The 113,209-nt window shown below is 41.0% G+C and overlaps 5 protein-coding genes and 1 long non-coding RNA gene across 9 annotated transcripts in view; 1 reads left to right on the top strand and 5 right to left on the bottom strand.

Moving 5' to 3' along the window:
* Positions 1-2,927: 2,927 nt before the first annotated feature.
* ssh2a (slingshot protein phosphatase 2a) lies at positions 2,928-31,992 on the bottom strand. Its single transcript, XM_053320142.1, has 15 exons — positions 31,872-31,992; positions 28,990-29,033; positions 13,107-13,219; positions 12,329-12,393; positions 12,028-12,149; positions 11,563-11,628; positions 11,324-11,389; positions 10,460-10,654; positions 8,006-8,099; positions 7,632-7,760; positions 7,375-7,421; positions 6,911-7,057; positions 6,608-6,808; positions 5,576-6,518; positions 2,928-5,180 (listed from the first exon to the last, which is right to left on the bottom strand). Exons 1-15 carry the CDS (start codon positions 31,932-31,934, stop codon positions 3,495-3,497), a joined length of 3,981 nt encoding a protein of 1,326 aa, XP_053176117.1. The 5' UTR covers positions 31,935-31,992; the 3' UTR covers positions 2,928-3,494.
* Positions 31,993-39,132: 7,140 nt separating this feature from the next.
* Positions 39,133-53,754, bottom strand: slc6a4a (solute carrier family 6 member 4a). Its single transcript, XM_053321345.1, has 14 exons — positions 53,576-53,754; positions 50,504-51,371; positions 49,062-49,196; positions 48,344-48,566; positions 46,607-46,745; positions 45,748-45,882; positions 45,471-45,574; positions 45,251-45,378; positions 45,012-45,124; positions 44,094-44,225; positions 43,566-43,665; positions 43,009-43,109; positions 42,308-42,475; positions 39,133-41,040 (listed from the first exon to the last, which is right to left on the bottom strand). The coding sequence occupies exons 2-14, from the start codon at positions 50,973-50,975 to the stop codon at positions 40,966-40,968; spliced, it is 2,025 nt and encodes a 674-aa protein (XP_053177320.1). The 5' UTR covers positions 50,976-51,371; positions 53,576-53,754; the 3' UTR covers positions 39,133-40,965.
* Positions 53,755-65,442: 11,688 nt separating this feature from the next.
* blmh (bleomycin hydrolase) lies at positions 65,443-86,715 on the bottom strand. 4 transcript variants are annotated; one of them, XM_053321350.1, is made up of 13 exons: positions 85,432-85,535; positions 84,889-84,940; positions 84,500-84,697; positions 83,479-83,588; positions 81,228-81,369; positions 80,927-81,015; positions 80,738-80,830; positions 72,204-72,359; positions 71,933-72,091; positions 71,790-71,857; positions 70,641-70,758; positions 70,299-70,365; positions 65,443-65,749 (listed from the first exon to the last, which is right to left on the bottom strand). In XM_053321350.1, exons 2-13 carry the CDS (start codon positions 84,905-84,907, stop codon positions 65,601-65,603), a joined length of 1,368 nt encoding a protein of 455 aa, XP_053177325.1. In that variant the 5' UTR covers positions 84,908-84,940; positions 85,432-85,535; the 3' UTR covers positions 65,443-65,600. The 4 variants fall into 4 exon arrangements, with proteins under 4 accessions (XP_053177325.1, XP_053177326.1, XP_053177327.1 ...); XM_053321351.1 differs by lacking the exon at positions 85,432-85,535 and adding an exon at positions 85,277-85,385; XM_053321352.1 differs by lacking the exons at positions 84,889-84,940; positions 85,432-85,535 and adding an exon at positions 86,600-86,715.
* Positions 86,716-88,315: 1,600 nt separating this feature from the next.
* Positions 88,316-90,378, top strand: si:dkey-52l18.4 (uncharacterized protein LOC560708 homolog). The gene is made up of 5 exons (XM_053321181.1): positions 88,316-88,520; positions 89,026-89,367; positions 89,586-89,831; positions 89,915-89,943; positions 90,066-90,378. Exons 1-5 carry the CDS (start codon positions 88,475-88,477, stop codon positions 90,162-90,164), a joined length of 762 nt encoding a protein of 253 aa, XP_053177156.1. The 5' UTR covers positions 88,316-88,474; the 3' UTR covers positions 90,165-90,378.
* Positions 90,379-92,333: 1,955 nt separating this feature from the next.
* rap1gap2a (RAP1 GTPase activating protein 2a) lies at positions 92,334-106,213 on the bottom strand. Its single transcript, XM_053320104.1, has 20 exons — positions 106,178-106,213; positions 102,687-102,719; positions 102,282-102,503; positions 102,069-102,172; positions 101,265-101,343; positions 100,689-100,742; positions 99,917-100,000; positions 99,726-99,826; positions 99,083-99,212; positions 98,544-98,699; positions 98,058-98,129; positions 96,674-96,760; positions 96,422-96,562; positions 95,078-95,227; positions 94,746-94,855; positions 94,520-94,618; positions 94,228-94,348; positions 93,303-93,405; positions 93,116-93,189; positions 92,334-92,967 (listed from the first exon to the last, which is right to left on the bottom strand). The coding sequence occupies exons 1-20, from the start codon at positions 106,193-106,195 to the stop codon at positions 92,959-92,961; spliced, it is 1,947 nt and encodes a 648-aa protein (XP_053176079.1). The 5' UTR covers positions 106,196-106,213; the 3' UTR covers positions 92,334-92,958.
* A 5,638-nt stretch (positions 106,214-111,851) lies between these two features.
* The window catches only part of LOC128359781 (uncharacterized), a 51,775-nt gene continuing 50,417 nt past the window's right edge, over positions 111,852-113,209 (bottom strand). Inside the window, exon 3 of the long non-coding RNA XR_008321465.1 lies at positions 111,852-111,901. This is a non-coding gene — a long non-coding RNA (uncharacterized LOC128359781). The remainder of the gene's footprint in view (positions 111,902-113,209) is intronic.

Here is a 113,209-nt window from a genome sequence, read left to right on the forward strand (position 1 = left end):
TCCGCACAGGGGTCAACAGATCACCCCCCTGTCCTGAAAACATAGCGTGTGTGTGTGTCTGTTCCAGCACTAACACACACACGCACTGAGTCCTTCTTTTCAGTCTTTACTGTGATTTAAAAAATAAAACAGCTTGAGTTAAAGGAGCAGTGAGAAGCCAGGACCAGTGCTGGAGGAAAAAAACCCTGTAACTCTCTTCATTAAACGTTGGTCAAGTTGAGTTGAATGTCGACAAACTATCTGACTTCCTCGATTTTTAAAGAAAAGTAAAAAAATATATATATTAAAAAAAAACCTAAAAAAAAAAAACCCAAAACAAAACAAAATAATTAAAAAAACAGGCTGGTACATTTCTTTTTTTATTTGCACAAAATCCAGATGTACTGTACTTAGCTTTGTGGGTGGATCACATATATGACTGTTAATGGATGTAGATGATGATGACGTGTGTAGTGACGAGTTTGAGCACAAGTTAAAACTCAGGCCAGTTCTAGTTTGAGCCTGACGTTAGACTGCAGGAGCACAGATATGACGAGACCACCAGATGAACACTTGGTGTACTTAACTATACTGTATGTGACTGTGAAAGAGTTTGCTGCGGGTGTATGTGTAAAAACAAACAATAAAGGGACAATGCTAGTGGTCTGTGGAGTAGAAAATGTAACTGAAAGAGATTTTTTTTCTGTAAATTTGCATATTCTCGACTGACATGAGCGGATGATTTCTGTATTTTTGTGTAGTCACAGTGTGTGTAAAATATTTTCAGCATGGTCCGCACCTGTGTGAGGTTCATTTCGTTTGGACTGAGGCTGTAACCTGGAGACCTGCAATATCAGAACGCTCTCAGGTCTAAATGCACCCCAGGAAGAATCGATGCAGAGGCGGTCGACTGCAATTTTAGGCTTTATTGCAACCCTACAGCAAGTTTGCTCTATGATACGACATGCTGAAAACAAAAGCAAGTGTAAAATTGCCCCCCAAAATTAAGAATTGTGCTATCCTAGTTCTCATAATTGCAAGTAACTTAATATTTGCAGGGCTCAAGGCTAGACTTAACACTGAGAAACATGTTTTTGTTGCAAGGTACGAGGAAGGACGGTGGCAGTGTGTTTAATACAGCTTTGGTTTTCTTTTCTTTTTTGTATTATTACTTTAAAAGAAATGTAAAAAAAAAACTTTCACACTCCAATTTCAGCACAAAGTGAGGAGAGACCACCTCTTTCTCCTCTGCAGTTCATAGTTAAAGCTTGCCTGGTTGATAAGAGAAATATTCATTTTTTTACTTTTTAAAAAATGTCGCTGATTTTCTGCAGAAAAAAAAGATGTGCGGTAAGATGTTTTCATGGTGTGTGCTGGGAAGTTAATTCAGATAACGATTCAAATAAAGAAACATCTTTAAGAGCAGCAATGTACGAGTTTTTTTTAAAGCCCCTTTTTAAATTACACACAGCTTTAACATGCTTTAAATCCTTTGACCCCCCACACACATACATTTGAGTTTCACTGCAGCTCTGCACTGTAACTTCTGGTCCTCTCAAGTGAAGGACGGTGACAAAAGCAATTAATTTCTCACGAGATAGGAAAGCTGCAGCGTCAGACAGAGCTAGAGAGAGCTGATCTGTTTTTAGCAGCTTCCACCTCCATCATCTTCCCTCTGACATGGATTCCCAGCGCCTCAGCTAGATCTAAGGGGGCTTTTGCCTGTAGTTATTTCAGGCTTGACAGGGAGCAAAAGGACAGCTTAGAGACTCCAAACCCTCTAAGAAATACCACCCAGGGCACCCAGGCTACTCTCTGTGCTGGTGGTGGGTGAGAGAGAGAGAATGGGAAAATGAAATAATTCTTTATGTGAATCAGCAGCCACAACTCTCTCCATCCCTCCACCACCACCACCGCCCTGCCCTGACTCAGCCTGACATAAGGACTGTGAAAGCGCTGGGCTGCAGGCGTGTGTGAAGTGAATTTGTAAAGAGCCACAGACATAAAACAAGGTATGTATGTGTGTGTGTGTGTCAGAGACAGAAAGAGACTGGGAGCATCAGTATGCAAAGGGAAAGGATGCCAATCTCAGGCGTTGCATCCAGGGAGAGAAACATTGACTCAGAACCCTCTCTCTCTCTCTCTCTCTTGCTCCACTGATTTTATTCCTCAGTATTTCAACTATCTCCCTGTTCTACCTCTGTTCAAGACAGTTCAATTTGGGAGAAGCAGTGTATTAAAAAAAGAAAGAGAAAAAAGTCCTTTCTTTTAACCCGAATGCTCCGTCTACTGAAACAGATTTAATTGGTGAAATCATCAAGGGATCCTTGCTTTCCTCTTGATTCATTTTGGACACACAAATGCAGAAAATTACCATAAGGAGTTCAAGTGTTTAATGTTTTTTTTATCTCCTGCAATTATTATTATTATTTTTTTTATGTCAGCCTTTCCAAGTCAGTGCTGTGTGATTGTGTGTGTGTGTGTGTGAGCAGAGGCCCCGATGGCCTACATTTCGGTGTTTAATTACCCACGTGAAACAGTAGGTAAAATGTCAGCCTGAAATAAGCTGCACTGAGCCCTGATGGGAGATCACTCCCCAAGGAGACGGGGCTTGATTAGTTCAAAGAAACGTGTTACTTGTAGTTAAAAAAGACAAGTAGAGCAGATTTCTGTTAACTGTGGAGATTATGGGCTCCATTTCACCCATTAGAGCATTTGAGCTTTCACTTCACACCAACTCCTGTTTCTCAGTCTCCTCGATTCTTGAAGTGAGGTTTAAAACGGTAGTTCTCTGCCTGGCCAGCAGGGGACAGTAATTATACATTTGGCAAAACATTTCGGCAACTGTGGCTTAGTCATTATTTCTTCTCTTTCAAGAGGACACAGAAAAGAAAAACAGTCACTGCAGTCACAACAAACAAATATTTATTTATTGCTAACACACAATAAAAAAAAGAACATATCAGCTTTTGTCCTGGTTCAATTAAAAATCTGAATAGTGACACGTCTGTCCATTTAGAAAAAGAAAAAAGAAAAAAAAACTATGCACACGGACCATCCAGCCCCCATTGTGATCAGTGCAAAAGAATCCTCCTTTGGGGTAAGAAACAGATTCAAATAAATGAAAAGTCATCTAAACAGTAAAGTGCATGTATTGAGAAAAAGCCCCTCTGGTTTTGAACAGGCAGTGAGGGTCACACACTGAAAAACAAATGTTCTTAAAAAGAGAAGAAAATAAAGGGACACAGACATAATGGACGGCATAGGCTACAGTATGCACAGGTTCAATCTTAATGTGGACATTCATATTTCATTACTGTACATACAAACCTGACGTCCAGTTTAAACAACACATCCAGTGGTTTACATGCAAACATCATTCATGACTTACTTACGTACATCTGAGGTTACACAGTGTCTACAGTTTACCTGCTACACATTCATACACATCATGCTGCCTCTCTCACACACCTGCACAGCTCCAGTCATGCCCTTTCCAGTCTGTTGCAGTGAGGTTACATGGTGTTGTATAGCACAGTGATGGCTCGCTGCTTTTTCTCAGCGGACGCTTTGCGGGAACGTCTCGACGAGTGACCCCTCCCCTGCTGACGTGATGATGTGGAGAGCGAACCGCTCCTGCTGCCATCCAGTTCCTCCCTCTCACCCGTCTCCTCTTTGGGTGAAGGGTGAGGGGCAGGGGAGAAGCAGAGGGACGGCGGCGTGGGTGAGTCTTCGCGGGATGAACTCGTCTTTTCAGCCCAAGTGGTTTTAGACAACACTTTCTGCTTCTTCCAGGTGTCGTCCGGGTGCGTTGGAGACACGGTGAAAGAGTTGTGGGTTTGTGACAATGTTGTTCTCATGTGTGACCTCAGGTCAAGGTCACTGAGGTCGTTGGCTGACAGCTCCAGACAGTCCAGTTTAGCCAGGGAGGCCGACCTCTTCATGAGAGAGGGGGGAGTGAGGCCCGCTTGGCGCATACGAGCCTCAAGCTCGATGGCTCTGAGCCATACTGCTGGCTCCAGGGAATTCTTTCCCTCTTGTCTTTCTCTATGCTGCTGCAGTGCTTCCAGGCCTGAAGGGGTCTCTTCAGAACTCACCCCTTTACAAGGTCCTGGCTCTGTGTCCATAGCGTCTCTCAGCCCCTGAGGCGGCCCCAGTTCCAGGTCTTGGCTGGCCATTGTCTCCAGGCTGATCCCCTCATGGAGGAAAGCCTGCAGCTCTCTCAGTGTTTGCTGAATCTTCTCCTGCTCCTGGCTGCCATGAGCCTGCCTGCTCATGGCATCACAGCTGGGGCCGCAGCTCCCTTGCCTGCCCTGAGAACTAGACTCCAGCCTCTCATCTGTGCCTGATTCCTGAACCGTCGCCCCATCCAGAGTGATTTGGTTTGAACAGGCCCGGTGCCGTTTCTGACACTGCTGGTTTTGGCTGGGAGAGTGGGCTGAGGTATCTAGAGATGATTCTACTATCTGACTAGTAGAGGCATGTAATGATGTCTGAGATTGTGTCAGTATATGGCTATCTATGGATGTGTGCACACCGATAGGTATAGCACCAGAGTCTTGGCTGAGGCTGACATTGGAATCAGGGGAGCATGAAGGGTCTGGGAAGTTGTCTGTGCCTGAGGAGTTGAGTTTTTGTGACCCTGTATGCTTCTCTCTCTCTTTGGACTTAGCAGATACAGCTGTGTTCTCTCCCTGAGTGATCCTTTCTTCTGTGGAGTGCTGAGGAGAGCGGAGGGGAGTGTGTTCAGTGCTCAGGGAGCACAGGGACATTCGGGCAGGAGGGTGCTCGGTGCTGGGGGAATGCAGTGGGGATCGCTGTGACGCCGCCATCTCCATCTCCTGCCTCAGCTTCTGCTCCAGCTGCTCGGTGGCCCGCCGCACCGAGCCCGCCGGCCAGTCGCACGGCAGCATGGAGGGAGACTGAGGGTGTGAAGGTGGAGTTGAAGAGCCATGCGTGACTTCAGTCTCTGCCTCTCCCTGACGTTCTGGTCGAATGAGCTGGGGACTGTGAGAGGATGGAGGGAGGGATGATGAAGAGGAAGAGACAGAGGAGGAGGGAGTAGCCAGGCAAGAAGTTGGATGGCATATGGCTTCAATCTCAGTGACGATATGGCGGACTGATACTCCATTATCATGGTGAGGGTGATGGGTTCTGTCAGGGCTGGCTTTGTCCACACTGTCCTCAGACTGTGGAGACTCCTGAGAGACGGAAAGAGAAAATATACGTCATTCACATATTAACTGAGTTGCTAAAAAATTTAATACAAATCCTTAAATTGCGTGTGTATTATTTTGGCTATTCTCTCATGTTCCAGCAGGGGTCACTATGATTAATGCATATTGTATGAGGAGTGTAAAGTCTGTTATTGGCTCAGTCTACTGGTGAATTTACAGCCCTTTTAGACTAAATCTGGCCCAGTTTCTAGTTTGAATTCCAGTTGTAGTATCAGTGTGTTAGTAGAATTGTGCTCTACAGTACAAATCCAGCTGAACTTTGTAGTTACAGACCACAAATTGACTGACAACACTGCTTGGGGCAACTGTTTCACTGAATACTGTAAACAGATGCTGTTATGAGGTGAATGATCCTGTACCTGACTCATCCCATTCCCTTGCTCTTCTTCCTCCTTCACCTCGGTTTCTCTGTCTTCGTCAAGGTCAAGTGACACAGCCCTCTGCTGTGCCGGCTCTGAAAGAGTCCGTGTTCGGCCATCTTGGGCCAAGCCCAGAAACTTTTCCCTGGCGGTGAAGAAGTCGATGCTGTCCGCGCTGTGGTTGGATAACCCGTCTGCCTCGTCGCGGCTGTCGAAGGCACTGCCCACCTGTAACTCACTGGTGTTGTTGTTGTTGTCATCACTGGGACTCGGGGAGAGGATGAGGGGGAGACAGAGGGGGAGGATGGTGATGGGGCTGAGGGGGCTGTGTTTGTCACTTGGGAAATCTGACAAAGATTGTTCTATTGTGTCTGAGTCAGTGGATCCCAGAGTGAGGGGAGAGATCTCCTCTGAGCTGCTTCGCTCAGGCAAATTAAGGGACAGTTCCACCGGTTTGTGTTTGTGCACTGGACTGGACAGCTGTGTGGGAGGACTCCTGTGAGCGCGCTGGAGTTCGGGGGTCGGGGGTAGGATGTGGAGTGATGGTGGGGGGTGGGGTACAGCAACAGGCACAGTGATCGCCACTCTTGCTGCATTGTCCACTCTTTCCTCTGGGACTATAGTGGCTGCTCTGGGTCTAGGTAGGGGGGGCAGGAGGAGGTCTTCACAGTCCGATTTGACCTCCTCCTGAACTGGTGAGTCACACAAACCGTTGGAGTACGTGTGAGAGTCCGAAGTGGATTTGGCAGAATCTACAGGTTCGGCACCAAGAGCTTGCAACACAGCCACGCCCAGGAAGTGATGTAAGGAGGGAGAGGATATGTTGTTGTTGTGAGAGTCGGAGCGGCCTAGGGATTGGGATGAGGGTTTACATAATGGGTCTGGGCGATCTGATAGGTCGCTATCAGAGTGGGAGCGCCATAGCTTATTATGTCTTTGTTTGCTGTGGAAGAAAAAGAAAAAGACTTAGAGCACTGGAAGTCATCCTAAACAACAAACATATTGCACAGATGTTTCTACATGACAGCACACCTGGCCAGCAGAATTCCCTGATACTCCTCCAGCTGTTTCATGAAGGAAGGGTTTGGTTTGGTGACAGCTCGTCTTTCTTTCACATAGTCAAAGGCAGTGTCCAGGTCCCAGCCGTACTCCTTCATAGCATAAGCAATCACTGTGGAGGCCGAGCGGCTCACACCCATCTTGCAGTGGACCAGACACTTAGCACCGGCTTTCCTATGGAAAATAGGAGGACAGAAGAGACAGAGAATATGTTTCAGTCAGAGAGCCAGATTGAGAAAGAAGGAAAACTTTAGATGTGTATGTGAACAAGCTTACTTGGCTTTGGTGATAAACTTGAAGGTCTCATTCCAGTACTCTAGCAGGTTGGTGGCCTCCTCGTCGTACACTCTGATGTTGTGGTACTCAAACATCCCCGGAAAGAAGTTGTCTATCTCCCTGGTCACATTCAGGATGTAGCGCACTCTACATAAGACATGGGGAAGGGGGTAAGTTGACTCCCTGACCTTTTCATGTCAATTAAACTGTCACCAATTCATTTTTCAATGAGAGTTATTCAGACGACGAATGCTTAGCTAATTTCACACAGCAACACATTGCTGTGAGCTATTTTAGACTTCAACACAACTGTAACAGGTGGCTCGAGAGAATTGAAAAGAATATCACTGGTTACCAATGGTGCTATTAAAAGAGGAGGTTGTGTAATATTGTGTTCAGTTTATGCGAACTCATTTCAGTCTACAGGTTGTGATGTAAGTGCGAGAAACTGGTTAATCTCTTACCCACTGTTCTGCAGCTCCTCAAGGTTAGAGGCGTTCCACTCAGAGCCCTAAAGACAACACAGGTACACTCAATATCAAGAGGTTCACAAATACACACAGGTAAAACGAGCACCAGTAAAGTCTTACACTGTACTTCATTTAACAAAATCAATAATATGTTACTAAGCTAACTTAAAATGTTCTGATCAATGTAGTCGAGCAGAAGGATTTGACAAAAGTTTCATCGTTAACAGATCACAGGGCTTCTGGGTTCTTACCAGGTAGACGTGTTCAAAGATTTCAGTGGGGCTATCCATTTGTCCCAGGATGACAATCATCTCGTTATCTATGAACTCCTTAAACTCCCTCAGGTTACACACCATCTGCATCTCCAGCTCTGTCCGGATCTGGAAAAGGACGACAACATTTCAGGGAAGCACCATGACTCCTGATTCAATGTTAAATCTATGGTGAAAAAGGTCTGAGCGTGAATCTACTTCTCTCTGAACTGAATTCAAATGTAACAATAGTGGCAGTCCAATGCGCACAATGGAACAATGGAGATAATTTGAGTATCTACACAAGGTAAGCCAGAACCTGTGTTTGCAAAACCAAAATGTAAATTCCATCCCATATATGTTTTTTGTCTCACCTCTTTGCAGGTAACGTTCTCCAAGTCTTTCTGCATCATGATCTCTCTGAGGCGCATCTTGATCAACCTTTCTGTGCGCTCCCTCTCTGTAGGCCTGAACAGACGAGACACAAAAATCTTTATTAAAACACCTTCAGCATATTCCTATTAGCCTAAAAAAAAAACCTGCTTTGGACACAAAGAACCACCTTCACATTCACAGCAACGACACTTTTCCTTCTGTTCATTGATTCATTTGACTTGAGTCTCAATGAGATTACTTGTTCTGCAAGAGAATCGCCACTTTGTCTGATTCTCAGAAACTGGAGAGGGAACAGAAAATCTGAGAGCGTTGGCCATCGGCGAACCACAACAAAGACCCCTTGTAGAATATGCCTGTTGTTGTGCCTGACTGTTTCTAAACCTCTGCTGGGGGACGAATTTAGCCTTCGGACGTCACGCTGATGATACCAACAAGTGGCCTAATTACCTCTCTGGAGAAAAGAGCTCGGTTTGTCTCTGAACTTACCATTCTTATGTTGTCTAATTTTCTTTTTTAGTTTGCTTCCTAACTGAACCCAAACTGTAATAGCACACAGTGTGGGTCAGCAGTTACAAAAGAGGGATAGTGTGATGCACACAGGTGTGTATCTGCAGATTTTAAGCATTTATCTGTATTGGAAAATTGGAAACAGTCAGCTTGTTTATGTTAATACACGATGTCCTAACCCTGACCCCAGGAGAATGAGTCCACAGGGTTGAGAGAAAGCGAACCTGTTCATCCTTGCCAACAAGGACGGGTTAGCTACTGGCAACCACTAACACTAACACTTTAACCTTACAGCAAACCTTGGCATGCCTGCAGACAGCCAGAGGGAGGTGGGTTGATCAAGGAAACGGAGAGGAAAATAAAGAAAAACTAAATGCACGTGTGACGAATGCATGACAACACAAATAATGGTGTTAATGAGTAACCGAGGCATGGAAGTTCAATGTCATTTCCTTGAGTCACAGATAAAGGAATTCACAATAATCCCCATAAATCAAAACTAACATGAAAACATGCCAACATCAAACTACTTCCTGCTACGTCAACCTTTCAATTCAGCGGTGATACAAGGATACAAGCTGCCATGTCAACAAACACTGGCAGGTCACGTCGCTTTGGCATAGCAGGAAGATAAACATTGTGTGTTTGGGTGTGTGTGTGTGTGGGTGTGTGTGTGTTAGATCAAGCGTGGGTGACAAATCTTTACGATAAGCAAGCTCCAGTGCAGACACACCTCCTGCAGGGAAAGAGCATGAAGTGTTTTTCCAGGTAGGTTGTAAACATGGGTGTTTCTTCACTCTTGATTTGGTTTGTTAACTGGAACCTGCTTTTTCTTTCTGTCCCCAGCTCCTTTCTTCTACCCATTGAGGGGGGCATCAGGTGCATGCAGCAGAATAAGCTCTCCCTAATCCTCCATCCTCTACCACGTACTCCTCGCCTACCACCTGCTTCTGTCCATCCCAAACAGACTTGGTCTACCTATGTGTCTGTCTGGATTCCTTTTTTTTTTTCTCCCCCTAACGTAAATCAAGCCGGTTAAAGCTTCGGCTATTTTGGACACTCAAGGATCTCTGAAGTGTGTGTGCAATGGAGGGGGGGTAGAGAAGCTCCAAATAGGTAGCAAGGCATGTGACTAAGCAGCAGGGAGGGGAATTTCCCTCCTATTAGTAAAGACATAAATCCAGCAGACTGTGTCATTCCTTCTACTTTCTGTGCCTCCTTGTGGATTTGTTGACAACTCCTTGTTACAAAGATTAAGAAGTCATATGTATATTTATGAGAGTGTGTTTATTTTCACATGGTTTAGTATTTGTTCCTGTTTTTGTTTTTGCCTATCAGTGCTGCTGCAGAGGATAAAGAGAGCGTGCGACCTCAGTACCAGAGTCCAAGGCAGTGTAGAACGATATTCTGCTGTAGCACTGAGGCAACAGTGTCAGCACGTGAGGACAGCTTGGGCAATGTTGTTATGAAGATGTGACTGACCTCTGCTTTTTCTGAATCTGTGATCTAATAGTGTGTATATATTTCAAGAGAGAGACAGACGTCTGGGTATACTTTTACATGTTGCTGAAATGCATGAACAATTGTCAACATTGCTTTCATGTAAAATTACAAGGAAAGGTAACTGCAACAGTTGTTGGCATATAAAAACCTACCACCAGGATTTAGACATTGTTGGGATTTTTTTTGTTATACTTCCTATTATACATGTCTTGTGGGTACCATCATTTGCCAGAATTCACACAGTCAATTCAAGCCACAGGAATTTTGCACCACGTCAATGAAGGACGAGCATACAAAGCGAAAACTGACTCCCTGTCTGGAATGTACCGCAAGCCGCACGATGCTCCAGATATTCCCTCATCGGTGTGAGCTATGAATGTGAGCGTTTTCCAGGTGGCCCTCGCTCTCCTCCTTATACTCACAGGTCTGTGAAGAGGATGGGTGAATTGGCACGGTGCGACTCGACGTCCTGCATGGCGTTCCACTCGTTGATGCAGAACTGGTTGGACGAAACCCTGCTCTGGTAGTAGCTGACCCAGGTCAGGAACAGGCTGCCTGGGTAGTAGTTATGGCAGCGAGCCACATCACACGCTTTGTGGAGCGACTGGAGGGCTGACCTGAGATGACAGTGAGAAGGAAAAGGAGTCATACATGAGAGGTTGTCTCGAGGAGCAAAAAAAAAAAAAACATTTGCAGTGAATATGACACTGTTTATTAAATGCCTGACTGAGAGAGAGAGGGGCTGTAACAATAGAAAAGGAAGAAAAACTGATGGCAAGATATATGAGAAATATAACGGGGTAGATGAGTTGAATAATTAGTGAGAGAGACAAGGGAGGTGAGGTGAGGAGAGGGGAAGGATTATAGAGGCGATAAAGAGACATAATACTAAGATATAACTCCAGATTAATTAAGGTATCAGTGGAAGTGAAAGGCTCAGGGAGATCAGAGGAAGAGCAAAGAAACAAAGGGACAAGAAAATTAGGAAATTAAGGCAGTGGGTGCGGAAATGAAGAGGCAGCACTGGCATGTGAAACCAGGAGAGATTTAAAAAAGAAAAAAGAGAGAGACTTGTAAGTCGAGCAATAGTGAGGCAAAGACGGGAAAGGAAAAGGAAAAGGAAAGAAGAGATGGATGACAAACAGTGCCACAGATAAAAAGCCAGAGGTCAAAGTCAGAGGAAGAGCATAAATCAGTACAGTCTTCCGTGGTCTGCAACCTGAATTCAACTTCATGTAGCTGCAAATGATTATTCTGACATCTGAGTAGAATAAAAAGCTGCTCACCACATGGCTTGGACTGAAACCGGCTTGAAAACATGAACCCTGCTCACCGTTGACACGCTGAAACCACTGTGGAAAGATAGAGAGAAAGAGAGAGGGAGAGAGAGAAGTGGTTTATAGTTATCTCACAACACCAACTTAACTACATATATCTAAAGAAGAACTCAAAATGTAAACAAGTCAGCAGAGCTTTCGCCCCAGGGAGCAATAAGAGGAAGCAGAACGTAGGTGTGGTGCCTTACCCGTCTCCATCCAAGTGGATCAGAGTGTCACTCCACAGAGGTAGAACCAGACCCACTGTGCAGCAGCTAGCAGGAAAAATCAACACGTTAAATAGGAGCACAACAAAACAACAAACACTGTGTGACTGTGTGTTTTTCCTCATTATGATTATTATGATAACGGTTAGGAAAAAAGGCAGGAATAAAAACACAATTAAGACCACAGATCAAGTAAGGTTGTATTTTCCAGGAGGACCACAAAGGATGCTTTTGGTACAGAGCCAAGAAAGCTCCCTTAGTTTACGTAGACTGAGAAAACTTCAACAACAAGCTGCCCCTTTGTTACATTTCACACTCATCAATATAACTGCAAAGCTAAAATTAGCCAAACAAGCTATCTCTCTCTCCCCCTGTCTCTTTAGTTTGTGTTACAAGTATTGGATGTCATGAGGTGAACAATCACACTAAAAAGACAAAGACACTGACCTATCAGAGGAAACGAAGTCCATGCCGAGCACTATGCTCTCCTCCGTGTCCTGTCTACCGTTGGTGGAGACCACCACCATGTAGCGGGTTACCTGAGGATAGGAGCTCTCCAGACGAACAGCCTGCAGGAAAACACAGCAAAGGGGAGAAAGAAGAAATGAGCACTTCATTTTTTAAGAATCATTTCTCTTTATAGCACGTACAGACAGTTTTACAGTATTAATATATTGCAGATACTCCAGAGACATGACAAGAAAGCAAGTTTAAAGACTGTCCAGGTGTGTGTTCGTGTGTCACTCACCAGTCGGATGGTGTCTTCTGGCCGCAGCACAGTGAACATAGTCTGAAGATGTTTCTGGAGGTCACCTAGACAGAAACCATTTGAACGTCCTCATTTAGTCTCAGTTTCTCCAGACAACAATCCCTTTATGAGCATTTGAAGGCTGACATAAGACCCGAGATAAGGTATCATTTCCCCTGTGGCATGTTTCCAGTGCATTGTCTCGCTTACTTAGAACTGCATGCAGCCTCATCTGTGAATCCATACAAAAGCCTGCCCTCCTTTTTTTTTTTTTTTTTTTTTTTTTTAAACAGTTTCTTCTGATGCTATTTATAGTTGGTAATCAGCCGTTATATGACAAAGTTCAACAGCTCCTTCATCTACAAAGGCCGTCTTTATCCACCAGCAGCGGCGCATTTCTGTGATTTTCAAACTTCATTTTCATCGTCCAAACGAGTCGACATATCTTAAGCACGTGTTCTTTTGGGAGTTTTTGTTTGGTTTTGTTCCAAATATCCTAGTAGGCCAGCACATTGCATGCAGCAGCGAACTGACTAAGCTTATCTGCCTTGTTGTGAAACAGCCTCTGTTAAGTTAACACCAGCTGTTACCCATGATGCTGCAGAGGAATGTCTATTTGAAAACTCTGGAAACACTCTGCTATTTAATCTCAAGTTTTTCTCCGGGTTCATTTCTGGGGCTGAAAGTCAAACGAGGTGGAAGGAAGTTGGTGGGAGATGCTGCAGCTGTCAGTTGTGTGTGTGTGTGTGTGTGTGTGTGTGTGTGTATAAGTCTTTACCTGTGTGCTTGTTCCTGCGCTGGCTGATGTGAGGTGCAGAGTTAGGCGTGGGGCTGTTTCCCCTGGGAAGAAAAAGGGCTGCACCTTTCACTGTGAGGAAACTCTCACTGATACTAGAGAAAGAGAAAAGAAAAGAAAGAAAATACATGAATAGAAGCCTCAAACACAAAGACTCCGGCTCAGTTAATCGCATCTTCTTTCCTTCATCTTTCATCTAACTTCTGTCATAAAAATCTACTTGGTTTGTGATCACTTCCTTGCACACGCTGACCCCAACTTCCCATAATAAGCAGAAGATGGGGACAGAGAACAGATAAGTGTTGTCATGGGCTTATGTCAGAGTCACAATGCTCCATTCAGCCAGCCTCTGGTCTGCAGGCTCCCCAAATCAGAGCTGACAGGCCGATGCATGCAAAACAAGGATCCAAGCCCCGATGTGAACTCAGAACACAATGTTCTCTGCTCCTCCACACAGCTGGATTACACACACAGACTTACTCACTCTAACAGCTGCCAGCAGGGAGGGACGGAGGGGATTGGGAGGAGACCGGGGGTCCGAGAGGGAAGACTAACCAACGAGTGAACGAGTGAACGAGTCCCCTCCTCCGCAATTTTTGAGCGGAGATAAGAACTGGCCAGCTCCACCAAAGCAGGTCCTATTAAACGGGGTTCTGTTCCTCTCTGGAACACTTAATCTTATTAACTGTGACTGAGGTCACTGCTTTGAGGAGGAGGATCCTTTATAAACTGAGGTCAGAGTTTCAAATGGATACCAAACACTGACTGTGTGTGTGTATATGTGTGTGTGTGTGTGTGTGTGAGCATGTCCAGTGTGCTTACATGTGTGTGGAAGACCAGGTCTTTATTGTGTGGCACACTAACCTACCAGTAAGTCATACAAGACACTAATAAAACAGGTTGAGAGACCTACTACTGCAGATGCTTATGACCGGGTCAGATGACAGCCGTGCCACCAGTAAGTAAACCATGAGCTCAATGATCCTGAGCAAGAGGGACACAACTTATATATCTACAGCACACATGCAGAGAGCACTTGTGCAAAAGAAAATCATGCATTTAGAAAAATGTAATCAGAATATGAAAAAGTGCTTGAAAACCAAGGAGGGATCCATCATATATTGGTTTAGAGGGTTGTGCTGAAATTGGACTCACAGCTCAACCTGGCAGGAACTTCTAGCTGCAGGAACACGTGCAGCCACGGTCAGTACAACCAGCCAAACACTGGGTCTGAAAGTTTAACACATTTTGAGAGAAAGCCCCTTTTCCTAACCTTTATAGCATTTCCACTGTAGTTATAATGATCTACTGTCTCTTCTTTTTCCCTTTTCCCCCTCCAGTATCTTACATGGAACATTAGCCTAAGTGAAGATGATTTTTAACTCTCAGTTCCTCTCTTTTTGAGACTGCTTTTTTTATTCAATCCAAATTTTAGGGTTGCTGTCTCACACTGCACTGTAGCTTTTCTTTTCTCATTTTATTTAAGCTAATTTTTATTTCCAATTAAGTGTCCTTTTTGCTTTTAAATGTTGTCTTGATGCATTTTATATTTTATTTGAATTACCTTGTTAACGAAATGTGCCACACAAATACATTTACCTTGCATGAATAGGTCAAATGTATAAACATCAGTGAAAACTACGACTCAAAGCACTTCAATTCTTAATAATAAATGAAGCAAATACTGCAGTAATAGAGTCTCAGTAGAGGAGACTGATCCAGGGTGTTGGCAAACCTGTTCTGCTCAACTTGAATACAGGTGGTTTCACAGCCTCCAGGGCCAGTAACTGAGACAAGGAGGAAGTGACGACTGCACCGGCAGACACTGAAAATCACTGGAATCATTAAAAGGGGGCTGATGAGGACATTGACGCTGCCTGATCTTCTAAAACGACACAAACAATGGGTTGATGTGCTTATTCTGACATAGTGCAACAATAATAATGATAATAATAATAATAATAATAATAACAATAACATATTAATAATATGACTTGTATCCAGGTCTATACTCCATGAACTCGACAGTTCATCAGGTTCTAAAGTTCTTCAGTTTCACTCTCGAGGTAAAAAAAAGACTGTGTGCCTCCTGCCATTTAAGCTTCCTGTCATCCAGTTTTTTCCTCTGTAACTTCATCTCTTCATCCTTCGAGCCACCCAGCTGCCCTTCCTGAGTTTTGCTGAGACTGTTAGATGTACAGTACACAATCGGGCCAGACAGATGACAGGGACAAGAGAGAGAGAGAGAGAGAGAGAGAGAGGAAAAACAAAACAAAAGCGTAGCTGGTTTGTGGTGAGTTGATTTCCCACAACCTAACCACCCTTGACCCAGCTGTTTCCTCTGACACCCCTGCCCTCTGCCGCTTCCTCTTTTCTGCATTTCTCATAACTTCTTCTTGCCCTACATTTCTCTTCCTTTACTCTCCCCAATTCCTGCTGCATCATGTCCCACTGTGCTCACACACACACACACACACACACACACACACACTAATGTACTTGGCAATGACCATGTATAGCAATGCTACTGTACAATGTCATCCGTAATGTAACACCCACACTCACCCAGGATCACGCATGGAGGACTACGCACGTGCACGCAAGCAAACACACGTTCACACCTGCGCGCAGACACACTGAGAAAGTGGAATCTGAGCTGGAGGATCAGAGAGGTGAGAGTTGGGAGGGGGGGAGGGGGGGGGGGGGGGGGGGTGGGGTTGCTGAGAAAAAGATTCAACTCAAACTGCTAAAAATACAGTAGTCCTTTAAAAGTCTCTGCTATTGATAGACGGCATTCAGAAGAGCTTGGTCGACCTACTGTACATAGAACCTTCAATTTGACACAGTGACGACCCCGCTGCACTAGTTTAACTCTGAGGCCTGCGTGTGCTCCGATTACTGCAAAGAAACACTGCACTTTTCATTCGTGCAACCGTATATATTTTCTGACACTGTGAATGCAAACGACAAATCTCAGCATCTACGAGATCCTTTCGTGTTGTTAAAGTTAATTTACCTCATCCAGCCGCCTGTAGACTGAACTGATAAATATGTAACGTTGTAATGCACCGCCACAGACTGACAGCACTACCCCGACTCTCAGCGTGCACCCAGATGAACTACATTACGTCTCTGTTGAGCACGGTGTTATAATGACACGAGACAGCTTACAAAAAGACTGCTGAGAAACATCAAAAGCTATCAATCTGAATCGCTGGTTGAAGGACGGATGGATGGAGCGAGTTTGGAAATGAGGACAAATGTTAAAAATGACTTCACACGGTGTGTATATAGAGGGTTGTCTTGTCTAGGGTGGGAGATGAAGAAAGAGTGTGTAGCAGAGAGTGGGGTGGGTCATCTTTTTGGCATGCGGCCATGTAGCCAGGCCATTGGCAGTAATGGAAGCGGTAGGTAGGTACTTGTTAGGGCAACAGTCACGGACACAATCATCACTATGTAAGGACCACTCCACATAGTGGGCAGATAAGTGGGTGACCCCCCCTCACCCCCCCTTTCTCTGCGTGTCCATATTAGTCACTCTCTGGAGGAGAGCGGGATAAATATAGGGCCTGGCTGTGTGCTGCTAAGGCCTTATGAGCTTGCACCCCGAGACAGATACAGCCCATGAGAAAGACAGGGAGTTAGCTGGTGTGTGTACGAGTGTGTACGTGTGTATACGTGTGTGTGTGTGTGTGTCTACATGTCCACAGGTGCACAGGCCTTGCTGCTTGGAGGGACGGTTATGGAAAATGTGTCACAAGTATAGGACAGTGACAGACGGAAATGTCAAGTTCATGGGGTGTCATGGTCGCTCCGGGAAGCTATATTGAGGGTCATCTTTCTCTGCAAATTCCCACCAAAAAAAAAAAAAGAAAAAAAAAAAGTTAATTACGAGTCTACCGCAGAGTGTTTGCAGTCAGAGCAAAACAGGGTCAGGACTGATAAAGAGAGAGGAAGATACCAGGCCGTACTAAAGATAGATTTTCATCAACTGGCACAGAGGCCAGTTAACACAACCTGCCCAGACCCACTGTCATCTGTTTGTGTGTGTGTGTGTGTGTTACTGATGACCTTTTTTTTTTTCTCCCTTTGGATACCCGGAGACATCGACCTCAGTGAACTTCACAAACCTGTCCAGGCATGCTGTTCTGATTTGAACAAAATACAAATAAACAGGAAGCTCAGTATAACTTAATGCTGGTCAAATGAGGTCACAAGTAGCTCATGTGGGACAGGATTCAGTTTACAGTTTTGATAGCATGTGGTAAAAAAAAAAACCCAAAGTCATAAATTTCGTGTACTGTACTTTATAACACATCCGTTTATGAAAATATACGACGCACGGCAACAAATTGGAGCAGCTGTATTACACTGGCTCATGTAGTTCACTGGAGCTAATCACACAAACTTAAACCTCGTTAAGTCGCTTATTTGATTTTAGATGCATCACATGCAAACACACATACGTGCAAAGCATAGGTGGTGACCTACATCCTGGTTGCCCGTATCTCTGTCGGCCTGCTCGGGCTTCTCAAACAAACACGGGCCTCAGCTTCTCACCCCCGTCTTCCTTTTCTCTGGAAGTGCGCAACACCCACAGACACACACACACACACACACTTAAACAAAACCAAAAGAAAAGCCCGGCGGAAGAGAGGTGTTTACTGGCATTTTCTAAAATTGGCGGGATAACAATGGTGTTTTAGATGCCATTTAACCACAGGTAACACTTAACTCCGTCAACAGCCTCCAGCCTTGTAATTACTCACTCAAACCCTGGTTAAACATTAAGAGGCCTACTGACACTATGGCGCACACACTGAAAACAAACACACGCAAACATTAAAAACACACACACACGTGACCTCACTACTGTAGCTATAAATCAAAAAGGTACTAAACATCGCCCGTGTTGTGATAGGGACTCGTATCTATTCTGAGCTATTCAAATAAGAGCGGTGATAAAAAAAAAAAAAACATCACCATCATCCAATATGGCTGACGACAAAACCAGGAAGTTAGAAGATTCCTACATCTGCTGCTATTTACTGGACACACGTGCCTGCCAGGATACATACTCACACACTCTCTCTCTCTCTCCCTCTCTTTCTCTTTCTCTTTCTCTCTCTCTTTCTCTCGCTGTAGCTGCTTCTCATAAAACTAAAGAAAAAAAATGTTTGGGAATAGCAGCCCTAATGAAGACTAAATGTTAAGTTTACTCAATAAAGCTCGAGGCACAATCATGTGTGAAACAGCTGAAAAACAACACAGCCAAGCTGCCCTTGACTTTCTTCAAAAACTCACGATGGAGAGGCAAATTCTGACACAGGGCACAGCTCATTAAAGACTGCACGAAAATGTTACGAAACCCACATCATCGTCATTTAATCCATTTACAGTAATTTTCTACATTAAAAAAAGGCTCTTAATGTGAAACTACCACCATCCATCACACCTTACACATGTTCACACAATCAGTATGACGCTCAGACAAACAAACAAACAAACAGGGAGGGACACTAAATATCCTACAAAAATCTCTGATATGATAAGCCGGTGACGTTGCTTGAGTGTGTGTCTGGACCTGTGAGACAGGTAGGATGATTCACGCTGGATGTGGAGTCATCATGTCTTAGTACGGTCAAAAAAAGGAGCAATGGGATGAGTAAGATCCTGCTACGTCATCAGGAAATACATTCAACACTGATTGGGACACTCTCCACCCCATCAACACCAGCCAACTTATTAATGTGACTATGCTTGTTTGTTTAAACCATTAGTTTACCAGTAATATACAGTACAGATGCATACTATCCCAGGTTTGTTTGTTTTTTTGCATTAAATTTTCTTACAATTTATATTCAGCAAACGTTTGGTTAAAGTAAAGCACAGACAAGTATTAAGGCTAATTATTGTTTATTGGGTTTAGTTCTGAGTTTCATGAGTTATGTCTTTCCTTGTTACTTACCATACCCACCATGTGCTTACCAAACATAAGGAAGAACTGCCCAACTACTTCCTGTATGTATACACTGGTGATGTCAGTGAGTTGGACTAAGCATGGGGGGATTTATTTTATTCAATTAAAGGGTTGATTTCATATCTTTATGATTTATTCTTGTTAACGAGTAGCATTGTTAAGTGCCAATTGGTTAAGAGGGTTAGGACAACCCTGCAGTAATGCTTCTGCCTAATAGAGTAAGGGGATGTAAGGGGAGAGTTGTAGGTTTAGAAAGCTCAGAGGATGCTGTGTGCACATGTTCATGCCTTAGTTGAGTATTTTAGGTCAAGCCAGTTCATTTTTGATTGTTTGTATTCTTTTCATTTTTGGACCACACGTTCTTTTTGTTGTTACACCGGACTGAATAAATCAGTTTTTACTCAGTCTGCCTGCCTATCACCTTCCTTGTCACTTGAGTTACACTACATCACACTGATGTCACAAAACTGTTTCTAATGTAACAGCTCACTCACAGTCAAGGTGATGTTGTGATTTGATACATTATTACTACTAAAATGAGGACTCAAGGCTAGAAACATGAAATATAAGTCGATACACTAATTTCAGTCATTTGAGTGTAATTTCTTCTTTAACTGTGAAGTTGTGATCATCAGTGTAAGTGTTGTAGTTTAGTTTGAATGGGACTCTGTAACTTCATGGTACTTTAATTTATTAAGATGTGTATTAATATCCCATATAAAACAACCCCAAACTTCACTCTATTGCAAGCTATATCTACCCTCCATTATTTTTCTGATTAAATAACTTACAGCTGGTTGATCTGATTCTTTGACACCACCGCGTCGTCGCTGAAGTAAGGCACCATCTTGGCCCCGCAGCAGGAGCAGAAGCTGACCGCCGACGAGCTGTCGGAGCCGGACACCGCGTCCTGGGTCATGCCGGCGAGAGGAGCGCAGATGGAGGAGAGTGTCAGGTGTTAACAGTCCGGGAGGAAAACTTTTATTCCTTTCCCACGGTCATGAGCTCCTTCATTGCAAGGAGGCAAACACCTACTTCCCTAAAGTGGCAATACGGTAGAAAAATGACGAAATATTCCGCGAAAGATGCAACGCAAGAAAAGAGAGGTTTCCAAAGTGAGATAATGTAATTAAAAAAAAGTTCTAAGTCGGGCAGACTATGTTCTTGCTCCGGACAGTAACGACTAGATGTCCAAGATCTGTCAAGAGAGAGAAAGACAGTCCCATATTGAACGATTTTCCGTCCTGGTTTTAAACGTGATTTATCCCCGTTTGGAGTAGCAGTACAACCGCTACCACGTACAGTACAGAGACATATGACTTCGGTCAAACTCTCACCGGGGAAGTCATAGGAGGGAGGAGTTGGAGACACGTGTTTTGGGGAAAAGTAAAAGAGAGCCAATGACGACAAGGGGGGGGAAGTACGACGGCCTACAGTACAGGCGCTTCTGCATCGACGCTGCCTGAAGCTTGAACAGTTTGTATACAAGGTGCTGGCAACTTCAGGTATTTACTCATGCTGCTGATTACACTGTGCAGTTCAGGTATGCTTATCAGTGTACTGCCTGGCTGTAATGTTTGGTTAAAAGCAGCACAGTCCTGGCACTGAATGGTTGCATTAGAGATAAAACAGTAAATCAGACTAATACAGTTTACTAATCCTAATAATAGTAATAATAATAATAATAATAGGTTAATATTGTTAGAATCAGCTGCTTACTGAGTATTCTGATACAACAGGGATGTACTCTTTCAGCTAATGTAATAAAGAGTCAATTAAAAACCTATGTGGGCTTTTGGTTTGGCATTCAGCTCACTTTTCTCATAACCCTACCCGTTTCTCTCTCTCAATGCAAAAAACCTTGAGGTCTTGTTACATAAGGATGGAGAAACAGGTTGAAGTTATCCAGACGGAGCTGCTGCAGTCACAGGCCTGGATAAGTAGAGATATACTGGAACTTGTCTTCTCAAGAAAGTGGGATGTGTGTGTGTGTGTGTGTGCATGAAGCATAAACTGACATACTTCATGCTGTGAGATGGGCAACATGTTTTGACTCATTTTATAGCCTATTAAGCATTTTATATTCCACTGGCAGGCCTACGTCTAGACTGGAGTCCTATGTAAGCTGGTAACTATTTAATAAAATCCCTGCTATACAGAGCACCTCATCATATTCACACCAGCTTGTGCCAAGTGGCCTAAATAAAAGATAAAAACATCTCAACAGTGCAGCTAAGCTTAATACTCAGGTCCATGGCCGCCCTGCTTTATGTTTTGGCTGTTATCAATAAGGCATTTCACTGAGAAATAGGGGCATTACAAAGAATGTTGTTATACAACACACCTTTGGCTCAGTGTCCGAAACTTTCCAGCACACTCTTGTAATCCCCAAAGTACGATTGTGCTCTGGGTACATGAACACCCCTGAGCTGGGAGGTGTGAGGGGTGGGGTGGGGGGCAACTGTGGCTTAATGTGCCACAGATCCAACATGTGTTGAAATGTTAAACTGAGTGTTACATGTGGACAGGAAGAAGAATTTGTGATAAACATCTTCCTACGCAACATCTCAAAATGTGGCGTCACACGCAACAAGTCTCACATTTCATATTTCTCAGAGTTTGGTGCATTACTCATGTTTTCACTTAACATTGCGACATGTGGAAGTAGTATGTTTGCTCACATTATAGGTAAACAAAGTTTGTTGTGTAATATCAACACGCATCTATTTTATGCTTTTATGACAGATGTTATGTTTCTGTATTGCCCCTATTATATTGTATTTTATGTGTTCTTATGAAGTGTGCTCTGCTACACATACAGTATTGTTGTTCCTGCTTTGACGTATTTCATAGCTGTCATTACACCTGCCCGTGGACTGCAGTTGAAAATGAGCCAAGATAATTACACTGGCACATTTATTAATGGACACTGACCCTGCAACTTTAAAATGTACAAATAAAATACATGGGACTCAGTCTTCTAAATAACAATAAAAGTTGTCACTACATACTGCAGAGTGATATCACTAAAAATATTCTTAAATTGAAGTTAGACATAAGGGCACCAGGTTTTAGATAGATAATAACAATATAAACATGTGCAGTAACAAAACAGGAATGTCTGTGGCAAGCGCTCAGAGCTTTGAAAGTTTCAAATTAGAAGTGTTAGGAGAATCTTATAAACACTGCAAATGCAAACTAATAAAAATTAATTGTGAGAAAATCCTGAACACTAATTTCCCTTTCTTCCATCATTGCTACATTTTGAGCAGGAACTCAATCACATTATTTGCTTGAAGCTATGATTACTTTCCTCTGTTTGCGTGTCCTAACTCAATGAAAATGATTCCTACATGGCTTGTTTCTGATGAGTCAACTGAGTAATTCATGCAGTTCATTGAGAAATCCCACAGTCTTTTAAATGTTTGGAAGATGTATGCTAAATATTTCCCACAATCACTAATGATACCTTTTACAATAAGTTGTTTTCAGACTAGACTCTGCATGTGTTCAGCACTGAGCAAAACTGATTACATCAAATATGAAACAAACACACACAGACACCTGCGCTCCTGTCAACGCACTACATTTGACTACGTCTCATTTTCATATACTACTCTTGCTTCACAAGCAGGTTGACCAATGAACTCTGCTAACGGCTGTAAACACACCGTCAACACACACACACACGTGCACACGCACACACACACAGACGCTCTGTTGATCTAGTCATGTGGTTCTGTTTAGTGTCGTCAGATTTACTGGCACTCGGCGGGACCTTAGTTGTCTGCCGGCTGGTAACACGAGAGGCTGTTGTGATGTTTAGCCGAGCCCGACACAAGTTGCGCAATTGTCGTCTTCCTGTCCCAAGAGGGGAACAGACAGAAACGTGTGGGTCAAAGTTACTGTGGTCAGGGGAGAAGGAGGGGTTGTGTACATGTATATTAGTATAAGTGTTTGTGCGTGGGAGTCCCCCTAGAGAGCCCTACCATTGTCTTAAGCATGAAACCAGCTGTTAACCATCTATTGAGCTAGAGGTGGGCTACTGTCAGAACACTGTTCTACAATAAAAAGGACTTTCCAAAGCCATACAATATGCAGCTATGAATCACCGTAAGTTAACAATAGAAATATTCATCTTGATGTGTAAAACGTCCATCATTTCTAAAGGTAAAGGAGTATGGATCGGTTGTAGCGGTGGCCCAAAAAACACCTGGCCTCGACACCTTCAGACAAGCACAATCAAAATACTTTTCAAGATTGAAAACAAAACAAAAAAAAAATGCACAAAGTAAACAACAGCCTGGGCTACAACACCTTAAGTTCAAATGTTTGCTGTGCTGACCGCTCAGCCCACTCGATCGCGATAGGAGCGCTTAACCTTGGAGAAACTGGGAGCCCTCTTTTACAGCCAGATAAGACAGACAAAGGCCGACCTGTTAGTAAGAAGCAGTCTGTGTACAGTAACAACATGTGCTGAGAGAAGCACTGGCTGATAATCTGCTAATATTCTCACTCTGGGTTCAAACATTTTGTGTTGGATGATTTTTTTTTTGTATAATCCTATTTTCATACTACAGTAAATAACAAATGCTGTACTTTGAATCCATTATGCTCAAATGTGGTATATTCTCTGTTACATCACAGAATGAATTTAAGTAAGTGCAGTGAGGGAATGAATTTAGATTAATTTTAGAAGCTTTTTTGCCACATCTTGCATCATAAATACTGCATGTTTAACTTCATGCCCCATATACAGTCTCTCTGGTTTTACTGGGAGACTTTGTCCATGTAATCACTAATCTGGGACAGGGAACGCTCCATGTTTAAACAGCAGGTGTGTGGAGACAGGGAGGCAGGTGTGTGGTATCTAGCATTGAGTTGAAATGACAGAGGAACAGCCCTCCAGCTTGAGAAAAAGGCATGTCTCCACACGAGGAGACATGCTGCTAGTTGTTCGTTACTGCACCACCTCGTCCTTCTTGTTTTAATTGCGGGCTCTTTTGATTCGCGGCCTGATGAACTTGCTCTGCTTGTGTGTGCATCTGGGCCAGAGCTGCTGTGTAAAGCCATCACATGGATGCTAAAATGGCACAGGAAGAGGCTTGTAAGGCCATTTATTCTGATGAGTCAAGTGCCAGAATGTAGGTTGGTCACGTCATGTTCCTCCAAAATACTAGTGAGTCTAGAGGCTATTAAAATAAGATTAATAAAATCTAATTATTTTTTTAAAATTATTATTATTAATATTATTACTGTCCTAACCAACAAAGAACAGCATGACCTGTACATTCTGTAAAAGGAAATGCTGTACAGCAGGGAGACAATGGACAGACAGGTCAGGTCAGAGAGACAACAATTGAAAAGCAGCTCTTATTCTCTCACATCCACAGCGTCCTCTGACTACAGGAGACACAATACTCCCAATTTAGCAGTCGTTTGTCCTTTATACAGACGCTCTGAACTGCAAACAGAAGTTCAAATAGGTCATGAATGGTCTGCTTTACTGATATTAAACAATTTATCTCTGTATCAAACCTGTGTACTTTGGGTGACTGGTGCAACACCGAGTGATTAGTAGCCTGGGAAACATGACTGCAAAAAGAGGATCCTGTGAGTCCTGGTGGAGGATCCATAAAGTCATGGCCTACATTTTAGCCACTCCTTGTTACAGGAGTTTGTAATTTGTTTTTAATCTTCATTTTCTCCTCTTAATCCATTAATATGATATCTATGTCTAGACTTGCAGTATACGACATTCTTGTGCACAAGGTTTAATGTGAATACATATTCACAGTCCAGGTGTGTGAGAGTTGTATTAAAAAAAAACTAATTTGACCGTGCAAACAGTGTGTTTAAATCTTGTGATCCTGTGACCTCTGCCAGCCGTGTCATGTCACATGATATCCCTGCAGCGCGGTCACAAGAAGAGGTAGGAAGCAACTCCTTTCATCTTTTTCATAAGTTGCTGTCACAATTTGTCCGAGAAACACAATAACACCCTCAGAAGTCGGTTTCCTAACCAAATAGGAAAAAAAGAAAGTCTCATCAGCAGCACCGTCCTTGACAATCGGTGTCAGTCCTGAGGCAGCTGAGTGTGTCGGTAGAGGTTCATTATTGCTCTGCAGTAATGTTGTACTTCATTGGTGTGGTGCAGGGGGAGGCACTCACACAGCTGTTTGTGAGTGTCTGCATGAAAGAATCGTTGACACAGAAAGAGAGAGAGAGAGAGAGAGAGAGAGAGAGAGAGAGAGAGAGAGAGAGAGAGAAAAGAAAGAAACGTCTTTTGAGAAGTGAGAAAACAATACAGTGTGAAAATATTACTGAGCTGCAGAAAGCCACAGTTGCTCTTAGTTTCAGTGGGCCCCTATACAATATATTGGCCCGTACTGCTGCTTGGATCCATATGTAGGGTGGAGAGCGCACAGTTAATTGGACCTCAGCTCTTATGTAATACGCATTAAGGGTCACTCAGCAAGGCCTTTGGCTGCACCCTGCAAGTCTGTGTGTGTGCGTGTGTGTTCAAACGTTGAGCAAATGGCGGGCTAGATGAGTAGTGCCAAATGGTAAAAGAGGACCATAATGATGTATGCTGTTGGGAATACTGGCTCCGTGTGTGTGTGTGTGTGTGCGTGTGTGTGTGTGTACGCACACGCATCAGTGGGTATGACTTCACCAGCTGCTGCTTCTTCTTTATTGTATTACCTAACAGATAATTGGGACCACATGTTATTTTAGGCACGAATGGGGTGTGTTAACGGCTCGCAGGGGTCATGTCACCATGTTTCAATTTTCAAATATATGTGACATAACCGAAAATGTTTTCTCGTCTGTTCCACAGTGGGTTAAATTCAACTCTGCTCCGAGTTATATGTACTCAACAAGGCACTTGGCTTATAGTGTATCATGCCAACTGCTCTTGCTTTATAACATGAGTAACTGAAGTCATAGATTGAGAGGGTGTTCCATATCATTTCTCCTGCTGACAACATTATGTTGTCAGACCAGTTTGTGAGAGCAGGATATCTAAAGAATTTGGAAATACACTTCAATGAAAGTTATCCATAAGACAAGGAAGAAGTGATTAGTTTTTAGTGTATATCAGTATAGGAATGTGAGGTAGAATGCTTTTTTGAACATTTTTAAATACAAACAACAGATAATGTGACACATCAGTGCTATTGCCTCTTTTCCCCCTTGTTTAATATCCAGCTGTGTAAATTCAGCACATTGCTACCACCAATACAGTCTTGTGCTTAGCCAAAAAATACAAAAATGGTGACAAATGAAAGGCATACTGTACAGCATGTTCCTGTGAACATAATACTTAGAGGGCATGATTTGTATTTGTGAGCTTATATAAGGGTGTTTCCTCTTTGCTAAACAGTTAAAAGGTAGAGAGAGTGGACAAACTGGAAAGGTAAGAGGACTTAATATAATTCGAAAAAGACACCCAAGATGATGTTCTTCACTCTAACTATGAGTCATTTGTAGATGAAATAAGTTCAATATGCTGTTGAGAATAAACTCACTCATGTTTTGGCTTTATTTGCCAATTCGTGTGTGCAGAATAAAAATGACTTGGGGCCTGACAGTTATTGTGCATGATCGTGCTGTGTGAGTGAGCTCAGGCCTGGAGACGACGGCCCTCCTAACGACTCCGGGCCTGTGGGAGCCTGACTGGCTTTTTTTTCAGATGCGTTTGATTTGGCCAGTCTCAGTGGGCTTATGCAGTGTGAAAGGGTCCAAGACATGCATGAATGAAATGTGAGAGTGATCCTGGGCCACAGCCAAAACCCAAGGGTGAAGAAAAAGCAAATGACGCAGAGGCACTGCTTTAATGCTGAAATACTGCCATGACTCCGTAACTCTGCTGTCTTATCCTTGTATTATAATTGTAATTTTCTATTATGTCTTAAGTTTATTTTATCAATATGGATCACAGATGTGTCCGAAATTCTTCTTCTTCTTTACAGCACCAACATTCAAAACAGACACAATGCCGGTGCAGACATCCAGATATCTATTTGAGAGTCAGACTTCTTGTTGAAATCTGGTTTTATCTGTTATGTGGCGGGGTTTATGACAAACATTTGTACCAAGCATTCAGTGCTGCACTGTGTCTGATGTCTACAGCCTCCTGACAGGATGATAATCTTTCCCTCAGTCTGCACCGGCCTCAAAGGGCAAGATATGAACTGTCTGAGTTGTCAGTCTGGCCCAGCGGGAGCTTATCTGTCCAGTCTTACTGCAGTGTCCATCTACCTGCTGTATTAACCAGTATTAAGATCAAAATATGAGTCATTACTAATAACCGTAGGATGCTGAACTGTCAGGTACTGACAAGTTTTTACCTTTTACTCTTGTGTATTGATATTTCGTACAATGTATGTTTTTTATAAGCTACTCGATGCCCACATTTCCCTCAGGATCAATACAGTGTCTCTCTATCTAACATACATGAAAAGCTTGACACAGAAAATCAAATGATGAAGTCAGACTATTTAGACGGCACTTCAAAGCTTAGATTAGTCTGCAAAAGCCAATTACAAAGTCCATTATAAATGGGATGACTTGTATAGGCTTTGATGTTCCACTCCCTGTTTAATCATTGTGTGCTACCGTCTCCGTGGACACTCTGTTAGAGTAATGCAGGCCTAACAAGTGGGTAGTAGCCATCTGTACAGTGAAGAACAACTTTCCATATGGCGGTGCGATCCCCGGCTCCTCCAATCCACATGTTGAAGTGTCCTTGGGCAAGATGCTGAACCCCAAATTGCTCTCAAAGGCTGTGCTAACAGTGTGTGAATATGTGTGTGAATAGGTCAATGTTGACATGCAGTGTAAAGCACTCTGACCGGTCGGATGAGTAGGATGGCTCTATATCAATGTAGTCTATTTACCATTTAGCATTGAGCAGAGGGACTTGGCTCTGGATACAGTAAAGTGATAAAGCCACCTGAATCTACAAGAGACAATCACAGTGGTGACGTCCTTGTCTTTTGTAAAGATTCAGATACGTGCGTCAAAAGCAAATTATCTACTCAACCACAGCCATAAGGTAGAATCATGCAAATCAAACCCCAAACTCTGACATGAAGCGCCAGACATAAATATTGACAATAGTACTCACAAAGACACCATTTGTGCTAGAGAAAATCATTACTGCCAAGCGACCGTGGCACAATCCTCAAAAGACACTCGTTACTCTCAAAAGACTATGTGAAACTGTACTGTGTATTTCAGCTGTAAAATATGTATATAACCCCTAACCCTAATTTACATCATTTGTTTTTATTGAGACAGTTTCTTGCTGTGCATAGCTATAAAAACTCACATTTTGCATTTCTCTTTCATACCACTGTTGTAATAAGGTGTATATTGAATAGAGGTATGGTGGTAGAAAAGGTGCAAAATAAACTGAGAATCTGAATACTGACTTCTTGTGTATGACATGAGCTTTGATGGATAGTATTAAATTAGCTGTAGAGGAAATGTAACTTCACCTATGTGAAACACTGTTTAATTGGACCCATAATGACACCATTCCTTCTACTTGGTAGTGTTGGTTTAAGCAATAATAATGGGGATTTTAATCATGATGGCACTGATGCACTGCTTAATTGATGTGAGTTGGCCTATAGGAAATCAAATGACGTGTTGTGCTGCAAAGTATAAAACTCATATTACAACTGCATTCATGTGATAAAAACTGTAACACAAAATGTGCTCAAGCAAAGCAATCGAGGAAAAACTGCAATACTGATGTGATGCACAGCCTCCCCCTAGTGGCCAGATTCTCGAACTACAGCTTCCAGAGCTGAGGTAAATGAGAGAGTCCAGGAAACTGCAGATACAGGAGGACAAAACAGGAAGGGGTCTCACCTTCTGGGCTGGGAGCGACACTCATCTTCAGCACTGCCCGACTCCTAGAAAGACAGACAGGAGGACAGAAAAGAAAACCCATCATTCTACACCTGCATCACTTCACATCAGTCCGCTACCAGCAGCTAGACCACATTTTATCGCTTTGACCGAAGAGACTTGTGAGGCTATTTGGACCACCCGCTGAGTCAGACTCAATTAACCTTCCATTAAAGGAGCACTAAATTGGCTGGCAGCGGCGTCAAGTCTTTCATCCGTGATTTCAGTCACAAGGCAGAGCCTGGCATGGCATTTTAGCTGACGGATAAGGCTGAAACAGACTGACTGTCCGTGCCCTTCCCCTTTGCTGCGACTCCAAAATGCAATCATCCCTCCCCCACCAAGAAACCAACGCGGCACACACAGTCCAACACACACACACACACACACACACACAGTTTTAATCCCGGCCTTTTGCTGTAATCCCTCACAAAACTCAGGGAACTTTCTCTTCATCAATCTGTGGTTCCTGGCTACTACACAGGCCAAAATACGCACGTACACACAGGGAAGCAACAACACGTACAGCGTGAACGAGCTGAAATGTGCACAGAAATACAATTAAGATGCTAATGCTGGTGCGGATAAATAATGATGAAAGAGGAAGATAAGGGGGAGAGTTAGAAGGGGTCAGGTGGAGCGGTATATTGTCCTTGGTTGGAAAGGTGGCGTTCATCTGTTCTCCTGTCCACCGCCACAGTCTGATCCAGTCTGGAGAGGCAGATGGCTGACTGACTGAGTGATGTCCTCTGCATCAGCAATCTAACAGCCTACCTTTAAGACAAAATATGGTGACACAGGAGAAATGAGAGTCCGAGCATAGACTCAAACCCTCCCTGTGCAGGCTTGTACACTCACACACACACACACACACACACACACACACACACACACACACACACACACACACACACACACACACACACACATGCATATCAGACAAAATGGCTAGCTGAGCAGATTTCAAAGGCAAATGTGATACCAGTATACCATTACCCCTCTGCAGAGCACTCACACCGACATTACTGATGTGTAGGGGACGTATACTTCCAATATGTGATTGAAACAACATACCATAATAAGCCTGGCCATGCCTGTGATATAATGTACAGGCTGATCGCTGTGGTTACCATGGTGCTGCAAGGATGTGTAGGGAGTGGTCGTATAGCCAATGAGAACAGGGGATTTGGTGTGCTGCTAGGCAGATTACTGTACACTACTACCACTGTAGGGTGGCTGCTCCCCACTGTGATGAAGGCAAATAAGACCAGCTGTAAGAATCAATGGGTCAGTCATTTGAAACCTGTGTTCAACGTAGCAAAACACTGACTGACGGTTAGGAGGAAGCACACCGGCAAAAACGCCTATCAGAGATATGCAGAGGTGGAGATGGCAGTCCAGCTGTGCTTCTCATGACTGTTCATCTTTCTTTCTCGAGCTCATTCCTGTCTCCCCACTCCTTTTCACCCTCTCTTTCTCTCTTCACACCCCTCTCTGTTTTCTCATGCCTTTCCCAGGTTTCTGCCCTCTCGCAGCACCAGACATCTCACAAGGGAGCTCACATGGCTGTTTCCCATCAGCAAGAGTCTCATGACAAGCATGCTGGTAACCTCGCTCTGGGATCTTTTCACCGCCATCAGAGCTATAAACCTGCAGTACTGAGTCTCAGATTTATAAATCCATCTTAAATTCATCTGTGTCGTTTCTTTCACTCTGGCAGACTCGTCCATTTTTTAAGGTCATGTGTCCACACATGTCTTCCAAAGACATAATCAAATGAAAGCTCTGAGCTGAGACATGATGTTTTTTATGTGATGTAAAATTACTCTGTTCATGTTGTTGTTTCATTAGATTTTCTCCCCCCAACCATCAGCCTAGTTCTTACAACCACACCCAGCCTTTACATGATGTTGATGTTTGTTGACATCTCTCTGCTGGGGATTTTCCTAATCCATTCATCTTCATTTGCATGGCTGTTCCAATGTGATTCTCCAACAGACCAGCCTGCAGCACTTAAAGTCATCGCAGATGTCCAGAGGTGAACCAGAGGTCTGAATCCTGAATCCATGATGTTACTTTTTAACATCCTAGTTCTTTGCATAGGAAAGTATAACAGAAATCTTCTCCCATACAAACATCATAGCCTTGGGTCAAGGCATATTACAGTGTAGGTCTTATCTATTGCAGCCATACCACCATCCATGCCTCGGTCTGTGTGTCAAGAGCCTGAGGCCGGACGTGGGAAGCCTCAAAGTGTCAGAGGGGATAAGAGGACTGTCCCACTGCGCCCAACACGCTCTGACAGGCCTGTCACACTAACCTGCTTTCCAGGCAGCTCCTCTCTCTTCACTGTCACTCCAACTAACCAGCAGTAATGGAAGTCAATGCAGTAGATATGAAACTGGCATGACTGCCAATATGGGCACAGAATCATATTACATGTTTATAATGTTCTCATAATAACCAAAAACTCTGGAGTGACTTCGGGTTCTGGGTGGAGCAGGTGAGATAACTTAGCAAACATGAGCTCCAACTGTTAAGCTTGCTAAATTAATGCGAGTTTGCAAAAAAAAAAAAAGGACACTTTTTTAACATGAAGCTGAGCCAGTTAACTTGAATAACTTGGCAGACAAGCCCCGTATCGCTCAGCGGGACTGGGAGATTAAGTTTCAGGATGAAGCTAGGCGCTGAGTTAGCCGCCCATGCACACACGCGCGCGCACATACACACAAACACACACACACACACACACACACACACACACACACACACACACACACGGCCAGCAGTGAAAGCTGGGAGACAAACTGAGCCAAATGTCACACCAGTTCACGGATACTCACCGACACAGAGGGGCTGGAGGTGGTGCTGGGTGTCGGCGACCGTTGTACGGTGACCAGCGCCATCCCGGCTGCTGCTGCTCACACTTCGGTCACCTCGGAAAGTGAAGGGCCGGGACAGCAGGCATTGTTTTGGGGCATTAACTCCGCCGAGCTCCCGGGGTTATTCCTCTGGTCGTTGCCTAGTTCCCTCCTCCTTGACGCCAAGCTCAACAGAATCACTACTGACTTCCGGTATGTCCAATTTCAGAACAAAAGGTCACAATCAGAAAAGGCACAATCTGAGTTTATGATGATGATGATGATCATCATCATCATCATCATCATCATCATCATCATCATCATTATTATTATTATTATTATTATTATTATTATCATCATCATTATTTGTAGTTTGTTATTAGTATTCTATACAATATTTCTGCTGAAATATCCAGATTCGCAGTGTTAATTAAACACATTTTTAAATGAATGTGCAACTCGTAAACTTCAGTACGTATCAGTATCAAGTTTTAGAGTTTAAGAACCACTGCTATAATGAAGCAGGAACCACCACACATTTGCTTTAGTAGTGCATATTCCTATATTCCAAAACAAAATTTAAAATAGTAACATTATCTTAAACCACTGTGCACAAACATGTCTGATATAAAATTATTAATCTTACAGTTTTCCCTTTAAAATAACCCAAATTAAAACCACAATTTAAATAATTCGTTACCTAAAGGGAAAGGCCAATCCTGTGCTCTTATTTTGACAGGTAAATCTTGTAACTTCTCATATTGCAGTTGACTTAATATTAATGGGATCACTCGCCGGTGTCAGGCGCATGCGCCATAGACACCAGCTGTCAAACGGTTGCTGGCTTCTTAATGAATACTTGCACTCCCATTCATCCAAAGGTCCATAGCAATCAATCAATTAAGATGAGAATAATAATGATCAGTAGGTGAAGATACTAAACAGCTTCCACTCTGTAGAGACTGTGTATGTATGAATGTAGACTGAGGTATATTAGATAGGTGACATAGAGCATCATGAATAATGCATCCTTGTGTTCGTTTCTGTTCCTATAGGATCTGCTGCATGAGGAGACCTGACCTTACATCTCCGTGCATCCATGTTTTTCAGTTACACACCTCTCCTGGGAGATGAAATGTGAGGGTGGGGTGTGAAAGCAGGGGGAGGTGTGTGTGTGTGTGTGTGTGTGTGTGTGTGTCTGTCTGTGTGTGTGTGTGTGTGTGTGTGTGTGTGTGTGTGTGTGTGTGTGTGTGTGTGTGTGTGTGTGTGTGTGTGCAAGAGGTGGAGGATGGTGAAAGGGAAGTCATAGGAGGGTCACGAGAGGAGATATACAACACCTTAACAGAACCTATAGCTCAAGGAGCCTTGGCGGTTTTGACGTCAAGTGCCACAAAGCATATACCTTCCTCCTGACTTCTCATGGTCATGGCGTTTTATTTGGAAGAGCAACATTTCACATAATCAAAGTGGATGCTCAGAGGTGAGGCCAGCGTTGGAGACAGGAAGAAAGGCGTGGATGGGTGTGAAGCTGAGGTCTATGTGAGGAAAGCAGTCTCATTTTGATTCACTTCATTGCATTATCTGGGTCATTGCCTCCTCCTCCTCCTCCTCCTCCTCCTCCTCCTCCTCCTCCTCCTCTTCTCCCTGTCCTCCTCAGTGTTCCTTACCCTCCTCCATCCTTTTCATGTCCTTCCTTTTTTTATCGATCATCCAATAAGTCTAAGTGTTAAAACATTGGATAAGATGAAGAGAAAGAAAGTGTGAAACAAAAAAAAATAGTGACAAATGGGGATGGGGATATTAGGGGTTATTATTAAGGAAACATAAAGAAAAGGTAAAAAATTTCATTGAGATTGAAGAGGGTGGGAGTGGAAGATGGAGAGATGGGGGACTGTAAAATCTGAAATGTGAAAGTAGAGATAAAAATAGAAAAGCCAAATGATAGAAATGATTGCAAATAGAGGAGTGGCAGAATGATTGATGACTCCTTCACACACCCTCCCTCCTCCATATCTCACCCTGCAATTTGGGTGTAGCCAATTGGGCCTGTGTGTGTGTGTGTGTGTGAGAGCCAGCAGCTGTGCATTTGCATGGGTATATTTAGATTTATCAATCTACATGTATTTGTTTTAAATAAATGTTGAAGTCTTTGGGTTTACTGAAAAGGGAGACAAACTGTGCATATGTGTATCCATGACATCTCAGCTGGAGGTAGCGCTCATCTGGGGGCTCATCTCTTTTTTTGGGGGGGGGGGGGGGGGGGGTATCCAAACCACAGAGCCTCTCCAATAGTTAGAATGACTACATGGATGACAAAAGAGCAGCTGATGCAAAGTCACTTATTGAGGGTAAATGTGACTTCCTCCGCAGAGAAGTAGCTACATGAAGCAGAGGGTGACAGACATAGTGTGCAGGAGAAAACAAGATTAGGATTAGAGAAGAGGATGATTGTACTTCAGGGACTTTAGTCAAAACAGAGACAATAGGACTAAAGACAGTCCCGCTTGTAATTAAAGCTCTGCTCCTCACTAGGGATTGGATCACAGACTAGTGTGTGTGTCTTGTGTGCTTGTGTGATTGATAGAGAGATGAGGGTCTGTTATCTTAACATATGTGGAATGAGGAGTAAAATAATAAGCAAACTTCACATTTTAGGTTCACTACTGGTCAGAGAGAACACTCATTTGCAGCTTCCCCACTACAGTTTAACATACACTGTTGAGTTATGTATCCAGTGAGTGATTTATTCACTTATTCTAGCAAATTAAATAAAAGTGCTGCACAGTGTTGTCATTGTCTATTACTGACATTCCTTTTTTTTCTCATCCAGTCTACACACTAATCCCTTCACTTATCTCCTCTCCACGGAGCATCAGCCCCCCCAGTGGTAAACTCCCAAAACCAGCTATTCTGATTATAATGTGATGATACTCTTTCAAACCAACAGGGGGGGGTATGATCCCATTTAAAATCAACTCATACCCGAGAGACTGAGATGGAAGAATCAATTGCAACTGCATCAACTGCCAATCCATGAGTTGTCCAATGTGTGTTTAGCTTTGTTTTTCTATATTTTGCAGTTATAGTGTGCATCCCAGAGAGTTTAGTTTTTCAATGTAAAGATCTAAGTGGCATTCTTGCAAGATGAGAGATTAAAAAACGTTTAATACAGCAAATAAGCAGCTGTGTTTCTGTAATCACACTTCCATGGTCACATGTTCAGACATATAGAGTGACCTTAGAGGGAATTGGGGTTAAACTATAATTGAAGGCAACATCCTTTACTTGACATTACAAAAGTATTTCCCAAAGCATACATGTGTTCATCATTGACTATTCCCCACCCACAATCTGATGTTTTGTAGTAGAGTATGGAATGAACTTGAAATAGGTAATTGCAGTGAATATTAAAGATCTTCATTTGTTCTTATTTTATCTTATGAGACATATTCAAACCACAGTATATTATCATTTTGTGTGGCACTGTAGTTGTTATTGTAGAGACTTTTATAAAATTGTATTAAATGCTGTAATGGTAATTCAATGTGTTATGGTGGAGAGATCCCTTGTAGTGATGGACTCAGAGAGAATTATCACCCACTCTGCAGTTCTTTTGAACTCTGCAGAGCTTTTTAATGTTTTTAGTTCATTTTCATTTTTACGGCCACACCTTCACTGTTTGGTTCACTCTCACTGCTCTCCAAATTCATTTCCAGCCTTGTTTTCTTTGAAACTCAGACAAAGCCACTGTACACTACCTGCGTCAAACCGCAGACAGATGCTTAATAAATGCTAATGAAACTGTTACAGGTTCACCATAACAATTTTATACAGTGACATTATAGAAATATTGTGTTTACAGGTTGTTCCACTGACTCCTAGTTGCCAAAAATTGACTAATATATAATTAAAGAAAATTAGCTGCACTGAAATATGTCTACAGAGAAACTTTCGTATGTGAGAATAATGAAACAAAATTGACAATTATGATGATTGTAATTTGGAGTTAATGGGCTTAAAGTAAAACAAGAATGATCAATGATACGCCTTTAAGTCAGTTAATCATTTTTGTCACTTTATTGATAAAATTGTTGAACTGCGTCATTGACCTTCATTGAGCGTGCCTCAACGTTTCTTAAGACTCCAGATCTGAATGCCTATATTATCACCTCTTCCTCCAGATGAGCCTTCATTTGATCAGTCCTCTTCTGCATCTGACTGGCTCATGTGTCCTATCCTGCTGCAGCTTCCATCCTTCATTACAGATCTCTCTCCTTCTATTCTGAGTGAGAAAAGAAATGTGGATGTTATATGTCAGCTATTTTGAACCACAGTAGTCAAAAGTTATCTACTGGAAAAGCATGTACCTAAATCCATCCACTCAGCATCATCCTCATCAATATTGTCATTGTTTTTCACTTCACTTCACTTCATCATCTCCACCAATCCCCAACCCATTTATCACTGAGACTGAGGTATATTTAATACAGGTACAAATGGGTTATGAGTTAAAAGAACAATTTAAACATAACTAATGCAGATGCTTCTGCATAAGGCACGAAAGGTCACTGGATAGTTTGAAAGATGCCTTCACAATCTCCAGATCTCAACACAAGTGAATCTGAGTTAGAATCACTAACCTAAAGACTTCATCTCCATCTTAAAGTTCTTGTTATATGACTGGACTCTCACTTGAGTCACTTTCATTGACTTGAACATAAACCAGCTGTTATTTTATGGTTCTGTGGTCATACACACCTCAAACTGTACACAAACTAAGAGCCCATGCATTTCAGAGTTAAGGAACTTTCCACTCTCTCCGTATCATGTCCTCACCTGTAATGAATAGACAACTGATCAAGGACCTCTCAGTGTATCTTGGCAACAATTATATGAGCTAAGAAAGCAGGAGTAGTGAGAAATGGAGAAAAGAGAGAGAGAGAGAGTGTGTGTTAGAGAAGAGGGCCTACTCTGAAGAGATAAGATGGTATTCTCCCTTCGTGCAAAATGAGTTCATTAGGGGGGTGAGAGACAGCCATAGCTGGGAATCAAGGTTTCTGTGCGATAAAGGGAGAGAGCGACAGATCGGAGGGAAAAAAGAGTTTCATTTCCTGTTCTTCAGAGGCAGTGGCAGTATCAGGGAATCAGCAGAGAGGCTGGGTAGAGGGGGAAAAATGGAGAGACAGGGAGGGGACAGACAGAGCAAGCTAGAGAGGTAAATGCCAGGATTTTTCTGTCAAATAATACAGAGTGACCCTCTGGATCACTGTCAGAAAACATTTCTGTAGAGAACTGAGGGGAGATACACAGAAAACGAGTTGAAAGATATGTCAAACTCTGCTGCACTCAGAAAAGTGGAAAGTCAAAGTGAGCTCCAGCAGTGATGTATTTAGGGCTATCACAGTGCAAAAGGCATGAAGGATTTCTCAAAATGACAGCAACCACAGGTTTGAGAAAGAGAGTAGGAATATACATGCACTCACAAACACAGCACCCAGGTTGGCTTGCTTAAATTAATATAAGAAAAGGGGTGGAAAGTATGATATGAGGGCTGGAATAAGAAATGAAATGAGCTGGAGTTCTTGATAGACACCTGATAGTGAGAGAGGCTGGCAGGCAACTAGGCAGATGCTGAGATGACAGGTACAGCAGAGGTGGAGGGATACGCTAGTTGTGCTGCGCTGTTTAATATAGATCTGCAGCGATAAGGCAAGACAGAGAACACAGGATGTGTCCGTCAGTCAGGGGCAGGGAGCCGAGAGGAAATTGCCACAATAAAGCACACATGCACACACATGTGCACACACATGCGCACACACATGCGCGCGCACACACACACACACACACACACACATATATATATAGGAGAAGCCCCCGAAACACAAATCAGTGTGTGGATGGATCCAGAGAGATGCAATTAAACCAAAAAGTTGCCATTTTCAGTTTCATTTTCAAACCCTCACAAACCAAGAGGAAATGAATGCTGATGTGTGGACAGCTGGAACAACTTCATGCAGAAATAATTACTTTTCTAAAAGTTTCTTTGCACTGGCTCAGGATATACTGTACTCTGGCTACATAATGCACAACTGCACATCTGTTGCAGATTGGCAAACTGCTCAGATGAGTGCGAGCTGAAGACATATTCAGCTCCGTCCCCCCCCTTGTTCTTGTTCTGTGTGTGCATGCGTGTGTGTCTAAGCAATGTTTGCTGATTGCAGATTTGTTGGATTAATCAGTGATGACAACGAACCATCACGTTGTGCACATACAGTATGGACACACAGATGCACACACTGACTGACAGACAAACAATGCTTGTCCTGGCAGGTTCAGACAGCCAGCATTTAAAAGACTCAGAGCAACATATGATGAAGCCTTTGGGTCTCACTGCACGTTGTTGTGTCAGTCTACTTTTAAATCAGTCATAATACAGACTGAACATGATTTTTTCCATAAATGAGTATAGAGTAATAGTTTTCACATGTTTATCATAGATAAAACATGGCTTACCAGATGTTGTTCTGTGTGCCAAATATGAACTGACAGCTCATTATACAGTCACTGAGGATGCTAATAGAGTTGTTACTCTCTATAAACACAGTAACAGTAAACAGTGACACACAGGGCAGCCCTGATGGACTACATTGCCAACGTTCCACTGCATTGCTGCTTGGTTGAGAACCTCATCTGCTGCTGTTTAGCTTGGTAGTTTCTTAATAGAAACATGTATCTCTACACAATGGAGGAGATGGCATAAAAGGCCAGAGATTTTAAGGGATAATTCACCAAAATCACAAAAAGGGGACTGTATTTACCATGTATCTACCATTTTGATAGTGTGTTTCAATTCATTTTCAGGCTTTCAAATATAAAAAGGAACAATGTATGAACATGTGCATGGGCAGATACCACTGGAGGTAAGGAATTCAGTGAACTGACCCTTTAAAGCACTGCCACCGGATACAAAACTATCAAACCAGTCAGAACTCTTCTGTTAGTCCCAGTAGTAAGAATATGTGAAATGTGAAGTTTTGACACTTCAAATTTTAAACACTTTTCTATCTTCACAGTACCCCATGTCTGTTTTTGGATGTAGTATATGGTGTTGGTATATTTTCAGTATTTATTATGTGTGTTCATGTTCATGTTCCTGACTGAGTATTCAATAGTTTTAAAACAAGCATCAAATACTGTGCAACATGAGACCAATGCATGAATAAAAGAATCACTCAACAGATGCTAGAGGTTATTATTTATTTCCATATATCTTTATTATCTGTCATTTCCCATATATTTATATATCTTTAATCTATACAGGTGTATTTCTCAATACAGTCTTTTATTGACATACATAGATCTTATATAAGCTTGAGAGGTACGAGAGAGAGAGGCAAGAGGGAGTTTAATTCCTTCATAGGATATTTTGGCAGTTAACAAGACAACAGGAGATCACATCACAAACACACGCACACGCGCACATACACACACACACACACACACACATTTGAAGTACAGTATACACACACATCACAGCATGCACACATAAAGGGGCTGAATACCTCTAAACCTTTTTGATCAACTGACAATCATACTGTGCACCGACATACTAACCAAGGTGCACACACACACACACACACACACACACACACTGACACATGAGTACTAAACACACACACACATTCATACATCCGTAAGGGAAGGAGACAGGTATTCACAGGATAGATTACACCAATACCAGACTGACTAGTAAATACACATGTAGATGTACAGTACTCGCCATATTTTAACTCCTGCTCCTACATACACACAGATACATACATACACTCTCTCTGTTTCCAGCACAAACGCACACACACACACACACACACACACACACACACACACACACACACACACACACACAGGCATGTGCATACACACCCAAACTCACTGATTTTTGGTAGAAAGTAAAGAGTAGTAACGCTGATTTTCAGACTATGACACTGGAAATGTTATTAGCTCTGATCCATATTTGGTTTCTATGCAGAACATCACCATGATTAAACAAAGAAAATCAGCACTATGTATCATAATAGTATGTCATATTGAAGTGTGGAAGGTCAAAATGACAGCAATGATACATTCTGAAATAATCTTATCTTAAAACATCTTATATTGCAGTTATAGAATGAAAACACATGCTCAACAGAGTGGTTCCGCCTTCTTCTTCTTTTTTTTTTTAGTGGACATAACAGTCGTCGTTTTACACACACACACACAGAGTCAAGCACACACACACACACACATGGCCACACACTTACACATTCAAGTCACCAACAGACAATGCTTCACAGTGTAAGGGAACTCATTGCAAATCCGTCCTTCGTCCGAGATGCCACCAAATAAACACAGGCTGTCAGTCAATACCTAACAGAACACAACTACAATATTGAAACATCTTTAGAAATATAAACAGAACAGATATATTTGGCTTCAGTAACAGATGTTAAAAGATACCTGAATTTTGCTACATATCAGAATGCAACTTAACAGCACAATATGAAAATACAACCATAAAAATGATGTGTGGATTGAAAGTTAACTATCTAAGCCTTCCCCAACTGAAATCATCGCAATGTGCAGTATCTCCAGTTTGAAAGCATGTTATATTGTCTACATGAACACTGATTGTATCATAATTTATATAATTGTATAAAATATCTGTAAGACTGTATAACCTGAAGAAACGGGTGGTCACTAAATAACTTAGGTGCCACATTTTTTTTAAAGAAAGATGTGAATGCTGAAAATACTGAAAAGAAGCTCTGTGCTTTGCAGCTGAAGACCGCCGCAAAACTGAACCAACATCAGGAACTGAACAAACCCAAGCTAAACTAAACTACTACAGCCTGGCTCCATCTAACTCCACCTTTATCTCTAGATTTCGGTGTGAGAAAGATGAACAGGTGTAGGAGATGTGTGAAAAGAGGCAAAGACGGTGAAAGGTAGCCCCCTTGTCCTGTAGTTTTTCAGTATGACCAGAAGAGAGCGCTCTAGGTAGTTAGAGCACCACCTTCATTTGGTCAGGGTTTTGTCAGATTGCGTTGGTGACAATGAAGTCTCTGTGTTGGTTACTGCTGGGCTCTGGAGTGATACTCTTTAACAGGCGCTGTGAATACAGAGACAGAGACACACAGAGGGGAAGATAAGAGAAACATAAGATACAGAAATATACAACTTTTACTTGAAACTGACAAGGAATAATTTACAATGCGGGTAACAATATGCTCGTGAGAACATGTGATGTCCAGTCATGCCATTTGAATTAATTACGAGTACCTTCTCAATACATTGTTTGCTGCAGAATGATGTGAAGAAAAGTAACACGCGACCTCAGTTCCGTTACAAAGAGACACTGCATCATTTTGACCTCGCTCGGTCTCATGTGTCCCCAGGAGTTACATGGACGCTGTCTCTTTTCACTCATATACGCATACAAAACCACAAAGACCGCACGTTGACAACATGTGTCAGTGTCATTGTGCACCCTGGCAGCATTGTCAATATTGGACAAACGCCAAAGAAGGCCTGTTTATCAGCCTCTTTGATGTCCTCCTCCCTTCTGTGAGCTCTAACACAGGGCTTAACAAGATAATAATCACGATGATGAGAAGATGTTTTGTATTATTATATAATTTTCAAGGGGCTAGTTACGATAGAGTAACAGAATAATATCAGGATGATATTGCAAATGACAAGTTTTACCAGTGATGCTGATTTGACTTTAGTTTGTCAGGCATTGTGTAGTGATACTAAAGTGCTGCTGATGGTGTTGTCTCCTTCAGGTCTTACCCTTTATCCTCCAATCTGGCAGCGTAACAGCCCACATATACATTACAGTGTGACTGTGTGTGTGTTTGTATGAGGGAATGACCAATGTGCCTGTTTTTAGAGGCCTGCGTAGATTTGGGTGTGTGTGAGTGATGGTAAGTGTGTGTGCGTCGACAGGTGATGCCCTACATGTAATTATGAGTGTGTGTGTCTGTTTGTGTGTGTGTGTGGTGGGGGCGGGGGGTTAGGGGGACTGGAAGTTGTCATGACTTTTTTTCTCACTAATCTCTGGCTTGTGCTTCCTCTGTGTTCCTTTGATCCTGATGATCTCCAGTCATGTGTTCACAGGAGAGGGTAGACCCTGACAGTGCACGTGAGACAGTGGGAGGGCAAAAGAAACAGAAGCAATCCCTGTCTTTGGACAAGTGTCAGTGACAGAAGAACAAAGGTCAGGAGAGGAATTGGGTGAGAGGGAGAAGGACAGAACAAGAGAATATGTGTTGAAAATGAGTGGCACCATCGAAAATAGATGTAGCTACTCTCTAATGTGAAGTAAAGAAAGGGAGAGAAACTGAAAGTGGAGGGAAAGAAAGGAAATAGTGTACCTGTTTGAATGTGCCCTTGGCACTGAGCAAGTAGTAAACCATGTAGGCAGGCACACAGATGAATGAAGACACCCCAATGCAGTAGCCCAGGACGGTGGTCCATGGAGGGTAGTGGTAGTGAAACAACTTGACATCTGGAGGGAAGGCCAGGAAACTGATGATGATGAACTGAATAAGATAGGGAACAAAAACAGAGATCAGACTCAATTAGAATCAAACATCAGGATAAATATGCAACAACTGTCCTTAAAGTTAAAAACGTTTAATGAGCCAGATAAGATCATTATTTAAATGTATGTGCAGCATCAGTGTTTAGTGTTTAGGCTCTGACCTCATTGCTCCCCACAAAGAAACATCAACAACAACTCACACAGCAGGGAGTGACAATACTAACTTCCACCCTAGGGGGATGCTGGGGTTTAGTTGGGTTTTTAAAACATTGTATGAGTGGCAGTGATGACAGCTGGCATGCAATAAAGTATGTGAGTGGCTCGAAGGCATCACTTTCAAGTAAACCATAGCTGCTCCAAGTTCTGTATCTTCAACTGTACCAGCTGTAACTTCAGGTGCTTGTACCAACTTTTGACACAACTTAGCACTGTTTTAACAGTGTTTGCATGACTTGTGTGTGTGTGTGTGTGTGTGTGTGTGTGTGTGTGTGTGTGTGTGTGTGTGTGTGTGTGTGTGTACATGAGCCTCACCAGGAGAAAGCAGGGACAGATGGCCACCCAGCAGATCCTCCAGAACCAACCCGGGTAGAAACCAAGCATGAGATGGATGTCATTACAGAAACGGTTGGTACCTGGAACACACAGACACACAATCACTACGAGTACCACGAGATCATGATTGTACTAAAAACAATACTGTACAAAATAACAGATACAGATATGCAGCGCTAACTAGAAGGAATGCATATTTATCTTGTGTCTGCCTGTGACTAAAACTACACAAAGAGCTGAGAAGGTCAATAAGTCAGTACCATAATGCACAGATTAATTCATGGGCATTTTTGCCTTTATTTGACAGTATATGGCATAGAAGCCGACATGAAACATGGAGAGAGAGAATAACATGTAGCAAAGCAGTCGCTTGCCAGAATCGAACCAGGGACGCTGTCGTTATGTGGCATGCATGTTCCGAGAGTTCAAATTTGTGTTGCACTTTTTTCCCACCAGTATCACCTCCAGCATTACTGTCAGTGAAGTCACAAATGATCACCATCATCATTACAATTACCATCATTCCTCACACTTACCATAGAACCAGGAAACAGCGATGACTTCGAGCAGGACCACAGTGATGACTGCAGGACCTGTGGCATACTCTTCAAACAGCTTCACAACAAAAGCTCCTCCCTGAAATGAGAGAGAGGAGGAATTTCTGAAAAGCTACTTAATAATTGTGCTCATGCAAGAGAGCTTCCTCTACAAAGTATAAAGACGTTGATTAGGTTAATATGTTGTTTTATAGAGCAGAGACGAATTAGTCACTTCCTTACTTAGTGAGGGTTGGAAATAAACGGATTACAAAGACGGCGCTAATCTGATTTCAGCTAATTATTACTGCAGTTCATTACATTACCTAAAATAAAACAGTAAAGCCTAAAACACTTTCAACAATATCATTTTATTGGTTTAAAATATATTTGAGTGGAAATTAGAGGTATTTTTGAAAAATGTAACAAAAAATAATTTAGGCCATAGACTTTACTGATGGGCATGATGATTGAGAAGGATATTGACATTGTTATAGCAACCTGTATACTAATGGTTTTTTAACTTACATTTGTGAGTGTGGAAAGAGCCCCCAGGTAGCAGACACACACAAGGCCAAGGACAAACCATTCTCGTCTCTTAGCCAGTAAATTGGGGAACTCATCAAGCATAGCTGTGATCACTCCCTCCAACCCTGCAAACTGCAGACATGAATGCACACAAGAGAGAGAGAGAAAGAGATGGAGACAAATATAAGCAGAGAAGAACTCATCAGAAGACAAAGAAAACTCAAAATGAAAGCATTTTACACAGCAAGACTGTGGAAAAAACTTCACTGATAGAAATGTTACGTGTTATCAAAATGTTGGTAATCTAATCTAATCTAATCAATCCAGTAGTAGGATTACACTTCCAGCAATTCATTCAACCCTGACGAAAAATCCTTGAGTATCACAGCTTCCAGAGCAAAAAAAAAAAAAAAGAGCAAAAAGAAAGTTTAGCTGCCACAACATGAATCCATGTACACAAGCCGTTTTTCAGTAATATCCTTAGTCATAAAATCCAGGAGCATATAGTAAACCCCAATGCAGATACACTGATTATCAGCCCATGATAAGAGTCTTACGGGTCTCTCCAGCTGGCTGCCTCAAAGCAGATAAACACATGTTTACACGGGCAAGATCACCACACAACAGTGATATTAAAGTCCTATCACACTGATTTTTCGTCGACTGTTATCCAGACAGCGAGGACAAATAACACCCAACACAGCGAGTACAACAGGCAAACACAGGTCAGGCAGAACAAGGCATTTACAAGGCAAATATGAAACCTCTGTTTCTAGGTGAGAGTGCACACAAGAGCTGGGCACTGGGCAACAACAGAATCAGATAGATTACAATAAGGAGAGTGGGGCATGTGAGGATATATCAAACAGAGCATTGACCCGGCTGTTGTAACGTTTCGACTACAATAAGCCAACTCACCGTGCTATCCAGACCCAACATGATGATCATGAGGAAGAAGATGATGGCAAAGAAAGTGGCACCAGGCATGTTTGTTATGGCTTCTGCATAAATAATGAACAACAGACTGGGACCTGGAAAGAACGAGAGAGTGGCAGGTTGAAAGAGGTATTTGTAGATCACTATTTCAGTTCAATCTGTTGCTTTTTTTTGTCCAACACTGTGACCTTTAGTAAGGAATTGTTGGTGTGGTGTCTTACCGGCATCCTTTGCTACAGCACCCACATCCTGGTGCCTCATCTCAGCCATGTAGCCCAGTACAGTAAAGATGACAAAGCCAGACAGAAAGCTCGTCAGGCAGTTCACAGAGCTGGTGACCAAAGCGTCTCTGAAAGGGAGCGAAGGGAGTAAAGTTTTAGACTTGTTTGCCATAACTGCTGGAATCTTTGCAGGGATCATAAGTGGGTTAAAATATCTCACTTGTAGCAGTTGTTGTGAAACGGGTTGTAGCTGGCAAAGGCAAGTAGAACGCCAAACCCCGGACCCAGAGAGAAGAAGATCTGAGCTGCTGCATCAATCCACACCTTTGAGAGTGAGGAAGAGAGGAAGTTTGATGATGAGGGAAAAGAGAAATAGAGCAGGATTGGAGAAAATGATGTATGTTAAGACAAAAAGTATTTAAAAATAAGAGCAGTATGAACATTTCAAACTAGGAGGAATCAAAGAATGCTTTGCTAGATTTTACCAACTGACTTACTGTAGTGCTGAGAAGTTTCTCCCAATCAGGTTTGAGATAGAAAACCACACCCCTCCAGGCCCCTGGCAGAGTGGCCCCACGGACGAGCAACACCAGGAGGACCAGATAGGGAAAGGTAGCAGTCACCCAAACTACCTAATGCAGAAAAAGAAATAATTCACTTTACTGCTGATGACGTCTCACTGAGTCACAGTGCTCATGCTCAAATATCACTGTCTATAAAGTAATGGAAACACTTGCTGCTGCTGAAAACATAACAAATATCTTATGCACTAGTACATTTTGCCTTTATTGCACGGTCGAAAATATAGACAGGAAACATGAGACATCAAACAAAAGTCTTTACCTCTTGCCCCCAGAATGCCTCTGTAGATACATTTTAATATACAGCCAAATGCTGCTTTTGCAAACTGTTTTGAATAAAAGAGCTGCAGCTGGGGGCCACATATGTAAGAAGGAAAAAGTTAAGATCATGTGTCACCAACACCAGCTAGTACTGTACTGTGAAGTATAACTGCATCACATTGATCCTGTCTATCCTTTCATTGCTCTATCCCTGATATGACTGTTTTCAACATTAAACAAAATGTATTGAGCAGAACTGTTGGGAGTATTATATATTGGTCTTCAAGGCCTGCCTGGTCTTTAAGGGCTTCGTTTTTTGAACCACAAACCATTTAACTTTGAGACTTCCTCTCTAACCAACTTTTCTGTCCATGATGATGAATGGTAATGAGGGTGATGAATGGAAGCAGAACAACTGTTCTTCTCTCTGCCTCTCTGCCTCCATCAAGCCATCCATCCATCCATCCGCTCTAACTGACACCCCCATCAGCCATGCAGGCGCCCCTTCAGTTACCTTTCCAGACGTCTTGACTCCCTTCCAGATGCTGAAGTAGACGATGGTGAAGATGAAGAGCAGGCAGAGGGCCAACTGCCAGCTAACAGAGCCCAACTGGTGCAGACCTTCAGAGAGGTGGACCTGCAACACCTGTCGACTGGAGAGAGGAGATGGGGCAGGAGGGATGTTGGGGTGGAGAGGTGAAGTCATTGGGGAGGGGGTGCAAAGAGGGAAGACAATGGAATAGACAACAATTACAGGGTGAAATTGCATGACAGCAAGGAAAAGTAGAGGAGAGGAGAGGGAGAGTCGTGGGAATCGAGGAAATGTGAAATATCACAAAGTAAATGAAGGGGAAAGGAAAGGGAAGGTAAAAGGAAGGAGAAGAATGCAGAGAATAATAAGTGTTAGAGGAGATAAGGGAAAGTATGGATACAAAAGACAGGGTGAAGTGAAGGGATATTGAGAAATTGGGAAGTAGAGGAAAAATAATACAACATACGTGATCTAGAAAAGAACAGCAAGAAATGAAGGAGTAAGACACAGTACAAAGATGAGGAGAAACATAAAAGTATATAGGGAGAGAAGGACTACTGTATACAATTATGGTTCAATATGCTCCTGACATATGATATGAAATATTGAAATAATAAATGGGCTATAAGGAACGTTCACCTACAGCAAGAAGATGGAGAGACCAGACAAAACAAAACAAGAGGGCCTTGACTGACTTTAGGTCTATGGCAAATACTGTATATGTCAATAAACAAAGTTTATACAAGCTAAAGTTGAAAAAAAACAGAGGGAGGCTGAAATGAACAGTGAGGTTAACATTTGGTCACAGGTTAAACACACAGAGCTAGGACGATAAAACAGAGCCGTGATTTATGTTGAAAACAGGAAATTCTGGCGCCAGACTGACTTGTGGAATTTGTTACTTTAAAACTTGAATTAGGAAAAGTCAACTATGGATAAACCCTGAATCCTTCTCAGTGGGACGACAGACACGGTCTACTGAGCAGCTGATAATATTGAGCCTTTAGAGTCCCAAAACAGTCAAGAATAAATAAGACATTGTTATGACACCGCTATGGTTTTAAGTTACTGCAAAAATACAAAATAAAAAAACCCACTTGACTGTATTGACTACCCTCATTATTTTACACCCTGGCTGTCTCTGATAGTCATTGTGTGAACGACACGCTAAATATTTCTTAATACTTTTCTTTCTTCTCTTGCATTCACAGCCATTTCTCTCTCCCTTATTTTTGTCTTGCCTCTCACCCTCCACCTGCTCCTTTAACTTAAAAGGGTCATTCATATTCTGGCAGGTTAATTTGAGAGTGACCGGAGAACTTTCCAGTGTGTTATAATATCTATCCAAACAAATTCTTCACTAGTCAACAGAAAAAAAAATGAAAGTGGAACAACTGTACAACAACAATACTATACTGGTACAATTTGTCAACTTTGACTTGGGTAGCAAATTTAATATTATCCGTGAGTTGTACTTCTTTTAGTAGGTCACACCTGAACCATCCCAGGTCAGGGTTAGGGTCATGCATTGGCAAAATATATAATGCTGCAATGCATTCACATCAGTGCGGGGGATTAGAGGTAAATCTGTGAGGGCTCTTAAACACCAGAACCAACCCTGTAGTCGCTCTGTGAAAGTAATCCTCCCCCCTTCACTGGACTTCTCCCTACTGTGTAGCTCTCCCCCTACACCTCTACATCTGACTTACATGCACTTACGTATAGAACTCCTCGGCGGGGGAGGTAGAGGAGTTGGTCCACGACACATTTCGGTCGGTGTACATGTAGCTGTGGCAGCTGTGTGTGTTCCACTCGTTGTTGCAGGTGGCCCAGGGCAGGGTGGACCGGAACGACGATAATAGATAGTACAAAGCCCAGGCCATGATGGTGTTGTAGTAGAATGCAACGTAGAGGGCTATGATGCAGATGGCAAAGCCTATGCCTGGAGGAGTGGAAAAAATAGTACTTTTAAAAAATAGTATAGTAAATAAAAGAGCGAAGAAAATGTGTAGTATGTATATGTTTTTGTGTGCAGTATGTGACACAAGTCACTCATGCCATCAGACGTCAGTGGTGGTTTTAATCCAATTCAAGTTCCTACTGGGTGACATTTCTGAAGAACAATAATTTACATACTATCAAATTTCTGAGTATCTGGCATTTGGCGTAGAAATGTGACGATTTCCATAACAGAGAGTCAGTGCATCTCACTAGATGTACAAGAAGCTATGGATGCTCTTCAAGGCAACAGCACTGAGGGAGGTGAGGAGGTTAAATGAGCTGTCTCTCAGACTGCTGTCCCTTGAGCTAGCTGAAGGCTCCAATTTTCTCTCATGTTCTCTTCTCTACACCTTTTTCTTTTTTTTAATCCAAGCTATTACTGTTAATCGATTTTTCCCTGTATTTTGTTCTCTCTACAGTACATTCCCTCGGTTACCTTTGAAGATGGGACAGATGTGTTTCCAGATGGAGATGCAGCCGCTACGGTGGAACTGTCCGAGAGCCAGCTCCATGTAGAAGAGAGGCACACCTCCAAACACCGCCATCAACATGTAGGGCAGCAAAAAGGCACCTGGACAGAGACATGGGGACAGAGGTAATTTGGAGGTAAGAAATGAGTGAGGGAAAGGGAGAAAAAAAATGCAGGGATGCATGTGGAGAGGAAGAAAGAGAAGGAGAAGTGAGAGGTGAATTATTACAAGAGAGAAGTTATGTAAGAGTGGTAAAAAGTAAATTACACTCATGAGGAACACTACACATTCACGCTCCATCTGTCATCTCAGTAGTTCTCTCAATGACTCACAGTCAACCGAAGAACATTAAACAGCACTCTGTAAAAATCATTAAATATTGTGAGCACCTCGTAATTTAAATAACCCGACTCCTTTCAAAAACAACAGTGCATATTTTCCTAGTTTCATATTACTCTGCATTTAAAGTGCTATGTGGAAATTTTGTTTTAATAATGACATATTAGGACTACTGCAATGTTGATTTTGCTTTTTGCAAAGAGAGGATGGAGCTCTTATTTATACTATGAGACGAAAATGTACAAAAGTGATGAAAGGAGAATTAAAGACCAAATACTGAGAAACAAAAGAGCAAGAGCCAGATCTTTGGACTCTTCAGCTTAATGTGCAGAATTGATAACACTCTCCCTTTCTTTCTTTCTTTCTTTCTTTCTATCAGATTATCAACTTATTTTATGTGCATGTGTGTGGATCAGTGTGTACATGTGTGTGTGTCTCTTTGTGACATGAAAGCAAAGATAAGGGTTGATTGAGCAGCTGCCTGGGAGACAGGTTATTAAGCAGGGAGAAAGAGACTGAAGGCGTTCTCATAAAAACCACAATTAATACTGTTGCCTCTATCAAGTGTCTCCCAGTCCCCATCTCTACCTCGCTCTGTGAGCCACACACAGAACACAGGAAATTGCAAGATTTTATTATTGCAAATTCAATAAAAGTGGAAAGGGAGGCCCTGTTTGCTGCTAGGTGAAGATCGTGTAGTAGCAGAGCACCAGCAGACCACACAGACTTTGAGAAAACATACAATAGGCTTAGCTGTTTATAACTTTGATTGTGCAAGAAATAAGCAAAATCACACACTAACAATACACAACTTTAAGTCTTGCATTTCTCTTCCTCTGTGCATTTTACTTTAGGTGCTCATGATGCAGAAATCATGACTCTCCATCATATTCCATCTTTAATGACGTAAAATGCTGCGGTGTAATTCAAACCATAAAAGACCCTTTTCTTCTTTCTAATCCCTAAAATCCTGTTTACTCTAGCGTGGGATCTCATGTATTATCATCTCCAACCCATCCCACCCCTTATCTTCCTCTTAAGAGGGAGATAACATCTTTTGCCTCCTCACCTCCTCCATTTTGGTAGCAGATGTAAGGGAAACGCCAGACATTTCCCAGGTCTACGGCATAGCCGATCACAGAGAGCAAGAAGTCCATCTTCTTGCTCCAGGTTTCTCTGGGCCTCTCCAAGCTGGTTTGTTGGACCACCAGGGTCCTGAAGCCTCCCAGTGGCGCAGAGGACCCAGTGCCACCTCCTTGTGCAGAAGCCATACCCCCAGAGGAAGCCTCAGTCCCTGGTCCCTCTTTGGGGCTCTGAGGAGTGGAAGTAGTGAAACCATTGGACACCTGTTGACCAGAGCTGGAGTTCAGACTCTTGGTTCCTTTCTCTGGGACACTGTCAGACAGCATCAGTCTACCATTTTCTTGCTGTGTCCCTTCTTCGTCTCCCCCCACCTCCTCTTTCACTTTGTCCTTCCCTGCTTCATTCTCCCCCTTGTCCATTGTCAACATGCTCGTCATCATCATGTCTTTTGTCTCCATTGGGTCGTGTGGATGTTAGTGTTGGCGAGGCGGTTAGGGGCGGAGAGAGGTTCTCAGTGATGATGAAGGGAATGTGGGACTGTTGTCTGATATGGTGCCCATGAGGGGAACATAAGGTTTATGAGAGTGAGGGAACGGTGCAGTGACAGTATGGGGTCAAATCTGGCCAGAAAAAAAAAAGAAAAAGACACGTCCTTCTTGGACAGGTAAAAGAGACAGGGAACAGGAGGCCAGAGCTAACAGATGAGAATGGGGCCAGTATGAGGGGAGGTGTGTGTATGTAGGAGAGGGCAGACTGGATGTAAGAGGAGAGAGATCTGTTTGAACAGGATGGGACCACCGGAAGAGTTACATGAATTTTTGGATCCCCACAAACGGCACGTTGTCTGAGACACTCTGCAACACAGACCAGAGACAGACAAAGTGTTAGTCAGCTTTAAATTATTCTTCACTCGAGAAATTGAAACTCATAGTAGATGGCTCCTTGGCCACATTTGTGAGACTCTGGCAACTATTTATAGACTACGCTCGAGCCAAACTCCTGACTCACACACCTATCCGAATAGAAGTTTACAAGTTTTTCTGGTCCTGTTTCTATCTCCATGTTTTTTTTGGGTTGTTTTTTTCTTCTTAGCCCACGTCTTGATATGAATTCTATTTAGAGTAAGAGTGTTTTGTTTCTGTATTAGTTTTTTTGTCACATGGTCGCTATGTTGACAAAAATGATTCTACAGTGACCTTATAAAATGTATATTATTAGTCTTTCTGTGTTTCTTTATGGTATAAGTGTTCAGACTATGATGATGAAATATGGCTGAGCCCAAATGTTAGGTCTTGTTTTGTATGAATGAATGTCCAAAAACAAAGTGTACCAACTGAGGGGATTGTGCAGGGACATGCCGATTTACTCATGCCTCTCATTTCATGCTACGTCTCAGTTGCATAACTTGTTTAAATGCTTATCTGATCAAAGCCATATAATGGGGAGAAATCAGAAACCATAAACAAGCACCAGCAGGCAGGAAACACAAGAGAAAAATCTCAAAAGATAGAAGACAAATGTGGAAATCTTAACATGTAATGATGTGTGTCAAATATGGAAATACGTTCTTTGCTGAACAGGTTCTTGTATTGTGAAAAACACTTCACAGACTACAGATTAGTAACAGTTAAAAAATGCATTATTCTTAAGGTTGGGTGTTTTTTGTCTTTTTAATTTTTCTCTTTAACCAGGACTAAAATTAGATGTAATTTCAAATATCATTACTAATATCATTTCAGTTATTTAAATGATGGGCAGGAATAAAAAGCTGTCATAATTAAATGTCCATATATAATTATTATACTGTACGGTTGATAAGATTTAAACAAAAGACCTACTATATATATATCTACATGAAGTATATCTTTTACATTGACAACTAACTTCTAAGTACAGACATTCCATTTACAAGAGATAATTCACAAATACCCAACATACAGCCCAAAAATGCTATCACATGAGTAACGGGTCACACTGAGAGGGCCATTTAAAAGAGGATTAGATTGTTTATAGTGTTAGCTCAATTAGTAATGAATGCCAGAATGTAGGAAGACTCAATTTACATGGAATGCCATTATCTTAATTAAGAACGACTGTCGGGCACGACATTCACTCCACACTAACATCTGACTACCACACAACCTTGTCATGTACCTGAACACTGAGGAAGAAGACAAACACTGGCTCACATTCTGTTAAACACAAACACTTTTTTTCTAGACATACCATACTCATAATTCCTGTTGAAAGCAATTAAAACTTTAAAAATAAAAATACAACACTGACTTCATTTCCATTGAAATCCTCGTGATTCTGAAAGAGTCTGAAAGAAGTAGAGTGCACTCCTTCTGAGTCTGACAAGTACACTTCACGATGCTTTAGAAGCTTAAAAGTGAAGGAAAGCTGACAGTTGCTATCTGACCAGTGATGACTGAAAAAGAAATGTGAGGATAAAGTGAAATGTGCATTTAATTATAAAAAAATAAACTAAAAAAAAAAGACAGAATCACTGGAAAATGTTATGTTCTCTGCAACGGTCTAAACTGTTATCCATCTAAGCTCTTAATGTGCCCACTGTCACACTGCCTCATGATAGAAGGTTGAGAAAAAACAGATATTGATAAATGACTTGGAGAAATATTAAATCTGACCTGCATGTGCACACATACTTAGGGGGGGATGGGGGGGCGATAGATGTTACATAGGCAAACCATAAAGTTAAGTGAATCATTATTAAAAGACCTACCCGTACTACAAATAAAAATAAATAAACAAATAATGGTATTTTTCTCTTTTACTGTTCCACTGAATAGACTTTAATAAATAAAAGGGAGAGTATGATGATTGCATCAAGATTTCAAGAGAGCCACGCTGAAAGGAGAAATGTGAGAAAAATAGCAATGTTCCATTATAAACCAACTCAAACAAGAAATAAAGACACTCTTTTGAGACATCTGTTACCTTAGTAAACTCCACTTAAAGGTAAGACAAAGCTTAAGCCACTTTTGATGAAAATAGAGTTTTTTTTAAAACCAGTTCACATGCATCCATACGTTACCTTTTGAGATGAGAAAGGATGACAAGTATAACCTGTGGCAGCTGAAACACGCACAAATAGCAGCAGCGGTAACTTCTACCCAAAACTTCAAGAATCCTGTGGTATTACAAAAACTTGCCAGAGAAACAGCGTGCACCAGCACATCAGGACACCGTGTTTGCCCATTGAGCTCTCAAACCTCTCTCATTTCTCTCTCCCTCTCTCTCCCTCCCTTGTTGTCCCTCTCTCACCACACACACACACTCTCTCTCTCACACACACGCACACACACACACACACACACACTTACACACATGCCACGCTCAGAGACGCACCGACATATGCGGAGATGCATGCGTTCAGACAGAAGATACTGTATAAACGCTGTGCGAGCTCAGACTTGCACACTTTGAAGTTTGATTAGATACATACAGTGACAATACAGCAATCAGCAAACAGCAATAATTGACTGTGGTTCAGGTTTCTTTACACACTATGATCATAGCAGAGCTCTCACACACACACACACACACACACACACACACACACACACACACACACACACACACTCTGCAGTCAGGGGAAGTTCTATCTTTGAGTAGTTCTGTGGCAATGTGGAGCGCTGTGTCAGCGTGATACTCACTATTCCCTGTGCATGCACACGCGTGCACACACACAAACGCTCTGTTTCTCCTTATGCTCTCATATTGCTTTCATCCTTCAATCTAGAGTCAGTCCTCCCATTTTTTCTCCTCTACTTCTCAAGTTCTTTCCTCATGTCATCACTGTACACACCTGCCATGGAGAGATTAGACTTGTGCTGCTCTGACCCTTGTCTCTCTGCATTTTTGAGTCACGTCCTGTTTCTTCAGACCAGCAGCTTATTCTGACATATTCATTTGGATGTCAAAGGATAAGGCATAATGCTTTGAAGGAAAACAACAAAGACAGTTATTTATTTTTTTCATTGATTTACTACTGTAGCTGTGTTCATTGTGAAATTGGCAGCAGAGCTTTGGTGATAAAACACAGCTATTTTCTGTGCACTTAACACACTGCACGCGCTACATGTGTTACTACAAGGTCAAGAGTCTAAGTACCTGAATCATCTTTCTGTACTCAGTGCAAGGCTGTGGTAGCACTGGGCAGCTCCCCACTGCATGTAGCCAACATTTCCTCTCTAGCCCTACTCCTACAGGTTATTGCTACAATTTCTCCTGGCTTACATGTAGATAAGGAAAAGATAAATCTGCTAGAAATTGTCAAATTGCACAGTAAGGCCTTTTTTTTCCAACAGTCAATATTCAGAATAAAAGAAAGTGTCAGGAGACGCAAAAAAAAAAGGAAAAAAAGAACAGAAAAAGTCCTTGAGTTGTATTTTGACTTCACCTCATACATCATTTGCATGTCAGAAGCACACGCATTTTTTCTACACATAATAATGTTGCATAAGCTCTATTGGTTGAGTAATTGTTATTGTGAAATGTATGCATGAGGAATTCAACCATGTTTCATGAAGTTATCTGAAAAAACCTCATGATGAACAGTATCAGCTCAAGAGCTTTCACCTCTGAAATCCCAAATGGGTGCCTGCTCAGTGTATCTTTTACTCTAAAATAACTCATAAAGCTGTGGGCTCTGTGCCAGCTTTTGTAACTTAGCTGTTTTTAAACACAGACCAACACCCTATGGTCTGGGGTATACACGTCAGGAATGGTTGAGTAAAAATAATATGCTTATCAGAGCCTGCTTTGGCAACTCTCAGGGGTTTTCCTTAATAGTTTTGGACTCTGGACAGTTGTAGACTTCCATCTCTATTAGCCAGCTTTCCTTCTTGGTAAGATTTAATCTCCATATCCATCTATCTAACTGTCACTATAAAACTCTTTTCCAAAAGATTTGAGAGTTTAAAAAAAAAAGTCAGATAATGATATATAGATTAATATTAATGTTGACTGCCTGTCTGTTGCTATCAGAGGCATTTCCACAGACAAATCATCAAATGTATAAAATGAATTTGATGACAAATAAGAAGACAACAAAGGAGAGAAGAACATTTTTCTTTTGGCCAGCTCTTGAGGCATGCCTGATCAAAACAGACACATCATCACACATTGCAGATTCATTTTTGAGTCCCACTGTTCTCTCACAGGACCACACATGGGTCGCATGTATGGCATTTCTTTTAATTAGTTAAACATGTGAAAATTATCACGAGAGGAAATGATCTCATGTTGCAAGTCGCTGACCCTGCACTCTGATGGAAGAGTTCAAGCAAAGTTTTACAGTATTTATCACTTGCTGCCCAATATCTTTTCATATATTAGCTCAATTAACTGACCAAACCATATGGCTGATTCTTGAGTTTATCTTATCACACTAAATGTAGTCTTTATCTAAATTTAAAAAACGACTGTTTTTAGATTAACTGTGTAATGATGTAGCTAATTGTTTAAATAGATTACTTTTTAAAAATAGTATAGTTTTTTTTTTAGTTTTTGTACAAAATACATTTACTATACTAAACATGCTCTCCCAATGTTATGCAAATAATATCATTGTGGGGGGAATTTACTTTCTTGATTGTTTCAGTTAATTCAGTGGTAATGTGCTTTAACTCAGGTGCCATGGTAACACATAAAATAATGTTGGAGCACTGTCTAATTCATACTCACACAAACCCACCTAAACATTTGTTCACACACATAAAGCAACACACATAAACGCTCTCTATCATAGACACAAACATGCACGCAGACGCAGCAGAGAGGTTTAGCTCCATATGTTTTCATCTGTACTTCATAAGTGTGTGCTATAGTTTCCCATGCTAACCTCTCATCATGTCAACTTGAACCCTGGCTAATTGAAAAATAAACAGTGTAGACAGACATAGGCGGAGAACGCTGTTTAGTGCATTAAGTTGCTAGCGTGAGCACTGTGGTGCCTCCACATCTGAACAAACAACACTTCATTAGTCTTGTAGTTGTTAAAAGGAAACTACTCCCTGGAGAATAGAAAAAAAAACACTTTTGATAAGTAGAAAGGCAAACACAGTTTATGGCAAATTGTCGAGACACGCAAAATAACCTGTCCTGAAGTCAAGACTTACTTCATTTCCTGGGTTGTGGTTGCACAAGAAGCTGGAAAATGTGGGAACTGTTAATGTGGGCATTATTGAATTGTGCCCCTTTGGCTGCTATCGTGACTGTGTAATAATACTGTTGGTCCAGTCGGGCACATGAGACAACTCTGAAATACACAAACAATGGCTTATCTCACCAACCCTGCCTCCTACAGATAACTTTTATATAAAGCTAATTTTACAGTAACAAGGCAAATATAATGTTGCCCAGAGTATATAACGACACCTTTGCGCGTGCACGTGAAATGCATGTGGGAGCTGAATAGGTGGCAGAAAGTCCTATACTGTGCTTTCTCTCTTCCTGGTACGTACATGAACATATTTAAGTCAGTCTGTTGGTTGTGAAGAATGGATGTATTTGATGGTGACTACTGTCTGGGACCATCCTAGAAATGATGTTTAAATAGTGCTAATTTGATTCCTAGCAACCCTGTGGTGACACATAATTGCTTCCTGGATTATGTTTATATAGTAAATAATTCATTTTTTTAATGATACATAACTGACAACGTTGGGCGTGCACGTGAAAACCACTCCCCTTGGATTTTTAATGGGGGTCAGAGGTTAAAACATGGTGGCTTTTAAGGTGAGTGTGCTAAAACTTTTTCTTTTGTAATTGTGAAATGAGCTAAAAAAAATTGTACCTCATCTTTTTGCAGTGTAGTGAATGTATCTTTATTTAATGATGATAAAAGTGAAAACTTTAGGGAAACTGCATGTCCTTTCATGTGCATGCACAACGTTGTTATATATTAGTTATGTGTCATTAAAAAAATGAAAAATTGTTAATTAATGCACGTGGCAGGCTGCAAAATGAAGCCCTTTATTTACTTGAATAAACATAATCCAGGAAGCAATTATGTGTCACCACAGGGTTTCTAGGAATCAAATTAGCACTGTTTAAACATAATTTCTAGGATGAGGGCTGATCCGGACAGTAGTCACCATTAAACACATCCATACAGCCTTCACAACCAACAGATTGATTCATGCAAGTACCAGGAAGAGAGAAAGCACAGTATAGGACTTTCTGCCACCTATTCAGCTCTCCCTTGTTGTATAGCTGCCATGGTTTACCATAATTAATTTAGTTTTTGTTGTACTCACCTCTGCCTTGCTTTGACTCAGCATTTTGTCATGATTATTACCAGTCCAACCATCTTTGCAAAGTCAGTGCACAGCTTGGATTCCTCAACACGTGGATACCTCTGAGGAACGTTACTATAAAATATTCCCTCATCCTAGTCTGTACCTCTAATCTCCTCAGTGTTTGAGCTCACACATGAAATTGCAATCCAGATAATCCAATTTAGTGATGCACAGTAATCTGAGGAGCAAGCAAGGATGAATTAAGCAGAAAACATTATCCACAACCAAAATGAGGACTTCTCTACCCACCAAGCAATTCTGATTAAGATTGATGACAGTTTTTTGAAAATATGGTCACTTTTTTTTTTTTGTCTGGGACTTCAGTGTCAGGAGCAAATAGTCTTAAATAAATGATGTGAGAACATGCAAGAATGTTTAAACTGTCCACAACTTTTTAAAAGAAGGTTAGTTAATTGTTGTGAACTGACTTACAGTAAGTAAATGAGGGACCCTCTCATCCTCTTCATCAAACATTTTCTGTTCACTATTGGTTTTGAGCAACAGGCTTTCTTCACAGCAGACAATTTGTCAAAGCAGAAAAAGCATAGCGGATATTTATGACGTTAATGATGGCTGCGTTCCATTTAGGTGAGCAGACGTGTGCTCACTCACTGACATGTTTACTCAGAAAAGTACTACAATGAAGTTATTGTCAATGTGTTATTATTTGCACCTGTGCTTTTCCTGCATTGATAAGTCAAAAAAGATCAGGGGACATACACACAAATCCATAATTCTTTGCAGGGTGTCTGGTGTCATCTACCTCTGTTTCTTCCTCTCTATCTACTGTGATCTATCTCATAAAGGTAAAATGCCAAAAAAAGCTTTTAAGAAAAAAAGTTATTTTTGGGTTGCCATAGACACACGACTTTGTAATACATCTACCTGACAAAACAAAGGGCATAAGCACACGTCGGGGCTTGACGTCTTATCCATTCATTTCTGATACAAACCCTCCCTGGGCCAAGCTTGGGATGGACCAGCATCCTTCAGTTTCAATACAGTGACGTGCTGCTACTTAAAATAAAGACAACCCATAGGGCAGGGCTTCCAAGGACAGATTACAGGCTCTTACTGTCCTGAGTGACGACAAGGGTTCAAATTCTGGAGGTTTACGCAAGTGCAGTAAACATCACATAATTATACTGTAATGGTCAGCAATAAAATAATAAGACATACAAAAACTAGTCTGAAGTTCAGAGTCACTTATGTCTTACTTAAAGCAAACTCTTAAAACATCACAATTCTTAAACAGCAAGCCAGTTAATGAAACATAAAACAATAGCGTGCAAAACTATAACTAACAATAAAACCAGTGCATCAGAAGGAGAGAAGGATGTACGTACCGTAAAAACTTATACACTGGTGTGTCTTATACCAGTAAAATACAAAGAGAGGTTGGATCTGGATATGATTATAATTATGTAAAGGGCTGACCTCACTAAGAATGATAACTATAACAATAACTATAATTATAAAGATAACGATGTGAACGTCTACACTACACTACACTACACATGAACTATAACATCCTGTAAACAGCAGTGTACGCTCCAGCTGTGTTGGCAGATAATGAAAATAGATAGACTATTGATGACCCATTACTGCTGTATGTTGTACGGTTAAAGAAAAAGGAAAACCAGGTGTGTGCTGATTCAGTGTGTTGATCAGAAGTATTTCAGACACTATAGTTGCTGTGATGTTTCAGTATTTACAGACACAGATAAGCAGCTTTTATTGGGCTGTGGCAGTGACGCACAGTATGAGCACTGATCTGAAGCCTAAAAGATTCACTAACTTTGTTGTTTTTCTACTGGATGGAACAGAGGATGATGCTTTGTTTGACTCTGGGACTGACACAGAGTCAGAGGACAGTGTGCTTGGTGAGACTTACTGCCACTTGGGCATAATATCCCCCCTGAAATAGACTGCGGTGCAACTTATACACCGGTTTTTACGGTAATTGTTATTTGATGTCCCATGATGTTAAAATGCACATGGCATTATGATGTAATGGATTTACACCCATGATGTGCTGCCTACATGTGAGAGTTAGACTGTACGCAGCATCGGACATGTTGTAGTGGACAGTTATTTTTGAATCAGCCTTCAACTGCAAACATTATCACCTCATTAATTACTTGACAAATGATTATTAGGTTATCAACTGTAAATATGCCCCAGAGATCCAAGAGGATGACAAAACCTCTCAGTCTGCCAGTCTCAGTGTTTCCTTTCTGCAGAGTACACTACTGAGGTTCTGTTTAAAAAGTGTCAGAGAAATGACCTGTTGGTGGTTGAGGGTTATGGCTCGTGTTATGTTCATTGTTTCAGGATTTCTTGAAAGCGAAACGGTTTTGTGTGCTCAAGTGAACAGTCGGAACTGACCTGTGAGGCATTGCCAGACAATACATGCATGCCATTTGAGGAGTTATAACTGGACATAATTCTCCATTCAGTGTCTAGACAAATATAAAACCAAACAACAGTTGACATTGTGTGCATAATACCAAAAGACACATTCCAAATGACACATTAAATCATGAAAGAACCCTAATTAAATAACTAATTCCAAAATCTGGAAGGTAATTTGTTTCCCAAAGCTGACGGATTATAGTAAATCCAGTTCAAAATCCTGAGATGTTATGGAAATAACACAGGTGAGAATGAGAGGCCTTTAAAAGAAATCAAACTACACTCACAACCAAAACACTCATTACCTCTCGATTAGTAAATAGCTTCTTGTGTCACCAAGTCCTGCCTTGCACACACATCCTCCAGAGATGGCTATCGATATAATTTTATAGCTGGAAATTGATTGGAGTAAACAGTAATTGTGTATCTGTGCAGATGAACCTGCTGGTAATGACATTATGTGCTGTAAAAAGACCGGCAGTGTGTTCTTACCTTGATATTTTTAGCAGGGCAGCGTGTATTGTCCATGGAGCGTCTGGTCATCCAGTGGTCAAGACATCGCCTATCAGCGCAGACTAAACCCAATCATACAAATCACACATGCCTGGGCTTACAGTGGGCCGTATTCCGCTCTGCCTGGCTTAAGACACAGACACACATACTCGAGCATGCATGCACACACTCACACACATACTGTCACCCAACCACACACGCTGAGCTTTAGCAAATGATCCTTGCCTCTAATCCAAGACTCCTTCATGCATATTTATAAGAGGGCCAAGCAGGAAAAAGAGAGGAACACGGAAACATAAATTAAGTCTTATAATGTCAAAGACCAGCTAGGTGAAATACTAACAAGTGTGTGTAAGAGAGATTATTTAAGTCCCAGCCTGTCTGGGTCCTGGTCTAACTAACCCATTTACAGCCACCTGCAACATAATGGGCCAAAAGGCACCCTGCCAGGTAATACAGTCAGTCTACTTAGCCTACAATGTGTGTGTGAGTGTGTGTGTGTGTCTGTCTGTTTGAGAGAGGAGAGGGAAAGAGGTGTAAGAGATATAAAAGACAGCAGTCTTGGTACAGATAGACACCACATTCTCCATCATGTTGACATTAAATAATAATAACTGTGTCCTCTGTCTTTCTGTTTCAGCCACTCACACACTCACAAACTCTCTCTCACACACACACACACACACACACACACACACACACACACACACACATATAGCGTCCAGTTCTTGTTAAAAGCCAGCCTGTGTGAGTGTTGAGCGTCATTCCAATCAGCATCAGCTGAAGTACTAGGTTAATCCTCATTGCAACACACACAAATCCACACAGGGGCACACACACACACATACACACACACACAAAAAAACATAAGACACAACTGAAAAGAGGAGGAAGATGGAAAGAAAACAATAATGGAAGAGAATAATGAGATCAGGTGTGTGATGAACAGTCCTGTATGGTTCAACAGAGGGCTAATTCCTCCTGTCAACCACTATCAGCTGGACATTGAAACTATCATGAGACTTCAGATTTGTTTTACAGTCCTGCTTTGTTCTGCATAACATGCCTTAAAACATATTCACAATAAGCACTTTGCCTTCACAAGGAGCAACTGTTGGGGATACAGGCCTTTAACACTGTAAGCCTATATTGGTTAAAATACAATTGCAGGAATACCAAGACAATTATTATTATTAGTTTTTTGAACACCTTTGTGGACCAGAATGTAGGACACATCTTCAAATGTGAAAGACTGACTGCAGTGGACCAGTGATAGGGTTGGGACACCGCCGCTTACATAATGACTTATTTTTTATCCAACAGGATGGAGTGGAAAGAGGAGGTGTTTGCCTTAATCACATGTGGGTGGTGTGCTGGCAGTGGTGGAAGAAGTATTCAGATCATTTACTTAAGTAAAAGTACCAATACAGCAATGTAAAAATACTCCATTACAAGCAAGAGTACTGCATAAAAAATCCTACTTAAGTAAAATAACAGAGTATTATCAGCATGATGTATAGTATTGCAGTAAAAGTAGTGGTTTGGTCTCTCCAACTGACGTCATTAGATTATTAATACTGAAGACTCAGTGCTTAAGCAGCATGATACTGTTATAGCTGCTGGAGGTGGAGCTAGTTTGAACTATACATTTAGATTATTTAATCCTGCAGTTCCCAACTCAGGGTTGGGCCCCTCCAAAGGGTCACCAGATAAATCTGAGGGGTCCTGAGATGATTAATGGGAGAGGAAAGAAGAAAAAAAACAAAGCTCTGATACACAAATCTGTTTTCAGTTTTTTTTTTCTCTCTTTTTTAAAAAAAAAAAAAAAAAAATCGGCATGGATGCCTTTATTCAACAGTAGACAGACAGGAAACATGGGAGAGAGAGGGGGGTGTGACATGCAGCAAAGGACCTCTGGCCAGGATTTGGACCGGGGTCGGCTGCGTATGTGGCATGCGTTCTAACCACTCAACCACCTGCGCGCCCTTCTTTTATCTTTGATTTCTGGTGAATATTGGAAACCACTGTGAGAAGTTTAGAGGGAAAATCACTATTTTGTGGAGCTGTTAACAACTCATAGACATCTGAAATGTGACCCAAGCTATGCATTGCTTTTTGTATAATATCAAAAGCCAAAAAGGTTGGAAACCACTGGTTTAAAAGCTTAAAAGCTTGTTATATTAACCATTGTGTCAAAACTTCTTCTGAAAAGTAACTAAAGCTGTCAAATGAATATAGTGGATTGGAAGTATAAAGTGTACTTAAAGTACAAATAGATCAAAATTCCTAAGGCGGCCTATTTGACTAAATATATAACTACCTGCGGGTTCTCACAAAACAGCCTGCATCTGTCTCAGTCAGCTCACTGTGGCTGTTAGGGTTGGGGCTTTTCATTTAACAATAGGCCTACAAGCACACATTTAAGATATTACACAAGCACTATATTTGTTATATATATTTGTTATTCTTCAAAAAAATGCTGAAATATGATATTATAGCAAACAAAGTTATGTCCCTTAACACCACCACTCTGAGAGAAAAATACAGTGCATTTCCTGTAAAATAGCTGAATTCAGTAATTTGATTTCTCATCAGGAAATCAGTGGAGTTAAGTGTTCCCTCTGCTGAATCTTATAAAAGAGTGTAACTGATTTTTAGGAGATATAACAAAAGCTGTTGAATTATACTGTGGTCTCCTCTCTTCTGATTGGCTGACTGATGTCTGCAGCTACATCATCTCCCTCTAACATATAGTGAAGTAGATAAAAACTCAAATGAAGCACAAATACCCAGAAATGAAGTAGTTGAATAAACATACTTCGATACATTCTAGTTTTCACTGGCAGTTAAATGCTACAGCAGAGAAACAACTACTGGTGCAAATGAAAAACCTGAAAAGTTATACATACATTTTTAATAATACTGAAATTAAATTTCTAAAGTGGGTAAATACAGTTTTACCTCGAGGCCCGACATGTGTTCATTGTTTTCTTTTCTCCTTCTTCCACATACTGCCTGCCAATCATGTGACTCTGGTAAATAAGCCCCAGGTTTTTTCATTCTCACACCGAATATAATCTTTATTCAGTTTTACCTGCTCTGTTTATTCAGCACATTTAGTTTACATTTAAATGTCTTTCTTTAAAAACAGTAATACCACTTAACTGTTTATACAGCCTTTCAATGCCAATTGTAATAGTGGTTTGTGTAATAACTTTTATATAAATGAATCAATGTGCACCTTTAGACCACTAATTTAGAAAGACAAAGGTGAAATACTACAATAAGAAATCATCTTCCATTGCCTCTGGAACATATTATGAAACTAAGGATTTGCCAGGTAAGATTTACAATGCACACTCTCCTCTAATTCAAACCCAGATAACAAAGTATGCTTCCAAGTGAAGAAATTCCTCAGTGTTGAATCAACCCACCAACTATCAACAGCATCCATCTATCTTCTGTAGAATGCACTTTTCAAAAACGACTTCACTGCCAATATAACAGACACGCAAAAAACTCTAGATGTAGTTTGTATACCCTGAGAAGAGTAGAACAAGTCCATTGACAAGACATGTTGTTGGTATGTGGATGGGATAGAGATGACAGAAAACTGGAAGAAAGCAGCAGATAAATGTATCTCTTTAAGAATAATTCATATAAGAGAAGCTGCGGATAAAGGCAAATAAAATTGAACGCCAGGCACAGAACAGAACAGATGAGGTAATAAGTTGAAGTAAAGTTGAGAAGATGTAGGTTTATGGATAATGGGTTGTAGGTGTTAATACAGTAGGCTTAACCTGAGTGTTTTCATATTTCCAAGGATTATTCTGAACATATTCTGCAACATGACAGGACAGGAATGATGTGGTTTTATCACTGACATCGAGGCCTCTCACCCCATCCACCTTCAGCTATCGCATCCACAATGAGGAGGATGAGCTGCAATAATTCATCTGACAGACCGACCGTTGCGAAGCCAGAGGTCAAACCTTACCATGACATGAGTATTTTGAAGCAGGAAGAGTTGGAACGTCACCAAGGAATGATTGCAGAGTCTGTGCAGGAAGTACAAGGATTTTCACCTGGGAACACAATGTAGCTGTTCTGTGTAAAATGAGCGAGTAATGTTGATGTATGTCCCTTTCCTGCTTTTAGCATTCCTAGATATCCAATCAGGGGGATATAGTCAGAAGATATGAAAACAAATACATGTATGCATGCACACCTACTGTGTTGACTTTGTGCTGTTTGCACAGAAAGGAAGTGATGGAGAGATTGTGTGTTACTGGACATTCTCTAAGTGTTATTCTTAGATGTCTGAATCACATCATATCATACTGCTGTTCTGCTCCTGCCTGAGAGGTTAGATTAGGTGAAAGAGCAAAAAATATAGAAATATAGTAGATCATGCAGGTGCATATGTGGCTTTAAACAGCAGCATTGACTGACTTTTACTGTATTTGTCAACCAATATCCACAGCTACAATGTCCTGTACCTACACTCCAAAATCTTTGCTGCCATGACTCTAAATGAAACAGATGTTTATGATGCAGTAAACCATCCCTGGGGAAAAAAACAACAAAACAAAACAGATATACAAAAAGCTGTGGTAGTGTAGTCCTCTGCTCTTTGGAAGAGATAAAAGATAGGCAAACACACAAGCAGTCCAGTAAAAAAGAAAACAAAATCTTTATTATTTTGTCTAGAAGAACAGGCTGTTTTGGAAGGAGGAGTGGGGGAATTATTGGAGAGGTAAAAGCAGCCAAGGAATAGGGCGGAGTCAAATAGACCAGAGGTTGGGGCTAAAACCTGGATTTATGTAGTTACGCCAGGGCTCCCATTGGGTCCCAGGCTGGAAGTACAACGGGCTCCTGATGCATCACCTCCAGGACATCATTGGGGAGGAACCTTTTGTCTACCACCACCTCATACACATACTCGGAGAACCAGTCGTCCGTCATGATCAGGTAACCTACAGAGACAGACGCAGAATACAACCGATCAGATGTGTAAATCGATGTATACTCCACATCCCTGCAATCAATCAATGAGAGTGCAAGAAAGTTAACAAGGATATTGTCAAAAAAAAGGTCAAACTATTCCTTTAACCATAAATAACAGAAATCCTCAGTGTTCCTCTCTTTGGCCCCAACAGTTTCACATTGAAATGATATCATGCACAAAAAAAAAAAAAAAAAAAAACACCTCTATGCTTTAAAATTCCACAATACAAAGAGTAACAATTGCAGTTGGAGATGTTCTGTCAACAGTTTCACAGACGTCTTTTTAATATGGGGAAAGTGCTTTTTCAGCCACGGGGGATTTCTTGGTTGCTGTACAGCAGCTGGCCAATGGGACAAATAAGCAGCAAGGCTCACAAGGCTCACAAGGCACACACACACACACTTTTCACTCTGCCATATTACTTTAACAATTCATTTTGTTGATATAATTAATAAAACATTCATTGGCACTTAAACATGGATTGGCTCCCTTAATTTGTACATACCGTACATCTGAGTAGTAAAATAAATTAAAGAGTATTAAAATGGAGTTTGATAAAGAAAAGACATCCAATTCAACAGTTTTGGACATGTGAGTTGAAGATTGTCAATATGTCAAATACAGTGCAGTTTGCACTCAACACTTCTACTATCACCTCTGCACGCCCACCCTGATGAAAATTAAACAATGTCTGTCTCACTCTCACTCTGTGTGTGTGAAGTAATACAAGGTCAACGTGGCCGAACGTGGGCCAGTTATGAAAGCGTACCTTGAATTTAACTGACAGGAGACATGTTAGCATTACCTAATCTCTTCTTGGATGACGATGTAACCCCATGCTGAAATGTTTAATTAAAATTAAAGATGCCTGTGCGTGTTTCTTTCACGGAAATAACAAGACTGAAAGCTATGCGAAACCAAAGCAGCTCAAATCCAGGACTGACCCGACACATGTGGGAAGCTGGATGAGATTGTTATGCCTTGGTTTAGCAACCAGATCTTACTGCAAATTTGATTTATTTTACTCTTCTGTTGAAGAGCGGTTGTTGATGCCACCTCTCATTCCGTCTCTTCTTTTCTCTTCTCACGTGTTCAGAGTTGAGCAAACCAGAGCGTCCTTCCCGCTGTCAAGTTGACTTATCGAAGACGTCAGGGTAACCGCAAAAACGTGCCAAAGTTCAAAACAATGTATCACGGGTGGCGTGTCCATGTGTGTGTGTTGTGTATGTGTGTTCTTCCAAGTACGCAAAACTTAGATGGCATGTTGCCTGGTTCTCACTGCGGTATCCGTGTGTGTTGATGTGAGTTTCCTGGAACCCGCATGTTGGGTGGCATGATGGGGCGTGTGTGTGTGTGTGTGTGCGAGAATGTTGGGTGTCATTATTTGTTTTTAGGGATAGGCTGTCTGTCCTCTTTCAGAGCGGGAGGATGAACTGTAAACTAGAAGAAGAATGTGGAGCAGCCATCTTGCTTTCCAACTCCAGCTGAAATCCACAACACAGGACTGTATGTTACCAAGTAACAGACCATGAAGATCTGAAATCTCTAAAACACGAGAGGTAAACAATGTTTGAGACATATCATGAAGATGAGGACACAAATCCATAAAATCCAAATTTTAAAAAGGACAAAAGAAGAGGTTTTGAGACTGTGGTCAACCCCTATTTTACCCAGTTTTGGAGCTGGACTCATTCATTCAGAGGCACTTGATTTGAGCTATATGATTAAGATTAAGAACTTGTCTGGATCTATGATTACAGCACAAGGTATAAATCATTTTGACATTTTAAAGAAAAAAATAAATGAAAATGTGTACATTTTTTAATGTGTTATTTAAGAATAGATGGGGATCAACATGCCTGCAGAGTTGTGGTAAGACCAAAGAAAAAGCATTTTCATTTCATAGAAAATAAAATAGGACCATCAAATGAGGTGAAGGGACAGTCAATTGTGGTTTGGGTGCAAAATAATGGCAGTGGATTAAAAGCATACTTTAAAGCTAATGAAGCTTCTCATCCCAAAACTCTGTTGTGTTCACTGCAGAGGAAATCTTTCCATCCACACTGACTTCATCTCCCTGTATTTACTTAACATCAAATCATATCGGTAGGAAATAATAGTTTCTCTCTGTGCATGTCAAACTCAGTCAGAGCTCAAACAGAACTCGTGATGGAGTCCACCTCAGGCTAACATCCTGTCTAATTGAGAGTAAAAACCTCAGTGTATTGGCCAAACATTTGCCCAAAACAGTGTACAAGTATGAGCTTTGGAGTGAGCGGAGTCATAACAGCGGCTTAAAGATAGAGGAAACAGAAAGTTAAACCTCTCCTGAGAGACTTCTTCAGGGTTCGGGAGAATATTAAAAGCCCTAAAGGGAGATGTTAAGCTTTTGCAAACCTTATAAACACACTCCACTCACTCCCTCCGCTCCAGGGCTATAAGCACTCTTCTTTCAATTTCTCTTTTGTCATCTTTCCAAAATCATCTCTGCATCTTCTTGCATTTGTTTTTCCTTTTTTCCTGACTGCACTGTGTCATCATTTGTATTTCAGCTCTCTCTTGACTCCTGCATGCTCTCTCTTCTCTTTTTACCCTCGGCCTTTGTCAACAAACAAAGCCCCCGGATTCCCAAGTGAACTACCCTTCTCTCAAACTTTTGTTCTCAAAAACTTTATTAATTTGGCTGCGGACGGTCTGGAGGCCCTGGCCTTCCCCATCTGCTGGTGTTTATGGAATAAGATATGCGTGAAATACATTTGATTTGACTGAAGGATTTTTACATGTTTTCCCAACAGTCACTACGGTTTGTGGGTTCAAGCAAATATTGTTAGTATGTGTGTGTGTGTCTCTCTCTCTCTGTGTGTGTATATACCGTATTGTATGTGTGTGTTGCCAGACGATGCATGACTGACCTGAAATACTCTCCTATAATTTGCAGTGGAATGTTGAAGCCCAGAGATGGAGAGGAGAGAGGAGAGAGGAGAAGGGGTCAGAGGAAGACGAGGAACAGAGATGAAAGGACAGAGGGAATAATAACAGCAGACATTAAAGTCTGGGGCAGTGCTGTAGAGTACCTGCTGTGATGTGGGGGCCTGTTGCATGAAGACAGACTGACTTTACTTACTCAATGACAAACATCTACATTTTTCCACATATATCAAAATGACTTAGAGTACTGGCAGGCAACCCAACACTGGTTGTTAAAGGGGACTTGTTTTGCTTTGACTTATTTTCATTCATATATTATTGTTACAATGTTGGATGTTCATATTAAATGTGGCCAAAGTTTCAAATGTTGAGGTAAACATATGTAGAAGTAATCCCTAAAACAGCACTGACATCAGACTGCTCTAAATGCTCGGTTTCCAACGTTTTTTTCTACTTTTAGCCTGAGCTGATGTCAGCTTGTGACGGATTTCTTTATATGGTCATCTGCTCCTCGCACAGTGCTCAAGTTCACTGCTCTACTCGGCTAATATTTTGGCATCTTTCCATTGTTTTCAGGGTAGTCACAATGAACCATGACTCAAATACACTCCAATTTCAAATTGGAAATTATTTACTTGTTGTATCTTGTTGTGTTGACAGGTTTTAAGTACACACAATTCTTCACAATAAAAGTCTCCTGAAAGCAGGCTAATCAGAACAGAGTGGGCTCATCAAAAAGGGAGGTCTTAAAGAGAAAAGAGCTAAAACTGTCTGCTAGAGACAGCGGGTGACCTGAGGAGCAGCCGTATTTTGAACTGTGAATTAGTGTGTGGGGTAGCAGAGTCACAGAATAAAAAAAATATAGATCTGAAAATTAGCATTGTAGGTTCACTTTAAAATTAAATTTAAATCTATGATTAAACAAAAAACAAAAACAAAACAAATAAAAATAAAAAACAACTCAGTAAGCTGACCACAAGAACTAAATTGTCAGGTTCAAAAGTTCTCAGTCAACATAAACTATTGTGCTGGTGTTTTATGTATGGATTAATACACCAATCTAAGATTTAGCTCATTTTTTAACCACGTATGTACCACTACACCTATAGGCACTGAGTTCAAAAAACACAACAGGGCCACTGTGCCTTGTGTGTGGCTCTGTCTCTCTCCATGAAACAGGACATGGCCAATTATAAGTTCATAAAGCAGCAATACGGGGGAACATCTCAGTCTAATCCTGTTATTTTCATAGACACAAACAGGAAGATGACAGTTTATAACGAGGCACAGTGGTGTGAGAAAGATCTGAAAGAAAGATGGGGACAGTATGACTTTAGTCTTTTGCTGGGACTAGAGCCAGGTGAAAAACTATTTTAGATGTATACAGCCAACTTAGATGGCAGGTGGAAGCTGCATTATACAACACAATTCGGCATTCCTTTCTGTGACTTGATATTCACCAGACTGAACAAACAGATCCAAGTTTTCTTCATGTGGAAATATCCCTTATATCTGAGCTAATCCCATCCCAGAGGAAATGACAGAAAGTAGGAATAGTGTAATGATGTGTGAAGTGTCTCTTAGGTTACCTTTGTTCCCACGGTCATCGCCCCAGGAGTTTTCCACCCGCCACTTCTCATAACCTTCTTTCCCATCCTGACAGAGAGGGAGATGAAGAGATAAGACTTGAGGAGCAGAGAACAGAGGAAAGAAAAGTGTCCCGACAGCTGGGGTTACTTACAAGGGGGAAATCGACGGCAATGTGAAAAACTGTAGCCGATTAAAACAGGGTAAACACACAGCAAGACTCTGATGCAGTAAACCCTGGGAAAATCTGTGATTGTGTATCCTTGTCTGTCTGTGTGTGTGTGTGTGTGTATGGGCTGTGTATTAGTATGAGTTTACACCTGTATGTTTGTGTGTGTGTGTACCTTGTCTGTGACGGCAGTGAGGATCATTGCGTGGGTCATGAGAGAGTCTCCATATATCAGTCTCTCTGCCTTAGAAAGGTTCTTCACTGAAACTCCAAACACGAGCTCATGGTTGAACCTTCACAGAAGTAGACACAAAAAACACATTACACCACTTCCTCTGATATCAAACTCTGACTCTGATTTCACCTACATACTGATTGTTTGAAGAGAAAGGGCAAATACAACATTATTTGATAACTTCATGGCTAATTGTCCATATATACCAACAATCCCAGGATAGGGCTCATATCTCTTTTTGGTAGAGGCAGGGGAAGATGTGCAATGACCATAAAAAGCCAAAAGCAAAACCTTTGTAAGTCTGGGATTCTGCATGAGCCAAAAGACAGCTTTCAATTCCTTTCTTGAGCCTGACTGTAGAAATGAGGCTCCATTTAGCTTCAGCCTCATTCCAATTATAATCTATTGGCACAAGGAGAGATCTGTCTGGACAATGAGCTTCAACAGTGATGGTAGCAGACATCTGGCACCACACTGGGTTGGTTCAGTGGGCAAATTTAAGCCTGGCGCCAGCGACTCAGACACTGATGCTGCTGCACCTGAAGGGCAAAGATGAACAACTTTTCCCCTGTGGAGAGACTGACACCTCATGGAGGCAGATGAGGTCTGGGCTTGTTATGTGAACTCTGCTAAATGTAGAACAAACAAGCCTGGGATACAACAATCTCTGGAAATTAAAAAGAAAAAGTTATTATACATTTAGATGAATTCTGCTGGTGTTCTACATTATCAAATATTTCAGCTTTCTGCTGTTTAGTATCTGATCTGTTTGGAGAAACTAGCCAATAGGTGTTGTGCTGTGGATCAGATTATTCAGATATTGGCAAAAACACTACATACAGTAACATTCTGTCTCATAAATTGTGAATTTTGAAATCATTGTAATTTCACAGATCAAACTATGATTTGCGAGAACCGATTAATACGTTTGGAGATTTTCCACATCTGCGTGACACCAAAATGATCAATCAGCTCCAACATATGTGATATATTTGACAAACCACTATTCTTTTGAACACTTAAATTGTTTTCAGGATTTTCACACTCAATTCTGCACACACTGGGTAACTATCTGTGAATTATACTCACACATTCATGTCATTAATGCCCAGCTTTCCATGGAAATGTTTCCCGACGTCACAACCAAACCACACCGCCTAGGAGAAAAACAGTAGTCAGATTTGAAGTTCACACACTTGTGTCCACAATTACTCCTGTTCATCCTGACTTACCTCTCCATCCTTGATGGAGTCAGCTGCAGCCTTTTTAAGCAGCTGGATGGCCTGATTGTTGTACAGAGTGCTGCGACCTGCAACCATGTTACCCAGGAACTCAACACTGTACAGCTTCCCGTAAGGGTTCTGGGGTCGGGGGTCGTTCACAAGGCAGATCTGAGGATAGAGAGCGTTACCATACAGGCTTAGACACTGCACACCTTCACACAGGAGTCTGAAATGGAGGTAGTGGAGGTAATGGAGGTGGTTCTTATAAGAGCCTACATACTTTGTCCTGAATGTTGTATAGGGGTTTGACGTGATCCCTGTAGAACTCCTGGGGAGTGAGAGGTCCCATGCGATGAAAGTTCTTGTCCTTGTCCCTGTACTCCCAACAGATGGTCTCAGGAGGGCTGCCTAGGCAAACACTGGCCACCCGGAACACCTGCACAGCGCACACACAGTACAACATTAATGAACATTTACTACCTGAACTGCTCTCTGATTTAAAACGCAGATATTACAAATCTGCTTTTCAAGCCAAACAAATCAGCGTTAAATAATATTCACAGGGCATGACAACCCCCAGGCTGCATACTCATCGATCACTACAGGGGTCTCCTTCATTCCATCAAACTTTCCCTACATTTTTTCCTCTTTTCTCTCCATACAGTGATTCCCCTCCCCTCTTTTCCCTCCATTTCCCCATTTGCACCCCCCTCCCTCACTCCATGTGTGTCTTCCTGCGGTGCTGAAGTTCAGACCAAGTTCCTGTGGGCTAAATCGGGTTGTTTGGACTGGGCCGTCTGTCAATCTGGCCCTTCCAACCTCTGATATAGAAATCTCAGGAATTTCTCCCCCCCTGACACTTTTCACCTCTCCCATCCTCTGCTATCCTCTCCCAGGATTCAGCAGAGGCCTTTTCTATCAAATACGATTAAAAACGAGCTGAGAAATTAAGTGGCGGGGCATTCCATTGTTGATGGTAGATAAAAGGAGTGGTAATACATGGTCTTGCATTGGTTTGAGAAAAGGCAGACACATTTATACAACGGCTACAGTGTGTGAATGAATTGTATCTCACACTCTGGCTGCTTTGACTACGGATGTCACAAGTAACGAATATCAAAAAGTTATCTTTTATTGACTTTCTACTGATATCCAGACAAATTAAACTCTAGATGAATATAGAAGGAAGTAACAGAGGGACTGTTTTTGGTCCAGCCTGCATCAGCAAAGGGCTCTTAGTGGAATATAGCAGCCATGGCAGCAGTTCCCATGCAGCATATTAAATGCACCTAAATAAAGGTGACATTCTTGCTTTCAGGTTAGCAGACAGGGAGCCCTCTGAGAGACAAACACACAAAATTTTGTATGCATACTATAAATTCAGGCATGGCTTACACAAACAAACAACCCCCCTTCATCATCACAGAAATGCATAAGTCACAAAAGTACAGACGCACACAAAAATACACACATGTGGCGAGTCAACAAAAGGAATCTACCACCTTCATCCTGATTCAACTACTTTGTTTAGACTGCTTCTGGGTAAGACTGCATGCCAAGGTGTCCATCCTCTTGGATGTCTGTGTTTGCTCAGATGCCCTCGGCACCTTGACAAGACATCTTTGTCACCCCTTGACCCCCGCCCTCTTTCTTCATTCTTTTTTTCTTCTACTTCCAAGAATAACTCTGCTGCCCCTGTAACATTAAACTTTTCCACTCACTTTCCACTACTTCTTTCAGGTGCTCTGAGACATACTGTAAGCATCTCGCTTTATGCCAGTTGCGCCCACTCATCCTCCCATGGTAAGGCAAATAAAGTGGGTGCAGGGAAAAAGCTGGCCGGACAGACGATAAACCACCACAGTGACATCAGAGCACGATCAATATTGAAACACCTGCCGTCTTGATGAGTGATATACATGAGTGACAGAGAGGAAAAGATGAGAGGGATTGTAAAATGATCATAAAAACCTAAAATAACCGCAGCACACTTATCAGACTAAATTATTTTTTTGCTGATTTTATTTGGCAAATGTATAAAATCACTTTGATTGTCTCAGTTTGCATTCAATTAGCTTGATAAAATGTATTTTTTTAAATTCAACACTCAAAAAAAAGATCCTCCAGTGTCAAATGGTTCGGGCCTCTGTCCTCACGGCAGACTCCAATCCCTTCCTCAAAACTACAGGCGTTATTCATAAAATTTGCAAACTTTAACTCAAGTTTGGATTATAACTTCAAAGGTCATCACATTCACATCCTAATACTCTAAACATGTGAACTCACACCAGGTTTCCGGATCCAGCTGTTACAGAGTAGGCTAATTGATTCTGATGGGTTTTGTTAACGGGTAGCTCATCAGTCTCTAACAAAAGGTCCATCTCAGGTCTGTCTCAGTCCTGTGACACATCAAGTTTGCGTGTCCTGCTGTAAACAAAAAGCTGATTGACTGCACGCAATTGGGGATAACCGTGGCCAACGTTCGATAGCATCTGTGTTCCAGTGTTGACCGGCTGGCACCGCTCTGCAGGTTTGTTTGTTTTACGCAACCCAAACACACAAATCACCTGTAGTTAAAAGTGAGACTAACACATTGCCAAGCCAATGAAAACACATCGCTGTATGCTGTACGTGGGTATAGGAGGGTAAATCTACTTTCCTAAAAAAGAAAAAAAAATCCACAGTCAAGGTATATTTGAGCAAAGCACTCCAACATTCAGCGTCCCCCTTCAGCTTTATCCCTGGACTATCTATGTGCTCCACAAACAGCATAAAATGGAAAAATAGTTGCTCACTGTACACAGATTGTTTTTGTGGACACTTGCAGCCAAAAAGAAAAGCTTTTCACACCATCTGTTCACTGATGTAAAACAAAAAAAGTGACAAAATATGTCTGAATTAAAATTTATACCTACTTTTAAATCTTCAATTAACTTAACACTTCATGAAACAGCTGCACAGGAAAAGCCTTCGAGGAAGAAAGTAACCATGAAATTGATACATTTCGCTTATGTGTGTTGCATGCTCTTAGTTGTCTTGTGTTGCAATGAAAAGTGCTCATTCTCTTAGTCCACTGCACTGATTTTTACACGTGTGTTGACTGACTATCCGCAGGTTTAATTGATAAATGTTGAGTAAATGTCTTTTATGTTTTATATACTTCTTGTTGAAATATTTGATGATTAAATTAGATTATTAGATATTAATAAAACATAATAATAATAATAATAATAATAATGATGATAACACTTGAGAGTTCATTAGACTGAGTGGATGTCAAACTGAGACAAAACATGCCACTCACTGCTACTCTGAAGTGGATTTATAACTATTGTCTAGAAGCTGGACTTGTGAGTATAAGCAAATGACACCATGCAAACAGTTTGGATAAAAATGAGCTAGGTTTTGATTAAACTTCCACATCTCGTAAACACGCAGCACATGTGGTCATTGTTAAAATTCAAATGATGGTGAAAAGAAACTCTAGAAATCAGAGTGGACGACTCAGAACTGGCGATGCTATCGTTGCGGCCTCTGATGGTGACACATAGAGGAACTCGCACACATTGAACGACACATCAGCTGAGCCAGCGGCCGGCATGCACTGAGCCATCAGACTTGTCTTAAAGAATCACTCTGTGCGCTAAGAGCTAAGAGCGGAGCCGCACATGGCGTTTCTGATTCCATGATGTAATGGAGCAGGGTGGAAGTACAGTTGTGGTGTGAGAGATATTATCTGCATGTGTGTGCACATGTGTGAAGTATTGTTTTTGCAATGTACAGTTAATATATCCCTTTTTTTTGTGTGTGCGTGTTCTCTGCTTTCTATGTACGTGAGTGCGGAGGAGCAGGGAAACACACCAGATCCAGCATGAAAGAGAGAGACTGGCTTTGAAACTTAAACTAATCCTCTCTGCCTTAATAATACAGCGTATGGATATTGTCATCCTAACAGCCTCTACAAATACAAACTGTCATCATGTGCTGGGCTCGTTTGTCCAATGTTACTGCAGGTGCAAGCTGCTATTGCAAAACTTTTTTAGATGAATGCGAGGTGCTTGGTTTTAACTAATGCGCCTGACTAGTGTTAACAAAAAAGGAATAGATTCTTGACACGCAAAGGGATCCGTTTAAATCAAACGCACCCAGTGTACAGTAAGTGGAAGCAGAGAAGCTGACCCCGGTTGCTTGTCATGGGAGTGTGTGTAGGGCCGACGTGATGAAGACCAGGGCACAATCACAGCCGCCACGTAGGGGAGGGTGGACAGCATCACCTCCACACACGCCAAAGTAGGACTGACACAGCACTTTGATCCTGAGAAACATATGTGCTCACATAGATGCAAATGCACATGAATGTTACGAGCAAACACTACTATACACACACGTGGGAGTCCAAGAACTACATAAGCACACACACACACACACAAGCCATGTCATATCCACAAACACACAGTTCTGCACATGTGAACATGCACACATGGTCAGCAATGAAGCGGTTGAGCTCAGAGTTTGTAAACCCAAACTACATAAATAAATATACTCTGTTTACAAAAAAAGTTATAATCCTGCAATGTTAATATACACTGTAATAACAAATGAAACACATGACAACCTTTTAGCCTGTCCTGTGTGAGTTCATGTTAGATGCTGCCATCACTAATTGGCTGGAAAGCCTGATAAGTTATCAGTCATCTGGATTAGCCAAATTTCTAACATCAATCCTAATTAGCAGAGCTAATAATCTGTTAAGTGTCCACTAACAGGGCTGTTGATGCTGGAGGCGGATCAAATCCAGACCAGAACAACTTGTCATGTGGATGGTTTAGGACCACACAGCTTTGTCAGTACAACAGTTTAAAATAGAGAATTCTGGCAGTGCCTAGTTTTCACTGACACATGTGTTTAATTTTGATTAATCTGATGCGGTGTGTTAATGTGATGGAGAAAAGCTCCATGTCAAAGTTAAGATGATACCAAATCAAATCCATACCATAATATTCTGTTAATATATCTGTCAAGTGTGCACCATAGTAGAGTAGAGCAGCATTTTGTAAGACTGACTCTGATACTTAGTGGGCTGATACAATTGGAAAATATTTTCATTATCGACAATTCTATTGGGTTTTTGTTCAGTTGTAACTGTAACAGTAACTAACTGTCAACTGACAACTGACAAACTGTCAGATACTTAGTTTATAATGAAACGCACAGATCCTTTTGCTTTTAGGATTTACTTAACAAATGATCAATTATCAGAATTATTGTAAAAATTATCAAAACACTAATTTCAGACAATGAACAGACCATTATTTTACAATTCACCACAATAATATAACATGTCTAGTTGTCATCAGTTGATATTTAATGATGTTGTGACAATTTGTGCATGAGAAAATTCACACTAATTTCAAATTAACCATAATATGTACCGGTTATATCTGTAATAATTTATTAGATAAATCAGATATCATTTCATTACTGTAATCATGCATTTATCATTTGTAACATTTGAACTACATTTAAAATATAGAGTCCACAAACATATTGTCCATTTTCAACCATGAACATCTTTTATATTTTAATCTATATTGTCATATATATCTAAATCTAGTACTGTTTGTTTAATATTCAACTGGATCTTACTTTTGAAAACGGAATACAAATGATTCCCTATTCATATGCATGTGAAAACTCAATTATCTTACTGCTGGGGTCATTACAGGGTCAAAAGCATGAAAAGGTTAAATCAAAAATTGTATTTTATTTTTAATTTTCCACAGCTGAGATTTGCTGTCAGTAATCAGGTAAAATATCTGATTTTTCATATTGAGGCAGACATCCTATTATATTTGATAACTTTTAGAATGATGCTTGTTAAATGCATCCTTGAACTCTCTTCACTCTGTTTTTTCTTTTAACATGACCTAACCCTCTATCACCATTGGCTGCGATAGAGTGGTGTTTCGCAAAGCAAACCACTTCCAGGTGGACAAACAAACATCCTGACATCCCTTGGCCCCCCCGACCTAACATGCAGTACAGTAGGACCAGTCTTTACTGTTGCACAACATACGCTTGTGTGCTTGTGTGTGTGTGTGTGTGTGTGTGTGTGTGTGTGTGTGTGTGTGTGTGGGGTGATGACTGGGGTGATGACTGGGCATCCATGGGGGCGCTCTGAGATACAGTTGACTGTTTAAACAAGCGACCAGCCAGCAGCACAATACAACCAAACAACTGACAACAAAGGCTGCTTACCCAGACCCCCGTACTGTGTGCAATGGTCTCAATGGGAGACTGATTGACTAACTGACCCCCCCACATACTGTACATTCACACTCACATACACACACAGAGGAAGTGTGAATAAAGCCTCACATGAACACACCTACGGTCTGCACACATAATAAACACGTGTTATGTTGCGTAAGTGTTTGTTGTACACCGTTTATTTTTGTTGTGGAGGTGAATTGTCACTGTCCAGAGTGTCAGATGCTTTATAATAGACTTTCCATAAACAAGATTACTATCTTGTGACATCTGGCATAGGGAACGTGTGATTTTTTAAAAATTTGTTGCATTTACACACAGGGAAGGAAGGAAGTGAACCATTCATCAGCCTCCACCCCCCTCTACACACACACACACACACGCACACACACACACACACTAATCCAGAAATGAAATGCACACATGAGACACACTAGTCTACACGCACACATATACGAATTAAAGCATCTCACCACATTAGTAGTATGTTGTCCAGAGTGTGTATCAGACAATATATCATTAAAAAAAACATTAATTGATTTGTATCATTAGCTCAAAATACGTTCACTTCTTTGTAAAAACATAAAACATTTTATTTTAGCAATTCTTTTTTTCCGTATTATAGTTGTAATTTTTAACTGTTAAATGGACATGATGTGAACATTAATAAACGTTTGGCTTCACAAACAGGATTACATTCTGTACTGCTCCCTTCATACAAGCTGCATGTTCACTCTCAGTTAAGTATTATTTGACAGCTCCCTCTACTGGTCACAGTAGAATAATGTCACAAAGTTAGGTGTTGTGTCAACTGTGAACCTTTTTATTGTCATTTATTCAACATGTAAGCACACACACAAATTTGCATGTGCCAGTGTGTCTTTAAAGTTACTGCGCTATCATCATATGACATAATTATTTAATCCTTTGCTTTACTGCAGCAGATGCTGTAGGTGATTTTGTGACAGTACTGAGTCTCTACTATCCACATATTAGATAATATATTCCACCTTTTTTCACCAAAAAGTTCCAGAAAATATAGAAATCAGAAGAAATCAAACCAAGAACTAAACACTTTTCATTTCCACTGCATTTAAAGAACTGTAAAGATAAAGCAATTTAGACTCATGACGGAACCACCAGTATGGCTCAGGCAGCAGACACAGGAGCTGAAGAGGTGCAAATTGAGGATTTAATGAATGACTTCGCCTGGACAAAGTCAAGAAAGAATGTTCTGCTAAAGGTAAAGCTTAAGGGCTGTCCACACTAAGAACGATAACTATAACTATAAAGAACATCCACACTTATGAACTATAACGTCCTGTAAACAGCTGCTGGTTCCAGCTGTGTCTACAGCTAATGAAAATAGATATTGATGAGCCGTTACTGCTGTATGCTGTACAGAGAAAGAAAAAGAAAAGCAGAAGGGTTCACAGGTGTGTGCTGATTCAATGTGTTAATCAGAAGTATTTCAGACACTAGTTGCTATGATGTTTCAGGAGTCTTTACAGACCAAACTGAGCTGATTCACAGCAGAACATGTCAAAGCAGAGACACAGTATGAGCACACATCAGAACACTAAAAGATTGTTCACAATATAATAGAAAACAAAGCTCCAGCATCTTTATAGTTCTTACTCCACAGGAGAAATAATTATTTTTAAAACTATATATATCTACAGTAGTTAGCTTTAAAGTTATTGGTGTGAATGGGCCCTTACATTATTTCTGGGCAAATATGTGATGCAGTGTTCAATTTGATAGGCCTATGTAACAAACAGACCTAGCCTATGTCTGAATCAGCACCATGGAGGCGTGGAGAGAGACAAAGATGTTGTTTATTTCAGTACAGTAGTACACTTTACTGCTGATAGAAAATATGTTCTTATGTTGTTATTCTTATATATGCTTGCAACAGTAATTATTGGGCTTGCCTTATTTGGTTGGTATTTGCTTAAAATTTTTTGGTAATGGTTTTGCATGGACACTTCATACAGGCCATTTATGATGGAAATAATAATATTTAGCATGATGTGTTGCATTGGGATGTGAGTTGCATTCAGATTTGAGCATTAGTGTTGGGGCTTGTATGGAATTTGTTCTGTTTTGGTTGGATATTAACTTCATCTGTAGTATGTGCAGTAAGGCTGTACTTTAGCTATACGTTCTTGTAAATCTATGTTCATGCCATACTATATTTGTGAAGTCAGAGGAGGGGGCAGTCATCCTGAGGCACCCTAGGGTGTTAATCCGAGCCTGGGCTTTGTTATCGTCCTAATCTTGATACGAGCGGTGCCATCGCTTCCTCGTTTACAAACAGCGCGGCACACAAGTTGTAGTTGCCTCAGTGTTTGTGTTTGACTAATCTGCAATAGTCAGCTCTGCAAAAAGAAGGGACTTTTTTGGGGTTTTTTTTGGGGGGGAACCTGGGAATACCCTTGAAGAACACCTCTAGTCAACACGCAAGTTAAGTTCCCAAGTTCCTCAAAAGGTTCTAGGTTCCCTGCAGTGCAAAGATTTTACAGGAAACGTGTGTGCTCTCACCTCCTCTATCATGGTGTCCATAGCATCAGAGAGTTCAGTTTCAGTGGCATCACTGGCCACCATGTTCCTCAGTCTTAGGCAGTATTCTCTCAGCTGTAACACACAGTGAGACATAAACACGAGTCAGCACTTCCTCACTGATTTCATGATTTACTGATAGCAGCTAGACTGCGTTAGTTGTAACCTTACCTTATGATTGAGGATGTCATTCATTCTGCGTGAAGCCTCTGAGCTGTGTGACTCTGGAAAGCATTTCTTTGGAATGACGCCATACTTTTCTGAAGCAAGCACACAAAAAAAACAACAATATTTTTAAACCTGGAAGTTTTTTTATGTTGAAGACATATTTATAGTTTAGTACGGTTTCATTTTCCAAACTTGAACATTACCCAATATTACCTTTGTAATTCCACAAATGAGACATGTTAGTCAATTATTCTATATGTACTTCTTGTTACAGTGATTGTAATGTATCATGACCAAAACTAACCAATAAGGTTGACCAGCATGTCCCACTGTCCTCCGTCATTGGTTGGATTAGAGAGCAGGAACTGGACCAGGCGTCCGTCCACTGGCTCCTTCCTCTGTGCCGTCTCCACGCAGGCCTGGAGGAAGTAGTAGCAGCGCTCCACCTGCAGGGATTAGAACAAACAGTACAGAGACACATGATGAGTAATTAAAAAGACAGAGGTAACAAAATTGTATATAATAAAAGACATGTACACACAAGGCTTGGATTTAGACTTAAGTCATAAAAATAAGGAACTGAGTCTTGACATCAAACCTGACACATTCACTTTTTTACCTTTTAAAATCTTATAGCAATTACAAATAAATGAGAATGGGTCAGACATGCCTTACAAAGCAGTTAATTATTTGGCCTTAGCCGTTCAAGTGAAAGCAAATGCAATGCAGCTATCTTAATACACTATTAACACCGTTTGAAAGCCAAAGTAATTTTAATGGTCAGCACTGAGTGACCTGAAAGACTTGCAGTTTGCTCATGAATACTTGTGACGTAAGACTTGTTCCAAAACACCTCTGATGTAATGTAATAATAATACACTGGCTCAGAGGAGGAGGGGGATATTCTTAGAGCACGACATTTACTGATTCCAATATCACAATCCATTTTAGTCCCTGGCTGTCACTCATTACAAAGAAAGGTGTTTTCAGTGGAAGCGCAACCTATCTGTTGGCGCTTTTCCACTATACAGTTCTAGCACTACTCACCTCGACTCGTTTTTTTTTGCGTTTCCACTAGGGATAGTACCTGGTACCTGGTACTTTTTTAGTACCTGCTCTGCCGAGGTTCCAAGTGAGCCGAGCCGATACTAAATGTGACGTCAACTTTTTTTTCTATTTTAGAGGCTCTATTTTGGCCAAGTGTTTTATTTTATTACCTTACAGCACTACCTTCTCATCGCGGCTGCAAAAATGACTGTGCTTGAAGTAATGTGACGTTAACTATGTTGATCACTTGCTCGATTTCGTTAGAAGTTGCTAGCAGCTAGTTAACCATATAACTTCACTTCTGGCTTCGGTGTAGGCTTCATAACACAACCTTCCCCCTCCCTTCATAAACTACTGAAGTAGGGGGAGGATAAAAGCAGACAACCCAACTCTCCTGGACGTCCTGTGAGTCTCAGGCATATTGATAGTGGCTCCTTGACGCCCGCAAATGAGACACAATCTCCCGGAACCTGGAGCGAGCAAGCAAGAGCGCGTACTAAAGTGACTGAGTGTGTATGACTATCAATGCAGCGCATGAGAGCACAGCGTCCTGATAGTGTTTGTGTTGCTGCTTATTACACCAATCACACCTAAATCTTCTAAAGTGTAGGAGCAGTTCACACTACATAAAACTATAAAGTGTGTCCTGCATCCTGCGCACATATGCACACGCACAAAAATCGGTTTTCTATGGCTTTTGCGTGTCATATCAATGATATAATGTCAGTGTGTGGATCATTAACCTTGTTGCAGTGTGCTCCCTGGTTATAGTTAGTGAACTATCAGCTTCTACCTGCTCAGATCTCACAGTCAGCAGTAGGAGAGGAGGAGAGCAGCAGGGGAATCTAGCGCACATAGTTTGTATCTTTGTAGCCTAATGATGGAAAAATTAAAACTGGTAACTACAAAAATAAATCATTATTATTATTTATCTTTTATTTATTGTTCCAACAGCTCAGGTCGACTGAACAACAGAAAATACCTATTTTTGTGTAGCGTACATTCGTATGTTATTTTGTTAAATCTATCAGACATTACACTACTTCAGAGAGCACTGAGTAGTCAGAGCACTTTACTTATTATTTTAAAACATATTAATCTATTGAACAATTCATTACATTGACACAGACTGATGTGCATTGTTTATGGGAATGTTATTCATGGTTTATCATCTCTAGAAGTGTATGATTCAACTTGGGTTTTTTTTAAGAAGGAAAAAAAATTGCAATTATTGATTATATCGAATCGCAATACTTGTAGAATCGCAATTATCGAGAAACGTGATACAAATTGAATCTGCACCTTAGAATCGTGATACAATCGAATCGTGACCAAAGCATATCGTCCCACCCCTAGTGTTTACACACACAAACACACACACATGGTGCCCTGATGGCAAAACAACAAAAACAATCATGTAGCAGAACACTGAGGCACTACTGAAAGCACTTAAGAAAAGTCAAATAGAAAGTAGTCTGAGTCTCTGAGCAGTCAAACATGTGTCTTACCTTGTCCCAGAAAAAGAGATAGGACTGACTAAACTCAAACTCCTCTATGTTAAACTTCTTCATGAAGGGAAGACGCATGACGTTGAGGCACGAGAAGATCCAACATCTCCCTGGTGATAAAAAGAAGAGAAATATGCAGGTTAGAGAGGATTTGCAGTAACATGTTTTTGTACATGCATCAGTAGAGCCTCTTGTGCTCTTACGTTATAGTCTGCTTGGACATGGTCAGCACGGGTTCTAATTCAGAGACTTAAGACTAAACTTAGTAGCTTACAGTATATCCCCCAACACATGATGAGTGATGCACCAGTCATCACAGTTGTGAGGCAGTCCAAATAGAAAAACAATGTCGGAGGTAGAAAACAGCGAGTCTAGATCATATAATATGCTGTCAATAGAAGTTTTTATTATATCTAAATTAAAATGGTCCAATGATTTGGTGATTTCAGTGAGAAAAACATGATTCAACGGGCATCTGATTTGGTTCATCCAACTTAAAAGAGACTTCCCAACTTTATACAAACTAAACTTTGACTGTGATAAAAACAAATAAAGCCAGCAAATATGTGTAAATAGGGAGCGAGGTGTAGTTAACCTCCACCTGAATTGTTTTTTTTTTATGCATTTTATTATTTTCAACACAAAAACAGAAGCTGCAAACTTATAACATGATAGTTGCTCCAATCTGACAATGACAGTCATGACCAAAAATAATTTTTGCATCACTCTACCACACAAATGCCTAAAACAAATGTAACAACATGCATATCCACCATTTGTTATGCATACTTGAGGTCAAGAAAGGTTTATTTAAAGGTATTATTTAATAAAAAAATGTAGGCTTACAATAATAAAGGTGTGAGAAGATGTGTAAATACCAGTTCTAAGCCTTTTATTTCAGAAATAAATAAACTTTACAATGTGTGCTAAATAACTCATTAACTCAGACCGGGTTCGGGTTAGGCTACGTGTTTCAATTCGTAATTCTCAGCATTACTGTTGCTGCTCCATGATTTCCTACCTGAGTTTTTCTGGTTGGTGATGGGCTTGCCCTCTGTGGGGATAGAGTGCTGGAAGATGTGCACAGTATCCTGGACAGTCTGCCGGTGAAGACAAACCTCCAATGGGTCGATGCAGGTTGACACATTCTGGGCCAGCAGGTAGCGTGGCTCGGCCCGCAGCCGCTTCTGAAAGCTGGCTACCTTCTCCTGACTCAGACCTGGAGGGGCAGGAAGAGGGAAGTAGAGAGGGAAGAATAAAAAGCAGAATGGTGAGAGAGGCAAATAAATGTCCTTGTATTAGACTTTCACAGCTAGACAGAGTTGAACTGCTGATTAAAACTAAGAGGAGGATTTTCCTACTGTCCCAATACACATGACCCATCAGTGCACTTTAGGCATACTCACTTACCGCTTAGCATCTGATTCATGAGCACTCATGCACTCAGATGTCATAATAATGCCTGGAAAATGTCAGATCAATAGTCATAAACCAACAGCACATCGTTTATTGAATACTGCAATGGTCTGGTGCTTCCTTTTTCCACCATCCACACAGAGATTACAGTGGATAATAGTCTTTTAAGGATATTGAAAACAATTAAGATTAGACAGAGGAAAGAAGAGATCAAGTCGTAGCCAGCAAGGAAGAAATCAAGGCCGCTCAGTTTCTAGTTAGTAGTACTAGACGTGGCCTTAGGGAGCCGAGGGCTGGTGAGAGTATCACTCATTTTCCGGTCCTACTGAGGAGGGAAAAGAGGGGCGCACAAACACAAACTTTGACAGAATCAAACTGGCACCTGTGTGTGGTTTTGAAATTCCGTCAAATAATAGTGCAGAGCAATTAAACATTGAGAGTAACATTGCCTAGTCATGCATGCTGCCTACAGTTCGACCCCTCTCTCTCCGCTGCATGCTGTTATTTTCCATTGACACGAAGCTGAAATGCACTGACCACCGTTGATTAGGACTGTGTCAAACTTCATTAATTGTCACGTCCATATGATCAGAGGACAAAAAGCAGACGCAGACCAGCAGAGCATCCTGTTAACACGCCATGACGACTATGGATAGATAATGAAGTGAAAAACATTAAAAGATGAACCTTTGATCTTAAACAGAGTTTGCCAAGAGCTTCAAACTCTGCATAACACAATATAAGAGTATGAAAATATGATGGAAAGGCTGACTTAGTTTTTCAGACTGTTATTCAACAAGTGAGGGCATGAATGGTGAGGACAGGCATCACAGTGATTTTCTATGGAAAGGGGCCAAGCACAGGTACTCAGGGTGACTTGCAAATTTACACACCACTGGTTAAACAGCTGGTTTATATTAGTTCAGTACTTTATTATGCATTCTATCATGTACATTACTGTGCAAAGAAGTGAAACACAGTTGGCATGAAGCCTAACAGTGAAGACTGAATGGATACTAACACACACACACAGTCCAAAGATCAGGATATCAAGACATTAATCATCAACTTCCTTTTTCTAATGTGTACACTAGGAATGAAATAGAACAAGTATTTCCTCTCTTTGGTCAAAGCCAAAACTTTTCCTAACCAAACAAAACCAATAAAAAGGTCTTATGAAAGTTAATAGAAGTTCAGCAGAAACAATCTTAGCTGGCATAAGTTTAACTCACTCATAAATCACTGTTCAAGTCTACTAAAATGTGGTGAAACTTGACTAACAGTGTAACCATTTTGGCTAGAAATGAAAACCCGTCTTCCATAAATCACTTGAAATAGTTTGGACAGTTTCTCGCATTTCCAGTTCCCTTCTCGATGAGCTTAGCTACCCAGGCTAACATTTCAAGCTCCTGTGGCTGACAGCAGCTTTTAGCCGACGAGTGAAAAGGTTTGCGTTAGGTGCCCGCTTGGTAAAAAGTCAGGATATCGATACCACGCTAACGAACTGTCAACCCAGCGGAGAGAAAACGACAGCAGAGTCATGCTAGCAGGAAGGCAGGCGGTCAATGCTAACGCAATGAATGCTAACTTTAGCTTGTTAGCTCCGCCAGCTGTCATCCTCCTGCCGTCACATACAGACCGCGCTCAGCCGGCCGGGCACACCAAACACCGGGACCTAAGCAGCACAAAGTGCCGCTCAACCTACCAGTGTCCATGTTTCCGAGGAGCTTGAGGTGCGTTGTCTGTTTTCCTGAAAAGTAACCGGCTCTTTGTTTATCTCATTCGCCGACAGTCAGTCAGTGTGATAACAGGGTACGCTCGATTGTTTGACTCCCAGGCGGTCTTTGACGTGGCGGCTGGGCGGAGTTTGTGATTATGAGTACAAATATAAAGTCTTATATAGTTGCAAATATGATTGTTGTTGTTGTGTTTTTTGTTTGTTTGTTGTTTCGTTTTTTTGTTTTACAAATTGTACAAATGAACACAAAGATTATATGAGATTACTGACTCCTGTGATCTGCTCAGAGCAAAATCAATGAATTGAAGTTAAATAGGAATAAACCATTTATTTTCTGTTTTTGTTAACGATATCGAAAACACTTTGAAAAAAAAAAGTTTTTAAAGACTTTGCAACATCTCTCTCTCTCTCTCTCTCTCTCTCTCTCTCTCTCTCTCTGTGTGTGTGTGTGTGTGTGTGTGTGTGTGTGTGTGTGTGTGTGTGTGTGTGTATGTGTGTGTGTTTAATTCAGTCAGAACTTTCTGTTGTTGAAAAACTTTTGATTAAGAATTTGTAGCAACGACTACAAAAGACTTGTATAGTATTTGTATGGTGGTCCATGTTGAAATAGTTGAGAAACAATGATCCTAAAGATTTCCACTTTCAGCCACTATGAATGATGAACTGATGACCTGCTATCATAATTAATACTGCCTAATATGAAAACAAAAAACTCTCTAGATGTTTTATATTTCATAATTTTCCGGAGCCAACCACCATCCTTATTCCCTCTCTCTTCTGTTATTCCCACCCACCATGTGAGCGACAGGGGATGCAGCGATGGTAAACGAGCGCGCCTAAAGTCAACAACGTGATTGCATGGAACGTCCGGTCAACGCTTACAAAATGAAATCTTGCTTTGAAATATTTCAAAGGTTAAGTGTCAGAAATGTAAAAAAATAAATAAATAAATAAAGCTCTACTTATTAACAATAAATTGATATGTGTAATTACAGCATAACTGCTTATCACTTTATATTTTTCCTCTTCAAAGTGAACAGTAGCTTTATTTTTGAAGGTGAACTTCCTGCAGAAAATCAGCTTGCTTTTGCACAGCTGGGGACGCACAGACTGTGAAAAGTCAAGAAATTATTGAGTGTTAAAACAGTAAAATAGTGTGATTAAGTAATAACGTAATCCAGTTTATTAAATCTTGAACCACTTTTTATGTTTTTCTTTTTTATGCACTACTGAAAGCATACCTAATGAATATCATATTCCATTTCTGCCAGTTTATCCCCATAAATCTTACACACCGGTAATTGAGTACTTTACAAAGTGTACAGAGAAATAACATAAACAACTGAATATTTCCATCAGGTTCTATATTTCTTGTCTTTGTAGTGTGTGCCTCTACATTGCTGTTCCTGGAAACTACCCCCTTTCCCGTTAAAAAAGTGTGAATTCCAGTTTATGAGCTCATTGCTTTCCTGTTAGTTATTAGATGAACTTGTAGTGTGTGCATATGTTCGTGTGTGTGTGTGTGTGTGTGTGTGTGTGTGTGTGTGTGTGTGTGTGTGCGTGTGTGTGTGTGTGTGTAGAGGGGGTGGAGGCTGATGAATGGTTCACTTCCTTCCTTCCTCCCCTACCTCCATCTGGATGTGAGAAGACCGCTATGAAAATGGGAAAAGAAAGTGAGGAAAAGAACATAGGCTGCTGGACTCCTGACAGATAACAATTGTAACAAGGAGCCGAGTTTTCAAAGGAATCCATGCGTGTCTAACAACTTTTCCTGATAAGTCAGGACTTAATTTGTACAGAGTAAGTGAAACCAACCCAAAGTTAAACTTGTCACAGACGGATATGTATCTGCTGGTTGCCACTGGATTCCTCTGCTTTCTTCCTTCTGGTAAGTCACATGTTTTAGCTCATGTAAATGCGAAATATTATTGAAATTACCAATATAATCTAAGGTAAAAGCACACATAAACACAGTACATGTTGCAGCCAACTAAATTCACATTGAACTGTTGTTTATGCTTTTGAATTCACCTTTATTAACATACAGCAGCTGTAGTGAAGGTGTTGTCTTCAAGATCTTTGAAAAAAGTAATTTCTTGATGATATTTGATTGCAGTCATGTTTGTGTGATATATCTATTTGGTATTTGTACACTCCTATAATGTAGGGGCACTTGTCTTATTTCAACATGAAAATGTATTTATGTCAATACTGAAGTCAGTAAGCAATCCAAAATAATTAGATTGATTCGCATTGAGAAAACTGTATCAAATGATTCAATCAGGTCATTTGAAAAAAAAGACATTAAATGGCAGACACTACACATCCTCTTTTTGACCATTCAGTTTCGTTGCACTATATGGAGTTAATGAAACCTTGTTGCGTTTTTTTAGGTTTCCATGCAGAAGAATGTTTTGAGACTGTTCTGGCAAAACGTGAGACACTTTATGCACCAGTAGGGGGCAGTCCGTCCCTGTCCTGTGTGGTCCAGCACTGTGGACACAACTGGACAGGGGAGTGGGAGTGGGTGCCGAGAAATTCAACAGATGAAAGAGTTGTCAAAGATGGTGACAGGCACCGGTTAACCAATGTGAGTCTCTCTGTCAATCAGACCAAAATGCTTCTCACCTTTCTGAGTGTCAACAAGTTCAACGAAGGTTCCTATGGATGCAAGGTCTCATGGGATCAATTTGGAACTGTTCAGGGACATGGGACGTACCTGAACATCACTGCAGGTATGTGGAAGCATTTGCACAAGCATGTAAAGCATGTAAAGCTGCTACAATTAGTCCTTTGAAAGAAAATTAATCAGCAACTATTTTGTTAAACAAATACTCATTTTAGTCATTTTTTTAAGAATAAATAAAGAATAAATGTTTTCTACTAACTTCCAACAAATGAAACACTCTAATTATGTCTGTTCACACTGATCTACTTCTGCGTCCTCTCCCAGCTGTTCCATCTCAAAGGAACGTGTTGTACAGGATTTTGATCTATGCCGGAGCTGTTTGTTGTCTTCCCATCATTCTGCTATTGGCTCGTTGTCTGAGTTCTGAGATTCAGCCTAAGCCACGTCCAAGGACAGTGTTCAGACATGCAACACAGTTCAAAGCTGCTTACAGCACACAACCACATCTGGCTCCACAGCCTCCACCTCGATTCCCGGTACCACAGAAACGTAGCACTTCCTCTCACAAAGGTAGTTTCACTTTGTAGCCTGCAAAACTGTTGAATAGCAGTATTGTCAGAACTTTTCCATTTACTATATTGTCTGTTTTACAGCTCCTGCCAAACCCCAGCAGAAGACTGAGGTGGGTGAACGTTGTGTTTTCACACAGGATACTGTACTGTACACTGTGTATTTCTCCTGGTTAGCCTTATATATGTTTCAGCTGATGCATATCATTCTCTCTTTGTTTCATTCATGTGACAGGTGGTGTATGCAGACATTTCCAAGGATGCACTGAAGCAAGAGCAAGCCAGCAGAGAGCCTATACAGTCCACTGTCTACTCAGCACTCAGGTTTCCTTGATGCAGTAAACAGGAGGAGAAAAAGAAGTGGAGGGTTGTGTGATGGTTATTTAAGTCGTCTTTAGTTTTAGGAAATGCTTTTTGATCTTTGACGGGTTCAAAGATATCTCATTGGGCCTTGGGACTTCCCCCTTGTGCAGGGTTGCATTTTAGACAATTGTTTCATGTTGACTAACATGTCAGTTTCATATCATCTTTGAGCCAAATGCAAGACTTCCCCCTTTGAAAAATCACTGATGCCAAATTCTGCATTGAAATGTATCAACTCTCTGGACTCTCTGACATGGACGTTATGACTGTTACTGTGAAGAAGAAATCAAGTACCAAAAACTCTCCAAGTGTGAACGCAGCATAATGGACCCCAAGTGGAGCGAATAATGAGGATATATTGTCTACCAGCTGAATCACCCTGAGGTGCTGTAGAGAGAAGACAGACTTTATTTTGAGCTCTTCTTTGTTTTGTTTTTATACTGACAGGAAATGTATTGCAATTTTTAAAATGTGAAACGTAATGTTTAAAAATTCCTTTTAATTTGATATGTTCACATATAAAGAATATTAAAATACCCCTGGGTTGATCTGAAAGTGTTGTTTGGAACTACAAAAATGAGAAAACACGTAAATGACACAAAATACAACATTTTATTTTTAGAATAAATTCTCAATGGCACATGACATAACGAAATATACATATACATATTTAGACATCTTTTAAATTAATATATTTCTTTTAATCATGTTACCTTATTAATTAGCGTACTCTGCAGTTAACATTTTTACATGACATCAATGCAAAAGAAGTTATCATTTAATAAATTAAGCATATGAACAGAGAGAAGGCTGCAGGGTGTTTAGGCCATACCTGCTACAAACTAAACAACATCTGAACTTCCTGTTTCTGTCCTGACGACTTCTGTCCCTGCTCTGTCCCTGCTTCCCTCACTCGAGGTAATCGCTGGTCTTCACTTCTGCTTCTAGTAACATTATATCAGAAAGGAGTGGAGAGAAACCTAACAGCTTTCTGGAGACTTGAGAGATCACCTAAATTACAAAGTGGAGTTTTTGTAATTTGGGTGAACTGAGCCTTTAAACCCTCTGGGTTTTTAGTTTCATATGGCAGAACTTCACACGCTGTTGCGCCATCGTCATAGCGACAATTTGAGTAGATAAGCTTTCTTTCAAAGACCAGTTTGGTTGTTTGGTCACATAGGAAACACATTTGTGTGTCTTTTAAGCTATTTCTTGATTTGCTCCCTGTCACCTTGCCGTGCTAACTCTAGTTTGTGCAGCTCGACACTAATGTTATAGTACAGTTGAAGACTAGGTAGGTCTATTGTCCCATTGTGCTTGTAAGCAACTGGCTTTACAATTTACTTCTAAGAGACTGTGTAAGAACAACCAACAAAGCATACAATTAAAATTACAAAAGAAAAGCTCCAAGTTCACATTCAAAGTGTTTTTGCCAAAGTTGGTTCGTAGGTTTGTTTTAACCTGAAGCATCATTTTCAAGTCATCATCATCAGCCCTGATGCTGGGAAACTTTAAACCCTAAGGACTTCCTGTTCAAAAGTTCCACCCAACATAAACACGGGTACACTGAGCTAGCAAGCTTCAATGGGAGGTATCAGAAGGTGAAATGTGGTCAGTAAGTGCAACGTCTATTTTCAGCAAATGTGGGTGTTGATCGGCTACCCACAACTGTGCTGTAACCAGATCCAGAAGAGTTTCGTCCTCTCACATAGTGAAAAAGAGAGAGAGAGGGAGAGAGGGAGAGAGAGAGAGAGAGAGAGAGAGAGAGAGAGAGAGAGAGAGAGAGAGAGAGAGAGAGAGAGAGGGCTTATGATAGATTGTAAGGCGCAGCTTTGGCTAAAATAAGCTTATGGCGAAACGTGTTGGCAGTGTCTCCTACTCTGCCCCATGTGCGCTATTTTCCATGAACCAAGCACTTGAGTTCAGGGATTTGAAGTTACCCTTATGGATACAGAAATGCTATCATATGTATCGACTGACACTCAGCAAAAGTCATGTTTATAGTGCAGTGGACACAATGCAGCAGCTAGCAAGGTTACAAAAAATCAAAGATCTTCCCTAGAAAAGCGACTTTATTTGCAAAGGTTTAGATCCTACAGTGGAGACTTCCACTGTTGCTACTACTTTATGTTGCTGTGCGTTTGTGTGTCTGTGTACTGTTTTAGGCAAAGGAGGAACTGTTGCCAAATGTACCGTTCAAGGGCAAAGGCAAAGGAAAACATCCAGATGTCTGACTATGGATTTTCATGAGGACATCCTCTCCACTGAGTGCTCAGCAGTCAACTAGATAAAATGCAACAATTCGACCATATAGACATGTTACCACTCTTCTAGGTAGCCATATCATTCTACTAAACAAGATGCTTAGGCGGAGTTGAGCCCAGCCTAACACTCACAGTATCACAGCCATTCCAGGACTTTAATGTGATGTGGACAGTTGACAACTGATATGCAGCAACTTGTAACATTGCCAAAGTATTGACTGATTTCTAAAGCTAAAGGCTGGTTAAAAAGAGGCCCAAACCAACATCTCAGCTGCTTCTCCTTCTCACTATACACTCACAGTATTGTCAGTTACTTTATAGTGTGTGGTGACTCAGGTGCATTTGGGAATCTTGTCAGAATATCCTTGGCTTTAGGAAAGTGGTTCTACAGTGATTTTGTCTTGATGTTGTGGTTATTTTGTGATTTTTTCTTTTGCAGCTCCGTCAGCCTGGACTGCCTCTTTGTTGTGCAAGTCTGATTTTTCTTCCCACTTCACTAAGCTACTCAGACTGAAAGAGATAAAAAGGAACATAGAGGCAAGTTCAATGAAACAACACATGCTCAACTGTTTTGAAATGACATTACCTGCATGCTGAATTGATTCTGTTGATTTCAAGTAGTAAAATAGGCTGAGTGGCCAGGCCTGACAAGACTTACAGTTGTGGATGAGTGGCTCATTTTGTCAAATCGGAACTTCAAGTTTGATCTCGGTGACGTCCTATTTTTACCATCTGCAGAATATAGAAGGGATGGAAAGGAACGGGAGGACATGCTCATTAGAGGACAAAAAGCTGTCATCTGTGGCAGCTGTGAGACTTGGTGTAAATCTGCGTGGTTTACCTACCTGTGGGACTGCGGCACATGATGACAGGGGTACCTGATCCCTGGCTGTCAACACTGAGGGAAGGACTAAAGGCAGAGGAGGACGCTATGGAGGGGTGGCCAGCCTGAGGGGGAAGGAGGGAGTGCAGAGATGCAGACAGTTAATATGGAGGAAGAGGTGGAGGAGGAAATGGTATTCTGCTGAGGTTGTATCCTGTCAGTAAAAGTTAGAGGCACTAAATGTCAAGCAGGAAGCTGAGTGGAAAGGATGCTCTGGAGGGTAAAGGCATCATATAACACATTTTTCTTTAATTCAAAATTTCACATGCCAAAATGTTGTGGCATTGTCTTGCACTGTAGCATACTGACAATAAAGCTTCTAATTATTTGACCAGAGACTTAATTCTGAGGTTGCATACATTTTTATGGTGTAAATTCATTGTAAATACTCATTTTAAAAAAATCAAAATGTGAATGAGGAAGAAGAAAGGCATAAACTGAGGCTTTTCCTGGAATATCAATGATTTGTTTCCATCATTATTATATTCCCATGCAGTTATGACTGATCTTCAACAATGAATGTGACAATTTTAACAATACACTCCATCTGTGCAATCCCATCCCAAGTAAAATGCTGAGAGTAGGAACAATTTGACACGTTTCTCACACAAGATAAAACAAGACTGACAAGCAGAGGCATTGAACACGCGTCCAGTGAGATGAGCTGTAATCATTATAATCACTCTGCTGACATTCAACATTGTCTATTAGACAGCTCTTGATAATTACATACTATTCTCACTGTGATAGCTCACACACTTTAGTCTAACAACATCCTCACAGTCCTTTACAAATGTTTCCCCAACAGAGTAAATGGGACACGAGTTGTCGTTTTTTATGACACAATTTCTAGAAGAATGTTGAGACACAGCGTGTGTTGTACTCACTGTCTCCAGTTCTTCCAGTGCTTCCGTTTCTCCTGTGGTGCTGCTGAAGCTGCTGGTGCTGGATGAAGAACGAGAGATGTTCGGTCTGCCGCTGCTGCACTCCTTCAGCTTGAGGAATGGCCTGAGATGGAAAACAGAGCCGAACAGAGATGATGAGAAGCCGGAAATAAGATTTTAAGTAGAAGAATGTGCAAGAAATATTGATCTCCAATGACAAATTTTTTCTAAAAATTGTTGCTAACTTTCCTCAATTGGCATTTAAAGGAGTTTAGAAGAGAAATGTATGTCTCACCTCTCTTTGTTGGGGCAGATCTCAGGTGAGCTGGGATTGGATGATGTCTCTGACCTCATTTCCTGGGAATGTGGGCAGATCTCAGCAAGCTTTTGGTCACTACAGAGAAAAAAACAAAACAAACAAAAACCTTAGTGGCAGCAACAATATAAAACCTCCATCTACCTGCATGAAAACACAGACAATGCTGGTGTTTGAGGTGTAGTAGTAAGACCTGAACGCTTACCTGCGGGTGTGTTTGTCTGGGGTTTCTGTGCTGGAGTGGAGACGGGGGAAGAGTCCTGAGCGCCGTTTTACTGGACTCTTCAAGGGAGACTTGGCTGACAACACTGGAGGCTGGAGAAGATGAGGAAAACTGAAGGATGAAGTTTAAACTCTTGAATTTACTGTTAATTTCTGATTGTATGCTGCACTGGTCGACAAAAAAAGCTCTTTCTGCAGGTGTAATTTAAACTTTTTTTCAACTTTTACAACCTTTAACAACACAGATCAAGCTGGTAAAAAACAGGACACTCTAATGATGCTCTACATATCCATCTTTCCCAGCCCTTTACTCACAGTGAAGGTGCTTTTTGTGCACTCGCTGCTGCTCTGCGGCAGTCCTCCTCCACTCAGGCTTGCTGGGACACCACCTCCTACGCCGGGGCTCCTGTGGCGGTGAGACCCTACCATAGTCTCCATGGAGTGACTCCTGACACGCATGGCTCTCTGGAGGAGAGAAAAAAACAGGGAATGAGTGGACAAGTGGGATGAACACAGAAGGAAGGAAAAGTTGGTGACAGGGTTAAATATACATAGATGGACAGAAAGAGGATGAGTGTTGAAAATAAAATGAGAGGAGGGGAAAGAAGAAACTCAGGTTTAATAAGCTCAAATGGTTAATTAATGTTCTTTTTATAAAGTGTAAACAGGATTATAGATCCTATTGCACAGTACAGCCACCAGAGGGCGCAATTCTACAAGATAGAACTGAATGAGGTAAAGCTGATGAATGAACATGTGTTGTACTACTTGCATGATTATATTGACTTCTTTATTTTGGTTCATTAATAACAATCAGAGAAGCTCATTTAAAATAAGTGTAAAATAATAAATACAACACAGCTACAATAACACGTTAATATGTTTTGCTATATGCCGCAGATATGATGTTCTCATTTTTTGAAAGCATAAACACAAAACAAAACAATATCATAAAAAAATAATGTTTATTATCATGTGGTAATCCGCATCTGTATTTACAGTAGTGCAAACAGGTAATACACAGCAACTGCCAGGGCGGCAATGAGAACGGCGCCCCCTGGGACTGACTGCAGAATGTGCAAAGTAGCTGTCCGTAATGCCTGTGAAAAGTGAGAACCAAATATGTCATATCAGTCGCAGATTCATCACTCTCTCTCTATCTCTCTCTCTCTCTCACACACACACAAACACACACACACATACACACACACACACACACATACACACACAAACACACAGACACACACAGATGGAAACATACATTCTAATTGTTGTATTAACATCAATTATCGTTTAGTTGTGGACAAAACTATGTGGATAGACAGTGAGTGATGAGAAAGAGAAGATTAGACGAATGAGAGAAAACAGAAGAAAGGGATACAGAATAAAAGAAGGCCCATTTGAAGTCAAAAGTGTCCAAAAAATACATGAACACAGAACATTTGGATCAATTTTTACACAAGTAAACACATAGGCCTACACACACGTACATGCACTCAGAGCATAAGGTCAAACCACAGAGAAAAGCCAATGGTTTAGCACCTGAAATCATTTTGCCACCCTGTGACATTTAGTTGACTTTCAGTAACAAAACTTTGTGTGTTGTAATACTGCTGATTAAATGTCACATAGCTGAGAGAAGTCCAGGCTAATGTTCACCTTGAAGGACTCCAGCAGACCCCCGTGCCCCCCGTTCTCCAGCTTGTCCTCCTCTCCCGCCTGGCCCAGGCCCAGCGTAGCCTGGCTCTGTCTGTGCAGCTCGTCGTGCAGGTTGTCCAGCAGTGCAGCTCGCGTTCGTCCCTGGAATGAGTTCACACACACTAAAGTCACGCATGAAAGCACATGGATGGTGAGAACTGTGGAAAAAGGCATGCTGCGGTGTTTGAGGGCACATGTGCATGCGTGTGTTACCTCTAGTTTGGCAAATTTGTCAGATTTGTAGCAGGCGTTTTCGGCATTGATCAGCTTTGTCAGCAGGAAGTCTCGAAACTCAGGACCCTTGAGAGAGACAGAGAGAGAGAGAGAGATGATGAACAAGAGGGGTGAGGGGCAGTGACAAGGAAAGTAAAAGGTGACCTTCATCAGCACAGTTTAGATTACAGTGCTGAAGCACACTAAAACAAGACAAGAAACTGTCTGATCAGCATCAACCTCACTGGTTTAAATTCTCATCTCCCTCAAATCTTATGTATTTGTGCTTATATGCTGAAAATCATGTTTCAATAAGTACCTGAATGTTTGCACTGAGTCTGGAAGTCAGATTTCGTTTCTAATGCAGTTTTATGGGATCAATACAGGATCAATTTCTTCTTTGTAACACTATCTGATATAAGCCAACTCATTTTGGCTAAAGTCACACTGAAAGATCAGGAGGCGAGTTTTTCTTTTTATATATGCAATCAAATTTTAAACTGTTATTTGTTTTAAAAGAGCATGTTTTGATATTTATAGCTATAAACACTGTGTTGCCAGGGGTGGGGAAAAGTTATTGTTTCAGTATCTAGCATGTGCTGTAATAAATTTAAAGAAATATTCAAATTTGTAATTCTTTTCAAATAAATATTATACACTTAAAAGAATATTTCAACAATTTGGGAAATACATTTTTTTTTGCTTTCTGACAGAGAGAACTGTTCTCATATCAGCATGTTAGCTTAGCTTTGCATAAAGACTAAACACAAGAAAACCTGGCTCTGTCCAGAGGCAACTACATTTAAAAATCAAATTATATATATATATATATAAAAACTATTATTATTAAATTATAAAAGTTTTATAGGGATTATGTGTAACTTTCCACAAGAAAGTGCAACAAAGTGAATAAGCATATTTCCCAAAATGTTGAACTATTCCTTTAAAAACAAACGATCAGGTGTGTCTTGCTGTTACTCCTGTAACACAATTATAATCTTTTGTCATTTCTGTGTAGTATTTTGCATGGTGCAGTCTGTTTTTTGTTGAAAGCATAGTCTGAGAATTAATCCAAAGTATCATCTTCAGTCTCTGTCTGCAGGTCAGGTTTCCCTCCTGATTGGCTGCCGTTGGATTAAGGCAAAGTATATACCCATAGTGGATGAGTGGATCCTCTGCACATCACTTAATAATTATATTCGGGGCTTGAGGGGCATAAAGGGCAAGTGAATCATGAGTAATGTCATGAGTCATTGATATTAAAGTCAAAAAGCAGGGCTGTCTAACACCATCACATTTATGACTAATGTAGGACATGAGTCACTGCTAAAACTCAAAGATGCATTTTTCCTTTTCCTTTTCTTTTCTCTACTCTTTATCTCACCTTCTTAAAGACAGCTGGGTTTGGGAGAGGGGGTCCAAAAGGAGGTACATCCTCTCTCGCTGTAACAGACACCTGTTGACATAAAAACAAGTAATAATCGCACATTATTAGCATGTTTCAAGAGGAGGTTACAAGCTGAGAGAATGAAACAAAATCTGAAGGAAATTTGGGAACATTATGTCATTCTGAGTGATTCATCATGAACTTTGTTGTGTCTCTGCTGTTCCACTTAGTTATATGTGCGCAATATGTTTTCTGACCAGTAAATAGTAACACAATAACTATTTCAGCCCGTTTAAGCTTGTATAAAACATGGACATATAGAAATAAACACACAAAGTATCTTCTATATCATAAAACAACTAATAACTAACAAGCTATTGAAGGGAAAAACAAATGGTGAAAAAAAGCTGAAATATCTGCAGATTTGCTCATTTACAATTATTACAGAGTAGTATCATCACCACACTCTGGTCTGGTTCATACCTTGTATGTTGTGTTATCTGTACAAGGGTTCTCAACCTGCACCAGCACATAAGCATGGAGGAAGTTGGATGCGATCATGTCTGGGACAAATGGTGTGGGCTCTTCCTGGAAGACTGTTGCTACGATGTCATTTCCTATGTGTCTTTTCCTCTGGAGCTGGAGAAGCACAAGAGCAAACATGTATTAGCTATAAAACCTTTTTTTGTGTGCTTCTGTAGCAGAGGAAACTTTTAAAAGAAGATCACAATGTATAAGTCCTTTATCACACGTACACTATGAAATACAAAAGGCATTTATGTGTTTCTAGGGAGGATTTTAGAGGCTTTACATCAAATAGTGTTCCAGCTTTTGATATAACACTGAAGCTGTTTCAGCAGGAGTTAATGAAAAAGCAATTTAGCAACAAGAACAGCAAAACACATCATCAATAACTACAACTGGCCAGTTCAATACTGGTATTTTTGAGTATCCTCCCTCTGCACCTGAATCCATGGCAGCTTCAGTGTAATAATAATAAAGCCCAGATTAAAGCCTTGTACCTGCTGGACGTCTCCCTCTGTGAATGGAAGCTTGGTTGACACGTGGAACATAATCTCTCTCTGTCTGAAGACAGTGTAGACAGATTCGGAGCCCGTCTGTCCGTGGGACACATCTAGCCCACCGCGGAACCTGTCACAAAAGCAAAGCGTGCTCGTCATGTTCACTGTGGCGCCCCCCCCCTCCAAGATAAGGTTTTAATTCATGTATTTTAAATGCATTATGTTAGTTTTATAATCCCTCCAATGCCACTCAAAGTACTGTGCCATAATCTATCAGATGCAATTAAAAGAGTCAGGCAGTAATAGTCATGAGTGTAACACAATAGGAAAAAGCCTGTGAGACAATACAATACACACGGCTCTGATTACCTGTCTATGTGGCATTTTGTTGTCAAGGATATGATTCACTAAGAAGTTTATCCTGATTACACGCTGAGGCTAAAACAGCAGGATAAATTGCTTGAAGGTTATAGTAATTCTATTGCAATGCACTGCAATGGCATCTTTCTTTTAATCCTTGTGCACCCCTTTTCTCTCTTTCCCCTATTTTAATATTATGTGGTTTTGTTATGAATTTGGCCTTCTTTTTGTATGTTTAGCCATCTTTTCTTTTACTCATTTGCATTCTCCTCCAGTTTCTCACCCTTTAAAGTCCTGAAGTTCAATGTTGCCACCCAGGATGCTGAGAAACTCCTTGAAGGCTGGGGACTCTTCATTGTTCCCAAACAACTCTTCCTCTGACGTCTGAGAGGAAGAGGAACAGGAGAATACAAGGATGAGATCAGAAGGCATATTTAAAGGCAGGCTCAATTTTAGATCAATATAATTGCTCACCTGTCCAAACTTCTGGTAGACGACTCCAAATTTAAACGTGTTGTTCACCTCGTGTTCGTCGTAAGCCACTATCAACTGAGATCCCTGTGCATGAAAAAAGACAATTAGTTCGTACTTACTTCCCAACTACTTGCTGTCGTAGTTTGGAAAACATGTTTTCCTCCTAGCCATTGTGTCTCCAGGGCAGGTTTACTGGGCCCTCGTTACGCAAGGCTGACATGCGGGAAACTGTCACAGCCCTCGGCGAGGGCAGTGATCTTGTCGCAGCCTCTTGCAGACTGAGACACAGATGGTTTGTTTCCTTCCCTGAGGCATGGACTGAAAGCATGCTCCATCACAACCCTCTACTGGGCTCACAGGAGGAGAAACAGATCCGTCCTTTCCATTTTAAAAACTTGTTGTATCATCAATTGTTTTTAGAATAATGTACTCACTGAACCGGGCTTATTTTAGAGAGGTTAATGTGAGAAGAGGGAAGAGTAAGAGAAGGTTGGTGTAAGGACAGGTGGGAGAGGCTGGCTGACATTTGGCATTAAACATTAAAAGACCTAGAGCAGAATTCATGGACAGTTACTGATGATGGTCACTACAAAGTTATTGAATGTAGCTTTAGTCTTTTTTAAATTCCTCTTAGTGTTTCAACAGAAGGAGATGAAGGTAAGGAAAGGTCAACTCAAGTCAGTTTGAATGAATACATGCATAACTGGCTACATGTGCTGCAGTCAGACTGCCGATTATGAGGTCATGATGTGAGACTTGGGAATGAACTCACCCGAGGATACAGGACCGGGTTGAACTTCAGTCCTGTGGCATCATCACACAGAAGCTGACAGAAAAACAGAGTCACTGAATTTGACAGATATCATAAGAGCCATGCTGGAAATACAGTGTATCCATAGTAAGACTCAAGAGGGAAAAGCCTTTTTATACTACTTTACTCTAATACTAGTTTAAAAGTTCAAAATAATAATAATAATAATTATGGAGCACTTTTAATAACACTCAAAGATGCTTAAAATGTACATTTACAAAAGATAACAGATATTAGTATTCACATTTTACTTGCAAGTTAATATATATTCTAGCTACAGACATCATCTCAGTATCTCTAACAAATGTAACTATCACTGATCACTGAATCACACGTCAGGGTAAAGAGCTGATAAAAGTGTGGGATATAAAAGATATCATTCTTCCTCTATCTCTCTTTTATTAAAGAGTGAGTCAGCCTGCATATGTCAAACCTAGGCCTATAGCTTTTCTACATGTTTTCATTATGCAGTGTGTTTTTATGGAGTGTAGAAATGCATGTGGCAAGCCTATTTTTACACCTTGAGTTTTATCTTACCTTTGCAATCTGAGGTACACTGGGCAGCTGGTTAATGCCTGATAAAGAGATCCTGTCATGGACTGTTTTAGTCCTCGACCTGCAACAGGACATAAAGAGAAGCTGTGCTTGAGGGGTTGATATGAGATTTGTTCCAACAAATAGATTTCTCAAAATTTATGTTTCAGGTAACAGCATTTCTCACAGTTAAAAAAAGAGAAAAAACAGACAGCAGCTAAGTGATGGGCAGTTTGATACAAAATGAAATGATACTGTGATACTGGCAATTTTCAGAGGAGCAGAATTTATGTTAGTAGTATTATAAATGTCAGAGAAGAGATTATCTATCACCTGGCCACAGTTCCCTCTGCAGCCTCCGCAATAACAAAGCGCAAACATTACATTACTTGATTGTTTTTCTCGCCTGTTAATGAAAATGTCACCAACTGTGATAATGGCAGGGAAGCTGTCCACAACACCAAAAATCTGTTCAAACATATCAGAGTCAATTATGACAAAGAGCATCCAAAGCTGCGACTAAAGAGGAGGGAGGAGTAAGACCCAAACAAAGGCAGCATGCAGGTAGGTTGCAATGCTGCTTTATTATTGTTTGTATGGGAGTCATTTGGAGTATGGACCATTGCTAAAAGGAAGAAGACAAGAAAAGACAAAAGCAAATGAAGATACAAAGCGAGGAAACAAGCTAGAGAAGGAGTTAAATGTTGACTCAGTGGAATACGGTGTTGATATTTTGTTTATCATGTTATACCTAAATGCATGAAATTAAGATATTAAGCCTGACAGTGTGCTGGATGTTCACAATACCTGAGCATGATGCGTAGAAACTCCTGTCCCTCAGCTTCCTCGTGTTTTAGAGACATGATGAGGTGGCCTATGCTGCTACCAGTGCAGTAGTAGTTCATGTGTTCCTGGAAAGAGATGAGAGAAAGAGAGAAAGAGAGATTATTTAGCAGACTTTCCCTGCTAAACACACACACACACACATACACACAAACAAGCACACACACACACATTTACCTTGCCTAGGAAGTGCTTCCGGTAGGCTCGGGCTGTGCTGTTACACTCCAGGCGGTAGCTGTGCCCCCCACCAGGGCTCAATCCATCTCCTCCTTCCTCCTCCTCACAGAAACTGGACTCTGAGGAGGACGGGGTCCCAGCTGGAGCCTCCACATCCTCAATCCAGTAGCCCCCAAACTGTGGCAGGATTACTTGGGGGTATGGACCACCTTTCTCCAGGACCTTAGGAAGGAGACAAAAATGTGAATAATAAGTCTGGGGCATGCAGATTTGTAATGATAAAAGAGCAATGTGTTTCACCTTTACATGTATTCTCTATTGTTGGAAACATTCCTAGTTTGTGGTTATATATTTGAAAGGTGTAAATGTGTGATTTGAGTGATTTATGCGAGTGAGATGACTCACATCTTCTATCCGTGGGTAGGGGATATAGTCATCCTGTAAAGCAGAGGGCACACACACCATTAAAAAGACACATTTTAACATACTGTGACTGAACTTCACTGACTTTCACCACTACGACACAGCTGCAAGCAACGCCACAAACACAGGCACACGAGCTAACACAAGTTGCTATGCCACTCTCAGGTGATGATGCAACAACCTGAAATGCAAAGATTAGCAAACATCAATGAGAGCGTGTCACCCCTTGATGATGTCAGAGCCTTGAGACTGGGGTTAAGAGCTGTTACGGGCCTCTAGTTGCTTGGGCCATCTGCTAGCGTAGCACACCTCCAGTGTATGACCTCTAAATACTGCTGAGGCCTGTCTGCGGCGCTATGGACAGCCAGTCATTTATATTCTGCAGCAGTAGGAGTCAGGATACTGACAGGCCAGAAAGGATCAATTGATGGTTGGAGTTCATTCAACTTATAATCAATCAGATCAGGAGGCGATTGATTTTTTACTTTTTTTTTTGCCCCGAGAAATTTTTTTTGGAAAAGTGCTCACAAGGGTGTTATAATCTCTCAAAGGCTGAGACAAGAACAATCACGGAGCAAAACAGGAGGCATGATGAAGAAGCGATTGGGGAAAACATGCGGAGAAAAGAAGGACACCATGACATAAACTGATGAGGTGTGTATGAGTGTGTGTCTGGTGTCTCGCCACACCTTCCATCTTTTGGTCTCTTCAGCTTTGGGGACCTAATTAGTGTCCATGTGCAGCATGAGGACGGAAAAGCACAAGGGTCAAAAAGCAAGATCTGTTTCTTTTTTGATATCTTTCTTTTTTGCACATCACACACTGTCCTGCCACACAGCACTCTTGGTTTCAGCTCTCACTGTCTCTGTCACTGAGTGATTCATACATGCTAATTCACTCTCCAACACACACACACGAGCATACACATACACACACACACACGAGCATACACACAAACACAGACAATTAATATGCACACTTAGTTATCCTCCCTTTCTCCAGCTTCCAAACATTTCAAGTATTTCTTTCTTCATTTGTTACAGCGGCACTGAGGCCTTTCAGGTTGCAGTGCTTTCGTAAATACAGTATATACAGATATGAAATAGCAGTCTGGTAGACATGGAGAAAATTGGCCAATTATAGTACAGGTCCAGTGGAACAGCTTGTCTACATGATTGAAAACAGATGTAAGGAAATAAATGCACTCACACACTCCATCTAAAACCACCAACCATACCAAGAATCAGGCAACACACACACACACACACACACACACACACACACACACACACACTTCTCAGTCTAGCCTGTAATGGTCTGAGTGTATATGGATGCAGCAGCTGTTACAGTCAAAAGGGAGTCATTGTCAACAATACGAGACTGATCACAAAGGCGCTCTTAAGAGGCATCAATTTTCAGTCATCGAGAGAGATGAAGACAAGACAAAGGGAGAGGAAGGAGGGAGAGGCGGATAAAGTTAGGAGAGGAGGGGGAAAAGAAGAGGTGGGATCAAATAAAGTGACCTTCATCAGCATCATCCAGATTACAGTATTGAAGCAGCCTTTCAACACGGAGGCTTCCAAATGTTGAGTTATAGGCAGCAGAGCTCAAGAGAGAGGATCGATGCAAGCTGAGGTGCAGAAAAGATGGATGAGGGGCAGAGTTTCAGTGTGTGTATATGAGACTCTTTGATCATTAGGCTGCATTGACTGCCATGTCATCTACCTGTCACACTTTCCAAATAACTATCCTGATGTCTTCCGTCGGCCTGTCCTGCTGCAACCCCCCCCCCCCCCCCCCCCCAATCCTCTTAAATTCTGTGTCATTAGAAGGAAAATTATGATTTAAAATTCAAGTATGAGGCTGATGCTTTCTATGTTTTTCTTATTGTCAACTAAATAAATGAAAAGAACAAAACCATATAATACTATTTAAAGACTGCTTCACTATGATGAGGAGAAACATATTACAAAATTGGGTCACAAAAATATGGTTTCATTAATTAAAAAAATTGAAGTTAAGAAATTTCTTGGAACAGCTGGACACTGTAGTTTTTACCAAGCATTACTCACACAGAAATAAATACACATGTGGTGCTCTAATGAGTATTGCAACAGTGTGGTGTACAGTTTGGGATCCGCTCAGAATAAACTACAGTGTCCACATTTCAAGCCTGTGTCCTGGATATTATTTTTATATACTACCAATTTGAAGCAACAAATACATTTTCCTGCATAGTTTTTTTTTGACAAGGTAATGAGGACATATTAATGAACATAATGGCTGAGTCACAAAATGTTTACTGACACTGTGTCAACCACAGCATTGTTCCTCATGGTTGTGTTAAGACACCCGCAGCACTCGGTTAAGGTTATGGACTGATTGTGATCCTGTTTAAATACTGTAAAAGTCAATAATGTCTCGAAGCTAAATACATGACGTGTTTACTTAGTTAACATTTAAACAAAACCGCAGTCCACAGTCTTTCCATAACCTTAACCAAAATGGTTTTGTTGCTTAAACATAACCACACAGGGCACTTACAAACGGTGTCAAATTATGAGTTGCATAACTCTGGATACACAGGCAATACTTTTTAGGACAAATTTAATGTTGAATTTGGAATTTTCATTTGTTGATAATAAGAAGTATTAAACTACCCGTTAAGAGTTTTGTCTGGAGAGCCCTTCCCTTTCTTTTTTAGGTGCTGTTTTTGAGGGTGACTGCATTAAAACTACTTTCTTTTCTTTACCTCCTTCCTTTCAGTGACTGGTGAATGACATACTGAAGTGTGAGTCTGTTCAGATGTGTATAGGAGTGGTCACTCTTATCTCAACTTGAAAATTGTGATCAAGATCATTGTGAGCTATGAATCCTTTTTCCCAACAAAAAATCCTACAAAAAGCCCTTTTCTCTCGCTTCGGATCTTCCTTTAGCCACTTGTTCCCTGGACACCTTTTTTTTGTGTGCCTTTCATTTCTCCTGCCAACTCCTTTCTCCTTCTATTCTCCCTTTTATATCCCTATCTGTCCCCAGACTACCCCAAGCTGTGGCCTTGGAGGCCTGTGGAGGGCCCACTACACAGAGACAGACTTTGTTCAGAAAAAAAGAAATCAATAAATTCCACACAGAGAATAAGAAAATAGTTGTAAGCCAGTTCAGTTCATTCCAGCATGCCTATTATCCAATCTGACCCACAGCCTGAACCCAGCTGGCTGACCTACACTGATTGAGTCATCATTGTCTGTCTCATCCATGTATATGTTAACCCTGGTGGTGGCCAGAGAACAAGAGAAGAGGAGAGACACTATCTCATGAATTGAATTCATGTTTTCTATGGACATGCTGCTACTGCACATTTGTAACTATAGCTGAAAAATTCAGTCGGTGAGTTGAAACAGAAAGTAGAGAATAGACATGGTGAAATAAGGGAGTGAAACAAGAAAGAAGAAAGAAAAATAAGTGTTTCATACCTGCATTCTCTCCAGCATATCGAAGAACTCTGCAGACTGAAACAGAGACAGAGGAAGAATACAAAATATGTCATACAGGGTAAGACAAAATTAAACTTTGACTTCCACAGCCTTAAAATCTACTGACAACAAACACTGTTCAGTCAGCTCGGTTGTCAACCTAATTTGCACCTCGTGCAGGTGTTTTTTGACACTTGACACTTGACACAAATGTCTGAATTCAACTGTCTTACACTACTCAAACATTAAAATGTTGGCAGCAGATCTGACTGACCAGCTTGCTGTGTTCGGCTCTCCTCCACAGCATAAAAATAGCTGTGTCAAGAGGGCAGAGCAGTGGAGAGACTTTCCCAACAACCTCTCACACCCACATGCGCACACAATGATAAGAAACCACTTCCTCAGAAAGTCACACACACACACACATATATACACATGCGCTCACGCCAACACAAGCATCCTTAAGTGCCTTCACACATCCTTGTCCCCGGGGTCTCCACCTTGTCATATAAACAAGCTGTAAAAGTGATAATGGTTCTGCATGCTTTGTGTCTTGTGTTCCATATTGCACAGGTATGATGTGCAGAGGCAATATAATGTGTGCAGGGTGGTTTAGGCTAAATATACACACTCACTCAAAGGACAGTTCATGGCACCAAATGAAATTTCCAATCCAAAAAGAAAAAAAAAGGGGGAAGAAAATGAACAATAGCATTCTACGACAGCAGCGCTTCCTCTTTCAATGAATACTACACCGTAAATGTGATAACGGCTAAAACAACATCAGCTACTGTATAACTTTAAATGACTTCAACAGCTAATGCTACTCATACACATGTACAGGAATGTAGCATGCATATTGCAGCACATTCAATACCACCATAAAATACAAAGCAGGAGGAAACCAGGAACTAAATGACCTGCCTATGAACTATAGCTCTTTAACAAGGAAGGTCTGCTGAAGAGTTCAACTGGTGTTTTACAGCTGTTTGAATGACTATAACAGCGGTAACAACCTGTAGACTACTACATTTTGACAGCACTTATAAAAGCTAATGTTATTCTCCACGCTTGTTAGCTAACAGGTAGTTGAACATGTATAAATCTATCACTCTGTCTTCCCTGCGGACAGAGCACACAAAGCTTATCAAGGAGTTAATATTAACTAGCTGAGGTAAAGGCGTTGTAAGCCGATACGCCACTGTGGTAAGACCTGCAGAGTCAACACCAGGAAGCCAAGCTGTTTATATCTGTGAGATAGGAGCTCTAGCAGTCAACATGACCTCTCAGCCGACTGCACGTTCCCACAATGTATATGTGTGGGTGCATGTGTAAAAAGTAAAAGTGAGGGCAGCAGGAGAAAGAGAAAAGTTAATAGAAGGTTTTGTAAAAAATTAGCTTCAGATATTTGGGGTTTTTCTTTTCTCCTTTGTGAGTGGCTCACCCTCACAGACTCGTTTACCGTGACAGCTTAAAAGACTTGTCTAACACAGCAACATCATCTGTATCTCTCGTCACCCATGGCAACCAGCTGGTGCTACCACACTCTGCAGGCAGATTGGACCGGCTGCCTACATGACTGACAGGCTCACTGGCTGTTACAATTCACACATATTCATGTGAAGTCATAAACATAATCAGCTGCACATTGACAGCAATGATGCCACATCACAGGCAGGGGCAGCAACCTCCGTGTCTCATCATGTCAGCTTCAGGATTAAAGGATTGTTTTTAGAATTTAACATGAAAAACATGCATTGAGTTGAATTAAGCTGTTCTAATAGTCCTGATACTTTCTTTCTCTTTTTAATTTTTAATCTTTCATCTTCTGTTTTCAGTCTAACTATGACAAACAGACAAGAAATGAGCGGCAAGGTTAGCATTGCATCCTAGCAGTCTATATCCACAGACTCTTCTCTCCCTACCATCACACAACTCTTCCTCTGGTGTAAGGTGAAGGGTGGATGAATGAATGGATCAGCTATCAGTGCTGTGGGACACAACACCTTTATAGCATCGTTAAAGCAGAGCTCTGTCAGATTCATTACAGATACTATAACATGGCACGCTGGTTGATTTGTGCTGACACACATCTGTATTTGATACTTAAGTCAATATTGTTTTGGCCTTGTCTCTGGGTGATGAAATATTGTAGTGAAATACAGCACACGTGTGAGTACATCTGCTATAAATAGAACATGAAACTGTAGACGTTTCAGAGATGCAAACACAACAGTGTTTCTATTGTTGAGTGAAGTTGTAAAACCATCCTAAAGTAGATGTAACACACTTTGAAATAACATTCTTGAGTAGTTTTGTATGGCTACTCGACCTGCCAAATGCTTTTATCAGAGCTATAACCTCTTTATAAAAATGTATCATCACTGCTTTCTGCTTTCTGAATGTGTTTGTTCCCCTACAAGCTTTTTTTAACTCAGCATTATTAAAGTTCACAAGACCACTGACTGATACATGTGTTTATAGCTGATATCTTGCGTCATTGTAAAAAAGGAAAATGTCACGTCATTTTACACACTAACCCAACCCACAGTACAAGCTCAAACGAATCTGAACAACATTATTCTGTATTCCCAGTAACAGACTATCATGTTGAGTCAAAATGTAGACTTACCTCAACACCAACAGCTAAAACATGTGAGCACTCTCTGTCTTCCTCTTATTCTTACCTCACTTTTCTATTTAGAAAACGGACTTCCCTCTTCCTCCCTCTCTTTCTCTCTTCCCTCTCTCCCTCGCCTTTAATCTCTTTTTGTCATTTAACGCCTATAGTTTAAACAGGAAAGTCAAGTCAGGCAGCAAACTAAATCGTTTGTTAAAAGAAAACAGGTCATTCCAGTGAACATGTGTCTCAAGGAAACACACAACCCAAAACCATGTGGGCAAGATTCTCTAGGAGTATCGTTTTGTTGTGTTCTTTTTGTTTTTTGTCTCAGCTGCAGCCTCTCTGAAAGTTTACTGTTAATATTATACACAGTGTGACTCATAAAATGCAAATCAGAAAAAAAGTGTCAGACTAAATACAAAAACATATTTGCCACTGACCACTGTGAGAACTTTCATTAACAATTTGATGATTTTCTAACTTTAACATAACCGTATATGTTTAACCACCAGTTTCCTGATCTGTGACCCAAACCTTTTCAAACCTTTCAATTTGCTTCATGTTTCTATTCATGACAGGATGTTCCATCTACAGACATAATTTTGAGAACATACACTGAACATCTGCAGAGTGCAATAGCTCCAGTAATGTTCCAAGATGTGTGTGTGTGTGCGTGTGTGCGTGTGTGTGTGTGTGTGTGTGTGTGTGTGTGTGTGTGTGTATGTGTGTGTGTGTGTGTGTCTGTGTGTGCCAGGTGCACAAATTCCCCATTTCCACATCAGTGTGTCCGCCTGGCAGACATCTGTTTATAGCCACTGTATTAAAAAAGGCAAGGCCAATAACTATGTTGTGTAGCAACGACATGCAGTCTGTGTAATCAGATGCAATTTTGTTGTTGTTTTGTTTCTTTGCAATAATAAGCAGTTCATTATCTGGCAGAGCTGGAGATGACATAACCTGACATTAGAGTCACTAAGTAATAAAATATCACTTTTGTTGCATGGTTCAGCCCTGAGGTTTGAGTTATGTATTTGAGACACCATGATTAGACCAAGGCGTATTAAATTTGAGCTTATTAATGTGTAGGTTAAATGTTTTAGCAGCTAAGGCAGTGTGGTGTATTACTTAAGAATAATTTGTGGTTAGTTACACACATTTTTTTCTCTCATGCTCGAGGAGAAGTTGTAAAATCCTGTGGATGAATTTGATGTCAAATGTAATTGTGGAAATTATAAGTTTCATAACTTCTCTACCAGCGTGACATTGATGATGATCATCTGACCATTAGACCACTCTGGCTCAAAGCGAAATTGTTGGTTGCAGATTGATAATTACGAGAAATCAACCACACATGGAGAAGTAAATGACTATCTTCTGGCATGAGTTACATTCCTCTCATGTATTGTGGTCTGTTTTTTTTTTTTTTTTTTTTTTTTTATCCTGTCACGGCCCTGACCATATTTTCAGTAAATCAGCTCTTTCTGTCATTCTCACCGTGAGCAAACGTTATCCTTCTCATTTCTCTCCTCCTGTCTGTGCTATCTCCCTCTGTGTAGTCTTCAGCAGATTCAATAATGATGGCTTAGTTCAAGGTGACATACTGCAGAGAGCGGCTCCCTCTTGCTGGAGCCATCATCTATTTCTTGTATATCACTCTGGTAATCTACCTCGCTGCAAAACATACCTCTCTTTTATCATACTCGAGGAGAAATAGAAAATATCTTCAGAGGTGCTGGGTGAGTAATGAATGTCTGAAAACATCACATCTTAGAATCTGGTATAAATAGTGAAATACATTCTCTGTATGTGCAGGGCAATAATAAGTCATCATATCAATCAATGTGACAGACACTTGAGAAATTTGATTTTTTGTAGTCGGATTGATTTAATTGGGTCTCATTATTCACCTTGCTTCTGCAATTTGCAGAGTCACTTAGTTTTGGCTGGGCTTTCCTTCAATGACAGAGTTTGATTGAACGTGGCAATTTCTGATCAGGATTCCATTAGCTTAAGTTAGTAATCAATCAGTCATCACTACAGGATCATTCAATTGCCTTTCCTTTTTTTATAACACAACCTATCTTGCCTTGAGGAGACCTATCCCAAAGATTCAAAGTGGGAGTTTGTAAACTAGTAAGATAAAGACCGTGGGAAATAACTTAGGGACCTGGGCAGAAAATCCCCCCTGCAATGTCCGGGCAGGCTCTGTAGACACATCTAGTATAACATTAATAAAGAATAAAAGCAGAGTAATGACTTCAGCAGTCTTGAGAAGAAATTTACAGTCAAAATTTGAAGTGTATTTAGAGCACAGTTCAGTTCCTGCATCAGCTTTGAGTTCTTATTCCCTCTGCTGTCAGTGCCAACTCAACAGTAAAACAGATGAAAAAAGCATTACATCACCCCCAAGTCTGGAGTCCCAGCAAAGTGGAGAGTGGAGTTCACTTTATACAATGACATCATCATGTTTACTTTCTCTGGAAGCAATATTGGAAATTAATTATGGAGAGTTTAACTTAAATAGATGTTGCCATAACTTGGATAGCTTTGATAACCTTTAGCTTACATGGTGTACAAAACAGTACAAAACTAAAATGCCCAAATGCTTTAAAAATGTCATTTTATTTCAAATGCAGGTTGTCAGAGTATAAATTCAGTATAAGGTGGACAAGAAAATAGTGCCATGGATTAGTACATGTTGTGACATAAAACCCTACTGTCATGTACTGTATGAAGACCTTGCTTTGCTTTCAGTGTAGTTATGTAATGTGTCATGTTTTGAACTTTTTCTTGTAACACTTTGTCACCAAACTGCTTTGCTTGCTGAAGCAATTTCTTAATGAGGATGATCAGAATCAATAGATTTTCTAATAGGCCTGAAGGTCTAAAGGGCAAAATTAAATTAAAAAGTCAGTCAATCAATGTGTGTGTATACAGATGATCCATCAACTATACAAACATGCAAATGTGCACACATATGTGCACAAATATATGTTTGTGTGTGTGTGTAGCCTACCTTCATGCTGGGCGGTGCAGTGCGAGGTGGTGAGGGGGGACATTCTCCCAGAGGGACGTTGGAGATGTTTAACAGTTCCTGTTTCCTGGAGAGAAGAGGACCAAAAAAAAAGAAGAGAAAAGTTTGATTTATTGATGCTTATGACCTCAAAAAGTGTTCCAAATGTGATCAAAGGTCACACATCCTCATTTGTTTATGCAGGTCACTCTGCCTGTAATTTAATGAGGCTGATACACTATTTTCCCATCTTTAAAGCGTGTGTATAAAGGTCAAAGTATAACCATTATTTCCCCTCTAAAACAGTCATTATATTCCAAAAATCGCAAAAAAATCCTCTCGAGTTATGTAAGTGGGCATATGCGCTGCTTTTCATATGATAGAGTGACTGCTCCCTCCTTTTGACCACCACTCAATCTAATCCATCATTAACCATCAAACTGTGTGTAACTGCTGTGGGTGTGTCATTTTTAACAAAGGTGTGTTTCCTCAATTTCTTTACATGTCTTCCTTGCATCTAAAGTGGGAGAAACTAGACCTGAGCAAAAGAGGCAAGGATGGAAAAAATGAGAAATTGAAAGAATAAGGCAACAATTTTTATCAACAGTTACCCCTGAAGAAACTAAAATCAACCCCAGGCATGTATTGTCTGTAGAGCCATGCCCTAGTAAACTCTAAAACACTGCTGATATATATTTAAGACACACAAAGAAAATATAACACATCAAAGCTACAGTATACAGTGTTGCATTTGAAATTGATAAATCATGAGCCCTAAATGTAAAGCCAACTCAACAGCTACTGTAGTAACCTGCTAGTGTATCTAACTGCACAATAAAAACATGGCTGAAGGGGAACAACTGAGCTTCTACATAACAATAATAATAATAAAAAAAGAAGAAGCTGGAACTAACAGCAAAAACATAACATCCAGCTATAGATGAATCACATCTGGCACCAAAATATCAGCAGTGTTATACAGTAGCAACAGGTTCACATTTCATTTTAGAATTAAACTGTTTCAAGCAGCAAATGAGTAGGGAGAATTTATTTACTATAAGTTTTGTCAGTTCATGGTTGGCCTATAACATAGTTTAAAGGAGTCATACAATCCCAATGCAGTCAGTTTGTTGACTTGTTGTTCTTCTATAATCCAAAGTATCAAACTGAATACACAGTGAAGTAGGATCAGATGGATCTCTGCTATTTTAAAATGCTCACTGGAGTCTCAGGGGCTGTCGGGAAGACTTGAGAAGATCTTTGAGGCTTTTTTAAAAAACTTTTTTACTTACTTATTTACTGAGAGGCATGAGTGCACATTAATGATGCCCAATGTTAAAGGTTTCCTTGTCAGGGTGAGACAGCAGAATGATTATCTTGACCCCAGGAACTATGC

Source organism: Scomber japonicus, chromosome 6 (assembly GCF_027409825.1).
Source record: "Scomber japonicus isolate fScoJap1 chromosome 6, fScoJap1.pri, whole genome shotgun sequence".
NCBI classification, from domain to species: Eukaryota; Metazoa; Chordata; class Actinopteri; order Scombriformes; family Scombridae; genus Scomber; species Scomber japonicus.

Bases quoted from the DNA above. Each gene is read 5' to 3' on its own strand.
- ssh2a (XM_053320142.1), bottom strand. From the start codon at position 31,934: ATGGCGCTGGTCACCGTACAACGGTCGCCGACACCCAGCACCACCTCC. The intron at 29,034-31,871 runs GTGAGTATCCGT...CTGTCTTTCTAG, and splicing joins CCTCCAGCCCCTCTGTGTCG to GAGTCGGGCAGTGCTGAAGA. The intron at 7,422-7,631 runs GTAAGAACCCAG...TGTTGTCTTTAG, and splicing joins TCTTTGAACACGTCTACCTG to GGCTCTGAGTGGAACGCCTC.
- slc6a4a (XM_053321345.1), bottom strand. From the start codon at position 50,975: ATGGAGACAAAAGACATGATGATGACGAGCATGTTGACAATGGACAAG. The intron at 45,379-45,470 runs GTGAGATATTTT...GCTCCCTTTCAG, and splicing joins TTTCACAACAACTGCTACAA to AGACGCTTTGGTCACCAGCT. The intron at 43,666-44,093 runs GTAAGTTAAAAA...CTCTCATTTCAG, and splicing joins CTCTTTCCACACTCACAAAT to GGAGGAGCTTTTGTTGTGAA.
- blmh (XM_053321349.1), bottom strand. From the start codon at position 85,462: ATGAAGTTTGACACAGTCCTAATCAACGGTG. The intron at 81,016-81,227 runs GTTAGTTTTGGT...TGCTTGCTTCAG, and splicing joins CATGCTGGTCAACCTTATTG to AAAAGTATGGCGTCATTCCA. The intron at 71,858-71,932 runs GTAAGTCAGGAT...TTTTTCTCCTAG, and splicing joins ACTCCATCAAGGATGGAGAG to GCGGTGTGGTTTGGTTGTGA.
- si:dkey-52l18.4 (XM_053321181.1), top strand. From the start codon at position 88,475: ATGTATCTGCTGGTTGCCACTGGATTCCTCTGCTTTCTTCCTTCTG. The intron at 89,368-89,585 runs GTATGTGGAAGC...GTCCTCTCCCAG, and splicing joins GTACCTGAACATCACTGCAG to CTGTTCCATCTCAAAGGAAC. The intron at 89,832-89,914 runs GTAGTTTCACTT...TCTGTTTTACAG, and splicing joins TAGCACTTCCTCTCACAAAG to CTCCTGCCAAACCCCAGCAG.
- rap1gap2a (XM_053320104.1), bottom strand. The intron at 96,563-96,673 runs GTAACACACGCA...AACTCATTCCAG, and splicing joins ACAAATTTGCCAAACTAGAG to GGACGAACGCGAGCTGCACT. The intron at 93,406-94,227 runs GTGAGTACAACA...CTTCCCCCTCAG, and splicing joins CACTGGAAGAACTGGAGACA to GCTGGCCACCCCTCCATAGC.